The sequence below is a fragment of the Heterodontus francisci genome, chromosome 7, assembly GCF_036365525.1.
Source record: "Heterodontus francisci isolate sHetFra1 chromosome 7, sHetFra1.hap1, whole genome shotgun sequence".
NCBI lineage: Eukaryota > Metazoa > Chordata > Chondrichthyes > Heterodontiformes > Heterodontidae > Heterodontus > Heterodontus francisci.
Genome location: NC_090377.1, coordinates 122,436,890 through 122,581,068, shown reverse-complemented (window position 1 = coordinate 122,581,068; position 144,179 = coordinate 122,436,890). Strand labels below are relative to the sequence as shown.

The window sequence follows — 144,179 nt, the reverse complement described above, 5'->3', positions numbered from 1 at the left end:
GCTACTCATGCCTATGAGGAAGCCTTCCACTGCAGCAGAGGAGAGGTACAACACTTGCCACGGCTCCACCCGAGCGACCAGCAAGCAGGCCATTGGGCTGCTGAAGATGAAATTCTGTTGCCTAGATCAATCCGTGGAGCACGGCATTTTGCTCCAGCGATGGTCTCACGTATTGTGGCGATCTCCTGTGCTCTGCACAATTATGCGCTGCAGAGATGGGAGGCATTGCATGAAGAGTATATGATTGATCGCCAGACCTCAACCGACGAGGAAGACACAGAGGAGGGTGATGAGCAGGCAGCACTGGATCTTGAAGTCCTTGCACTGGAGACCAGGCACGTTGAGCAATGGGCCAGGGAGGTAAGAAACAATCACACACTTACCCACTTCCAGCCACCATGATGGCCTCTCAGAGTAAAATCAATAACGACTCACCTCAATTCATTCAGTCTGATGCTTCTTTTCTATTTGGGTTTTGTGCCTATAGCCCAGCCTAACCACATGCTCTGGCACATCTGAAATGCTTACCAAAGGAGGGATGCGCCTACACTGGCAGTCCAATGAGGGAGCAAGGGTGAAGGCAGCATCTCACAATTAAGGCATGAAAGAATGAGCATTTTCCACAATGAAAGTTAACTTCAATAACAAAAAAACTTTATAAGACAAAACAAACAGAAAATGTCAAACACCCGTGAAACCCCAAGAGTGACTACATTTTCAAGTGCTCCAATGAGGTGTAAACCCTCCTCTAGCTCTAGGGCTGGAAGCAGGCTGCTGATCAGGCTGCCCCTTGGTCTGTGATGACTTCAGTGGGCGTCCTCTGGCTGCCTGAGGCCTGGAGGGCCCCAGCTGCCTGAGGGCTTCCTGCACAGGTGCAGGACTCTCCTCAGGCATCACGGCTACTGGAGCTGGGCTCACTGGCGGAGAGGCTGAGGAGCTGCTGCCCACGCTCACAGCACCCTGAGGGGAGCCCCCAGTTGTGGAGGACAGCAATGGAGGTCAGCTCCTCCTCCTCCATTTCAAGACTCACTTGAACCTCCCTGCACACCAGAGAAGGATGAGGAGTTGGAGAAGACTCCAGGGGCCTTTTCCTTCCCATGCCTTGCCGCTGCTGCGTTGAGTTCATGGCCAATACGATGTTGTGCAGGTCTGTGCGTATTTGTGTGATCTGGCTCTCCATGAGGGTCGCCAGCCTTTCAATGGAGGAAACCATGCGCCCACATGCCCGAGGCATCGCAGCACTCATGGCGTGGATGGACTCCTGCATTGTCCACTCATGGCTGCGCATTGCCTCTGGTATCTCCGCCATATGTTGCCTTACCTCTCCCTGCAACTCCAGCATGCCCCGTGCTGTTGACACCAGTGGTTCATCATCAGCCTGGGGTTCAGCATGGGCCTGGCCACCCACAGTCCTCCAACTGTCAGAGGCCTCAGCTGTCTCAGCCTCAGCCAGCTGCTCAGGCCCGTGTGTGATGCTCTCACCAGATTGTGACCCTGATTCTAAAGCCGAGCATAAACCCACCAAGGTGAAAGTATCTGTACTGGAGGTGCAGGAGAGTCATGTGACTGTGCTTCCTCTGACTGTTCCTCCTCCTCAGAGGTTGAATTATGTCCCCCTTCAGCTGGAGTCTCCTGTGGATGCTGACCTGCATGAAAGAACACAAACATGTGTGGCGTTAGGCTGTGCAGATCTCGTCATGATATCCATGTGTGATGTGGATCTCCAGAAGTGTGCTGGATGTCATTTGAAGACAATCCTCAGTCTCTTGCATGGAGACTCCAATCTTACCATCCACTACTGAGCGGCCACCCTGGTTCCCCAGAAACTCCAGTGCCGCCTCCTCAGCTGTCGAGAGAGGCCTAATATCTGGCATTCCTCTGCCAGTTCGCGAGGTCTCCCTATTGTTATGGGCCTGCTTGTCCTGCAAGTGGAAAGAGGGAGATAGTCATACTTTGCAGCAAGATCAACAGGACATTTCTGCTAGTGACAGCCCCTAGTCCCCTGCTGGGGTTTCCTATATAGCTCACCCTCGCGTCAGCTCTCAGGGGGGTTAATGGGGTTGAGCGTTGAAAGAAAGTGGCCTGTGGCCGAGATGCATCCATGCATCTGGCAGGATGTGGTAATGCCTAACCCCCTTTTCCAGTGCCTTTGTGACGCCTCCTTCCCCATGTCCCACTTCCTCCTACATAGTCACATGCAATCCCCAAAAAGGAGAGAGGTATGGAGGACTCACCTTGGCAGAACGAAGGAGGTTATTGACCATCTTACGGCATTGGATCTATGTTCGGGGGTGACCCAACGGCTGCTGACCTCTTTGGTGATCTCCATCCAGCTTGTTTGGTCAGGTGGAAGGACCTCTTCTTTCCATCCCTGAGGAAGAGGATCTCCCACTTTTGCCTTGCAGGCTGGAGGAGAATCTCCCAGGAGGCTTTGCTAAACCATGGTGCCATCCGGAGTCTTGCCTCTGCCATAGTTCACCGTCCTTCTCCGGGCACAGGGGGATCTAGGAGTTGCTCCAACACTGGTTTAAATAGAGAACACAAAATAGGAAATAACGCTAAGACTGCAATGCAAGCAGGGCTGGCAGGGCTTTAAATATGTCGCCAATACCTGCTCTGGAGTCATCTGACACCGTATTCGGTGCCTCAAAGCCTGCTCCTGTCGCGTGATTGAACGGGCCCCTTGACCCCATTCTGATAATTGGCCACCCATCACATGATTGTGGTTGGCCGGCCGCACACTGATGAGCGGCGAGGGCATCCACTTCCGGGTCCGTAGCTGGGACCCGTGACGGGTTCACTACGTTCAGCCCTGAATGTCAGCAGACTTCCACTAGCCATGCTGCAGCCATGGGGTGACACTGTAGCAGCACTAGGACAGGCAAAGACAGCCACAAGACAAGCACTGAGGGATTGCATGACGGTGAATAGTTCATTTCTGTTTGTATAACTGGATGTGTTGTTGGATAAAGATTGTTAATGAGAAGGCTTTTCTGGGGGGCTTTAATTGTTGGATGGTGGCCAAGGGGACGCTGTGATGGGGCATCTCAGATAGATGTGACAGTGAGGAATGGTGGGTCTACAATGGTCAGGAGAGGTAGTTGCATTGAAATTGGAGTCTGACCATGCACTCTTACAGCCCATCCGGTTAGAAGGTGTCCAGGATTTCTTCTGCCTGCCTCTTCTGGTTCCTCTAGCAGGCCCAAAGACGATGGATAGGGCCAACTGGAGCAAGATGAATGCATCGTTGCACCAAAATGATATTCTTGGCATGGTCGCACATTTACGGAATGGAACCCCTTGTGGTTCCTCCACCTCTCCTCATTGGCATGAGGGGGAGGGTCCCACAGAGCCACATGCACACTGATGATGGTGCTGTGCACCATCGGGAGTCCCACTATCCTGGTGAAGCCACGGTCCCTCTCTTCTTGCTTGTCTCTGCTTAGCGAGAAGACAATTTACTGGCCTCACCTGGGGTACATGACCTCCCAGACACTCTAATGAATGACTATATGGAGATGTCTCCTGCTCCCACCAAAAAAGACCCGGACGCATAAAAATTTAAGGCACCAGTGACTTCGGCCACTGAGAGGGTGTGAGGCTCTAGTTTAGGTTGTAGCAAGTAGCATTGTTCAGTGATCATCTCCTTGTTGAACCCAAGTCACCCCAGGAACTGCTCCTGGCTCAGTAGCAGGTAGGAAAAATGTCCCTGATAAACCTGTGTAGAGCCCTCCTTCTTCACGCTCTTCACAGAGCTTTCCGTCTCTGCAGCCTTCGCTCCAATTCATGATCATGTTGCAGATCAAGAGGTACTGCAACCACAGCCCTCCATACCTCAGTCACCAAATCCTGTGTCCTCCCTGATTTTAACCACCAGCTCTCAAAAAACACCTCCAAATATACAGCACAGTACTTCCACAATCTCAGACTAAGCAGAGGTAAGTGAAAAGCACATCACTTGCAAATTGGTCTCTGACCCTTTAAATAACCCCTCTTGCAACTGAATGCATGTTCTTTGGTGAGTGACAAGTGAATACTTTGAATGGACTTGCGTGGTCCAAGTTTGCAAATAAATGTCCAATCAGCCAGTATGGCTGAGTGGCATCACAACAGCACTGGTTCAGAGGCTTCTAGCACACACAGGGTACATGTGCGCGATTGCCCTTTCCAGCCTGGGGCATCGTGTGGGCCATGCCAGAAGTGGCTGGAAGCACAGCGCGCACCATTTGGAGGGCCTCCAGCTTCCATAGCAACATCTCCAGCAATGCTGAGGATCCAGAGTTCATACCCCACATCTTTAGGGGCTATTTTTGTGAAAGGATGTAAGCAGGCACCAAATGGGTGCTGTGTGAATAAGACACATCTGTTTGCAAGTCTGTGTCCTAACTGCTGATTATCATAATTTGAATTTGCCTGGAGGTCCGAAAACAGTAATCTGCAGGTTTAGCATTCAAGTGCTGTATGACGCAATTTTCGTGGAACACCATTAATGGGCTCCACTCACCCGTTTCCACTTTTTAATAAAGCAGCCTTTCTTCTACAGATGATATAGCATTGCTAATGGCTGCTGGGTAAAATCCAGTGGAAAACTAAATAGTAACATAGTAAAGCCTTTTCATAAAACCATAGAGCACAGAAGGAGTCCATTCAGTCCATTGTTTGCCTTTGCTCCGTGACCTTTTGGTCAGCTATGTGGCCTGGTCCAATCTGCACCTTCTCCTTTGTTATCTCTTGCCCAACCCCCACCTCACTTGTTTATAATCTGTGACTTTTCTAATATTTGTCAATTCCGAAGAAGGGTCACTGACCCGAAACGTTAACTCTGCTTCTCTTTCCACAGATGCTGCCAGACCTGCTGAGTGAATCCAGCATTTCTTGTTTTTGTTTCAGATTTCCAGCATCCGCAGTATTTTGCTTTTATTTCAGTCCATTGTGCCTGTGCTGGCTCTCTGTAAGAGCTATCCAATTAGTTCTACTCCCTTGTACCTTCTCCATAGACTTTCCTTTTCAAGTATATATCCAATTTCCTTTTGTAAGTTTCTATTGAATCTACTTCCACCACCCTTTCAGGTAGTGCCTTCCAGATTGAAACAACTCACTAAGGAAAAAAAAAATTCTGCCACCCTCTCCCCTGGCTTTTTTGCCAATTATTTGAAGTCTCTGACCTCTAGTTATCGAACCTCCCACCAGCAGAAACAGATTCTCCCTATCTGCTCTATTAAACCATCATAATTTTGAACGCCTCTATTAAATCTCCCCTTACCCTTCTCTGTTCTAAGGTGAACAACCCCAGCTTTTCTAGTCTCTCCCCATAACTGAAACCCCCTCATCCCTAGTGCCATTCTGTTAAATCTCCTCTGCACCCTTTCCAAGGCCCTGACAATCTTCCTAAAGGACATGACAAGATTTTCGAAAATTGGCTTTTTATTAGTGACTAAACGGTAGATGTGATTCCCCACATTAAATGATTACCCTGCACTTTGGTGAACAAGGAAAATAGAATGTACAGAAATTCAAGATCCCTGTGCAATTTTAGCAACCAGAATGATGTCTCAACCTGATGACGAAAAGTTGTTAATGATCTCTCCTGAACAAGCAGCAACTGGAAACATTTCTCCAGCAGAGTAATTGAATTTTTGACACTTACATTTGTCTGTGTCTTATTACTGCTGAGCTTGTACAAACACAAGCCATCCCCCAATTCACAAAAAGCTTCTTAATTCCCTTGTAATTTTGCTTTTAAAAAAAAATCCTGATGTGCACGAGGGTCATAGAACAGGAATATTCCACAGCAGAACGACAGCAATATCTTCTCAGATGATGAATCTCCATTGCAGCAACAAGGGGAATTTCATTTTAAAATCAGTTTTCAGACAAACACACATTATTAATGTGCATTAGGTGCAATTTAATCTAGTAGATTAAACGACATTGATAAATGTTTAGATGTTGCATATTCTTGTTCCTCACTCCCAAACATCCATTACAATTTGGGGTATTTCAAAATACTATTTTTCTTACTCAACAGCAGTTTCTTGCAAGCAGACATTGCCTCCTCTTATCCTGGTGCTGCATCATTTTTGTATCTTCCCTTGCATACAGTATGCTACTGGTAGGATTAACTTCTATCCTCCTTTGCAGTAATCTGCATACTGGAAACTATGTAACCTTGTGTTACAGTATAGAATGGAACAGAACCTTTATTACTAATGTCACTATTAAATGGAAGTAAATGAAGCATGAGAATTCTTCAAAAACTTCACAGAGCCAATAGTACTAGCAGGCCCACTGCTCATTGGGTGTTGTATATGTCTGCAGTGCTCACCAAGAACTACAGTGCAAGATCGATTAATGAACACATTATCACAGTACACAATTTGCATAGGATACACAGCGGGGGTGGGGGGTGGGTGGGGGCAGGGGGGTGATCCATCGCCAGCAGATCTCGAAGCGAAGTTGTGTTTTCAAATTTTGCTGAAGAGACTTCAGCACAAAATCTAGGCTGACACCCCCAGTGTAGTACTGAGAGAGCGTTGCACTGTTGGAGGGGACTCTTTTGCACAAGCTGTTAAACCGAGGCCCAGTTTGCCCTCATGATACTATTTTGCGGGGGAGTTCTCCCAGATGTCCTGGCTAATATTTATCCCTCAGGAGACACCACGTTCTGTTCACTCATCAGCCCTATGCTCACTGGCCTACATTGCCTCCCGGTCCAGCAATGCCTCAGTTGTAAGATTTTCATTCCTGTTTTCAAATCCCCCCCATGGTGTCATTCCCTCCCTATATCGGTAACCTCCTTCAGCCCCAACAACCCTCTAGATATCTGTGCTTCTCCAATTCAAGCCTTTTGCACATCACTGATTTTTAATCGTTCCACAATTGGCAGCCGCTCCTTCAGCTGTCTAGGCCCTAAGTTCTGTAATTACCTCCTTACCTCCTTTCAGATGCTCCTTAAAACTTAGCTTGTTGACTAAGTTTTGGATACCTGTCCTTATAGTTCCTCACCTGACTTGGTGTCAAATTTTGTTTGATAATGCTCCTGAAAAGTACTTTTACATTCTTTCTTTTGGGCCTCCTTATCTCGAGAGACAATGGATACGCGCCTGGAGGTGGTCAGTGGTTTGTGAAGCAGCGCCTGGAGTGGCTATAAAGGCCAATTCTGGAGTGACAGGCTCTTCCACAGGTGCTGCAGAGAAATTTGTTTGTCGGGGCTGTTGCACAGTTGGCTCTCCCCTTGCGCCTCTGTCTTTTTTCCTGCCAACTACTAAGTCTCTTCGACTCGCCACAATTTAGCCCTGTCTTTATGGCTGCCCGCCAGCTCTGGCGAATGCTGGCAACTGACTCCCACGACTTGTGATCAATGTCACACGATTTCATGTCGCGTTTGCAGACGTCTTTATAACGGAGACATGGACGGCCGGTGGGTCTGATACCAGTGGCGAGCTCGCTGTACAATGTGTCTTTGGGGATCCTGCCATCTTCCATGCGGCTCACATGGCCAAGCCATCTCAAGCGCCGCTGACTCAGTAGTGTGTATAAGCTGGGGGTGTTGGCCGCTTCAAGGACTTCTGTGTTGGAGATATAGTCCTGCCACCTGATGCACTTTTACATTACTTTTACATTAAAGACACTATATACATGCAAATTGGTGTTGTAAAAACAGATTCTTTGGTCAAAATCATATTGCTGTTTGTGGGTTCTTGCTATGCACAGATTGGCCGTTTCCTACATTACAACAGTGACTACATTTGAAAGTACTTTATTCCCTGAGATGTCCTTAGGTCAAGAAAGGCGCTATATAAATGGAGATTCTTTCCTTTATTAGTCACGCTTAAAGCTGTCCTGTTGGCTGTGTGGAGTTATTGTGATGCTGAATTCTAATGCTTTAATTTAATGAACACATTAGTTTAAAAGATTTTTGTACCGTTTGTTAGAGTGGTGCAAGATTACATCATTTCCGGTTTGCAGTTTACAGCAAAGCAGATTAAATGTTAATCCTACCAGTCACATACTGTCTGCAAGAAGCAGACAATAAACAACAATACAGCACCTAGCTCAGAGAAAGCAATGTCTGCTTACAGGAGCTGTGAAATGGCTGAAGCAAAGCATCACAGCACAGTGGCGCAGTGGTTAGCACCGCAGCCTCACAGCTCCAGGGACCCGGGTTCGATTCCGGGTACTGCCTGTGTGGAGTTTGCAAGATCTCCCTGTGTCTGCGTGGGTTTTCTCCGGGTGCTCCGGTTTCCTCCCACAAGCCAAAAGACTTGCAGGTTGATAGGTAAATTGGCCATTATAAATTGTCACTAGTATAGGTAGGTGGTAGGGACAGGTGGGGATGTTTGGTAGGAATATGGGATTAGTGTAGGATTAGTATAGATGGGTGGTTGATGTTCGGCACAGACTCGGTGGGCCGAAGGGCCTGTTTCAGTGCTGTATCTCAAATCTAAAAAAAACCTTTCCGTTCAATGAAGCAACTTTTGGAGGTCCCGCTACAGGGGATCCAAGAAAGAAGGGCAGACCCTTTTTGCAACAAACGGTTACCTTGGTGAAGAGCAGAACCGCAGTATCATGGACAGCGGCAGCAGAAAGAGTGAATGTTGTCTCAACAATGCACCAAGCATGAGAGAGACGGTGAAAAAGAAATTTCCAGATTTCAGGATGGTTGCTGAGGTCATGCTCACATTGTCCCTAATTTCATTGTTGTTGCCCTACAACACATTTCCATCCCATTTTTTCTTGGGATCTGGGCTACAACCTACATCCCAAACAGTACAAACAATAACTACTTGCATTTATATAGCACCTTTAAAGTAGTAAAACATCTCATGGAGCTTCATAGGGGCATCCTCAAACAAAGTTTGATACCAAGTCACATAAGGAGATAACAGAACAGGTGACCATAAGCTTGGTCAAAGAGGTAAGTGTTAAAGAGTGTCAATGGAGGAGAGAGAGGTGGCGATGTTTAGGGAGGGAATTACAGAGCTTACGGCCTAGGTAGCTGAAGGCATGGCCGCCGGGGATGGAGCAAAGAAAATTACAAGACGCCAGAATTGGAGGAACTCAGAAACCTCGGAGAATTGTGGGGCTGGAGGAGGTTACAGAAATAAGGAAGGGTGTCGCTGTAGAGGGATGTGTAAATAAAGATGTGAATTTTAAAATTGAAGCTTTGCAGGACTGGGAACCAACGCAAGTCAATGAACGCAAGGGTGCTGGGTAAACAGGACTTGGTGCAAGTCAAGATATCGGCTTTTGGATGAGCTCAAGTTTACAGAGCATTAAGTTAGTGCAGCTGTCACTCACATGAACACATTCATCAGTTATATGTCACAACAGAGACACGTGCCAGTTAAGAAACTGTTATTTTGTCACAGAACTTCTGCATATATTACTATTGCAAAACATGGGAGTTCACAGACCTGCAGAAGCTGCATTCTACATTGAAATGAGAGCAACTAAAGACATAACATTTTCTACCTTCATTGTACTATCTGTTATTCTAGACGCAGTTGATTCATTTCAAGAGGCTTGAGCACAATATTTAGGCTGACACTCCAGTGCAGTACTGAGGGAGTGTCGTCTGTCGGATGAGATGTTAAACCAAGGCCCTATCTCCCCTCTCAGGTGGAGGTAAAAGATCCTGCACAACTATTTTAAAGAAATTCTCCCTTGCATTCTGGACAACATTTATCCCTCCACCAGCATCACATTTATCCCTCCACCAGCATCAGAAAACAGATCATCTAGTCATTATCACATTGCTTTTTGTGTGATTTTGCTGTGCGCAAATTGGCTGCCACATTTCCTGCATTAGAACAGTGAGTACCCTTTAAAAGTGATTGGCTGCAAAGCACTTTGGGATGTCCTGAGGTTGTAGAAACTGTTACACAAATGCAATACTTTATTTTAAATTTGTGCAAGAAAATGAACTTGCAAAAATAGAGGAATCCCCATTTGCATCACTACCAAACTAATAACTATTGATGTTATGGAACAATTTAAATGGAAGTGGCTCAAGTGATGAAAATCCTGTGGTCTGAATTTGCCCCATTCATACTGCATGGTGCATTCAGAGACAAGTGGAAACACGCTGGATTTGTGTAGCAGTGACCTTGCACTTGAGTCAGGGAGCTTCCCTGCTGTCACCTAGTTTCCTGCAGGCCAGTGTCACACATGACGATTTACCCTAGAAGGGTATTTCTGATTCTTTTGCCACAGAAGGTTCTTGGTATGATTTACACACAAATTAAATTACCTTCAATGTACCTCATGATGTCAAAGGACTGGGAAATACTTAAACCAACGAACCAGTTCCTGAAATGGCGCTTCTCACATAAAATAGCAATTTGCATTTATAAAGTGCCTTTAACATTGCAAAATGTCCCAAGGAATATTTTCATGGGAGTATAATTAGACAAAAATTGACACTAAGACAAACAAACAAACAAACAAACAACAGTACAGCACAGGAACAGGCCATTCGGCCCTCCAAGCCTGCGCCAATCTTGATGCCTGCCTAAACTAAAACCTTCTGCACTTCCGGGGACCGTATCCCTCTATTCCCATCCTATTCATGTATTTGTCAAGATGCCTCTTAAACGTCGCTATCGTACCTGCTTCCACCACCTCCCCCAGCAGCAAGTTCCAGGCACTCACCACCCTCTGTGTAAAGAACTTGCCTCGTACATCCCCTCTAAACTTTCCCCCTCTAACCTGAAATCTATGTCCCCTAATAACTGACTCTTCCACCCTGGGAAAAAGCTTCTGACTATCCACTCTGTCCATGCCACTCATAACTTTGTAAACCTCTATCATGTCGCCCCTCCACCTCCGTCGTTCCAATGAAAACAATCCGAGTTTATCCAACTTCTCCTCAGAGCTAATGCCCTCCAGACCAGGCAACATCCTGGTAAACCTCTTCTGTATCCTCTCCAAAGCCTCCACGTCCTTCTGGTAGTGTGGCGACCAGAATTACATGCAATATTCTAAGTGTGGCCTAACTAAAGTTCTGTCCAGCTGCAGCGTGACTTGCCAATTTTTATACTCAATGCCCCGATCGATGAAGGCAAGCATGCCGTATGCCTTCTTGACTACCTTATCCACCTGCGTTGCCACTTTCAGTAACCTGTGGACATGTACGCCCAGATCTCTCTGCCTGTCAATACTCCTAAGGGTTCTGCCATTTACTGTATACTTCCCACCTGCATTAGACCTTCCAAAATGCATTACCTCACATTTGTCCGGATTAAACTCCATCTGCCATTTCTCTGCCCAAGTCTCCAACTGATCTATATCCTGCTGTATCCTCTGACAATCCTCATCACTATCCGCAACTCCAACCTTTGTGTCGTCTGCAAACTTACTAATCAGACCAGTTACATTTTCCTCCAAATCATTCATATATACTACGAAGAGCAAAGGTCCCAGCACTGATCCCTGCGGAACACCGCTAGTCACATCCCTCCATTCAGAAAAGCACCCTTCCACTGCTACCCTCTGTCTTCTATGACTGAGCCAGTTCTGTATCCATCTTGCCAGCTCACCTCTGATCCCATGTGACTTCACCTTTTGTACCAGTCTGCCATGAGGGACCTTGTCAAAGGCTTTACTGAAGTCCATATAGATAACATCCACTGCCCGTCCTTCATCAATCATCTTTGTCATTTCCTCAAAAAACTCAATCAAAATAGTGAGACACGATCTCCCCTTCACAAAACCATGCTGCCTCTCACTAAAAAGTTTGTTTGTTTCCAAATGGGAGTAAATCCTGTCCCGAAGAATCCTCTCGAATAATTTCCCGACCACTGACATAAGGCTCACCGGCCTATAATTTCCTGGATTATCCTTGCTACCCTTCTTAAACAAAGGAACAACATTGGCTATTCTCCAGTCCTCTGGGACCTCACCTGTAGCCAATGAGGATGCAAAGATTTCTGTCAAGGCCCCAGCAATTTCTTCCCTTGCCTCCCTCAGTATTCTGGGGTAGATTCCATTAGGCCCTGGGGATTTATCTACTTTAATGCTTTGCAAGACACCCAACACCTCCTCCTTTTTGATAATGAGATGACTGAGACTATCTACACTCCCTTCCCTAGGTTCATCATCCACCAGGTCCTTCTCTTTGGTGAATACTGATGCAAAGTACTCATTTAGTACCTCACCCATTTCCTCTGGCTCCACACATAGATTCCCTTCTCTGTCCTTGGTTAGGCCAACCCTTTCCCTAGTTACCCTCTTGCTCTTTATATATGTATAAAAAGCCTTGGGATTTTCCTTAATCCTGTTTGCCAATGACTTTTCATGACCCTTTTTAGCCCTCCTGACTCCTTGCTTAAGTTCCTTCCTACTGTCTTTATATTCCTCAAGGGATTCGTCTGTTCCAGCCCTGACAAATGCTTCCTTTTTCTTTTTGACTAGGCTCACAATATCCCGCGTTATCCAAGGTTCCCGAAACTTGCCAAACTTATCCTTCTTCCTCACAGGAACGTGCCAGTCCTGGATTCTAATCAACTAACGTTTGAAAGACTCCCACATGTCAGATGTTGATTTACCCTCAAACAGCCGCCCCCAATCTAAATTCTTCAGTTCCTGCCTAATATTGTTATAATTAGCCTTCCCCCAATTTAGCACCTTCACCTGAGGACTACTCTTATCCTTATCCACAAGTACCTTAAAACTTATGGAATTATGGCCACTGTTCCCGAAATCCTCCCCTCCTGAAACTTCGACCAACTGTCCGGGCTCATTCCCCAATACCAGGTCCAGTACGGCCCCATCCCTAGTTGGACTATCTACATATTGTTTCAAGAAGCCCTCCTGAATGCTCCTTACAAATTCTGCCCCATCCAAGCCCCTAGCACTAAGTGAGTCCCAGTCAATATAGGGGAAGTTAAAATCACCCACCACTACAACCCTGTTACCTTTACATCTTTCCAAAATCTGTCTACATATCTGCTCCTCTACCTCCGGCTGGCTGTTGGGAGGCCTGTAGAAAACCCCCAACATCGTGACTGCACCCATCCTATTCCTGAGCTCCACCCATATTGCCTCGCTGCACAACCCCTCCGAGGTGTCCTCCCGCAGTACAGCTGTGATATTCTCCTTAATGCAACTCCCCCACCCCTTTTACATCCCCCTCTATCCCGCCTGAAGCTTCTAAATCCTGGAACATTTAGCTGCCAATCCTGTTCTTCCCTCAACCAAGTCTCTGTAATAGCAACAACATCATAGTTCCAAGTACTAATCCACGCTCTAAGTTCATCTGCCTTACCTGTTATACTTCTCGCATTGAAACAAAGGCACTTCAGACCACCAGTCCCGCTGTGCTCAGCAACATCTCCCTGCCTGTTCTTCCTCTTAGTCTGACAGGCTTTATTTACTAGTTCCCCCTCATTTATTTCACTTGCTGTCCTACTGCTCTGGTTCCCACCCCCCTGCCACTCTAGTTTAAACCCTCCCGAGTGACGCTAGCAAACCTCGCAGCCAGGATATTTGTGTCCCTCCAGTTTAGATGCAACCTGTCCTTCTTGTACAGATCCCATCTGTCCCTGAAGAGATCCCAATGGTCCAGATATCCCTTCTACACCAGCTGTTCAGCCACGTGTTTAGCTGTACTATCTTCCTATTTCTAGCCTCACTGGCACGTGGCACAGGGAGTAATCCTGAGATTACAACCCTAGAGGTCCTGTCTTTTGACTTTCTACCTAACTCCCTAAACTCCCCCTGCAGGACCTCGACACTCTTCCTGCCTATGTCATTGGTACCGATGTGTTCCACAACCTCTGGCTGTTCACCCTCCCCCTTCAGAATGCCCCCTGTCCGTTCAGAGACATCCTTGACCCTGGCACCAGGGAGGGAACATACCATCCTGGAGTCTCTTTCACGTCCACAGAAGCGCCTATCTGTGCCCCTGACTATAGAGTCCCCTTTAACTATTGCTCTTCTGCGCTTTGTCCCTCCCTGCTGAACAACAGTGCCAGCCGTGGTGCCACTGCTCTGGCTGCTGCTGTTTTCCCCTGATAGGCCATCCCCCCTAACAGTATCCAAAACGGTATACTTGTTAGAGAGGGGGATAGCCACAGGGGATTCCTGCACTGACTGCCTGCCCCTTCTAGCGGTCACCCATCTATCTGCCTGCACCTTGGGTGTAACTACTTCTCTAAAACTCCTGTCTATGATGCTCTCTGCCACCTGCATGCTCCTAAGTGCATCCAGTTGCCGCTCCAACCAATCCATGTGGTCTGTGAGGAGCTGCAACTGGGTACACTTCCTGCAGATGTAGTAGTCCGCTATGCTGGAAGCGTCACGGACCTCCCACATCTCACAGGTGAAGCACTTCACTCCTCTAACTGACATTTCTAGCACTAATTAAATAATTAATTAAAAATAAATAAATACTTATTAAATCCTTACTAAATTGTTCTAATTAACTATATGGTCCCTAGTGCTAGATTCCTACTATAAATATTAAATGCTAACTAAATACAGTAATCTCCTCCCTCTGGTTTAGTTACTCTGCTTATTAATTAGTTAATTAGGATTTTAATTAATTTTTATCAATGTTTTATTTTCAAATTCAGTAAAAAAAATTCCCTACCAGCTAATCAGGTCACAGCTTTCCTGTGACGTCACTTTCAGCTGTTTTACCAGAGGTAAGTTTTTTATACTTACCGGTCCGGAACTCCGCCCTCCGAGTCTTCTCCCAGTCAGCTGTGCTCTTTGGAAGCTCTCGGCTCCCCTCACTCTGAGGACAGGTAGGAAATGAAAGGAGCTCCTCGCTCCCTCCTTACCGAACTTCCTCAGTTACCAAACTTCCACTGTAGCACTCTAATGCTCAAATGATTAACCTCCAACAACCACAACCATCTTCCTTTGCGCTAGTTATGACTCCAGCCAGCGAAGCCAGCATTGCTTTCCTGACCTTCCTCCTGCCCTACTGTACGGCTGATCCACCCATGGTGCTATGGCTATACTCCACAGAAGAACCATCGCCCTCACCAGTACTCAGAACCAAATACCAGTTTGAGAGTGAGATCTGCTCAGTGAACTCCTGTACTAGTAGCCTGGTCCTCCTTGTCTGTCTGGAGGTCACTATTCCATTTCTGCCTGCACACCATTGAGCTACGGGTGACCAACTCCTGGAACATGCTATCCATGTAGCTCTCAGCCTCGTGGATGCACAGCAGTGAATGCAGCTGCTGCTCAAGCACCAAAACCTGGAGCTCAAGCTTTGCCAGCTGATGACCCTTCCTGCATATATGGTTGTCTCGAACATGAGAATCATCCTGGAGTTCCCACATGGCAAAAGATGTGCATTGACGGGACTAAGGTGACCTGCTGTGCCACTATTTATTGGACTACTAAATAACTTTATTAGTTTGACACACTACCCAAACTTAGGGCTGAATTTAGTGAGCCTATTGCGGATCCCAACCACAGACCCAGAAATGGGTGCTCTCCCTGCTAATTATGTGTGCGGCCAGCCCACTGCAATCGTGCGGCGGGCAGCCAATTATAATAATGGAGGCGCGGGGCCTGGCCTATCACACGATGGGAGTGGAATTTCAGGTGCTGAATATGGTGTCAGACGACTCTGAGGCAGGTACTAGCGCCATATTTACAGCCCTGCTTGCATTGCTGACTTAGACTCATATGCTGTTTCGTGATTTCTCTTGAAGCTGTTGTTGGAATAACTCTTGGACCCTCTACCCCACCCCCGTGAAGGAGGCATCAGGATGGCAGAGGCAAGACATGGGGTGGCCCCACGGTTTAATGATGCCTGCCTCGAGATTCTCCTCCAGGCTGCAAGGGAAAGGTGGGAGGTCTTCTTCCCCAGCAATGGCAAGAAGATGTCCTCCTGCCTGACCAAGCAAGTCTGGATGGAGATCGCAGAGGACGTAAGTGGTCATGGGGTCACCCTCCGACATGGATCCAATGCTGCAAGAGGGTCAACAACCTCTTTCATTCTGCCATGAGAGCTCCATACCTCTCTCCTTTTTAGGGATTACATGTGGCTATGCAGGAGGAAGCCGGACATGTGGAGGAAGGCATCACAAAGGCACTAGCAAAGGGAGCTCATCCTGACAGATGCATGGCTGCATCTCAGCCACAGGCCACCTTCTTTCACAGCTCACCCCAATTAACTCCCCTGAGAGTGGATGGGAGCATGAGCTATATAGGAAATGCCAGCAGGGGATGAGGGGCTACCACTGGCAGAACTGTCATGTTGAGCTTGCTGCGAAGTTTGACCATCTCCCACTTTCCACTTGCAGGACAAGAGGGCAGGGGGACATCCTAGACTGGCAGAGGAATACGAGACAACCAACCTCTTGACAGCTGAGGAGGAGGCACTGGAGGTAGCGGGGAACCAGGGCGGCCCCTCAGTAGCGGATGGTGAGACAGCAGTCTCCGCGGAAAAGAGTGAGTATTGCCTTCAAACAATATACAATTCACTTCTGAAGGTCCACAATGCACAGCTGGCATGATGAGATCTGCATAGCCTGACCCACACGTTTGTGTTCCATCATGCAGGTCGGCCACCGCAGGAGACTCCAGTAGGAGGAGATCGTTCAACCTCTGAGGAGGAGCAACAGTCAGATGATGCACTGTCACATGCACTTGTCCTGCACCTTCCACCAGTGCATCTACTTTCACCTCGGTGGGTTTCCACTTGACTTTCGAATCAGGGTCACAAGCTGGTGAGATCACCCCACACACAACCAAGCAGCTGGCTGAGGCTGAGACAGCCGAGATCACTGACAATTGGAGGACTGAGGATGGCCAGGCCCATGCTGAGCTCCAGGCTCATGGCAAGCCTCTAGTGTCAACAGCACAGAACATGCTGGGGTTGCAGAGAGAATAAAGCAACATATGGCGGAGATGTCAGAGCTATGCGCAGCCATGAGCAGACGATGGAGGAGCCCATCCACGCCATGAATGCTTCCATGTCTCGGGCGTGTGAGCGCATGGCTTCCTCCATTGAGAGATTGGCAGCCCTCATAGATAGTCAGATACCAACAGATGCACAGACCTGCACACCAGCATCTTGGCCATGAGATCAATGCAGCAGTGGCGAGGCAAATGAAGAATGATGCCCCTGGAGTCTTCTCCAGCTCCTTGTCCTTCTCTGGTCAGCAGGGAGGTTCAAGTGAACCTTGAACGGGAGGAGGAGAGGCTGACCTCCACAGCTGGGGGCCCCCCTCAGGGCACTCTGAGTGTGGATAGCAGTTCCTCAGCCTCTCCGCCAGTGAACCCAGCTCCAGTAAGAGCGACGCCTGAGGAAAATTCTGCACCTGTGCAGGAAACCCTCAGACAGCCAGGGCCTTCCTGGCTTCAGGCAGCCAGAGGACGCCTGCCAAATTCATCTCAGGCTAAAGGCAGCCTGATCAGCAGCCTGCCTCCAGCCCAGCTGCTGGCGGTGGGGTTACATCTCATAGAAGTATTCGAAAAAGTATGAAGAATACCACCTAAACACATACGGTTTCACAGGTATTTGACATTTGTTTTATAAAATTTTTTCATTATTGAAGTTAACTTTCATTCTGGAAAATGCTTATTTTTTCATGCCTCAGTTGTGAGATGCTGCATTCACCTCTCCCCCTTAGTGACTGCCAGCATAGGCACAGCCATCCTTTGGTTACTGTCTCCCATGGGCCAAAGCGTGTTGTTACAGACAGAAGAGAAATGATAAGGATGGCTACCCCTTTTCACCTCTTGACTGACCGAAGACAGAATGTTTTAAAAAGTGTTTTAGCTCCTGAGTGATTTAATTGTCAGCAACAGACCAATGACAGGTTTTCTCGTAAGTTTTAAAAGAAAGATAAATGTTTATTGTTCAACCCGAATATATACACAACTACACCTACTCTCACACTCATACAGATGCACACACACTCAAGAAAAAATTGCGATTATAAAAGTAGCATACGTTTAGGTCTTATGATTTCAAGAGTTCTCTGTTACATTTGCTTTTCCCTGAGGTGAAGACTTGAAATGATGCAAGCCTGTAATCCTTTTTTGTCCACTGAAGAAAAGCTCTGGAGGGTGAAGAGGACAGATTCGCCATTGTTTTATGTTTGCAGTAGCAGATTTCTCCTGTTATACTCCAGTCAAGGTTCAATGCTGAAGCCCTGGTACTGTTCCTCAGGTGGTGAGTTTGGGGCCAACTCAAGTCACTGTCTACATGAAGCTGGTGGTCTTAGGCAGGGTCTTTTCTCTTTGTTGGCATAGATGTTTTTCTTCTGCCTCTGTCTGCCCAGAATGTGCCTTATTAAAACCCCATATCATAAATCTAGTTTCTGTCATGTGACCAGAACATCTCTTTCCATTGTCCTCATAAATAGTTTCTGATGTTTAGCCCATTGTCAGACACTCATCCACGTACCATCTTGGTAAAATAGAGCTTTGTACACCCATTTTCTGGATTTCAAGTTTGGAGTCGAAGAGTCTGCAACAGTACTATGAACCTAAATAAATAAAAACAAGAAATGTTGGAACCACTCAGCAGGTCTGGCAGCATCTGTGGAAAGAGAAGCAGAGTTAACGTTTCGGGTCAGTGACCCTTCGGAACCTTCCGAAGAAGGGTCACTGACCTGAAACGTTAACTCTGCTTCTCTTTCCACAGATGCTGCCAGACCTGCTGAGTGGTTCCAGCATTTCTTGTTTTTATTTCAGATTTCCAGCATCTGCAGTATTTTGCTTTTATTTTAGTACTATGAACCCAGTTGTTTTTTAATTAGTTGGAGAAATGCAGCCATTACCACAGGAAGGGTCATTTGCATTTTAATGGCTTCTCAATGATATGTCCAGAAAAGTTATTTACATTTTAATGACTTCGCCAAGACTTGCCCAGACATGAAAATTAGCTCAGGGTTAGAGTCACAGAGCCATAGTGTCATTTACAGCACAGAAGGATGTCATTTGCCCCATTGAGTCCATGCTGACTCTTCATGGAGCTATGCAGTCAGTCCCACTCCCCGGCTCGATCCTTGTAGTCCTGAAAGTTGATTTCTCTCAGGTGGCCATCCAATTTCCTATTGAAGTCATTGATTATCTCCGCTTCCACCAACGAGTTCCAGATCATTACCACCCACTGCATAAAAAAATGCTTCCTCATATTCCCCCTGCATCTTTTGCCCAATGCTTTCAATCTGTGTCCTCTTGTCCTTGTACCCTTTGTTAATGGGAACAGTTTTTCCTTATCTAACTTATCTGTCATAATCTTGTACACTTCTTTTCAATTTCCCCTCAGTCTTCTTTGTTCTAAGGAGAACAAACCTAGCTTTTCCAAACTAACCTTGTAACTAAAATTCTCCATCCCTGGAACCGTTCTGGTAAAGCTCCTCTACATCTTCACATCCTTCCTGAAGTGTGATGACCAGCACTGGACACAATACTTCAGTTGGGGCCGAACCAGAGCTTTATAAAGGTTCAACATAACTTCCCTGCTTTTGTACTCAATGTCTCTATTTATGAAGCCCAAAATCCCATGTGCTTTACTAACCACTGTCTCAATATGTTCTGCCACCTTCAAAAATCGATGCATATGCACCCCCAGGTGTCTCTGTTCATGCACACTCTTTAGAATTGTGCCATTAATTATATATTACCTCTCCCTATTCCTTCTGCCAAAATGTATCACTTCACACTTGTCAGTATTAAATTCTATCTGCCATCTCTCTGCCCATTCTGCTAGCCTATCTATGTCCTGTTGCAGGCGGTTCATATCATTCTCACTGTTTGTTGTACCTTCAAGTTTGGTGTTGTCAGCAAATTTTGAGATTCTACTCCTTATTCCAAGATCCAAGTCATTTATATATAGCACAAAAAGTAGTGATCCCAGCACTGACCCTTGGGAACTGTCTACCATTCTCCAGTCTGAAAAACAACCATTTACTACAACTCACTGTTTTCTGTCCTGAAGCCTATTTTTTTTATCCAATTGGACACTATTCCATGAGCCTCAATTTTGTTAACCAGCCTTTTATGAGGTACCTTATCAAATGCATTCTTAAAATCCATATAAACAATATCCACTGCATTCCCTTCATCAACCTTCTCTGTTACTTCATCAAAAAATTCAATTAGATTAGTCAAGTATGATCCGCGTTTTACAATTCCATGCTGGCTTTCCTTAATTAACTCAAACCTCTCGAAGTGTCTGTTGATCTTTTCCCTGATTATTGTTTCTAAAACCTTACCCACCACTGATATTAAACATACTGGCCTGTAGTTGCTTGTACTGTCCTTACACCCTTTCTTGAATAAGGGTGTCACATTTGCCACTCTCCAATCCTCTGGCACCTCCCCCGTATCTAGGGAAGATTGGAAGATGATGGCAAGCCCTTCGGCTATCTCCATCCTCACTTTCTTCGGCAACCAGGGATCTAGACCAGGTGATTTATCTACCCTTTCCAGTACCTCTCTGACCATCTCTCAATTTTTATCCTACCCATTGCATCTACTGTCTCTGCTTCTACTGATATTTTGTCAGCCTCCAATTCCTTAGTGAACACTGATACCAATACTCATTAAGTATATTAGCCTCTCCGTCCCTAATAGGCCCCACTCCTCCTCTTAATACTCACTTACTATTTACATGCCAGTACAAGAGCTTTGGGGTTCCCTTTTATGTTGACTGCCATTCTATTTTCATATTCTTTCTTTGCTAGTCTTGTTTTCCTCTTCACCTCCCCTCTCAACTTATTGTATATGGCCTGGTTCTCATTTGATGAGTTCACCAGACATGCATCATACATCTTTTATTGTTTCATCATCATCTCTATCGCCCTAGTCAACCAAGAAGCTCTGTTCTTGGTTCTCCTACCTTTCACCCTTATTGGAATGTTCCTAGCCTGTACCTGAAGTATCTCTTCCTTAAAGATAACCTATTGTTCCAATACAGCACTTCCTGTCAGTCTTTGGTTCCATTCTACCCTGACTAGATCCCTTCTCATCGCGTTGAAATTAGCCCCCTTCCAAGCTAGACATTCTACCTTATTTTTTTCCTTCCTTTTCCACATTACTAATCTAAACCTTATGATATGATGATCACTCTTACCCAAGTGTTCTCCCACAGACACTTGGTCCATTTGGCCCACCTCATCTCCCAGCATCAGATCCAGCAATGCCTCTTTTCTGTTTGGGCTGAGAACATACTGATCAAGGAAGTTCTCCAGAACACATTTCAGAAATTCCTTCCCCTCTTTACCCTTTACTCTGTAATTATCCCAATCGATATTTGGGTAATTAAAGTCCTCCAATATCACCACTCTAATTCTTGCACATCTCTGTGATTTCCCTGCAGTTCTTGCAGTTCCATGTGTATTGACAGGAAAGAAGAGGTCACCAGACCTCTCAACTCCATTTTGTTTTACAGGAAAGAGTCCATTTTGGGATTACTTCATAAATTCATATTTATAGTTCATAGGTTTGTATTGCGTGAGCACGACAGCGTGGTTAAGCTGGGAACTAGGCACGGAACCCAAATAGAAAGGAGGTGACAGACTGAATGCATTGAGGTGAGTCTTAATTGATTTCACTCTGTGAGGCCATCATGGTGGCTGGAAGTGGGTAAGTACGAAATTGTCTCTTCCCTCCTTGGCCTGTCGCTCAATTTGCCTGGCCTTCGGTGCAAAGAGTTCAAGATCCAGTGCTGCCTGCTCACCGACCTCCACTGCATCCTCCTTGTCAGTTGAGGTCTGGCGATCAATCATATCCTTTTCGTTCAATGCCTCCCATCTCTGCAGTGCTAGATTGTGCAGAGCACAGCAGACTACCATGAAAAGCAAGACCCTCACTAGGGCATATTGCAGGACTCCACCAGACTGATCTAGGCAACAGAATCTCATCTTCAGCAGCCCAGTCATTTATGGCACAGAAGGAGGCCATTCAGTTCATTGAGTCCATGCAGACACTCCGCTGAGCAATCCAGTCAGTACCACTCCCCTGCTTGATCCCGTAACCCTACAAGTCTATTTCCTTCAAGTGACCATCCAATTTCCTTTTGAAATCATTGATTGTCTCCACTTCCACCACCCTCGTGGGCAGCGAGTTCCAGGTCATTATCACCCATGGCAGAAAAAAGTTCTTCCTCGTGTTCCCCTGCATCTCTTGCCCAAAACCTTCAATCTGTGTCTCCTAGTCCTTGTACCAATGGTTAGTAGGAACAGATTTCCCTTGTTTAACTTATCTAAGACTGCCACAATCTTGTACACCTCTATTAATTCTCCCCTCAATCTCCTTTGCTCGAAGGAGAACAACCCCAGCTTTTCCAACCTAACCTTGTAGCTAAAATCCCCCATCCTTGGAACCATTCTGGTAAATCTCCTCTGCACCCTCTCAAGGACCCTCACATTCTTCCTAAAGTGTGGTGACAAGAACTGGATGCAATACTCCAGTTGGGGCCATAGGTCGCAACTTGTCCTGCAGCATGGCACATGGCTTCCATGGAGAGATGCAGTTTTTGCCGACATTTGGAGGTAGCTGATTTGAATCTGGTACACTCGATGGTGTAGGTGGGCCCTTCTTAGTGTGACCGCCTGCTACGGCTTTTGTTGTGGAGCTTCACAGACAGACACAGCTGCCTCCTGGCCCTCCCTTTGTTGGAGACGGTGCATCATGTCATGAGGTCCAAAAAGAAAGGGTGTATGAGACCAATGCCAGGTGATCAGTAGGCCTCCAGAATGCTGCACTTGCAGAGATGAAATTGCCTTGGCAGCTTTGCCTTTGCTACTCCTCTCAGTTGTCTTACTGGCCCTCAGTGACCACCCTTGCTGATAGCCAACCCACTCACCCAGCAGCATGGCCACCCAATCCTCTTACCCAGCAGTATAGCAACCTGACTCTCTCACCCAGTAGTATGGCCACCCGACTCTCTCACCCAGCAGTATGGCCACCGAGACCAAGACCTGCCAGTACTGCCACCTGAGACCAAGCCCCTCTGTGCCGACCACCCGAGACCAAACCCACCCATGTAGAGCGCACAGCACTGCAGGCCGACATTGGCATCCACGCACCCCCCTCTTCTATGCAGTACCTGTTATATCTGCCTACCCTGTTGAGGCATTGAGGCCTCACCTCGGTGTCGCCAACTTTCAATGGCCATGGATCCAAAGGCACGTGAGGGCTGCATATCGTGCACTTAATTCCAAGCACACACCATCACTGCCCCTGCCATTGAATCACGATCATTTACATGTTAATGTATTAAAATTAATTGTTCTAATTTAAATAGCACTCCCGTCACCTTGATGCCTTCCCACTGCTGACTAAATCTGGTATTGACATCAGGATGTCGGATATCTGGGTGGATGCTTCTGATGTTATTCTCCGGCCCCCCACTTCTCCAATCCCGCTCCAAACTGCCTCACTAAATTATATAGGGACATAGGGCTTAGGAGCAGGAGTTGGCCATTTGGCCCTTCGAGCCTGCTACTCCATTCATAGCTGATCTGATTGTGGTCTCAACTCCACTTTCCTGTCTGCCCCCCATAACCCTTGACCACCTTGTCTATCAAAAATCTATCTAACTCAGCCTTGAATAAATCCAATAACCCAGCCTTCACTGCTCTCTGGGGAACAGAATTCCCACAGACCAACGACACTCTGAGAGAAAAGAATTTCTCTTCATTTCCATCTTAAAAGGATGACCTCTTATTCTTAAACTGTGTCCCCTAATTCTAGTCTAACCCACAAGAGGAAACATCCTCCCGGTATCCACTCTATCAAGTCCCCTCAGGATCTTATAGTTTCAATAAGATCACTTGTCATTTTTCTAAACGCCAACTGGTATTGGCCCAAGCTGTTCAACCTTTCTTCATAAGATAAGCCCTTCATCCCCGGAATGAATCGAATGAACCTTCTCTGAACTGCTTCTAATGCAATTAAATCCTTTTTCAAATAAGCAGACCAAAACTTGACACAGTACTCCAGATGTGTACACATCAAGGTCCGATACAACTGTAGTAAAACTTCCCTACTTTTATACTCAATTCCCTTTGCAATAAATGCAAACATTCCATTTGCCTTCCTAATTATTTGCTGTACCTACATACTAACTTTTTGTGATTCATGTATCAGGATACCCGGATCCCTCGGTACCACTGGGTTCTGCAATCTCGCCCTATTTAAATAGTATACAGCTTTTCTATTCTTCCTGCCAAATTGGACAAGTTCACATTTTCCCACATTTTACTCCATTTGCCAATTTTTTGCCCACTCACTTAACCTATCTACATCCCTTTGTAGACTCTTTACCTCCTGCTGACAGCTTACTTTCCTTCATATCTTGATGTCATCAACAAATTTAGCTACCATACATTCGATCCCTTTATCCAAGTCATTCATATAGATTGTAAACAGTTGAGGCCCCAGCATTGATCCCTGTGACATTCCACTAGTTACAGCTTGCCAACCTGAAAAAGACCGATTTATCCTTGCTGTCTACTTCCTGTTAGCTAACCAATCCTTTATCCATGCTAATATGTTACCCCCTACACCATGTGCTCTTAACTTGTGTGGTAACCTTTGATGTGGCACCTCATCAAATACCTTTTGGAAATCCAAGTACACCACATCTATGGGTTACCTTTTATCCACCTTGCTTATTACTTCCACAAAGAACTGAAAAAAATTAGTTAAACACGATTTCCCTTTCACAAAACCATGTTGACTCTGTCTAATCCCATTATGATTTTCTAAGTATCCTGCTATAACCTCCTTAATAATAGATTCCAGCATTTTCCTTATGACGGCAGTTAGTCCAACTGGCCTATAATTTCCTGCTTTCTGTCTTCCTCCTTTCTTGAATAAAGGTGTTACATTTGCTATTTTCCAATCCACTGGACCCTTCCAGATTCTAAGGAATTGTGGAAGATTATAACCAATGCCTCTACTATCTTTGCAGCCACTTCTTTTATGACCCTAGGATGCAGGCCATCAGGTCCCAGGGACTTGTCAGCCTTTAGGTTTAATAGTTTTCCCAGCACCTATTCCCTGGTGATTGTGATTGTTTTAAGTTCCTCCCTCCCTTTCACCTCTTGATTTTCAAGTATCATTGAGAGGTTGTCAAAGTCTTCTCCAGTGAAAACAGACACAAAGGGCTGAATTTTTGAGGCCTCTGGCATCGGGGGCTGGGCAGTGGGGGGGGGCAGAAAATTCCAGGGGGAGAGGCCCGCCACGACTCCCAACACCAGGAATGGCCTGTCCCATTTTACCGGCAGTGGAGGGACCTTAGTGCGGCTCCCCCTCGGCTCGTTGGCGGCACCCCACTTTACATATGGGTAATCAATACTTACCTTGACTGATTATGCATTCTGCTGATCGCCAATCCTCAGTTCCGCATTTTTCACTGAACAGGCAGCTGTCATATGCCATCCCATTCACGAATGAGAGGAGCTGGTGGGACAGCAGAAAAGGCAGCAATCGGATACAGTGCAGGTAAATCTCTGTACATCAGGGTCTGTACTCTGCATATTGGAAGGGAGGTGGGAGGGCGTTGTTATTACAGGGTGCACATCTCTGCAGGCATCGGGGAGGTACTGCGTACCACCTCCTCCCATAAACGGTAGCCGCTCTGCACCATTGTTTGCTTGTGTGAAGGATCAATGGCACTCCAGTCACCCTATGCCTGGGAAGGGTGCCATAAATGGTAAGTGTGTAAAGGTTACTTGGCTGGTGGGGCCATCGATGCAGCTCATAGAATCTTAATGTGGTCATGCTGTGCCACTCTTAGTGGAAGCTAAGACAGGCAATGCCATGCCATGCCACATAGATGATCCATGAAAGCACCTGATGTACCTGTCAACAACAATGCCTGCCCTGTTAGGAACCTCCAAAAAAGGCAAAGGACACAGTTTTATTTGGCATGTGGAGATGGGTATGGCTCATTCTACATGGTCTGATTCGCTTCTCCTGAGGATCCATGTGCGCTGCAACCTGAACCAACAGGCAGGTGCAGACCATGAAGAGGCCCCCGGTCGTGGGCAGCAGCCCCCAAGGAGAACTCTCCACTATAGAACGCTGCACATCTACTGGTCCCGCATGACATACCAGCACATGTCAGAGCGCCAATGTCAAAGGCGACTGCGGATGTCGAGAGATGGATGGTGACACATCTCTGTGCCCTGCTCTAAAATGACCTGCAGCCCATGGGATTCAGTGGATATCCTATACCTGTGGCCCTCATATTGACAGCGGCTCTTAATCTTTACACCTATGCATCATTCCAGGGGCCCACCGGAGACCTTTGTGGGGTCACACAGTCAACAGTGCACCGCTGCATCAGGGAGGTCACCGATGCCCTGTACCGAAGGACCAGTGAGTATGTCCACTTCAGGACGAACCCTAACAGCCAGGTCCAGAGGGCCATTGGTTTCAGCACCATCGCAGGATAATCAAAGGTGCAAGGGGTCATAGACTGCACCCATGTGGCCATCAGGGCTTCCACCAAGCTACCAGCTGAAGACATTAGCATTCAGGGAATCCCTCTCAATCTAGGTACAGCTGGTATTTGATCACCAGTGATGCTTCATGGAAATCTGTGCCCACTTCTCAGGCAGCTACCATGATGCCTTCATCCTGTGCCAGTCCCAGCTGTTGCTGCTGTTCACTGAACAGCCTCAGATGGAGTGGGGGGAGGCTTCTTGGAGACAAGGGATAGCCCTTGCAGACATGGCTCCTGATACCAGTGAGAGACCCCACCACTGCTGCAGAGGGGAGATACAACACCAGACACAGAGCTACAAGAGCCACCATTGAGCAGGCAATCAGCATGCGTCAAAGGCACTCTCAATGCCTGGATGGATTGGGTGGTGCCCTGTACCAAGAGCCACAAAAGGCAGCTCCTTTCTTTGCTGCTCTCTGTGCTCTGCACAACTACACACCCAATAGTGGGCAGGCCTGGCATGATGAGGAGAGACATCAGCAGGAATCCTCCTCGGACTATGAGTATGCTGAGAACTTACAACAGGAATGGCGCATGGGAGGGCAGAGGGCACCCAGGCTCCCCTTGCAGGGCGAGCAGCGAGCTAGGGATGCACAGCAGTGGCTTATCAGACAAAGGTTCTCTGCTCCATAGGAACCGACATGACCTGCAAGACACACAGCACCCTCGCTCACCTGCTGTGCAGCAGTCCACATCTGCAACATCTTTGTCTAAACCATTAGAGGCAGTAGCAGACTGAGACATTGTCCAAGTCGCTGCATCCCTGGTGACACACTTGAGTAATGGCAGCATGGCAATGATGTTATTGCATAAATTGACATTCCTGAAAGGCCAAAGATGAAAAGGGATGAGACATTAGTGGTAAATGCTGGCACACATCATTCATACAGAAGAAAGGGCACACATGTTCGTGAAGAACATTTAGTGAAATATGTATTTACATTGTAGTAACACCCATGCTTTCACATTTGTGTCTGCGTGCTTTCTTTAAATGCTTGCAAGTGCCCCTTTTCGTTGCAACATCAGTACCAGCAGCCTGAATGGAGGAAGGCTGCTGATCTGATTGCCCTTTGGCTGTGGATGACTTCGGCGGTCATCCTCTGTGCAGAGGGGCCCAGGTGGCTGGTGGTGTCCTACGTCACTTCAGAACTCTCCTCAGCTATCGCAGCCGCTGGAGCTTGGCTCACAGACGGAGGGGCAGAGGGGCCGGTGTCCACATTGGAATCACCTTGAGGGGGGACCCCAGGTGTGTCGCGCTAGCTCACCTCCTCCATCTCAGGGTTCCTTGGAACCTCTCTGCTCACCCTGGAAGGACCAGGGGCAGGGACAGTCTCCATGCCCTGATCCCTCTCTCACCCAGCCACTGCTGAATGGATCTCATGGTCGTGGCAAGGGATTGCAGGTCAGCGGGTATTAATTGATTCTAGTCGCCGCTGCCTCAATAGATGACGCCAGGTGGTCCTATGCCTGGGACACGGCAGCTGTCATGGCCTGGATGGACTCCCCCATTGTCCACTCAAGGCTGTGCATGGCCTTTGGCATCTCCACCACATGTTGCCAGGACTTCTGCATCAGCTTCAGCATGCCCTGTACTGTTGACAGTACAGGTTCATCAGTAGCCAGGGGCTCAGCATGGGCCTAGACACCCATAGACCTCCGGCTGTCTCAGCCTCAGTCAGCTGCTTGTGCATGAGCTTGTGACCCAGACTCTAAGGCCGAACGGATGCCCACTGAGGTGGCTGTAACTGCGCTGGTGGAAGGTGCGGGAGTGTTCTGGGATGCCGGGTACTCAGAGGGTGACTGTTCCTCTGAGGTATGGGAGGTGTCTGGCGCGGCTGGGATTGGCTGCAAGCGTCCGACTCGAAGACACAATGGGAAAAGCACACTGTCAGTCCTGATGTAGCACATTTCAAAATTACAACAGCATGGCATCACAGAACTGCAATTCCACATTGATCAGTGTTTATATTTCTTTCTTTCTTTTCTTTTGGGCCTCCTTATCTCGAGAGACAATGGATACGCGCCTGGAGGTGGTCAGTGGTTTGTGAAGCAGCGCCTGGAGTGGCTATAAAGGCCAATTCTGGAGTGACAGGCTCTTCCACAGGTGCTGCAGAGAAATTTGTTTGTTGGGGCTGTTGCACAGTTGGTTCTCCCCTTGCGCCTCTGTCTTTTTTCCTGCCAACTACTAAGTCTCTTCGACTCGCCACAATTTAGCCCTGTCTTTATGGCTGCCCGCCAGCTCTGGCGAATGCTGGCAACTGACTCCCACGACTTGTGTCATTGGAAGTATATTGGAAGTATATTCACCATGGACCCCAACGTCTACTTATGAGCAGGTCAACTCGGCGGCTGCTATCTCGTGGGCCTCTTCCTCAGCATCTGTCAGCTGTCTGACGTCAGCAGCACCTCCACCTGTACGGGCAGCCTCCCTGGCATTGTGGGCCCTCTTCACCTGGAGGAGCAAGGAGGCAGCTAGTACGGATGGCATTTCATTAGCATGACACATGTCACAATAGGGTTGGTGGGCACAAAGGTGGGGATGCCTGGTGTGCACTGCTGAGTGAGCCACAAAGTCCCACATAAGAGATTAGCGTGTAAAAGTAAAGCGCATGGCATTGGGGGTAGTGTACTGCGATGAATAGAAAATTGGTTGGCAGGCAGGAAACAAAGAGTAGGGATAAATGGGTCTTTTTCCAAATGGCAGGCAGTGACTAGTGGGGTACCGCAGGGATCGGTGCTAGGACCCCAGCTATTCATAATATACATTAATGATTTAAATGAGGGAACTAAATGTAATATCTCCAAATTTGCAGATGACACAAAACTGGGTGGGAGGGTGAGTTGTGAGGAGGATGCAGAGAGGCTTCAGGGTGATTTGGACAAGTTGAGTGAGTGGGCTAATGCATGGCAGATGCAGTACAATGTGGATAAATGTGAGGTTATCCACTTTGGTAGCAAAAACAGGAAGGCAGATTATCTGAATGGCTATAAACTGAGAGAGGGGAATATCCAGCGAAACCTGGGTGTTCTCGTACACCAGTCGCTGAAGGTAAGCATGCAGGTGCAACAGGCAGTAAAAAAGGCAAATGGTATGTTGGCCTTCATAGCGAGAGGATTCGAGTACAGGAGCAGGGATGTCCTGCTGCAAATATACAGGGCCTTGGTGAGGCCACACCTGGAATATTGTGTGAAGTTTTGGTCTCCTTATCTGAGGAAGGATGCTCTTGCTATAGAGGGAGTGCAGCGAAGGTTTATCAGACTGATTCCTGGGATGGTGGGACTGACGTATGAGGAGAGATTGAATCGGTTAGGATTATATTCGCTGGAGTTCAGAAGACTGAGGGAGGATCTCATAGAAACCTATAAAATTCTAACAGGACTTGGAAGGGTAGATTCAGGAAGGATGTTTCCAATGGTGGGGGAGTCCAGAACCTGGGGTCATAGTCTAAGGATACGGGTAAACCTTTCAGGACTGAGATGAGGAGAAATTTCTTCACCCAGAGGGTGGTGAGCCTGTGGAATTCGCTACCACAGAAAGCAGTTGAGGGCAAAACATTGATTGTTATCAAGAAGGAGTTAGATGTAGCTCTTGGGTCTAAAGGGATCAAAGGGTATGGGGCGAAACGAGAACAGGCTACTGAGTTGGATGATCAGCCATGATCATAATGAATGGCGGAGAAGGCTCAAACGGCCGAATGGCTTACTCCTGCTCCTATTTTCTATGTATTTTCTACAAGGGTGAGAGAAGTTTCTGCAATGGCAGATGACCATGAGCTCATACATAAATCCTTTTATCAAGGAAAATCCTTCAATAACAATCGCCAGAGGTCCAGGAAGGACAGACAGTGGAATAGTGACAAAAAATGTGGTGTTAGTTAAAAGGAAAATAAGAGTGAGGATGCAGGGATCCCTCCATAGTCAGGAAAGAAAGTACAGAGGGTAGGAATGTTTTCCACAGACCCATGTGTTCCCAATGTAGTAAAGCAAAGCATGTGAAAGCTGATTGCTGAAAGGTGAAGGGAAAGCCAAAAGGTTTTGTTGGGGCTCAGAAGGCCAGCCCAGGAAAGGATGCCTTAGCAGGTAGCATGGCAGACAAGCCTGCAGCCTTAACCACAGTGATGGACCCCTCAAAGAATACTGCCATAGATGTGGCAGAAACAGGAAAAATTCCTGAGGGTTGCCAGGATTTTGTTTTAAATGGAAAGGTGGCCCCATGTCTCTTTAGTGAGGCGAGCAATCCAATTGTCCTGCTCAGAAATACAGGGGCCACTCAATCCTTAATGTTTGATAAAGGCATGACCTTTCCACCAGAGAGTTCGCTAAAGGTGAAAGTTCTTGTAAAAGGCATTGAAGGCAGGTACATTTCCGTACCCCTATATCGGGTCCACTTGCAGTGTGACCTAGTCTCTGCACCAGTTACAGTAGGGATTGTTCCTAGTCTGCCTGAGGCTACAATAGTTTTGCTGCTAGGCAATGATTTGGCTGGGGATAGGGTGGTAGCAGCCCCAGTAGTCTTAGACCAGCCAAATGAGGCCAAGGAGATGGAACAGGTACAGGAGGAAGTCCTTGAAATATTACCAGACCGTATAGTAACCAGGTCCATGGCTAAGCAAGCTCCGCCAGAGAGAGCTGAGCCAGTAATTAAGCTGGATGACCCAGAGATCTGACTGGCTGAAATTTTTTTCAGAGATGATTTAGTAGAGGAGAATGAGGTGTAGAATAGGACCTCCCTAATTGAAGCCCAGCAGGTAGACACTGATTTAAAAAGAATAGCGCAGACTGCCTGTTCTGTGTCAGAGGCAGAGGCAAAAAAAGTGCCCGAGTGCTATTACCTTAAAAATGTGGTAGTAATGAGGAAACAGAGACCTCCACAGAGACCTGCAGAGAAGAAGTGGACAGTGGTTCACCAAATTGTAGTCCCCCCTCGGCAGGTGCGTATCTAAAAGACCGAGGCATAGATCAGCTGGCACTTTTTGTGGCCTCGTCTCCACCAAGATGTGGTTAAACTTTGTAGGATCTGCCATAACATTGTTGGGAAACCACAACCTGCAATCAAGCCCACCCCACTAATACCCATCCCTGCTTTTGAAGATCCCTTCAGCAGAGTTATGGTAGATTGCATGGGACCTTTACCCAAAACTAGGACAAGTTTCCAATATCTCCTAACAATCATGGACATGGCCATCTGATTCCTAGAAGCCACACCCTTGAGAAAAATTACAGCCAAAGTCGTGGTTGAGGGGCTGACCCAGTTTTTCACCCGATATGGACTGCCTAAAGAAATCCAAACAGATCAAGGATCAAATTTCATGTCTCAGGTATTCCAAAGAAGTCATACATAGCCTCAGCATCGAACAGCTAAAATCTTCAACATATCACCCACAATTACAAGGGACTCTGGAAAGATACCACTGTTACAATCAGGTGAGGAGGGGGTTGAAGGAATCCCCTTTTTTCCCTCTCCTTGTTTGACTGCAACAGGGTTTTTTTTCTTTTGAAGTGGATATAATTGCAATTCAATGAGTGATTAACCATTTACCCACCATGATCATAAGAATAACCAATCGGACAGGTTTTCTTCAGTTTAGCAAAGAAAAAGGTTAGCTTTATTGTACTTAAACTGATCTAAGTAAAATAATAAAATACGCTCAGACTTTCACGTACACACACCCACACACAAATAGTTGACAGAGTGGGGAAGGATAGCTTGGTCAAATTAGAATCCAAAGAAACAAAAATGGTATGCAGTTTGTGGAGGTTGGTGACTCGACTGGCTTCAGGCTGAATTCGGTGGTTGTACAACTTTCCTTTGGTGATCCTAAGGCTTCTGATTTGAAGATGTGGACGGATGATTTGGTGGTTCTCCTGGAGACAGTAGTGCAGCTGATTTTCTTCAAGGAGTCTCTGTCTGTAGCAGGAGTATTCCTGGGTAGTCACAATCAGCAGGCAGGATTCGAAGCTTGCAAAGTGGATTAGGAAGACAGACAGAGAGAAAAGAAGGAAGGAGAGTCTCTACTCATCTTCTCTTGCCAGTGTCTAGCTGCTTGCACCCCTACTGCAGAGAAAGCACCCGCTTAAGCACATGAAGGGTGGGCCTGTCACATGATCATCACCCACATCCACATTATCTCCCCCACTGAATTACCCACTCACCCCACCACCCTTCCTACTACATTGCTTTGGCGATACCCTTTACATGAGGGCCTGGATTAAGAAATTGGTGGCAAACAAACGCGCCATGCAGCACTGCATTTGAATATCTACAATTCCCAGTTGACTGGCATATTAAAAGGCTACATATAATCTAGCCATCAGTAAAGTGACAAAATTGGGTGGAATTCTGATTTTATATCTCATCCAATTTTAATTTCAATCAACGTCAGTCGAGAGTAATATTTTGGGTGGGGCTGGGGGGGAGTGGTGGGGGGATAAGACTGACTGATCCAGCTGCTCCTGTAGGCTTCCAGCTGACTGAAGTATGAAGAAATTGCCTGCCCCTCCCCCACCTGCTTCATAGGACCAGAGCAATGTGGAATTTCTTGCTTCTTGAGACTTTCCTTCTGCCTAGTTTTCAGACTTTAAACCTACCATCACTACTTCCCGATTTACTTAATCTCCCCTTTAGCTTCTGGAGTGTCCTGTTGTCTGGAATGTGGCTTTACTTTTACCTAATTTTCCTCAGTGTCATGTTTAAGCATTTCCTGCTGTGAAGCATTAACCTCACCTAGATTTTGTGCAATTTGTCGGAGAGGACAGCCTCCCGACTCCCTGACATGATCATGCATGCATCGGGATTTCCAGAAGCTTGTATTTATAGCTAACCAAAGTTAACAAGTATTCTGATCTGTTTCCTTCAATTTAATAGGGCTAATTCACTAAGAGGCTGGGGAAAACTAAAAGCTTTCTTTGATGTCATATTGAATTAAGATAATTTGGTTTGAAATATTAATGGAGTTAGCTAGATAAGACACTGCACTTACTGTGACTGACATCCCTTCCATCAAAGAAATATGCTTCAGGTGGTATTGTAAAAAAAAGACTTGCATTTATATAAAATGGCAACCTTGGAATACCCTAAACCACTTTACAGCCAAATGAAGTACTTTTGAAGTGTAGTCACTTTTGTAATAAAGGAAATGTGGTAGACAACTTACTTACTTACAGCAAGGTCTCTCTGGGTACTGCCTGTGTGGAGTTTGCAAGTTCTCCCTGTGTCTGCGTGGGTTTCCTCCGGGTGCTCCAGTTTCCTCCCACATGCCAAAGACTTGCAGGTTGATAGGTAAATAGGCCATTATAAATTGCCCCTAGTATAGGTAGGTGGTAGGGAAATATAGGGGACAGGTGGGGATGTGGTAGGAATATGGAATTAGTGTAGGATTAGTATAAATGGGTGGTTGATGGTCGGCACAGACTCGGTGGGCCGAAGGGCCTGTTTCAGTGCTGTATCTCTAAACTAAACTAAAACTAAACTAAATAGCAAAGAGATAATGACCAAATAGACTATTTATTATTTAATATATATTTCTAAGGAGTTGATTGATGGAAAAGTACTGGCTGGAATACTGGGGAGAGCTGGCAAAAGGTGGGAAGTGGAGGTCCACAGGAATCAGTGCTGGGGTCTCTGTTATTCACAATTTATGTAAGAGTAGGCCATAGGGTCCAACAGTCTGTGAAACCATTCAATAAGATCATGGCTGAACTTTTACATCAACTCTACTTTCCTGCCCTATTTCTTTAACCCTTCTCTTTTTGTCCAACAATTTATTGATCTCAGTCTTGAATATACTCAATGACTGAGCAACCACAGTCCTCTGCAGTAGCAAATTCCAAAGATTCAGAACCCTCTGAATTAAGAAATTTCTCCTCATCTTAATCCTAAATGGTTGACCTCTTATCCTGAACTATCATCCCTATTCTAGACTCTCCAGGCAGAAAGTAATAGCCTCTCAACATCTATCCTGTCGAGCTCTGAGTTTTACATAGATCAATGAAATCACCTCTCATCCTTCTAAATTCCAGAGAGTATAGGCCCATTCTATTTACTCTTGTCTCGTTGGACAACCCTCTCATCCTGCGAATCAATCTAGTGAATCTTCATTAAATCCCCTCTAAGGCAAGTACATTCTCTCTTGGGTAAGATGTCCAAAATTGTACACAACACTTCATGTGTGATCTCGCCAAAGCCCTATCTAATTACAGCAATACTTCGTTAACTCTTACATGCCAATTACCTTGCAATAAAGGCTAACTTACTATTTGCCTTCCAAATTGCTTATTGTGCCTGTATGTTAATTTTCCCAGATTTGTGTACAAGGACCTCCAAATCCCTCTCCATATCAACATTTACTAGTCTCTCACTTTAAAAAAAAAATCCACTTTCCATTCTTCCTGCCAAAATGGATAATTTCACACTTCCCCACATTATATTCCATCTGTCACCTTCTTGTCCAATCGCTTAATCAATCTATATCCCTTTGCATCCTTCTCACAGCTTACTTTCCCACCTAGCTTCGTATTGTCAACAAACTTGGATGTATTGGACTTGGTTCCCTCATCTACATCAATGATTTGGACTTGGGAATTGGAAGAAAAATTTCAAAATTTCTGGATGATACCAAATTGGGGGGTGTAGTTAATACAAAGGAAAAATGTGATAAATACAAGAAGATGTCAATAAACTTATAGAATGGAAATCTAACTGTCTATATTGAAATTAATTTCCCAAGTGTGAGACATTTGGTCAGAGGAATACTGCTTACTGCTTGGCTAAGAGGCTTAATGGGGTAGAGGAGCAAAGGGACCAGGGGGTACAGGTACATAAATCATAAAAAGTATTGATGCAGGTTAATAGAGCATTAAAAAGGTAAAACAAGCAATGGGGTTCATTCTAGATGATTCAATTAAAAAGCAGGGAAGTTATGTTAAACGTGTATAGATTCTCGGTTAGACTACACTTGGGGAATACTGTGAACAGTTCTGGTTTCCATATTATGGACAGAATATGGAAGCACTGAAAAAGTTGCAAAAAAGATTCAAAAGGAAGATACCAGAATAGTGTGATTAACTCTAAGGGGAGGCAGTGGCATAGTGGTATTATCACTGAACAAGTAACCCAAAGACCCAGGGGACTGCACTGGGGACATGGGTTTGAACCCCACTACTGCAGAGACAGAAAGTGAAATTTGAATTCAGTTAATAAATCTGGAATTAAAAAACTAGTCTAATGAGGGCTATAAAACCATTCTTAATTGTTGTAAAAACCCATCTGGTTTATCAATGACACTTAGGAAAATCTGCTGGCCTACATGTGACTCCAGACCGACAGCAATGTGATTGACTCTGAAATGGCTGAGCAAGCCACTCAGTTGTATCAAAATTGCTACAAAGCCAATAAGTAATGAAACTGGACAGAATTCCCAGCATCAACTTAAGCACCAGAAATGACAATGGCAAGCCCAGGCCTGTCAACTCCACAAAGTCCTCCTTACTAACATCTGGGGGCTTGTGCCAAAGGTGGGAGAGCTGTCAAGCAGCAACCTGACATAGGCATACACACATAATCATACCTTACAGACAATGTCCCAGACATCACCATCCCTGGGTATGTCCTGACCCAGCAGAGGTGGTGGCATGGTGCTATGCAATCGAGAGGGAATTGCCTAAGGAGTCGTTAACATTGACTCTGGACCCCACGCAGTCTCATGGTGTTAGGTCAAGCATTGCCAAGGAAACCTCCTGCTGATGAATCAGTACTCCTCCATGTTGAACACTGCTTGGAGGAAGTGGTGAGGGCACAAAATGAACTGTGGGCGGGGGACTTCAATGTCCATCACCTTGAGTGGCTTAGTAGCACCACTACTGGCTGAGTCCTAAACGACATATCGGCTACACTGGGTCTGTGGCAGGTGGTGAGGGAAAAACATACTTGACCTTGTCCTTACCAATGTGCCTGTCACAGATGCAACTGTCCATGAGAGCATTGGCATGAGTGACCACTGCACAGTCCTTGTGGCACTACCACCATGCTAAATGGAATAGATTTTGTACAGATCTAGAAACTCAAAACTGTGCGTCCATGAGGTGCTGTGGGCCATCAGCAGCAGCAGAATTGTATTCAACCACAATCTGTAACCTCATGGCCTAGCATATCCCCCACTCTACCAGTACCATCAAGCCGGGGATCAACCCTGGTTCACTGAAGAGTGCCAGGAGCAGCACCAGGCATATCTCAAATTGAGGTGTCAACCCGGTGAAGCTACAACCCAGGACTACTTGTGTGTCAAACAGCAGGCGATAGCCAGAACTAAGCGATCCCACAACCAACGGATCAGATCTAAGCTCTGCAGTCCTGCCACATCCCGTCGTGAATGGTGGTGGACAATTACACAACTAACTGGAAGAGGTGGCTACACAGAAATCCCCATTCTCAATGATGGGGTGCCCAGCACATCAGTGCAAAAGATAAGGCTGAAGCATTTGCTACAATCTTCAGCCAGAAGTGCCAAGTGGATGATCCATCTCAGCCTCCTCCTGAAGTCCCAAGCATCATAGATGCCAGTTGTTACGAGCAGGTGAGGAAGGAGCCACAGGCTCCCTTTTTGTCCCTTCTGTGGTTTGACCACAACAGGGTTTATCTTTTAACACAATGATTTAACTTACCAACTCAGCGAGCACTTGCTCCTGTTACTCTAATATAAACTTGCAAATGAACAAATCAGACAAGATTTCTTGAGTTTTATCAAGAAAGATGTAAGTTTATTAACCTTATCACTCTAAACTGGTTAAAATTACTAAAACACACGACGCATCCACGCTCACAATCACACGAGAGGCACACACACACAAATAGGTACAGAGGGGAAAAAACAGAGTTGGGAGGTTGGAGTAAAGTCCTTCATAAAAATGGAATTTAAATACAGAAGTGTAGTCCCAGTGTCCTTAGTTGAAATTGAAGTCTCGAAGCCCTCGCTGGGCCACGTGCGCAATTTGGGCTTGTGTCTCTGGTTCCAGAAGGCTGAAGAGAAGCTTTATCCGTCCTCTTCCTTGCTGACTGTGAGGATCTGTAGATTTGAGGTCTAGGTGCAGGCAAGACCTCCCTGGGACTTTGCTGGAGAGGGAGAGAGGAGAGATGTTCCTTCCTTGGAGTTCAGTTACTGTCTGCTTTCTGAGGCACAATTCACAAAATCTCAGAGTTACACGGGTAGTCATGTCATATGACTATCTTCGGGAAGAATCTTTGAAATTCAAGGCTGTTCGGACATACTTGGTGGGGGGGTGGGGGTGTTGGCTCTTTCAAAGTCAATGGTCGTCAATGGCTTTTGACGATCAACATTGGCAAAACCATTCTGGTAATTGAATCAGAGAGCACCCCCATTATTCTGGCTAGACTGGGTAATCACCTCTGTCTCCCAGCTGATTCTTTAGTTTTTTCGCATGTACATTTGTGGCCATTGTGGCTGCTCTGTTTTGTTTATTTTAAAGTTATTGGAACAATTTCAGTAAAAGTCTCAGGCAAAGTTCCATACAACAAAATTAATATTTTTTATTTGGCATGTGGGATTTCCGTCGCACAGTCTTCAGCCAATTCGATTCACTCCACGTGATATCAAGAAATGACTGAAGGCACTGGATACGGCAAAGGCTATGGGCCCTGACAACATTCCAGCAATAGTACTGAAGACCTGTGCTCCAGAACTTGCTGTGCCCCTAGCCAAGCTATTCCAGTACAGCTACAACACTGGCATCTACCCGGCAAAATAGAAAATTGCCCAGGTATGTCCTGTACACAAAATATAGGACAAATCCAACCCGGACAATTACTGCCCCATCAGTCTACTCTCGATCATCAGTAGAGTGATGGAAAGTGTCGTCAACAGTGCTATCAAGTGGCACTTGCTCAGCAGTAACCTGCTTAGTGACGTTCAGTTTGGGTTCCGCCACGGCCACTCAGTTCCTGCCCTCATTACAGCCTTGGTTCAAACATGGACAAAAGAGCTTAACTCCAGAGGTGAGGTGAGAGTGACTGCCCTTGACGTCAAGGCAGCATTTGACCGAGTATGGCATCAAGGAGCCCTGGCAAAACTGGAGTAAATGGAAATCGGGGGAAAACCCTCAGTTGGTTGGAGTCATACCGAGCGCAAAGGAAGATGGTTATGGTTGTTGGAGGTCAATCATCATCTCAGCTCCAGGACATCACTGCAGGAGTTCCTCAGGGTAGTGTCCTAGGCCCAAAAATCTTCAGCTATTTCATCAATGACCTTCCTTCAATCATAAGGTCAGAAGTGGGGATGTTCTCAGATGATTGCACAATGTTCAGCACCATGTTCAGATACTGAAGCAGTCCATGTAGAAATGCAGCAAGACTTGGGCTGGTAAGTGGCAAGTAACATTCGCGCCGCACAAGTGCCAGGCAATGACTATTTCAAACAACAGAGAATCTAACCATCTCCCCTTGACATTCAATGGCATTACCATCGCTAAATCCCCCACTATCAACATCCTGGGGATACCATTGACCAGAAACTGAACTGGAGTAGCCAAATAAATATCGTGGCTATAAGAACAGGCCAGAGGCTAGGAATCCTGGTGTGAGTAACGCACCTCCTGACTCCCCCAAAGCCTGTCCACCATCTACAAGGCACAAGTCAGGAGTGTGATGGAATACTCTCCATTTACCTGGATGGGTGCAGCTCCGACAACACTCAAGAAGCTGGACCCCATCCAGGACAAAGCAGCCCGCTTGATTGGCACCCCATCCACTAACATTCACCCCCTCCACCACCAATGCACTGTGGCAGCAGTGTGTACCATCTACAAGATGCACTGCAGCAACGCACCAAACAGCACCTTCCAAACCCGTGACCTCTACCACCTAGAAGGACAAGGGCAGAAAATGCATGGGAACACCACTAGGTTCCCCACCAAGCCACACACCATCCTGACTTGGAACTATACACTGTTCCTTCACTGTCACGGGGCCAAAATCCTGGAACTCCCTTCCTAACAGCACTGTGGGTGCACCTAACCCACATGGACTGCAGCGGTTCAAGAAGGCGGCTCACTACCACCTTCTCAAGGGCAATTAGGGATGGGATATAAATGCTGGCCTGGCCAGCGATGCCCACATCCCATGAATGAATTTTTGAAAATCAGGAGTAGGCTGAGGGTTGACCTGATAAAGGTCTTTAAGGTGATGAAAAGGTTTGATAACATATAAGTGGAGAAAATGTTTCCACTTGTAGGGGAGACCAAACCTTGAGGTCATACCTATAAGATGGTCCCTAATAACCTTAAATAGGGAATTTAGAAGAAACCTTTTTATCCAGAGTGGCAAGAATATGCAACTTGCTATCACAAGGATTAGTTAAGGCAAATAGTAGACATGCATTTAACAGCAAGCTAGATAAGCACATGAAGGAGAAAGGAATAGAAGGGTGTGGTAAAAAGTTAGATGAAGACAGGTGGGAGGACATTTGTGAGATCAAATGGCCTTTTTCTGTGTTGCAGACTTGATGTAATTGCCCTTCTCTTATTCAAAATAGTGCCACGTCTTAGTGATGCTGGACTTTGTAATATGATTATGTTTTTAAAATTGTGACCTTTAATGCAGTGTAAAAAGGATTTGGAGGAGACATGTAACCTCATACCAAATCTGTCTAGAGACAAGCCAGAGGTCTTGGTTACCATGAACATAAGGAACCCAGATCAAAGACCCTTTTGAAAGCAGGGTGCATGGTTGTAACACCTGAAGGACAATAAGTTTTGCTCTCCCAGACTCTCAGATCATAAACAGGGAGCCAGGGACCCATAAAATGAAAATTTGAGTTGCAATTGCTAACACCTAGAAATAAAGGAAGGCCCAGGTGCTTTTGCTATGGCCGGACTTATGGACTTGTAAATATTGTAAAAGACAAACAACTATTGACTTTTGTTCTGGATAAATTCAACAGGCCTTTCTAAGTCTGACAGGCTGTAAGGAAGAAAGGAAGACATGAAGACCAGCAGGAGCAGCCTCAGCAGAAAGAGAGAGAGGAAACAACTGCTCTCAGAGCACTGTAAGTGTAAGGCTGCTAAGATTTGAACCCGGTTCGAAAGCTAGTGGTTTTCTGAGGAGAAAAGACCAACAGGGTCACCAGAGATTGCCTTATTAACAGAAGACCAGTTGAATGTGCTTGGAAGAAGTGAATGACGAGGACATTGGCTTTGAGAAGGACACTGGGAGATCCAACCCATTGCAACTGGGAGGTGTTTGGGACTTTTAACTGCAAGGATATCTTTTTGCTGAGAACATAAATGTGGTGCAGGGTTTTCGAGCGTGTTGATAAGTTAATGGGAAATACCTTTCTCTGTAATTTAGTGTGATAGCTACCTACTATGTACTGTTTAGTTCCTGGACTGAGAACACCTCTCTCCTGTCTGCTCCCATCTCTTTCTCACAGAATGGAAGACCCATTGAAGACACGTGAACTCAAAGAGAGAAAAGTCTCCTACGTGAACAATGTTTTAGAAGCATACTGGGCCCAATGAAAAGTAAGAGCTGTCTTTAATCAAAGACTCTACGGCGAGCTGGAAACACAGAAACAGTAACAAGGAACCCCCTTCAGAGACGGCCTCAAACCTCTCTACTTTATTTTTCTTCTGCTCTTTTCTGTCCCTATTTGCATGTGTGTATCGCTTGTGCATGCTAGCATGGGCATTTATGTTCATAGGTGTTAATCGAATTAGAGTTTAAGTAAGTTTAATAAATGTCACTTTTCTTCTTTAAACCGAAGAAAACCTGGTGTGCTCATTTCTTTGCCTTAAAATTGAAAAGTGGTGAACAAGGATTCACCAAGGGGGGAGCTTTAAACACAGTGTGTTTAAAAATCAAACCCTGTTACAATAAGACCAGGTGAAGACAGTAAAAGACCCCAAGACACATTTCTCACCTGGTTGTAACAATAGTAAAAGTCTTAAAATGTAAAATCTTGTCATGCAATTCTTTAAATTGGTCTGGGGAGTTCATATCTCTTGTTTTAAAGTTAATGGTCTCAATTAAAGTTCTAATACATAGAAAGACGGGTCCCTAATTAAACATCTCATCCAATAGCCAATGTCTCTGAGTGCAGCACTCCCTAGTTACTGCACAAGAGTGGAAAGAATCACATGGCAGCCACCTTAGGCTCAAAAACAATGTTAATTGTGATAATCCAAACATGTCACCGCAATAAAGTGTGCATTTAAATAGCAAGTTTAAGCAACACAACTCTTCCACTCTGCACCACCCAAAGAAGCTACAGTTATTCTGCTAATAGTTTTCCAATCAGATCCTTCCTGTCAAATGAAAAAAAAACGACACAATTTCTGACTAGACTTTACCTGGATACCAAACCATTTTTATAGACTGTGGCACTATTGATTTTGAAATGGTGTCCAAAATTTTTAAGTCTTTAAATTTTCCACTTCTGCATTTTAAGAAGCTCACGACTATCATTGCCAATTGTCAACAGCAGTCAAGCAATTATTCATTTCAACATTGCAACATTGTTCCATGGTTCAACTCCTTCCCTTGAAAAAAAACTTGCATTTATATAGTGCCGTTCACGACCACAAGACATCCCAAAGCGCTTTACAGCCAATGACGTACTTTTGAAGTGTTGTCACTGTTGTAATGTAGGGAATGTGGCAGCCAATTTTCTCACAGCAAGCTCACACAACCACTGATGTGATAACAACCAGATAATCTGTTTTTGTGATGTTGTTTGAGGGATAAATATTGGCCTGAATACCTGCCCTGCTCTTTATTTATTTATTTAGAGATACAGCACTGAAACAGGCCCTTCGGCCCACCGAGTCTGTGCCGACCAAGAACCACCCATTTATACTAACCCTACAGTAATCCCATATTCCCTACCACCTACCTACACTAGGGGCAATTTACAATGGCCAATTTACCTATCACCTGCAAGTCTTTGGCGGTGGGAGGAAACCAGAGCACCTGGCGAAAACCCACGCGGTCACAGGGAGAACTTGCAAACTCCGCACAGGCAGTACCCAGAATTGAACCCAGGTCCCTGGAGCTGTGAGGCTGCGGTGCTAACCACTGCGCCACTGTGCCGTCCTCTTCTTTGGAATTGTGCCATACAATCTTTTACATCCACCCAAGAGGGTAGACAAGGACTCGCTTTAACATCTTATTTGAGAGCAGTTCCTCTAACAGTGCAGCATTCCCTCAGTACTACCCCTCCAACAGTACAACAAGCACTCAGTACTGCACTGGGAGTTTCAGCCTTTATTTTTGTGTTTAAATCCTGAAATAGGACTTGAAACAACAACTTTCTGACCCAGAGGCAAAAGTGCTACCCACTGAGTCACAGTTTAGCCAGTATTGGACTTGAAAGCCATAATGGCATCCAAAAATGTTAACTAAAGTATCACTACCACATACCCTATCCTTACTGGTTTAAAATGACAATAATTATTCCTCCCAAATAACCACTTTAGACTTCTTAGCCCCACTTCAGGTGCATTACAGCCTTGATCCAAATATGAACGAAAGAGTTGAATTCCAAAGATAAAATGAGAGTAACTGCCCTTGCCATCAAGGCAGCATTTACCTGAATGTAGCATCAAGGACCCCTAGTAAAATTGAAGTCAATGAGAATTGGGGGGGTGCTCTCCACTGGTTAGAGATATGCCTAGCACAAAGGAAGATGGTTCTGGCTACTAAGGCCAATCATTTTAGTTCTAAGACATTGCTGCAGAAGTTCCTCAGGGTAGTATCTTAGGCCCAACCATCTTCAGCTGCTTCATCAATGACCTTCCCTCCATCATTAGGTCTGAAGTGGGGATGTCCGCTGATTATTGCACAGTGTTCAATACCATTCCCAACTCCTTGAATACTGAAGCAGTCCGTGCCTGCATGTAGCAAGGCCTGGACAACATTCAGGCTTGAGCTGATAAGTGGCAAGTAACATTCACGCCAGGCAATGACCATCTCAAACAAGAGAGAATCTTTACCCCTTGACAGTTAACTGTATTACCAACGCTGAATCCCCCACCATCAACATCCGGGAGGGTGGGGTTACCATTGACCAGAGACTTAACTGGACCAGTGATATAAATACTGTGGCCACAACAGCAGGTCAGAGGCTGGGAATACTGCAGCGAGTAACCCACCTCCTGACTCCTCAAAGCCTGTCCACCATCTAGAAGGAACTAGTGAGGAGTGTGATGGAATACTCTCCACTTGTCTGGATGAGTGCAGCTCCAACACTCAAGGAGCTCGACACTATCCAGGACAAAGCAGTCTGACTGGTACCCCATACACCACCTTAAACATTTACTCCCTTTTTTTAAATTTCCAAAATATACTTTATTCATAAAAATCTGTAAAAAATGCATTAACAAGCAGTTTCAAACAGCACCAAGTCAAAAAATACAAACAGTGCAAAGGTGATCAGTTTCCTTCAATACAATCATGAGTTGCCTCACAACCCTACCATTTCACATTTGTCGTGCCAGATACATTTTTACATTTTACAGGAGACATAATTTTCCTGATACAGTTCGAGGGGTTTCCCAAGGATCCAGCCCCTCAGTTCAGCTTGGTGGGGGGACCTTACACTGTGGTCTTTCCCCATTGAGCCTTTGCTGCGGCTACCCCAAGCTTTAGTGCGTCCCTCAGCACGTAGTCCTGGACCTTGGAATGTGCCAGTCTGCAACATTCGGTCGTGGACAACTCTTTGCACTGGAAGACCAGCAAGTTTCGGGCAGACCAAAGGGCGCCTTTCACTGAATTGATAGTCCTCCAGCAGCAGTTGATGTTTGTCTCGGTGTGCATCCCTGGGAACAGCCCGTAGAGCACAGACTCCTGTGTTACAGAGCTGCTTGGGATGAACCTCGACAAAAACCACTGCATCTCTTTCCACACCTGCTTTGCAAAAACACATTCCAGAAGGAGGTGGGCAACCGTCTCTTCCCCACCACAGCCACTGCGGGGGCATTGTGCGGAGGGGGGCGAGAGTTCGGGCGTGCAGGAAGGAACTGACGGGGAGGGCTCTTCTCACCACCAGCCAAGCTACATCTTGGTGCTTGTTTGAAGGTTCTGGTGATGAGGCATTCCGCCAAATGACTTTGGCGGTCTGCTCGGGGAACCATCGGACAGGATCCACCGTCTCCTTTTCCCATAGGGCCTTGAGGACAGTCCGTGCAGACGACTGCCTGATGGATTGGTGGTCAAAGGTGTTTTCCCACAGAAACTGTTCCACGAAAGATAGGTGGTACGGCACGGTCCAACTGCATGGAGCGTTTCGCGGCAATGTGACCAAGCCCATCCTTTGCAACACCGGGGGCAGATAGAACCTCAGCACGTAGTGACACTTAGAGTTTGCGTACTGGAGGTCTACACACAGCTTGATGCAGCCGCACACGAAGGTGGTCATCAGGATGAGGGTACATTTTTCCTGCCCTTACCCAGAGATTTGAACATTGTGTCCCTCCGGACCCGGTCCATTTTAGATCCCCAGATGAAGCGGAAAATGGCTCGGGTGACTGCCACAGCGCAGGAGTGGGGTATGGGCCAGACCTGCGCCATGTACAGCAACAACGTGAACGCCTCGCACCTGATGACCAGGTTCTTACCCACAATGGCGAGAGATCGCTGCCCCCACGTGTTCAACTTTTGTTGTACCTTGGCTACTCGCTCCTCCCAGGTTTAGGTGCACGCCCTGGCCCTTCCGAACCATATCCCCAGCACCTTCAGGTAGTCTGACGTGACGGTGAAGGGGACAAAGGATCGGTCAGCCCAGTTCCCAAAGAACATGGCCTCACTCTTGCTGTGGTTAACTTTGGCTCCCGAGGCCAGTTCGAACTGGTCGCAGATGCTCATCAGTCTGCGCACGGACAGCGGATCCGAGCAGAAGACGGCGACGTCATCCATGTACAGGGAGGTTTTAACCTGAGTGCCTCCACTGCCTGGGATTGTCACCCCTCTTATGCTCGCATCCTTCATAATAGACTCAGCAAAGGGTTCAATAAAGCAAACAAACAAGACTGGGGAGAGAGGACATCTCTCTCCAGATTGGTCGGGCTCCAGATTGGATCGGGAAACTTTCCAATTCCCACCCATTGATTGAGACTGCGCTACTGATGTTTGCGTCGAGCAGTTTGATCCAATTGCAGATTCCCTCCCCAAACCCCATTTTGGAAAGCACGTCCATCATGTAGGTGTGCGATATCCTGTCAAAAGCCTTCTCCTGGTCCAGGCTGATGAGGCAGGTGGCCACCCTCCTGTCCCGTACGTAGGCGATCGTATCCCTGAGTAGCGCGAGACTATCAGAGATCTTCCTGCCGGGTACAGTACAGGTCTGATCGGGGTGAATCACCAACTCCAGAGCAGACTTGACTCGACTGGCTATGACTTTGGACAGAATCTTGTAATCAACATTAAGCAGTGAGATGGGCCGCCAATTTCTGATTTCTGCCCTCTCCCCCTTCTGCTTGTAAATGAGGGTGATGATGCCTTTTCTCATGGATTCTGACATGCTGCCGGCCAGGAGCATACTCTCGTATACTTCCAGCAGGTCCGGGCCGACCCAGTCCCACAGGGCCGAGTACAACTCGATCGGTAAGCCGTCGCTCCCGGGAGTTTTACTCGTCTCGAAAGACTCGACGGCCTTTGTCAGCTCGTCCAGAGTTAGCGGCTTGTCCAGTCTCTCCCTCCTGCTGTCATCTAAGACCTCTGTGATAGATGACAGGAAGGACTGGGAGGCTCTGCTGTCTGTGGGCTTCGCATCATACAGCCCAGCATAAAAGGATTTGCTGATCCTTAGTATGTCGGACTGCGAAGACGTTACCGAGCCATCTTCTTCCTTCAGGCTGCTGATAACAGAGCTCTCTCTGTGTACCTTTTGGAAGAGGTAACGCGAGCACGTCTCATCCTGCTCGATGGAGCGGACTCTGGACCGGAAGATGATCTTGGAGGCCTCCTTGGCAAAGAGCGAGGCCTGCTGGCTCTTCACCTCTTGGAGGTCCTCCTTGACCTCGACCCCCATTGACTGTAACCGGAGTAGATTTTGCATAATTTTCTGGAGTCGGGACAGTTCCCTCTGTCTCTCTCTCGCCTTCTGAACACCTTTGTGGATGAAGAACCTCTTGATGTTCTCCTTAATCGCTTCCCACCAGTGAACTGGAGACTCAAAGAGGGGTTTCACGGTCCTCCAACCTTTGTAATCCCTTTTGAGTTCCTCAACGTTCTCTGGGGTCAGCAGTGTCGCATTGAGCTTCCACGTCCCTCTGCCAACCCGCTGGTCGTCCTGTAAGTGACAGTCGGCCAGTAAGAGGCAGTGGTCGGAGAAGAACACCGGCTTGACGTCGGTGGATCCGACCGTGACAGCACGGGACACAAACAGGAAGTCAATCCTGGAACGGGCAGACCCATCCGATCTTCACATTACGTATAAGCAGCTGCCAATGGTAGGTGGCGATGCTGAGGGTTGGTGGAGAAAATGAATAGCAGAATGTAAGGGGAGCGCAACAACAAAGTTACACTGGCTGGAAGGATTGGGGAGGGGGGTAGGGAGGAAGGATTGGGGATGGTGGGGGAAGGATTGGGGATGGTGGTGGGGGGGGAGGGAGGAAGGATTGGGGGTGATGGGGGGGAGGAAGGCATGGGGGCGTGGGGGAATGCATGGACCAGGCAGCATGGGGAAGGGGAATACATGGGAGCCATGAAATGGGGTATGAGGATGGCATGGTAAGGAATGAAAATGACATGGAATGGGGATATAAAGAAGTACTGTTGCAAGAGAGATACTAATTGCACCGCAAATGTTTTGTGGATCTCTGCGACGAAGTAATAAAAATGCAAATTATTGTTGTCTCTCCAGTCCAATCACAAAATGAAGGTTCGCGCTTGCGCACATTGGTCAGACAACGGGAGTGGGTCGAGTTGCGCGTGCGCAGTGGCCGGGTGCTTCCTTTGCGACTTGGAGCATGTTCTGAGCTGTAATTGTTATGGTCGTGGTCTTCTCTGTCGCTAGAATGTATGCCGCTTCCCCATGGAGAGTGTCTACAGATGAATCTTTCTTATATGACATAATCTCTTTGGGGGTTAGGTCTGGTCTGGGGGAAAACAAATAGCAGGTTGGGACCGATTCAATGCTATCTAAATCGCGCCGACAGTTCATGCGCCCACAAGGGCGGCTCGGAGGGTGGAGGCGTGGCGCATGCGTCTGCCCCGGCGGCGGTTGGGTGCGTAATGCGCCTGCGTAGCTCTCAATAGCCCGCCGGCCCGTTGCCTGGGCGCATGCGCAGGTGGGGTCCACTGGAGACGGTTGGCGGCCGCGCGCTTGCGCAGAGCCACCTCCCCCCACCATTGCGCCGGAGCCGCCGCCGAGAGCGACTCAGTCAGTCAGAGAGAGTGAGTGACGCGGTGGAGGTGTAAGGGACTGACGCGGTGTTTACGTCTCGGTGTGAGTGTCCAGTGGCAGCAGAGAGAGCCGGGACTTGAGGGAAATAAAACCGGTAAGAGACAGAGAGCGAGATAAATCGAGAGAGAGGAACGAGGGGGAAGAAGTAGCCGCGGAGAGGTGGGGTAGGGGCGGGGGTGAGTGAAGAAGCAGCTTTCTCCTGGATCTGAACAATGGCGGCTGGCTGCTGCTGAACAGGCTTCCCAGACTGGAGAGAGAAGGAGAGGGAGGGAGAAGGGCTCTCTCTGCTCATGCAGCAGTCTCCAGCAATGTTTACATTAAAAAGGATTCCCCCCCCTCCTTTTCTTTCTCCACTTTCCTCCTCGCCTTACAGAAAAACCCCGCCAAAAATCTTATTAAACCACAGCCAATTTTCCCCCCTTCCCCCCCCCCCCCCCAACCTTTTCCCAATTTTTGGCTTGAAAGAGATTTTAAGTCAAAAAGGCAGCCAGAAAAGCAATTTTGTTCTTTATTACAACAACGCATTTAAAAAAAAATGCTGTTTAAAGAAAATGGGCGCGGGACCACTACTGTTAACCAGAAGTGGGACCACGAGTCAGTGTTTCCTGTGCCATTGCTGTCATACCTATACACATTTAACCTCTCCCTCCCCCAAAAAAGCACTCAATCCTGCCTATTTTATCCTATTTAATGGTTTTACGAGAATTAGGATCTTGCTGTGCAAGTATCCTCTGAATACTAAGGTTCAGAATATAAATATGAAATTGCACAAGTGATGGTGCAGGATATGAATGCTTCCAGGAGTGCAGAAGACCCACAGTTGTGGTTTTTAATGGTCTTTTACAAAAATGAAAGACTTTTATAACCACTGTTACTGATTTGTCGTGCTGCTTATAGTCTTGCGTGCATAAAAATTGCCTGTGCAAATAACACTTTCACAGTCATTGGCTCCATGATGCCACAAACAGCTTCAACTGACTTTTGAGGGTGAAACTACAGTAATATTGCAGCTTAAAAGTTATAAATAGAATATGCATGACCCATTGGGACATTTCCCCAATTTGTAGTACAGTTCAAAATTAAAATATTTAATGCAATACTTTGAGGGTAGTTGAAGCATTCATTTTGTTTCATATTAAACATTCAATAAATTATATGTTAACTGTATACAGGTATGTAAATATTTAGTATATTTCCTGAGAGATCTTTAGTTTTTAATGCTGATCTGCTGGCCTACATTTTCTTCAACATTTAGTGCAGTAATGGAGAGCTCTCACATTGGCTTCAGTGAGCACTCTTAGATTTCCCATCAGGATTTTAAAAAAAAATGAAACAACTAATATTAACAATAGTCAGAAGTCTTTCTGATATATTTTTGAGTTAATTTTGCATGAAGTACGCAGTGAATTGTTGATTTTTGTCTGAGGTAATATCATTATACTGCCAGGTGATGCTGTGTGGCCCACATATAGTAATTGTATTCAGTTACTGATGTCTGTTCCAGTCAAGGGATTAAAAACCATTCATATTGTGCTCTTTTAAATTTGACGCTTTATCTTTGCAGTCATCAGTGCAAGTTAAAAGTGCCCACTGTTTATCTAGGTGTTTACTTTAAAAAAATGCAAGTCGGTTTCAAGTGTTGTAACAAAATACATATTTTTCAGAATACTTGTATCAAAGTATTTAATTTTTATTGGATTATAAAGTTTCAAATAGAGATTTATAGAGGATATCTTTGAATTTGAGCCGTTAAATACTGTCAGCCGTGGCTCAATTGGTAGCACTCTGACCTCAAAAAAATCAAGGCTGACACTGCATTACATTACTGAGGGAGGTAGCGCAGCAAATTTGGAGGTGCCGTTTTTCGGATGAGCTATTAAACCAAGGCCCCATCTGCCTGATCGGGTGGATGTAAAAGATCCCCTGGCACTATTTCAAAGAAGAGCAGGGGAGTTATCCCCAGTGTCCTGGCCAGTATTTATTTATCCCTCAATCAACATCACAAAAATAGATTATCTGGTTATTATCACATTGCTTTTAGTGGGAGTTTGCTGTACGCAAATTGGCTGCCACGATCCCTACATTACCACAGTGATTACACTTCATCTTATTGGCTGTAAACTGCTTTGAGACATCCGGCGGTCGTTAAAAACCGCTATATAAATGCAAGTCTTTCTTTTCTTTGTAATCAGATAGATGTCCAGTTTATAACCATGAAACCCCATTAAAGAATCATTGGTAATTTGGCAATGTCAGAGGCAATGGTCAGTTGATAAGTCAGTTTTTTATATATATATTATATAGGTTGAGAGATTTCAGAATTTGCTGCACAGAGCCACCTAGTGGCTGGAACCTGTATTACATTTACCATCGCCATCGATTACGCGATCTGGTCGGATCACAGCCAGCTCTACTGGGTCTCACTTTCTGCTAGAACTGCTCACCCATGTAAGATCATTCTGAATAGCAATGCCCCCACCCACAGGGCTTTTCTCCACTACCAACCATTTCTCTGGACCTTCCACTTTCTAACTGTCCCCCATGCTAGCTGCCTTTGTAAGTGGTTCCCTCTCCTCTGGAACTGTTCCCCTCCCTTTCAAATGCACTGTCATCATCCCACACTTCAAATACCACCTTAGATTTCTCTGACCTTGCAAGCTACTACCCCCATGTCCACCCTGTCCCCACCCACCTGAAGTAATTGAACATGTTGTTGCCTCCCTGATATTTTATCTCACCAGCCCTTCCTGTTGGGATTCTTCCTGTCAGATTTCAGCCCCTCCCAAAACACTGAAAATTTCTTGAACATAGCTGACCACACTGTGCACCCCCATACCCCCCCCTGCCCATTCCCCCCAATGTCTTTCCTCTGTTGTCCAGTATGGAGTGGGGGTGAGCAACTGCCCTTGCTTGGTTTCATTGTTAGCTAATCAAGAGGTGTTTTTCTTCTCACCTACACACTGTCTCCTCTTGCAACCTTCCCCCCCCAAAATGATGCATCCTTAACCCCTTCTTCATCTCTGTGCTCCCCACTGGTGATGATATCAGACGTGAAGTCAGCTTCCTCATGTAGCTGTACCTCTCCACCATCTCATAATAAAAGCAAAATACTGCAGATGCTGGAAATCTGAAACAAAAACAAGAAATGCTGGATTCACTCAGCAGGTCTGGCAGCATCTGTGGAAAGAGAAGCAGAGTTAACGTTTCGGGTCAGTGACCCTTCTTCGGAACTCTCCACCATCTCTGTTGGCCTGTTCCAGGCTTTCTTTTGATGGTCTACCTATCTGATCTATATTGGATGAGTCGGAATCTCTTCTGGCTAAGCACTGGGAAGATTGAGGCCAGGTTCTGGAACTCTGCAGCTTTCTCATCTCCCTCTGCAGCCACTGTGTTTGCCTGAACCAGACTGTGCAACTTCAACCCCAAAGCTAAACTTCTGATAACAAAGAAAGCCTACTTCCACCATTGTAAAATTAGCTGCTTCACCCATATTCCAATAAAACCCTCATCAATGTCTTTGTCGCTTCCAGATTCAACTATTCTGCTCTCCTGGCCAACTTCCCATCCTCCACCCTGCATAAACTTAGATTTGTCTTGTCCAATGTCTCTGTCCTTATTGACCTACAGACAGGAAAGTTACAAGTATTGTCAACAACAGTAAACTTTGATCTACTTAAATATAGACTTTTCTGACACTGACATAACCTTTACAAATATATATATATACTAGTAGCATGAGCACTTATCTACAAACTTCACTTCCTGGACATCCAAAACCTCAAATATAAAATTTTTGTACTTGTGTTTAAATCTCCTCATGGCCTCATCCCACACTACCTCTAACCTTGTCCAATGGTAAGACGTCTGCTCATCCCTTCTCCCCACCCCGAGTTCCTCTTTCTCTGAATCCAGTTCACCCCCATTTCACTTTTCCCCTAAACCTCTCCATCTCCCATTCCTTCTTTAAGACCTTGCTTAAAAACCACTTTCACCAAACCTTTGGTCACCCCTCTTCATACCTCCTTTGTCTCGCCATCCTTTTTTTCCCTTCTATGAAGTTCTTTGGGGTGATTTTCTATGTTAGGGAGCAAAATAAATGCAGGTTGCATATTGTGACACGAAACAAAGTGGAATTAATGGGAAATGTATGACCAAATATCGCAACTTCAGGAAGTGAGCTTTGTAGATAAGTGCCCATGCTACTAGTATACATATTTTTGTAAAGGTTATATGTCAGTGTCAGAAAAGTCTGTGTTTAAGTAGATCTAAGTTTACTGTTGTTGACAATACTGTGTTGTAACTTTCCTGTCTGTACTGTAAAGACCTGTTCCATTCTTCAGTGGTGTGTCCAAATCCTGTACATACTGTAGCAGAAAATGAGTAGTCGCAGAAAAGTTATTTCAAAATGTATAAGAGGAACTTACCCAGACTCTCGCTGAATTATTGGGTGATTTTTTTTTTCATTTTGATGCACTTTGCAAACAGCAGTCAGACTTGAAGGGGTAGAGTGTAGCTATCATTGCCTGACACGTAACAGTTTAGGAGATGAAAAAGAAAGTATTTTGAATTTATATAGCACCATTCATGATCACTTGGCATCCCAAAACGCCTTATCGCCAATGAAATACTTTAGTTGAGTGTAATCGTTGTAACACAGGAAACGTGGCAGCCATTTTGCACACAGGAAGGTCCCACAAATAGTAACGTGATAACCAGATAAACTGCTTTAGTGTTGTTAGTTGAGGGATGAATATTGGCCAGGCCATCATGGAGCTCTCCCCTGCTGCTCTTCAATATAGTGCCATGGAATCTTTTGCATCCACCTGAGAGGGCAGACAGAGTTTCAGTTTAATGTGGGGCGGCACAGTGGCGCAGTGGTTAGCACCGCAGCCTCACAGTTCCAGGGACCCGGGTTCGATTCCGGGTACTGCCTGTGTGGAGTTTGCAAGTTCTCCCTGTGTCTGCGTGGGTTTTCTCCGGGTGCTCCGGTTTCCTCCCACAAGCCAAAAGACTTGCAGGTTGATAGGTAAATTGGCCATTATAAATTGTCACTAGTATAGGCAGTTGGTAGGGAAATATAGGGACAGGTGGGGATGTTTGGTAGGAATATGGGATTAGTGTAGGATTAGTATAAATGGGTGGTTGATGTTCGGCATAGACTCGGTGGGCCGAAGGGCCTGTTTCAGTGCTGTATCTCTAATCTAATCTAATCTATATCACCTGAAAGATGGCACCATTAGTTGCAGTGGAATGTTAGCCTGGGTTTTTTGCTTTGCAGTGTGACTGGAAACACAATCTTCTGACTCAGGTGAGTGTGCTACCAGAGTGACAGCTCCCACCATTTGGTTCAAAGATTTCAGTAATGCATGTAACTGGGAGGGAGTTGGAAATGGGAATAGTATCGGGCAATCTACAAATTGGGAGGATTGCCCTTGTAGTATTTTGTTAATGTGGAGATACACAGTGATGCAATGTATGATGGAATTTTTTTTATTCTTTCATGGGATGTGGGCATCGCTGGCTAGGCCAGCATTTATTGCCCATCCGTAATTGCCCATGAGAAGGTGGTGGCGAGCTGACTTCGTGAACTGCTGCAGTCCATGTGAGGCAGGTACACTCACAGTGCTGTTAGGAAGGGAGTTCCAGGATTTTGACCCAGCGACAGTGAAGGAACGGCGATGTAGTTCCAAGTCAGGATGGTGTGTGACTTGGAGAGGAACTTGCAGATGATGGTATTCCCAGGCATTTGCTGCCCTTGTCCTTCTAGTTGGTAGAGGTTGCGGGTTTGGAAGGTACTGTCTATGGAGCCTTGGTCTGTTGCTGCAGTGCATCTTGTAGAAGGTACACACTGATGCCAGTGTGCGTCAGTGGTGGAGGGAGTGAATGTTGTGGATGGGGGCCAATCAAGCGGGTGCTTGGCGGATGGTGCCGAGCTTCTTGAGTGTTGTTGGAGCTGCACCCATCCAGGCAAGTAGAGAGTATTCCATCACACTCCTGACTTGTAGATGCTCGACAGGCTTTGGGGAATCAGGAGGTGAGTTACTCGCCGCAGGACTCCTAGCCTCTGACCTGCTCTAGTAGCCACTGTATTTATATGGCCACTCCAGTTCAGTTTCTGGTCAATAATAGCCCCTAGGATGTTGATAGTGGGGGATTCAGCGATTGTAATGCCATTGAGCGTCATGGGGAGATGATCATTGCCTGGCACTTATGTGGCGCAAATGTTACTTGCCACTTATCAAATCTGTTGATTCCAGTGACGAAGGAAGATCTCATTTATGAGAGGTAAAACCCTTCCTTAGTATCCCATTGGTTTCCTCCCTTGCTCATGCAGTTAAAATTTGGGTGCACGAAGAGAAGCTTTTTAACAGGTAGAGCGGTTAAAGAATGGCAGTTTGATTTTTACTGTAAGTGCATGAGATGTGAAGTGCACAGAGTAAAGGTATGCTGGTCAGTAAAAGTGGGTGAGGAAAAAGATTTGGTGAATATTAATCATTCACTGATAGTATTACGTTATCACCATATGCTGAGTTGCTGCTCAAGGGCATTTGATTGTGAGCTGAAACCTTTTATTCTAACCTTTATACATCATTGATACGGCCACCTTGAAATATTAATTGCAGTTTATTTTCAAAAGTGCAATTGATGTGTAGAAGGAGGTTCGGTGAAGGAGGATAGGAATTCTAGGATTTGGGGATCGAAGCTATGGAAAGAGATTCAGAACTGAAAATTGAGGCATGATGCATATTTTTTAAAACACTCAGGATTACATAATGTAGATGCAAATAGGTCATTTAAAATAGACTGAATGCAGAATTAGAGGGTGTGAATGTCAGACTACAACATCTCTATCAACACTGGATTAGGAGCCATGGTATTCACCTCCTTTCCCCCTCGCGCCTCCCCCCCAATAGAATGGTGAATGTGTGAAATAAACTTCCACATAAAGCAGTTAATGTGGTTCTGGGTAATATCTTCAAAATAGGAGCTGGATAAATATTTGTTTTGGAATGGGGTTGAGGGTTTCCAATAAGGATAAGTACAGATAGGTGTTTGAAAGCTTTTTTTGAGCATGTTCCCTGAATTGCTCATACCCCCATGGAGATTTAATGCCAAGGAATACACCTGGTTTAGGTGTATCAGGTGGGCCATAAGGCTACATAGCTAGTGTGGAGTTTTGCTTGATGTACCTTTAAAGAGAGAGGTAGAATGTTAAAACTTTACTGAAGATATTATGAGGGTTGAGTTCACGAGAGGTTTGATGACCTGAAAAGATGGCTTTCATTTTGTTTTCTTAGGTTCTTGATCCCCACTAGCTTGTAAACTATCTCTCAGCTGAAGTTATTAGTTGTAGTGTACTATGTCTAGTGGTACATGAAGCGACTCCTTTCTTCCACTGATGTCTGCCTTGAGAAAGATATTTGATGACAAGACAGTATCTTGTCTCTCATCCAGCAGGTTTTCTACAGTTGATGTTTATATTTACAATTCTGTAACAGATTTGACTTGTCTTGGATTGTTTCAGCAGCAAAAGACATTTTTACGTGGGCAGGTCATTAGCCTGACACTCAATTCCCTACGTTCGTGGGTTCAAGCCCCGCTTCAATAACTTGAGCACAGAGTCTAGACTGTCGCTTCAGTGCAGAATTGAGAGAGTGCTGTACTGTTGGAGGTGCCATCTTTTGGATGAGACATTAAACTGAGGCCCTGTCTGCTCTCAGGTGGACGTAAAAGATCTCATGGCGCTATTTTGAAGAAAAGCAGGAGAGTTCTCCCTGTTGTTCTGGCCAATATTTATTTCTTGACCAACATCACTCAATAGATTATCTGGTCATTATCAAATTGTTGTCTGTGGGACATTGCTGTGCACATTTATATAACAGTGACTATACTTCAGAAAGTATTTTGTTAACTACAAAACACTTTGGGACATCTTGAGGTTGTGAAAAGCTCTAAGTAAGTGCAAGTTTGTTCATTCTACATTCTTACCAGAACAGGTGGGCTGCCTTTACTCTGGCTCCTACCATTCAACCTGTCTGGCTTGGGTGGCCCTTCAGCTTCCCATCAGGTCAAGTTGTTGTCCCCAGGGAAGGGAAGTGACTCTGTGCAATCTTAAATCTGTTCAGGAGTTGAGTAAGTAAATTCACCAGCCTTTCTAAAGATTTTTCCCTCTTTTCCCTAAGTAAAATTTCTCCCTGTTTCCCACAGACTACGTACGAACAGCAGCTCAGAGGTTAGATGGGCAAACTGGTCCCAATATAACCTGAACTGGATGCCTGGGGATATGAGATTGCAGCCCAGGATCAGTTGTTTAGAATGGTGTCCTTTGATTCCTGAATTGGGTTCCAGTGTACCCCAGACTAACAAGACTGTAAAGGCCTACATGAACTGATTTTGAACAGTCTGTAAAAACCCAATTCCTTGTGTGTTGGGGGCCCACAGCACACACTACTTACAATTTAACAGAAATTGGTAGTCACTCTCAGGCCTAAAAATGGTGAACTGGGAACAGAATATAAGCATTGATAGAATGAGAATGCTATTCTGAGAGTCTTGTCACATTGAGACAAGGTTAAGGTAGATTTTTTTTACACTGTGCCTACCCTGGGATTGCTTGATACTACCTTAGGAATTGCTAGAAGAAAAATATCACGGCCCATCTAGTTCACCTTCTACCATGCTGTTAGTCACATGATACAACAACAATGGAGTTGTTGTCTAATCATGGCAATCGATTAGTCTGCTAGTCGACAACAGACCCAGGCACGGTGCAAGGAAAACTCTCAGTGATGGAAATTTTTGGGAACCATAGGTCCAAAGTTATTTGTTTCTCCCAAGCATGGTATGCTTACCATATGTCATGACTCAAATACACTGTATCCCAAAATATTATTTTCTGAAATAAATCTATTTCTTACATTGGCTAAGGAAGGATTTCTGTTGACCATCTCTGATATTCTTCACCTTGCTGAATGCAATTTTTCTAAAGTAAAGGATATGTTGCAGTGGACAAGCTAAAGAAAGACTTGCATTTATATCATGCCTTTCACATCCTAAAAGTGTACCAAAGTGCTTCACAAACAATGAGTTGTTTTTGAAGTGTAATCGCAGTTCCTCTGAAAGCAAAAGTGCCAGTTTGTGCACAACATGGTCCCGCAAACAGCAATGAGATCGCTGACCTATTTGTGGTGTTGTTTATTTGAAATATAAATGGCTTTAAAACTTCTTTAATTAAAAAAAAATGCTGGAAACGCTCAGCAGGACGGGCAGCATTTGTGGAGTGAGAAACAGAGTTAATGTTTCAGGTTAATGACCTTTCATCAAAAACTGGAAGATGTTTGAGTGCACAATAATAGAAATTTACAGCAAGGAAGGAGGCCATTCAGCCCATTTTGTCTGTGCCGGCCGACAAAGCCATCTAGCCTAATCCCACTTCCAGCTCTTGTTTCGTACTGTTGTAGGTTACAGCACTTTAAGTGCATATCCAAGTACTTTTTACATGTTATGAGGGTTTTTGCCTCTATCACCCTTTCAGGCAGTGAGTTCACAATCCCTACCCCCTCAAATCCCCTCTAAACCTCTTGCCCTAAATCCATGCCCCCTGGTTATGGACCCATCAACCAATGGGAATAGGGCCTTCCTTTCCACTCTATCTAGACTCCTCAATTTTATACACTTCAATTAGCCTCCTTTGTTTCAAAGAAAATAACTCTAGCCCATCCAATCTTTCCTCATAACTAAAATTCTCCAGTCCAGGCAACATCCTGGTAAATCCTGGTAGGGGCGGCGCAGTGGTTAGCACCGCAGCCTCACAGCTCCAGCGACCCGGGTTCAAATCTGGGTACTGCCTGTGTGGAGTTTGCAAGTTCTCCCTGTGTCTGCGTGGGTTTCCTCCGGGTGCTCTGGTTTCCTCCCACAGCCAAAAGACTTGCAGGTTGATAGGTGAATTGGCCATTATAAATTGCCACTAGTATAGGTAGGTGGTAGGGGAATATAGGGACAGGTGAGGATGTGGTAGGAATATGGGATTAGTGCAGGATTAGTATAAATGGGTGGTTAATGGTCAGCACAGACTCGGGCCGAAGGGCCTGTTTCAGTGCTGTGTATCTAAATCTGAATGCCCTCTGTATCCTGTCTAAGTGCAATTACATCTTTTCTATAGTACAGTGACCAGAACGGCAAGCAGTATTCCAGTTGTGGCCTAATTAATATTGTATACAGTTCCAGCATGATCTCCATCCCTTGCTTATAAAGGCAAGTATCCCGTATGATGCCTTGATCACCTGATCTACCTGTCCAGCCACCTTCAGGGATCTGTGGACATGCACTCCAAGGTCCTTTTGTTTCTCTACACTTCTCAGAATCCTACCGTTAGTGTGTACTGTTTTCTTCTTCTTTATCAACCACACGGCCAATTTTAGTATCGTCTGCAAACTTCGTATTCGCCGCATTCAAGTCCAAATTATTGATGTATACCACTAAAAGCAAGGGACCCTGTGGAACCCCGCTGGAAACAGCCTTCCAGTCACCAAGCACCTGTTGCCCATTTCCCTTTGCTTCCTCCTCTGACCAATTTTGGTCCAACTTGCCACTTTGCCTTAGATTCCCCTGAGCTTTTACATTTGTGACCAATCTGCTATGTGGGACCTTACCACAAGACTTGCTAAATTCAAGTGTACATCAAGTGTACTATCCTCATTGAGCCTCCTTGCTACCTCCTCAAAAAAAATTAAATCACGTCAGCCAGATATGACCTTCCCTTAAAAAAATTTGTGCTGACTGTTTTTGATTAATCTGTGTCTTTCTAAATGATTTATCCTAACTCCAGAATTTTTTCCAATAATTTTCCGACCACTGAGGTTAGGCTGACTGGCCTGTAATTACTCGGTCTATCCCTTTCTGCTTTTTTAAGCAATGGTGCAACATTTGCTTTCCTCAGTCCTCTGGCACCACGCCTATAGCCAGAGAGGATTGGAAAATGATGGTCAGTGCCTCCGCTATTCTCTTGTTTCCCTGGGGATTTGTCTGCTTTCAAAGATGTTAAACCCCTTAATACTTACTCTCTCTCAATTTCATCGAATATTTCACACTCCTCCCTGATTGCGATGTCTGTATCATGCTACTCTTTTGTGAAACCAGATGCGAAGTATTCATGAAGAACCATGCCTGCATCCTCAACTTCCCCACCCAGGTTACCCATATGTACCTAATAGGCCCTACACTTTCTTTAGTTATCCTGTTGCTCTTTATTTATTGCTTAAAAGAAAAACTTTGCATTTTCCTTGATTTTACTTCCCAATATTTTTTTTATGTCTTCTCTTTGCTTTCCTAATTTCCTTTTTAATTTTACCCCGACACATTTTATACTCCTCTAGATTTTCTGCAGTATTGAGCCCTCAGTAGCTTCCCTTTTTCCTTTATCTTCTCCTTTAAGCCCCTTGACATCCCGGGGTCTCTGGATTTCTTTAAGGGAACGTACTTGCTCTGAATCCTCACTATTTCTTCCCACTGATCTGGCACTGATTTACCTTCAAGTAGGTAGCTGTTTCCTATCCACTTTAGCTAAATCACATCTCTGCTTAGTAAAATTAGCTTTTCCCCAATTATTCATGGTCTATCTTTGCCCTTTTCTACAACTACCCTAAATCTAACTGAATCATCATAACTCCCACCAAAGTGCTTCAGGACAGATACCCCTTCCACCTCCCCAACTGCATTGCCTAAAACTAAGTCCAGAACTGCCCCTCTCTTGTTGGGCTTGCTTCGTACTAACTAAAAAAAAAAGTATTCCTGAATACATTTTTAAGAATTCTGCTCCCTCTGCCTTTCACGGTAATTCTATCACAGTTAATATTAGAGATGTTGAAATTCCCCACTATTACTGCCCTTCTCAGAGATTTTCCTTTATATTTGCTCTTCTATCTCCCTCTGACTGTTTGGGGGGGCTATAGTACACTCCCAATAGTGTGATGGCCCCTTTTTTGTTCTTCAGTTCAACCCATATGGCCTTATTTGATGATCCTTCTACCATAGCATCCCTCCTCACAGCTATAATTATTTCTTTAATCAATACTGTGACCCCCTCTGTTTTTTATCATCTCTATCTTGTTTGAAAACGCTGTAACCAGGAATGTTGAGCTGCCATTCCTGCCCTTTCAGCCATGTCTCAGTAATAGCAAGAAATCATATTTCCATGTGAAAGGCTGGTCATGCTTAGGGTATTTAAGTGACCTGGTCTGGATGGCTTGCATCCCAGGTTGCTGAAGGAAGTGGGGGAGGAAATAGCAGAAGGGCTTACCTTAATCTTGCAATGTTCTGAATATGGGGAGGTGCCAGAGGATTGGAGAGTGGCAAATGTGACACCCTTATTCAAGAAAGGCTGTAAGGACAGTCCTAGCAACTACAGGCTAGTTAATTTAACATGAGTGGTGGGTAAGGTTTTAGAAACATCAGGAAAAAAAAATCAACAGACACTTGGAGAGGTTTCAGTTAATTAAGGAGAGCCAGCACAGATTTGTACAAGAAAGATCATGCTTGACAAATCTAATTGAATTTTTTGGTGAAGTAACAGAGAAGGTTGATGAAGGTCTGTATGGATTTTAGCAGAGTGTTTCATTAAGTACCACATAAAAGGCAGGTTAACAAAATTGAGACTCGTGGAATAGGAGGGTCAGTATCCAGTTGGATAAAAATATTTAGCTTATGGACAGAAAACAGTGAGTCATGGTAAATGGTTGTTTTTCAAATTGTAGGATGGTAGACAGTTGTCTTCCTCAAGGGTCAGTGCTGGGACCACTGCTTTTTTGCTATGTATAAATGACTTGGATCTTGGAATAAGAGTAGAATTTCAAAATTTCCCCTTGATGCCAAACTTGGAGGAGTGGCGAACAATGAGGATAATGCAAACTCCCTGCAGCAGGATATGGATAGGCTAGCAGAAAGGGCAGGCAAGTGGCAGATGGAATTTAATTAGTGTGAGGCAATACATTTTGCATAAATGACTCTCGATTCAGTAGTAGCCTTCCAAAAGGAATTTGGATAAATGCTTGAATGAGAAAACATTACAGGAATGTGTGGAAAATATAGGCAAGTGGGACGAATCGAATGCTCATCGAAAGGGCTGGTGCAGACTCAGTGGCCCCAAAGACTTGTAGGTGATGGGTAAATTGGCTGTTATAAATTGCCCCTAGTGTAGGTAGGTGGTAGGGCATATGGGATTACTGTGGGGTTAGTATAGATGGGTGGTTGTTGGTTGGCACAGACTCGGTGGGCCGAAGGGCCTGTTTCAGTGCTGTATCTCTAAATAAAATAAAATAAATGTGTTAATCTGTGCTCTCAGCTCATCTGCCTTATTCCCCAGACTTCTTGCATTGAAGTATATATCACTTAGTGCTGCCAAACTCCCTTGTTTCTATTTTCTAGCCTTTGTTTCCTTTGCCTTCCAAACATGCTTACTAATTTTCTGCCTTTCATTTCCAACTTCTTGTATTTTCCTTCAGAATCTACTCTCAGGCTTCCATCCCCCTGCCAAGCTAGAGTAAACCTTCCCCAACAGTATGAGCAAAACTCCGCTTGTACAGGCCCCACCTACCACAGGAGTGGTCCCAAAGCCTCAAGAATCTAAAGCTCTCCCTCCTGCACTATCTCTCCAGCCACGTATTCATCAGCTGTATCTTCCTATTTCTGTAAACACTGGCACGTGGCACTGGGAGTAATGTGGAGATAGTAATTTTGAGGTCCTGCTTTTCCATCTCTCTCCTATCTCCTCAAACTCTGCCTTCAGAATCTCATCCCTCTTTCTGTCTATATCATTGGTGCCAACATGGACCTTGACCTCTCTCTGTTTGCCCTCCCCCTTCAGAAAGTCCTGTAGCCACTCATTGATATCCTTGACCCTGGCACCATGGAAACAACTTACCATCCTGGAGTAAGGTCTACAGCTGCAGAAGCGCCTGTCTGTTCCCCACACTATTGAATCCTGTGTCACTATTGCTCTTGCACTCTTCTCCCCATGCACCCCGCCCCTCCGCACTGTGCAGCTGAGCCACCCATGGTGCTGTGGGCATGGCTTCGCCTGCACTCCCTAGAGGAACCATCACTCCCACCAGTATTCAGAATTGAATACTGGTTGGAGAGCAAGCTGCACTCATGGGTTCCCTGCCTGTCTGATGCTGCTTGTGCTTCTGACAGTCACCCATTCCCTCTCTGCCTACACATTGTTAAGCTGCAGGTGACCACCTCCAGAAACATGCTATCACTGAGCTGCTGTAGCTGGCGACACTTCTTGCATATGTGGTCGTCCAGGCCAGAAGACATGTTTAGGATTTCCCCACATGGCACAGGATGTGTCTTCCACGGGGCTGAGGTTTCCTGCCATTCTTTTACTTTCTAGCTACTCACCAGGTCTCACTTCCTCCCGCTCCCTCACTTGTACTGCTCCTTGTTTTGAAAAAGACCAGAACAGCACCTCTTCCCTCAATGTGCTGAATTCCCTCACTTACCAAATTGCCCAAGTTAAAGCAGTATTCCATCAAGCTGGACTCCATGCTACTTACAGTTTTGAAGCAAGTACAGTATTTTCTATTACCGATTTCCAGCATCTGCAGTATTTTATTTTTTAAACTGTTTTGAAACTTAAAAAAAAATTTCCCTCCCTTATTTTCTCCCTGCCTCCCCCCCCCCCCCCCCCCCCTGAATTTGGTGACGCATGCCATGCTATAAAACTGACAACTTTCCACTACCATGTCTAACATCATGGTGTTTGAGCATGGAAAGTGAGTGTTGGCAGATCTCTTGATTATCGATTGAGCCCAATCTTGTGCTTGCATCATGTCCATGCTGTGTAGTGGTCGTCATTCATGGCAATGATGAATGACGTCCCCAGATCGGGGGGAGGGGGCTACCCCATACCCCTGTCCAACTGTCCTGTCCCAGCAGACACCAATCAAATTAACACAGACCCTTTCTGGTCTGTACATCTCTCTTCCACAGTTAGAAGTGCATTTATGAATTGAAAGAGCAGAGGCATTCTCCTTTGTAAATGGTAAAAAAGAAACTTCCTTTATAAATGAAGTTAGATGAACAAAAGGCTTTGTTTAAAGCATCCAAAAGCTCAACTTTCTTATGTTAGATCACTGCGATACCTTGGATGCAGGGCTTGTTTTCTGACTGCTTTCTTTATTGGATGACTTTACTATCTTCGCAGAGCTTGAATTTACTGTCATTTATTAAATTCATATATAGTTGTATTTTTATTATGTCAATGCCAAAGTTGTCATAATGTATGATTAATGGATTGCATTGCCTTTGGCTTGCTTAACAGGCCACAGGTCTTTAAAACTAATGAATAGCCCTTATATACATGGTGCCCATATATTTAGTTTAGGACTGTTGCAGTCTAAAAGGCTGATGCGAAATCTATCACAGCACTACTGACTGACATCAACAAGAGTCTTGAGGAATGGAGAGAATTAATTAAGTTCAGTAATGTGAATAATTCTTCTGTTTCAGCTTGCCAGATTTCTCAACAGTGTTTACAGATATGGACTAATGCTGAATATATTCATTGCATATCATTCCAGCCAATTAAAAACATGTTTGAAACTCTTTTCATGTAGTTAATTGCAGCTAAACAAGTGTATGCATGATTCGTGTGTTGAATAGTGAATGTGTTGGGGTCAGATATGATGTGCTAAATATCTCCACAAATGAACGCGACAAAATAAATACTTTCTAAGTTATGGTTCCTTCTCAAGTGGCGATAGTTATCATATTACTGGACTATCCAGTACAGCTACTATTTATAGTAGTTGTCGCTTTGTACCAGGTGGGGAGAGCCAGGATGTGAAATAAGCTCTGATGTTTTTGTAGCTTCTGTAGACCAAGATAATCAGTAGAAATTAGTTCCTGGTGCCATACCTGTAGGAAACATTTAAAAAAAATATAAATATATTTCAAAATAAATTTGGAACAGTGTTTGATTTATTAGAGTAATACAGCACAACAACAGGCCCTTCGGCCCAATGCGTCTGCGCTGACCATCAAACGTCCATCCAATCTAATCCCATTTTCCCGCACTTGGCCTGTAGCCTTGTATGCTATGGCGTTTCAGGCGCTCATCCAATTACTACTTAAATGTTGTGAGGGTTCCTGCCTCTACCACCTCATCAGGCAGCATGTTCCAGATTCCAACCACCCTCTGAGTGAAACATTTTTTCCTCAACTCCCCTCTAAACCTCCTGCTCCTTACCTTAAATCTGTGCCTCCTGGTCATTGACTCCTCCGCTAGGGGAAAAAGTTGCTTCCTATCTATCCTATCTGCCCCTCATAATCTTGTATACCTCAATCAGGTCCCCTTCAGACTTCTCTGCTCCAAGGAAAGCAACCCCAACCTATCCAGTTTCTCTCGATAGCTGAAATGCTCCAGCCCAGGCAATATCCTGGTGAATCTCCTCTGCACCCTTTCCAGTGCAATCACATCCTTCCTATAATGTGACCAGAACTGTACACAGTACTCCAACTGTGGCCTAACCAGCATTTTATACAGCTCCATCTTAACCTTCCTGCTCTTTATATTCTACGCCTTGACTAATAAAGGCAAGTATCCCATATGCCTTCCTAACCACCTTATCTACCTGTTCTGCTGCCTTCAGTGATCTATGAACAAGTACACCAAGGTCCCTGTAACCCTCTGTACTTCCTAGGGTCCGACCATCCATTGTATATTCCCTTGCCTTGTTAGTCCTCCCGAAGTGCATCACCTCAGACTTCTCAGGATTAAATTCTATCTGCCACTGCCCAGCCCAACTATATCGTCCTGTAATCTAAGGCTTTCCTCCTCACTATTTACGACACCACCAATTTTTGTGTCATCTGTGAACCTACTGATCATACCACCTATATTCACGTCGAAATCATTAATGTATGCTACAAACAGTAAGGGTACCAGCATTGATCCCTGTGGTACACCACTTGTCACAGGCTTCCACTCGCAAAAACAACCCTCGACCATCACCCTCTGCCTCCTGCCACTAAGCCAATTTTGGATCCAATTTGCCAAATTGCCCTGGATTCCATTGGCTCTTACCTTCTTAACCAATCTCCCATGCGGGACCTTATCAGAAGCCTTACTGATGTCCATGTAGACAACATCAGCTGCTTTACCCTCGTCTACACATCTCGTCACTTCCTCGAAAAATTCAATCAAGTTTGTTAGACACGATCTCTCCCTGACAAAGCCATGCTGACTATTCCTGATTAATTCTTGCCTCTCCAAGTGGAGATTAATCCTGTCTCTCAATTTTTTCCCATAGTTTCCCTATCACTGATGTTAGACTCACTGGCTTATAATTATCTGGTTTATCTCTGCTACCCTTCTTGAATAATGGTACCACATTCCCTGTTCTCCAGTCCTCTGGCACCTCTCCTGTGGCCAGAGAGGATTTGAAAATTTGTGTCAGAGCCCCTGCTATCTCCTCCCTTGCCTCACATAGCAGCCTGGGCCTGGGGATTTATCCACTTTTAAGCCTGCTAAAACATCTATTACTTCCTCCCCTTCAATGCTAATTTGTTCATGTATATCATAATCCCCCTCTCTGATCTCTACACCTACATTGTCCTTCTCCCCAGTGAACACATATGAAAAGTAATCATTTAAAACCACACTTATGTCCTCTGGCTCCACACACGTTGCCACTTTGGTCCTTAATGGGCCCTACTCTTGCCCTTAATATACTGATAAAACGCCTTGGGATTTTCCTTTATCTTGTCTGCCAGTGTTTTTTCATGCCCCCTCTTTGCTCTCCTAAATACTTTTTTAAGTACTCCCCTACACTTTCTATACTCCTCTAGGGCCTCTGCTGTTTTCAGTGCTCTGAATCTATCATAAGCCTCCTTTTTTTCCCCTGATCCAATCCTCTGTATCCCTTGACATCCAGGGTTCCCTGGACTACTCAGGGTAGGCGGTGGCGTAGTGGTATTATCACTGGACTAGTAACCCAGAGACCCAGGGTATTTCTCTGGGGACAGGGTTCGAATCCCACCACAGCAGAAGGTGGAATTTGAATTTAATTAATAAATCTGGAATTAAAAGCTAGTCTAATGATGGCCATGAAAACATTGTCGATTGTTGTAAAAACCCATCTGGTTCACTAATGTCCTTTAGGGAAGGAAATCTGCCGTCCTTACCTGGTCTGGCCTACATGTGACTCCAGACCCACAGCAATGTGGTTAACTCTTACATGCCCTCTGAAATGGCCTAGCAAGCCACTCAGTTGCACCTAACCGCTACGAAGTCAATAAAAAGGAATGAAACCGGACGGACCACCCAGCATCGACCTAGGCACCGGAAACGACAACGGCAAACCCAGCCCTGTCGACCCTGCAAAGTCCTCTTTACTAACATCTGGGGGCTTGTGCCAAAGTTGGGAGAGCTGTCCCACAGACTAGTCAAACATAGTCATACTCATGGAATCATACCTTACAGACAATGTCCCAGACACTGCCATCGCCATCCCCGGGTATGTCCTGTCCCACCGGCAGGACAGACCCACCAGAGGTGGTGGCACAGTGGTATAGAGTAGGGAGGGAGTTGCTCTGTGAGTCCTCAACATCAACTCCGGACCCCATGAAGTCTCATGGCATCAGGTCAAACATGGGCAAGGTAACCTCCTACTGATTACCACCTACTGCCCTCCCTCAGCTGATGACTCAGCACTCCACCATGTTGAACACCACTTGGAGGAAGCACTGAGGGTGGCAAGGGCACAGAATGTACTCTGGGTGGGGGACTTCAATGTCCATCACCAAGAGTGGCTCGGTAGCACCACTACTGACCGAGCTGGCCGAGTCCCAAAGGATATAGCTGCTAGACTGGGTCTGCGGCAGGTGGTGGGGGAACCAACATGAGGGAAAAACATACTTGACCTCGTCCTCACCAATCTGTCTGCTGCAAATGCTTCTGTCCATGACCGTATTGGTAGAAGTTACCACCGCACAGTCCTTGTGGAGACGAAGTCCCGCCTTCACATTGAGGATACTGTCCATCGTGTTGTGTGGCACTATCACCGTGTTAAATAGGATAGATTTCGAACAGATCTAGCAATGCAAAACTGGGCATCCATGAGGCGCTGTGGGCCATCAGCAGCAGCAGCAGAATTGTACTCAACCACAATCTCTAACCTCATGGCCCGGCATATCCCCCACTCTACCATTACCATCAAGCCAGGAGACCAACCCTGGTTCAAGGAAGAGTGCAGGAGGGCATGCCAGGAGCAGCACCAGGCATACCTCAAAATGAGGTGTCAACCTGGTGAAGCTACAACACAGGACTATCTGCGTGCCAAACTGCGTAAGCAGCATGCGATAGACAGAGCTAAGCGATCCCGTAACCAACGGATCAGATCAAAACTCTGCAGTCCTGCCACATCCAGCCATGAATGGTGGTGGACAATTAAACAACTAACTGGAGGAGATGGCTCCACAAATATTCCCATCCTCAATGATGGGGGAGCCCAGCACATCAGTGCGAAAGATAAGGCTGAAGCATTTGCAACAATCTTCAGCCAGAAGTGCTGAGTTGATGATCCATCTCTGCCTCCTCCTGAAGTCCTCAGCATCGCAGATGCCAGACTTCAGCCAATTCGATTCACTCCGCGTGATATCAAGAAACGACTGAAGACACTGGATACTGCAAAAGCTATGGGCCCTGACAATATTCCGGCAATAGTACTGAAGACCTTTGCTCCAGAACTTGCTGCGCCCCTAGCCAAGCTATTCCAGTACAGCTACAACACTGGCATCTACCCTGCAATGTGGAAAATATCCCAGGTATGTCCTGTACACAGAAAGCAGGACAAGTCCAACCCGGCCAATTACCGCCCCATCAGCCTACTCTCAATCATCAGTAAAGTGATGGAAGGTGTCATCAACTGTGCCATCAAGCGGCACTTGCTTAGCAATAACCTGCTCAGTGACGCTCAGTTTGGGTTCCGCCAGGGCCACTCAGCTCCTGACCTCATTACAGCCTTGGTTCAAACATGGACAAAAGGGCTGAACTCAAGAGGTGAGAGTGACTGCCCTTGACATCAAGGCAGCATTTGACCAAGTATGGCATCAAGGAGCCCTAGCAAAACTGAGGTCAATAGGAATCAGGGGGGAAAGCCTCCGCTGGCTGGAGTCATACCTAGCACAAAGGAAGATGGTTGTGGTTGTTGGAGGTCAATCATCTGAGCTCCAGGACATCACTGCGGGAGTTCCTCAGGGTAGTGTCCTTGGCCCAACCATCTTCAGCTGCTTCATCATAAGGTCAGAAGTGGGGATGTTCGCTGATGATTGCACAATGTTCAGCACCATTCGTGACTCATCAGATATTGAAGCAGTCCATGTAGCAATGCAGCAAGACCTAGACAATATCCAGGCTTGGGCTGATAAGTGGCAAGTAACATTCGCGCCACACAAGTGCCAGGCAATGACCATCTCCAACAAGAGAGAATCTAACCATCTCCCCTTGACATTCAACGGCATTACCATCGCTGAATCCCCCACTATCAACATCCTAGGGGCTACCATTGACCAGAAACTGAACTGGAGTAGCCATATAAATACCGTGGCTACAAGAGCAGTTCAGAGGCTAGGAATCCTGAGGCGGGTAACTCACCTCCTGACTCCCCAAAGTCTGTCCACCATCTACAAGGCACAAGTCAGGAGTGTGATGGAATACTCTCCACTTGCCTGGATGGTTCCAGCTCCAACAACACTCAAGAAGCTCGACACCATCCAGGACAAAGCAGCCCGCTTGATTGGCACCCCATCTACAAACATTCACTCCCTCCACCACTGACGCACAGTGGCAGCAGTGTGTACCTTCTACAAGATGCACTGCAGCAACACTCCAAGGCTCCATAGACAGCACCTTCCAAACCCGCGACCTCTACCAACTAGAAGGACAAGGGCAGCAAATGCATGGGAACACCACCACCTGCAAGTTCCCCTCCAAGTCACACACCATCCTGACTTGGAACTATATCGCTGTTCCTTCACTGTCGCTGGGTCAAAATCCTGGAACTCCCTTCCTAACAGCACTGTAGGTATACCTACCCCACATGGACTGCAGCGGTTCAAGAAGGCAGTTCACCACCAACTTCTCAAAGGCAATTAGGGATGGGCAATAAATGCTGGCCTGGCCAGCATCGCCCACATCCCATGAATGAATTTTAAAAAACTTGTTGGTCCTACTCTTCATCTTTACGGGAACATGTTGGCCCTGAACTCTCACAATTTCCTTTATGAATGATTCCCACTGCTCTGATGTGGACTTTCCTACAAGAAGCTGCTCACAGTCCACTTTGATAACTAAAATGTTACAGGGTGGGGGAGAAAATTGTACTTTATAAGCCAAAATAATTTCATGTCTTAACTGAAATTACCACAAATTTCTTGCATCCCAACTACCACCAATATCAGGAGACCTAAAACCATTAATACTTCTGTTTGGCATAAATGAATTGAAAATGGATCTGGCTGAGGTGGATTGGAATCAAAGATTGGCAGGTAGAACAATGTGAGCAATGGGAGGCCTTCAGAGGGGGCATAGTTCAAGTAGACTAGATTAAAACAAAACACAAAAAGTAGGTGAGGCTTATGATGAATGCCAGATTCATAATTCAGTAGAGAACCAAGCAACATATTGAAAGTACTGAGAATAGAAAAAGGAAGCAAGAAGCAAAGGGAGTGCAGGAGAATATTTCAGTGGGTCTCAACAAAGGGCTCCCATATGTCTTCTATAAACATAAGTAGTAAAAGGGTAGTCAGAGGAAGATTGGGGCCAATTCGGGACTAAAAAGAAAATAATCTGTGGAGGCAGAAAACATGGCTGAAGTACAAAATGAGTACTTTGAGTCTGTCTTCCCTAATGAAGAGAATGCTTCTTGTGTCACTAAAGGAGGAGGTATAGAGGAGATACTTACAGAAGATTTGTAAAGCTCAAAGTAGAAAAGTCACCTCGTTTGGACTGGATACATCATAGGTTATTGAGGGAAGTGAGAGTGTAAATTTCTGAGGCTCTGGACGCAATCTTCCAGTCCTCCTTAGACATGGGGGTGATGTCAGACCACTGGAGTATTACCCCACTACCACTGTCAGGCTAACTGGCCTGGAGTTGCCGGGTTTATCCCCCTCTCCTTTTTTAAACAGCATATCAGTTCAGCCAATTAAGAACGTGTTTGAAACTCTGTTTTCATATAGTTGGGGTAATTTTTAGAGACAATTATCAGGGACAAAATTAATTGGCACTTGGAAAAATGTGTTAATAAATGAAAGCCGTCTTGATTGAGTTGATTGAGTTCTTTGAAATAATGAATAAGGGTTGATCAGGATAGTGAAGTTGATTTGTTTACAACCCATGAGAACTCTGGGTTCCTCCAATTCTGGCCTTCTGTGCATCCCTTCTGGAATTTCTTCCTGAACCTTGCTGCCTCTCCGTTCCTCTCCACTCCCTTAAGTCAAAGGGATGCAGACTTGAACGGATGTGGTGGACAACTGGTTTAGCCATTCGTCACCAGATCTTGCAGGACGCCAAAAAGAACTATCGCTTCCTGCTCTCATCTGTGAAAACTGCTCACTGTTTCAGGATCATCCTGGATGCAAAGGTAACCCCCCAGCTTCTTTTCTCTACTGCAAACATTCGTCTTGAACTCACCTCCAACAAAAATGCGAGAAGCTCATGGATTCCTTTGTCACCAAGATTGAGACGATCTGATCAGCTGCCTCTGCCACTTCCCTTCCACTGGGCCAAACTTCCTCCAAGGCTCCCCACTGCCCTAGCCCTGAACTTGTATCTTTAGCTTCTCTCCTATCTCCCTTCATTCCCTATCCAAGCTCATCTTGTCCACGAAACCCACTTCCTGCTCTCTCCACCCTATACTGATCACCCAACATCACTTCCTAGCTCCCATGTTAGCTGACATTGTTCACAGTTCTGTTCTTTCCTTCAAACTTGCTGTCATCATCCCTTTCCTCAGCAAAAACTAACCTTGACCTCCTCCATCCTTGCAAACTACCGCACATCTTCAACCTCCTTTTCTTCAAAATTCTTGAACATGTTATTGCCTGCCACATTTGTCCCCATCTTCCTCGGAACTCCATGTTTGAATCCCTCCGATCAGGATTTTGCCCCTGCCACAGTACTGAAACAGCTTTTATCGAAGTCACAAATTACATCCCATGATGGCTGTGAGGAAGGCAAACTATCCTTCCTTATCCTTCTCAACTTGTCTGCAGCATTTGACACCATTGATCTCACCATCCTCCTCTTACGCATCTCCACTGTCCTTCAGCTGGATGGAACTGCACTCGCTTGGTTCTATTATTATCTATCTAATAGCCAGAAATTTTCCATCAATGGCTTCTCTTCCCACTCCTGCACCGTTACCTCTGTTGTTCCCCCAAGGATCCATCCTTAGCCCTCTCTTATTTCTCATCTACATGCTGCACTTCAGTGACATCATCCGTAAACACCAGGTCAGTTTCCACATATATACTAATGACACCAAGCTGTACATCATCACCACTTCTCTTGACCCCTCCACTGTCTCTAAATTGTCAGACTGCTTGTCTGACATCCAGCTATGGATGAGCAGAAATTTCCTCCAGTTAAATTTTGGGAAGACTGTAATCATTGCCTTCGGTCCCTGCCACAAAGTCTGTTCCCTAGCCACCTATTCCATCGCACTCCCTGGCAACTGTCTGAGACTAAATCAAATTGTTCGCAATCTCAGTGTCATATTTGACTCCAAGATGAACTTTCACCCACATATCTGCGCTGTCACGAAGACTGCCTATTTCCACCTCCATGACATCACCTACTCCGCCTCTGCCTCAGCTGTTATACTGTTGAAACTCTCATCCATGCCTTTGTTACATGTAGATTTGACTGTTCTGATGCACTCATGGCCTGCCTCCCACATACTACTCTCTAATTTTGAGGCCATCCAAAACTCTGTTGCCCATGTCCTAACACGCGCCAAATCTCATTCAACTATTATTAATCCTGTGCTTGCAGACCTACATTGGCTCCTAGTTAAGCAATGCCTTAATCTTTAAAATTCTCTTCCTTGTTGCCAAATCCTTCCATGGCCAGGCCCCTCCCTATCTCTGTAATTTCCTCCAGCTTTACATCCCTCTGAGATATATGTGCTCCTCTAATTCTGACCACTCGAGCATTCCTAACTTTAATCACTCCACCATTGGTGGCCATGCCTTCAGCTGCCTCGGCCCGAAGTTCTGAAATACCCTCTCTAACCTTTCCACCTCTCTCTCTCCCTTTAAGAAAGTCCTTAAAGCTTTTGGTCATCTCCTTACGTGGCATATTTTATTTTATAATGTCTCTGTGAAGCGCCTTGAGTCATTTTATTATGCTAAAGGCACTAGATAAATACAAGGTGTTGTATATGGACTTTCAAAAAGAAGATTGAATAGGAGTTGCAGTTGTACCAAAATTTTTGTGATCTTATTTTGAGTCGGCATTGGGTAAGGAAATTTGGATTCTTAAAGGAATTTCAAAACTTGATGGAAGAGGAATTAACTCACAAGGTCGAGCATTCCTTCAATGTTTGTTTAATTCTCTCTAAATGTAATTGACTTCCCTTCGGTTGCCACTTAACCTGAAGCAGGCCATTTTAGGTCTCTTTCTGTCCGTTGATGGAGACGAGCTGTCTTCACCTTGCAGAGATTCTATTCATGTTGATTAAAATCGTAACTTTGGCATGGCTTGGCACTTAATGCACAGCCACCAGAACCTAAAAAAACATATTATCCACTGGATGCACTGAACACTCCAGTTAACATTTTCTCAGTTGGGCAGCTCCAGGTAGGCTCCGAAGCCAGTTCAAAATTATGAACCCCATTGAAATCAATATTTTCTCTTCAGATTGCAGGTGGATCCTATTTGACAGTGATATCTCTGAAGTGGTCTGCATGGGACAAGCCAGCTATTACTAATTTTGTTAGGTAGGAAATTTGACTTAAAATTTTATGACACCTTTTCTAAATGTAGATGCTGGAATGTGTAGGAGAGTATGTTGTTAGGGTGAGATGAAATAAATAGTGGGAGAAAACTTGTGCATAAACAGCATTGGGTCGAATGGCCTGTTGCTGTGCTATAAATTCTATGTAAACCTCTCTCCTCCTTAAAACCGCCCTCTTTGGCCCAGCTTTTGGTCACCTGCCCTAATATATCCTTACGTGGCTCAGTGTCAAATTTTTGGGCATTTGTGGGCAAGAGTGGGATTATAAAGAAAAAGCCCTTTCCAAACCTCTAGGCACCTACAATTCAGACACCATCAAATAAGCAAAGTTACATCGTAAAGAAACCACAATGTTCAACCTCCCTCCCCATTTTTACAGCAGGGAATGTGTTTTAATCAGTTTCTGAAGAGCATTTACAAAGCCTCGACCGTCCACAGTAAAATTACACTTTTTAAATTCTAATATGTTGCTCTCTCCCAGCTCCTTTTATTTTAATTTTTTCCCCTTTTGGGAAATGGGCACTCATTCTGTAACTGATGTGAAATGTCTCTGTGTTAGTGAAGTGTGGCATACATGTGCCCTCTGAGCATGACTAAGATTGTTTCATGCCTTGGAGTTGAATTCAGATGCTGATCAATACTTTCACAAAATATTTCATCCTGTTTGTAAATTGGCGTTGCATTTCCTACAACAACTAGGATTACACTTCAAAAAGCACTTGGCTATAACATGCTTTGGGATGCTGAGGTTGTAAAAGGTGCTATATAAATGCAAGTCTGTCTGTCTTGTCAGTTCTGCACATTGAACCTATTTTAAAATTCAACGCCACCCTATTACATTGCACCTAAACTTTGTAAAAGTGGTCTCAGTTTGCACTTACAGGTCACCCATCATCTGTGACTCATTTTATAAAACCTTTAATCTTGTTTTCACTAGTACCTGTTTCAACTTGTTGAGCTGAGAAGCGGTCATATCAAGAAACGTCTCCCATCTTTCAAACCTGCGTTCTCTACCACCTAGAAGGACAAGGGCAGCATGGGAATACTACCAGCAAGTTCCCCTCCAAGCCACTCACCATCCTGACTATCACTGTTCCTTCACTGTCACAAGGTCAAAAACCTGGAACTTGCTTCCACAAGGCTGCTCACCACTACCTTCTCAAGGACAACAAATGCTGGCCTTGCCAGTAACCCTTGCATCTCTTGAAGGAATAATAAAAAAAAACTGTGCCTGTCCCCTTATTTACCATCTCAAAATTGGATCATTGAAATCTTACATCATTAACTATGTTCTTGATTTGATTGCACGGCTACAGATCTTTATCCCTTGATTTGGTGATTTGTAACACCCTAATATTTCCCCTGAACTCTAGTTGAAGCCAAACTGTTAACTCACTATATTTCCTGATATCCCTCACGCCCCAGCTTCACTCAGTTAGTTATTCCTTTCTTAACAAAGATAGTCATCCCTCCCCCAACCTGTTTTCCTCAACTCTGCATGCTCATACATGTTAATTTCAGATCCAGCCATTGGTTTTCTGTTGGGTATCAGTAGTGGCATACAGATTCAGTGCTCTCAAATTTTTTTTGTGCAGAAGTGCTGCATAAAATTCCCAGAAAATTTGAAGAAATTTTGTCTCCTTGCTGCACCCTTTCCTAGTGGGTCCAATTGTAATGATAAATTTAAATTTCCAATCACGATAATGGCATTCTCTGTGGGTTGGACTGCAACTGTCATTCTGTAGGATGTCTCGTATCCAAGCCTGATCAATTTTTTAAAAGAAATCCTGAAATGATTTCTCCACATTAAGGTCACTCAATTGGTAGTACTCTCAGTTCTGAGTGATAAAGTTGCGGGTTCAACTCCCATTGCACAAAATCTCGGCTGACACTCCCAATACAGTACTGAGGGAGTACTGGACTGTAGGAGGTGGCATCGTTCGTATGAAGTGTTAAATATAGGCGCTGTCTGCTCACTCAGATGGTTGTAAAAAATATCACATGCTATTTTTAAGAGCCGGGGAGTTCTTCAGTGTCCTGGCCAATATTTATTCCTCAATCAACATCACTAAAACAGATTATCTGGTCATTATCAATCTTAGTTGCAAATTGAGTTGCTTTATTTATTTATTTAGAGATACAGCACTGAAACAGGCCCACCAAGTCTGTGCCGACCAACAACCACCCATTTATACTAACCCTACAGTAATCCCATATTCCCTACCACCTACCTACCTACGCTAGGGGCAATTTACAAGGGCCAATTTACCTATCACCTGCAAGTCTTTGGCTGTGGGAGGAAACTGGAGCACCCGGCGAAAGTCTACACGGTCACAGGGAGAACTTGCAAACTCCGCACAGGCAGTACCCAGGATTGAACCCAGGTCCCTGGAGCTGTGAGGCTGCGGTGCTAACCACTGCGCCACTGTGCCGCCCTTTGTTTTCAGCTCGGGTGGTGATTACCCAGGTCAGTTGGCAAGTGAAATTTTAGGTGCTGTACAGTAGTACTTTTAACAGGTGGTGAGTAATACATGCCTTTTCACAGGACTTAGCAGCACTGGTGCACGTTGTCTCTTGTGTAAGTTCTATGGGGTGGGTCTGGTGAGCAAGAATTGACTTAATCACATTGTCAGAATAATTGCTTATCAACATGGTATGGGGTTTGTGAACCTTTGAGGATTAAACATGTAGTCTGTTGTAGTGTTACTAAGTTAGCATAGTTATCAAATTATGGCTGAAGCCTTCCTCACACTGCCGTATAAAGGATGCGTTATTTTGTTAGTAGGAGGTGGTAGCATATGTGGGTTGCTCTTGATTATACATTGTTACTTTGATTTTTATATTTTTGGCATTATCAACATGAGAATTATCAGTGCTGGAGAACAGAATGCTTTTCCTATTTTTAACACTGTTGGTATTTAGTACCCCCAGGATAGGTGTAGTTTCTGTAATCCACACCAGTCATTCTTGCTGTTCTCCGGGGTGCCTTTACATTGCAGTGTGAAGCAGTCTTCATTCTGCATTGGCACTGAGCTTGTGTGGTGCGAATTGGAATCGGGGCCTAACTGTCTAGGGCAAAGTGGAGCAAGATTGGCTTCCTTGAAGATGGACCATGACTCTGGGTTTAGGTTGCAATAACTGTGCAGTTGTGACAAAGGGGTTCCATTTTATATCAAAGCTATATATGTAATGTAAATGCACCATGGGCGATCTTGTCAATTATTGCCAGATAATAACCATGACACTGTCCAAACCTGCTTCATGGAGGTCTTTTAACAGCCAAATAACTGATATCATCCAGTCATTTTGGTCTGGATTTAAACCCAGAAATAAAAGACCAATATTCCAACCCACAGCCCTACCCAGTCTCCTAAGAATTTGATTTTAAAGGAACTGTTTCACTAAAATGCCTTGCCACTTAATGAGGCTGGGGAAAATGGAGCAGGCCACAAAGAGTTGCAGTGACAACCATAACAGCTTGAGGGAAGAAATTTGAGAGACACCTGGAAACTTCAGGTTGATCGAATAATGTTCATCCGAAACTTTCCAACTATTGCCTCATCAATTTTGAACTTGTAATTTCACGTGATCCTGATTCCTTCTAACTCCATATACTGATAATGCTCAACAGTTAGAGCTACAAAAATATTTGTTGCTCCATCATTCTTTATATACTGTTCCATTGATAAAAGTTCAGTTTCAACAATGCAACTGCAGTTTGTTGAATTGGAATTGGCAGGTGAAATGAGAGGATCAATATCATTTTGACAACATTTAAGTGGTAGATTGAGGATTCAACATTTTTTGGTCACTGATTTTCCATGAGGTTTCCATTAACTGTTAGTATTGAAAAAACATGCTGTTTGTTTATTTATATGCTTGCTGTCAATTTTCCCAAGACATATGTCCACATTTAGACTGGTAACTGCCAATGTAAACTTGTCACACTGTAAATACACCCTCCTCCCACTGGATGTGCTGCAAAAACTGGGCAGGAGGATGTAATTACAGCGTGACAAGTTTATATAGGCACTGCCCTTTACAAATGCAGGCACAGGAATTTATAATGCAAATATATAAAAATACGGACAGAATATATAACTTGGGGACTCAATTACCTCTGTGTACCCTGCTCCAATGATCTTTTTCTCAATCCCAACCCGACCCTTGATCATGACTCCCTGTCTGCAGAACTGTGAGACATTGCTCCAGGCCCATGGGCAAAAAGAAGAATTTTCTTGTAAATATGTCTCTGAGTCCCTGCTCCCCACTCTCTCTCTCTCTTTGTTAACTACTATTTCTGTTTCTTTCTCTCACTGTGCTTTTTATAAGGTCTTTTGATTTTATGCATGTCTCTGCCTCTGTCAGATTCTCTCTTCGTGTATGGCTGTCCAATTGCCTTCCACGCACATATCCTTTTCTCATATGTGGGGGTGGATATATACCCTCACACACTTTCTTTGTTTTTATCTACTTTTTTACTGTATGTCTTCAACTCTAATATTCCTCTCAGCTGCCACATAATTCTGGGGGGAAACTTCGAGCTCCACATTTCTGACAGATTTATAAATAATCTTGTCTTTCTGGGAGTAGTATGGAGGGGCGCTGGGCTGGGGTGTGTATCGTCTTGTTGCTGCACATAAAGGAGTCCAAGGGTTGGGGCTGAGTGGGGTGGGAATTGATGACTGGTTATAAGGACAGGAATGGTTGGGCACCTGGAGTTTGGGAAGGAACAGGGAGGCAGGGCCTTAAAAGCATGACCCAATCAGAACTGTAGGACGCAATGGAAAACTAAGGACAAAATCTTTTCAGATGAACTACAATAAGGTATGTCATTTTATATGTACACCCAGTAATTCATCAGTTAGAACACTGAAGTGAATATTGACCCCATTGTGTCAAACAATGAATTGGAGGCAACTTTACAACAACAGAGACTATTTCGAGTCTTTTTGAACTTCACAAACAGAACTCATGACCATAACTGCGTCAAAGTCTCACGACAAAAGCAAGATTATTTCTCCAACAAAATGCAGTGAGTGGTGAATAGTAACATAATATAAATTATGTACATAAAATTAGTCCCAGTCGCTTAAAGGCATGATTGACAGGGATACCACCCAAATCATCTCCATTCTGTCTGGGACTTGTGTCATTATACGCAGCCTTATAATCCAGGGATTGGAAGAGAAGTGGTGATTTTGGAGCGTCAAGATGGCTGCTCCTGAAAGCACGTGAGAACTGGAGGGCTAAAGCTGTGTATACCTGGATTGGGCAGTGAGTGACAAAAACCTGATTTCTTGCATGCATTACTGAAGGCAGCTGTCAGCTGGGTGGGATGTGCCATGAAGTATCTGAGGTTGGCAGTACTGTTGCAGGTTTGTTGCAGCGTGCAGGATAAAGGTGTTGAGATGAGTCACTGTATCTTTCTGTAATGTTTTTTTAACTTTTTTAATGTTTCAGTGTATTATGAAACATATATTGGGGTAGTTTTATTCTCTAATAAGACGAAATAGGAATGAAGGAAGCTGTGAATTAAGACAATGTCTCTCAGTACTTTATTTTTTTTTAGAGATACAGCACTGAAACAGGCCCTTCGGCCTACTGAGTCTGTGCCGACCATCAACCACCCATTTATACTAATCCTACACTAATCCCATATTCCTACCACATCCCCACCTTCCCTATATTCCCTGACCACCTACCTATACTAGGGGCAATTTATAATGGCCAATTTACCTATCAACCTGCAAGTCTTTGGCTGTGGGAGGAAACCGGAGCACCCGGCGAAAACCCACACGGTCACAGGGAGAACTTGCAAACTCTGCACAGGCAGTATCCAGAATTGAACCCGGGTCGCTGGAGCTGTGAGGCTGCGGTGCTAACCACTGTGCATTGTGAAAATTCTTGTCAGATAGTAAAAATACAAAATAATGGAGGTTAAGATCTATGTAGTGGGTGGGGAAGGCACTGTCAGCTGGGGTATGTCACTAATTTTCTTGCAGAAAAGGGGGTGACAGTTTGCAATCAGAAATTACACTACAGAAATGATTGCAATCTGAGGGAATTTAGTCGAGAATGTGCTGTTTGATTTTGCATTCAGATTAGTTGCAGGGGTTCTACGCTGTTCCTGTATTACATTCACACAAGCAAAATCTTTTAACAGATATGCTTTGGTCCTTGAAATATCTTGAAACTAGTTGATTTTGTCCTGCTGTTTCAAATAAGGGTAGAGTAGTTCATTTGGCTGAGGGTAGGAAATAGAAAATATTTGTGTAATGAGTCACCTGTTATGGTAAAGACAACTTAAAATATGCTTCTTCTGTTTTTAGGTTTCTTGTAGAATTTGGTAAAAGACTGGTTGTTGCTCATTGTATAATTGTAACATCTGCTGAAGATCATGCCCACCTCCAAGTCTAGATGGAATCCTTAGTCAGTAGTAGCAAACCAGAGAAGGTTGAACTTCAAGTAGTTCAGTTATTATCACAAAAGTAAAGCTAGCATACAGTTCACCAGGGCTATGTACAAAGTAAACCACTGCAAAGAATTGTTTTGTGTCCTTGAGCAGTGTGCTTTGATTCCATTGTTGGCAAAAGAATGATATATTCTGCACTAAGTATTGCTTTGTTGAGAAGAGGTAGGAAAACAACCTACACCCAGGCCCATAGAGCAGCACCAATCTTGAGCCAAAACCTTCATGTGTGGCAGCACGGCCCTGTTGTTAGGAAGTCCATAGATGGTGCAAGAGATTTCTTTGGTCACAGAAATTGCTATATATTTTTTTTAAATCACAAGGGCAATTTTGGTGTAAAGCTGAGTCTCTCTGTCGTTTTCACCTTTGAGTTTGCACTGTGGTAAAATGTGAATGTGTCCACTTTGCAGAAAGAATAGAAAAGCAGTATATTATTTAAATGGCGAGAGATTGATATCATAGCTATTACAGAAACAAGGCTTAAGGAGGGACACATGGCAGCTCAACGTTCCTGGTTACAGGGTTTTCAGATGCGATAGAGAGGGGATAAGAAAGGAGGGGGAGTGGCAGTTTTGGTCGAAGAAACAATTACAGCTGTGAGGAGGGATGATCTGTTGGAAGGTTCATCAAATGAGGCCATATGGATTGAGCTAAGGAACAAAAAAGGGACAATCACACTGCTGGGAGTGTACTATAGACCCTCTAACAGTCAGAGGGAGTTAGAAGAACAGATATGTAGACAAATATCTGAAGTGCAAAAACAATAGGGCAGTGATAGGGGACTTTAACTAGCCCAGTATCAACTGGGATAGTTTTAGTGTGAAAGGAATTGAGGGAGCAGGATTCTTGATGTGCATTCAGGAGAACTTTATTGGCCAGTATGTAGCAAGTCCAACGAGAGGGTGCAGTTTTAGACTTAATTTTAGGAAATGAAGCTGGGCAGGTGGAAGGAGTGGCAGTGAGAGCATTTTGGTGGTAGTGATCATAATTCAATCAGTTTTAACATAATTATGGAAAAGGACAAGGATAGAACAGGGGTTAGTGCTCTCAATTGAGCTAATTTTACTAAGCTGAGGGGTGATTTAGTGAAAGTGGACTGGAAACAGTTACTTCAAAGTAAATCGGTGTCGGAGCAGTGGGAGGCATTCAAAGGAGAGATTCAAGGGTTTCAGAGTAAACATCTTCCCACAAAGAAAAAGGGTGGGACGGCCAAATCTAGAGCCCCATGGATGTCAAGGAGCTTACATGGTAACGTAAGGCAGAAAAGGAAAGCTTATGTCTGACGCATCAACACTACCGAAAGCCGAGAGGGGTATAGAAAATGGAGCGGTGAAATCAAAAAGGAAATTAGGAAAGCTAAGAGAACACATGAAAGAATCACAGATTCGTTACAGCGCAGAAGGAGGACATTCGACCCATCGTGTCCACACCAGCTCTCTGAAAGAGCAACTCCCTCAGTTCCATTCCCCTGCCATCTCCCCATAACCCTGCACATTTTCCCTTTCATATACTGTCCAATTCCCTTTTGAATGCTTCAATTGAACCTGCCTCCATCATGTTCCCAGGCAGCGCATTCCAGACCTTAACGACTCGCTGCGTGAAAAAGTTTTTCCTCATGTCACTTTTGCTTCTCTTGCCAAATACTTTAAATCTGTGCCCTCTCGTTTTCGATCCTTTCGTGAGTGGGAACAGTTTCTCTCTATCTGTCCAGACCACTCATGATTTTGAATACCTCTATCAAATCAGCTCTCAGCCTTCTCTTCAAGGAAAACAGTCCTAACTTCTCCAATCTGTCTTCATAACTGAAATTCCTCATCCCTGGAACCATTCTCATGAATCTTTTCTGTACTCTCTGCAATGCCCTCACGTCTTTCCTCAAGTGCGGCACCCAAAATTGGACACAGTACTCCAGCTGAGGCAGAACTAGTGTCTTATACAAGTTCAACATAATTTCCTTGCTCTTGTACTCTTATGTCCCTGTTAATAAAGTCCAGGATACTGTAGGCTTTATTAGCTGCTCTCTCAACCTGTCCTGCCACCTTCAATAACTTATGCACATATACACCCAGGTCCCTCTGCTCCTGCACCCCCTGTAGAATTGTACCCTTTATTCTGTATTCTTCTATGTTCTTCCTACCAAAATGAATTACTTCACATTTCTCTGCGTTGAACTTCATCTGCCACCTTTCTGCCCATTTCACCAACTTGTCTATGTCCTTTTGAAGTTCTACACTATCCTCCTCACAGTTCATAATGCTTCGAAGTTTTGTATCATCCAAAAACTTTGAAATTGTGCCCTGTACACCAAGGTCCAGGTCATTTCTTGGAACAGTACGTTCTGGAGCCAACCAGAGAGCAGGCTATACTAGACCTGGTATTGTGCAACGAGATAGGATTAATTAATGACCTCATAGTTAAGGTGCCCCTTGGTAATGGTGATCATAATATGATTGAATTTTACATTCAGTTTGGGGGCGAGAAGAGTGGGTCCAAGACTAGTATTTTAAACTTAAATAAGGGCAATTATGAGGGCATGAAAGCAGAGCTAGCTAAAGTGAACTGGCTAATCAGGTTAAGGGATAGGTCAATAGAGATGTAGTGGCAGACATTTAAGGCGATACTGCAGAAAACACAGAATCGATACATTTCAACGAGAGAAAAAAATTCTTAGGGTGCGACCCACCATCCGTGGTTAACTAAAACAGTTAAAGATAGTATCAAACTTAAAGAAAACTGCCTATAATTGCGCAAAGATGGGAGGAAGGTCAGAAAATTGGACAGAATATAAAAAACAGCAAAGAATGACTAAAAGATTGATAAGGAAGGTAAAATTAGAGTACGAGAGAAAGCTAACTATAAATCTAAAGACAGATAGTAAGAGTTCTGTAGATATTTTAAAAAGAGTTAACAAAGTGAACATTGGCCCTATAGAAAGTGAGTCTGGGGAATTAATGGATAATAAGGAGATGGCAGATGAATTGAACAAGCATTTTGCATCGGTTTTCGCCATTGAGAATACAAGTGACATCCCAGTATTCATGTAAGTCGGGAAATGGAAGGGAGGGAGGAACTCAAGAAAATTACAATCACCAAGAAAGTGGTACTGAACAAATTGTTGGAGCTGTAGGCTGACAAGTGCCCAGGTGCTGATGGACTTCATCCTAGGGTGTTAAAAGAAATGGCTAGTGAGATAGTTGATGCATTAGTTTTAGTTTTCCAACATTCCCTAGATTTGGGGATGGTTCTGTTAGATTGGGAAATAGCGAATGTAACTCCTTTATTCAAAAAGGGAGGGAGACAGAAAACAGGAAATTACAGGCCAGTTAGCTTACCATCTGTCTTAGGGAAAATGTTAGAAGCTGTTATTAAAGATGTTATAGCAGGGCATTTAGAAAAATTCAAGGTAATCAGGCAGAGTGAACATGGTTTTGTGAAAAGGAAATCATGGTTAACCAGTTTATTGGAGTTCTTTGAGGTAGTTACATGTGCTGTGGATAAAGGAGCACCGGTGGATGTATTGTACTTTCCAGAAGGCATTTGATAAGGTGCCACATCAAAGGTTATTGCAGTAAATAAAAGCTCATGGTGTGGGGGGTAACATATTGGCATGGATAGAAGATTGGTTAGGTAACAGGAAACAGAATAGGCATAAATGGGTCCTTTCTGGTTGGCAAGATGTAATGAGTGGTGTACCACAGGGATCTGTGCTGGGGCCTCAACTTTTTATAATTTATATAAATGACGTGGATGAAGGGACCGAAGGTATGGTTGCTAAATTTGCTGATGACACAAAGATAGGTAGGAAAGTAAGTTGTGAAGAGGAATAAGGGGGCTACAACGTGATGTAGATAGGTTAAGTGAGTGGGCAAAGACCTGGCAAATGGGGTATTATGTGGGAAAGTGTGAAATGGTCCACTTTGGCAGGAAGAATAAAAAAGAATCTAAATGGTGAGAGATTGCAGAGCTCTGAGATGCACAGGGATTTGGGTGTCTTAGTGCATAATCGCAAAAGGTTGCTATGCAGGTACAGCACGTAATTAGGAAAGCTAATAGAATGTTATCATTTAACGTGAGGGGAATTGAATCCAAAAGTAGGGAGGTTATGATTCAGCTATACAGGGCATTGGTGAGACCACATCTGGAGTACTGTGCACAGTATTGATGGTCTTATTTAAGAAAGGATGTAAATGTGTTGGAGGCAGTACAGAGAAGGTTTACTAATGCCTGGAATGGGTGGGCTGTCTTACGAGGAAAGATTGGACAGGCTAAGCTTGTATCCGCTGGAATTTAGTAAAGAGGCAACTTAATTGTAACATATAAGATCCTGAGGGTGGATGTGGAAAGGATGTTTCCCCTTGTGGGAGCATCTAGAACTTGGGGTCATTGTTTATAAATAAAGGGTTTCCCATTTAAGACCGATGAGAACATTTTTTTCTCTGAGGGTCATGAGTCTTTGGAATTCTCTTCCTCCAAAGGTGGTGGAAACAGAGTCTTTGAATATTTTTAAGGCAGAGATCGATAGATTCTTGATAAGCAAGGGGGTGGAAGGTTATCGGGGGTAGGTGGAAATGTGGAGTAAGCAGTTCAGCCATGAACTTATTGAATGGCGGAGCAGGCTCAAAGGGCCGAGTAGCCTACTCCTCCTAATTCATATGTTCGCATGCATGTTTTGTATATTAATATATATCAGGAAAATAAAGGGTCCCAACAATGATCCCTGGCGAGCTCCACTACAAACCGTCCTCCAGCCCGAAAGACATCCGTTAACCACTACTCTTTGTTTCCTGTCACTCAGCCAATTTTGTATCCATATTGCTACCATGCCTTTTATTCCATGAGCTACAAGTTTGCTCACAAGTCTGTTGTATGGCACTGTATCAACTGCCCTTTGAAAGTCCAAGTACATCACATCAACAGCATTGCCTTCATCAAACTTTTCTGCTGCAACCTCAAAAAAACTCCAGCAAGTTAGTTAAACATGATTTTCCCTTAAGAAATCCATGCTGGCTTTCCTTAATTAACTCACTTTTGTCCATGTGACTCTTGATTTTTGTCCCTAATTTTTTGCTCGAAGTTTTCTCGCCACCGAAGTTAAACTGACTGTTCTGTAGTTGTTGGGCTTATCTTTACATCCTTTTTTGAACACTGGTGTAATGTTTGCAATTCTCCAGTCCTCTGGCTCTACCCCCAAGTCTAAGGAAGATTGAAAAATTATGGCCAGTGCCTCTGCAATTTCCACCCTCACTTCCCTCAGTATCCTTGGATGCATCTCATCCAGCCCTGGTGCTTCATTCACTTTAAATACAGACAGTCTATCTAATACTTCTTTATCAACTTTAAGCCCCTCTAAAGTCCGACTTACCTCTTTCAACATTGCCTGGGTTGCATCTTCTTCCTTGGTAAAGACAGATGCAAAGTATTTGTTTAATACATCAGCTATGCCCTCTGCCTCCATGTGTAAATCCCCTTTCTGGTCCCTGATCGGCCCCACTCCTCCTTTTACCACCTTTTTGCTATGTATATGCCGATAGAAAACCTTATCTACCTGTCCTGCCACCTTAATGTTAACTGCCAGTCTCTTTTCATGCTGTCTCTTTGCTTCTCTTATTTGCTTTTTCACTTCCCCTCTGGACCTTCTATATTCAGCCTGGTTCTCAATAGTATTTTCAATCTGACATCTGTCATAAGCACATTTTTTTCTTCTTTATCTTAACCTCCATCTCTTTTGTCATCCAGGGAGCTCTGAATTTGTTTACCTTATTTTTCCCCTTTAAGGAAACATACCTTGACTGTGCCCGAACTATCTCTTCTTTGAAGGTAGCCCATTGTTCATCTGCCAGTTTTCCTGCCAGCTTTTGACTCCAATTTATTCACCCCAGCTCCATTCTTACCCTACTGATGTTAGATTTTCCCCAGTTAATTATTCTTACCCTGGATTGCTCTTTGTCCTTTTCCATAGTCAGCCTAAACTTTATGATACAATGATCACTATCCCCTAAATGCTCTCCTACTGATACTTGGCCCACCTCATTTCCAAGAACCAGGTCTAGCAGTGCCTCCTTTTTCATTGGACTAGCAACATACGGTTTTAGAAAATTTTCCTGAACACGCTCTCGGAGCTCTTGCCCCTCACTGCCCCTTACACTGCTATTATCCCAGTCTATGTTTGGATAATTAAAGTCCTCCATTATAACCACCCTATAATTTTTGCACCTTTCTGTAATTTCCTTGCAAATTTGTTCCTCCTTGCCCTTCCCACTAGCTAGTGGCCTATAGACAACACCAAGCAATGTAACTGCACCTTTTTTTGTTCCTTAGCTCTAGCCAAATTGATTCTGTCTTCGACCCCTCTGGGATCCTTTTTCTTCAGCACCGCAATGCTCTCCTTAATCAATATTCCCGCCCCTCCCCCTTTTTTCCCTTCTCTATCTTTCCTGAACACCTTGTATCCAGGAATATTTAACACCCAGTCCTGCCCTTCCTTGAGCCAGGTCTCTGTTATAGCCACAACATCATAGTTCCACATGGCAATCTGCACCTGTACCTCACCAGTCTTATTAACCACACTCCGTGCATTCACATGCATGCACATTAACCCTGATTCAGACTTGATTACTTTCTCCCTTATTCTGACCCCACCTAATAACGTACTATTCCCTCTCTTATACTATCTATCTCCCCCAGTATTCTGTGCATCTTGGTATTCCTCTCTAATACTTGCTCCTGGTTCCCACACCCCTGACAAGTTACCAATTTTGCTTCCCTCCAATCTGAGCTCCCTCTCAGATTCCCATCCCCCTGACAATTTATTTTTAACCCTCCCCAACAGCACTAGCAAATCTCCCTTTGAGGATATTCGTCCCAGTCCTGCTGAGATGCAGTCCATCCCATCTTGTAGAGGTTCCACCTGCCTCAGAACCGGTCCCAATGTCTCAGAAATCTGATGCCCTCCCTCCTACACCAGTTTTCAGCGTTCAATCGCTCAATTCTCCAGTTCTTATGCTCACTTGCACGTGGGACTGGAAGTAATCCTGAGATTACTGCTTTTAAGGTCCTGCTTTTTAATCTTCCTAGCTCCCTAAAATCTGCTTTCAGGACCTCATCCCCCTTCTTACCTATGTCATTGGTACCGATGTGGGCCACGACCTCTGGCTGTTTTCCTTCCCCCAGAAGAATGTCCTGCTCCATGACATCCTTGACCGTGGCACCAGGGAGGCTAGAGGCCTGCTTTAGGTCGGGAAAAAGAACCCGACTGCACCACAGCGGACCTGAGCCCGACCCAGCCCGAGTCCCTCCAATTTTGCCCCGTGTCCACCACTACTCGACCTGACCTGAGCCAACCATCCCTTTACTTACCTTCCTGACACCGAGCCTGCAAGAAGCTGCAGCGCATGCGCGATGACGTCATAGTGACATCACTTGCTCACTGCACAGACTCAGTTTCGTCCTGGACTCCCAGCTCAGCTAAGTTTTTTATTTTTAATACTTAACAGCAGAGCATTTAACATGTGTGTTGGGCCCGACCCAACCTGACTTGACCTAGATGGCTCGACCCGACCCGAACCAGACACATGTCGTCGGATTTGGGTTGGGTAGCAGGCCTCTAAGGGAGGCAAGCACCATCCTGGCATCACCTTTACTGCTGCAGGAATGCCTAACTGTTCCCCTAGCTAATGAATCCCCTATCAATACTGCTCTTCCACTCCTCCTGTGCAGCTGAGCCACCTGTGGTGCCACAAACTTGGCTCTGACTGCACTCCTCTGAGGAACCATCACCCTCACTAGTATCCAAAATAGAAAAACGATTAGCAAGTGAGATCGTCTCAGGGGACTCCTGCACTACTTGCCTGATTCTCTTACACTGCCTGGCAGTCACCCATTCCCTATCTGCCTGCATACTTCTAACCTGCGGTGTGACCACCTCCCTAAACGTGCTATCCACGTAGTCCTCTGCCTCGTGGATGCACAACAGTGACTCCAGCTGCCGTGCAAGTTCTGAAACCTGGAGTTCGAGCTTCTGCAGCTGGTGAATATTGGCAAGTAAAACCAAGGAGAACCCAAAGATGTTTTATCAATGCATTAAGAGTAAGTGGATAACTAAGGTAAGAGTAGGGCCCATAAAAGACTAAAAAGGTAACCTATGTGTGGGGGAAGAAGATGTTGGTATTGTTCTTAATGAATACTTTGCGTCCGTCTTCACAAAAGAGGGGGACAATGCAGATATTGTAGTTAAGGAAGAGAGGTGTGAAGTATTAGATGTGATAAACATAGGGAGAGAGGAAGTATTAATGGGATTAGCATCCTTGAAAGTTGATAAATCACCAGGGCCAGATAAAATGTACCCCAAGCTGTTTTTTAAAAAAATCCAGAGAGGAAATAGCAGAAGGTCTGTCCATCATTTTCCAGTCCTCACTGGATACAGGTGTGGTGCTGGAGGATTGGAGGACTGCTAACATTGTACTTTTGTTTAAAAAGGGAGTGAGAGATAGACCAAATAATTACAGGCCAGTCAGTCTAACCTCAGTAGTGGGCAAATTATTGGAATTGATTCTGAGAGATAGGATAAACTGTTACTTAGAAGGTCACAGATTAATCAAGGATAGTCAGCATGGACTTGTTAAGAGAAGATCTTGTCTACTAACTTGATTGAATTTTTTGGAGAAGTAACAAGGAAGATTGATGAGGTTCGTGCAGTTGGTGTGGTCTACATGAATTTTAGCAAGGCTCTTGACAAGGTCCCACATGGCAGACAGGTTAAAAAAATTAAAACCTGTGGGATCGGGGGGAAATGTAGCAAGGTGGATACAAAATTGGCTAAGTGGCAGGAAACAGGCATTTTTTTGCGACTGGAGGGCTGTAACCAGTGGCATTCTGCAGGGCTCAGTACTGGGTATGTATTAATGATTTGGACATAAATGTAGGGGGCATGATTGAGACGTTTGCAGATGGCACAAAGATTGGCTATGTGGTAGAGAGCGAGGAGGATAGCTGTAGGCTGCAGCAAGATATTAATGGGCTGGTCAGGTGGGCAGAAAAGTGGCAAATGGAATTCAACCAGGAGAAGTGTGAGATGATGTATTTGGGGAGGTCAAACAAGGCAAGAGAATACACAATAAACAGTTTGATATTAAGAGGGTTAGAGGAACTGAGAAACCTTGGAGTGCATGTCCACAGATCCCTGAAGGTGGCAGGACATGTAGATAAAGTGGTGAAGAAGGCATATGGAATGCTTTCCTTTATTGGTCGAGGTATATAATACAAAAGCAGGGATGTAATGCTGGATTTGTATAAAATGCTGGTTAGGCCACCGCTGGAGTATTGCATGCAGTTCTGGTCACATTATAGGAAGGGCATAATAGGAGAGAGTACAGAGGAGATTTACAAGACTATTGCCAGGGCTTGAAAATTGCAGCTATGAGTAAAGATTGGATAGGCCAGGGTTGTTTTCCTTGGTGCAGAGAAGGCTGAGGGGAGATTTGATTGAAATGTACGAAATTGTGAAGGGCCTAGATAGAGTAGACAGGAAGGACCTGCTTCCCCTAGCGGAGAGGTCAATTACCAGGGGGCACAGATTTAAGATGATTGGTAGAAGGATAAGAGGGGACATGAAGGAAAACTTTCACCCAGAGGGTGGTGGGTGTCTGGAATTTGCTGCTTGGATCAGTGGTGGAGGCAGAAACCCTCAACTCATTTAAAAGGTACCTGGACCTGCAAATGAAATGCTGCAACCTGCAAAGCTACGGACCAGGTACTGGAAAGTGAGATTAGAATGGGTGGCTCATTTTTTCAGCTGGCGAATGGACACGATGGGCTGAATGGCCTCTTTCTGTGCTGTAACTTTTCTATGGTTCTATTCCAAGTAAGACTTGCAGCAACACTGCAATACTCTGAAAATCTAACACAAGGTAGAAGTGTACCGAAGAGCATTTAGGCTTTGAGCCTGTGGTTCTTGCAAACAACAATTTGCATTTATGTAGCGCCTTTAACATAGTAAAACTTCCCAAGCTGTTTCATAGCAGTGTTACTGAACAGAACTTAGACCAAGCTGTGTAAGGAGATACTAACACAGGTGACCAAAAGCTTGGTCAAAGAGGTTCTTGAGCATTTTAAACAAGGGGAGAGTGACGGAGAGGTTTAGGGAGGGCATTCAGGAGCTTGAGACCCAAAAAGCATAAAGCAGGGCCGATAATGGTGGAATGAAAAAATCAGGGATGCACAAGAAGCCAGAACTGGAGGAGCGTGGAGATCTCGGAGAATTGTAGACCTGGAGAAGGTTACAGAGATGGGGAGGGACAAAACCGTGGAGGAACTTGGAAACAAGGGTGAGAATTTTAAAATTGGTGCATCGCTGGACTGGGAACCAATGTAGGTCAGTGATCACAGGGTTGATGGGTAATATGCTGCATTTCTAATCATAGCTGTACCATCTGAGGGCGACGGTGAGTGGAGACAGGAAAAAATTGAAAAGCAGAACTTCTTAAAAAAGCAGGTTATAGGAACCATTTGCAAACTCTGGGACCAGAATGCCTGCCTACCCTCACAATTAGTGATTGGTGCAGGGAAACCTGAAGAGGAAGAAAACAAAATTAAATAGAGAAGGGAAAAGAAATTGCAATGAAATATTTCTATATCACATGTAGAATCAACTATAGTTAACAGACAAGTGCTTGAGCCATGCATCCTTTAATCTAATAAATAGTGTCCACTGATGTGCGATACAGGATAAGAATTATAAATTCTGAATCATATTAGCTCCCCATTTAAACAGCCTAGCAAAGTGGTTCCAGTCCAAACAAGCCTGAACCAGTTATGCAAATGAGAAATCATTGGACAAAAATGTTCAGATATCTGAACGGAATTGCCCCGGTACAGTGAAGAGCTTCTTCCACGGAGAGCTTCTGGGATCTCCCTCCATTTAAAATATCAAAGCGAATCAGCATAAGATCAAGGAATTCTGGCTTGCAAAGAGAATAACTGTATAAATGTTTTTTAAATCACTTTGCCGCAATATGGAAGTACTAATAAAAATAATGTTTGACCCTTTGAGTTTGGGATTTCCTCTGCATTCAGCATACTATATACAGTACTGTTATGTAACTGTATATCTTAGCACCGTTTGGCTAAATTTTGGGTGAAGTATACGCATTCATCAAAACATTCAGTTGTGTCGTTCCCCAAATTGCCAGGGCATAATGTTGATTTACATTTTGGACAAAAATATAAACTTCAAAGTAGATGTCATCCTTAATAGGATTTAACCTTTCGTATCAGGCTAAACATACAGCATTAGGAAGAGGCCATTCATGCTACCAAAGTTTGGTCCAGGTTGAGTTTTGCACCCCAATTATTATTCCTCTCTTCTTAGACCCAAGTGTTTAATTCTTTACTCACCCTTCCCTGTTGAATTTGTAATCTGTTTCATTTCTTGAATCCTTCAACCAAGCTGGAATTCTATTAGCTCTTTATTGTTTAGTGCTGTGGGGAAATTACTTTTTATGCTCAGCTAGTTTGTAAGAGATTTTAGGAATGGAAAAAGTCATTAGATTCAACTGGTGTATCTGTTTGTGGTGGATTAATTTCACTTTCTTTATTGTATGTTCAAATCATTCTCTCAAGAAATTCATCCAATTATCTTGAGTGCATGTGTACTGCTTGCTTCAGTTACATTAATAAATGCATTACACCTTGTTACACATCTTTATTATCTTTTGGATGAACACTTTTTGATTTTTTACTTCTAACTTCACAGTTTGGACTTGTGTGCCCTTGAATTCGAGTCCTGCACACTCGTGAGACGTTTATGTGAATCATCTTTTTCAATTTCTTTCAATTACACTGCCTCAACGTATTGAGTTTTATAATAAAAAGAACAGTAGCTACTTTTCCATTCCTCGCAGAATGAATTCCTGATATTAGGTATCGTATTTGTTGTTTGCCTCTGTAGACTGTGCGAGCTATAATATTCGACCTACGACTACGTGGCTGGAACTGCTCACACTACTCAAAGTGGAGTCTGTGGAAAACTGAATTTTGCCTGGGTTACTGGAGCAGGATTTTAAACACAAAGGTAGGAATTGGTCTTAGGTGGTAGTGTGAAATTTTTTTTTATTCGTTCAAGGGATGTGGGCGTCGCTGGTTAGGCCAGCATTAATTGCCCTAGAGAGGTGGTGGTGAACTGCCTTCTTGAACCGCTGCAGTCCTTGGGGTAGGTACACCCACAGTGCTGTAAGGAAGGCAGTTCCAGAATTTTGACCCAGTGACAGTAAAGGAATGGTGCGATATAGTTCCAAGTCAAGATGGTATGTGGCTTGGAGGGGAACTTGCAGGTGGTGTTCCCATGCATCTGCTGCTCTTGTCCTTCTAGGTGGTAGAGGTCGCGGGTTTGGAAGGTGCTGTTTAAGGAGCCTTGGTGCGTTGCTGCAGTGCATCTTATAGATGGTACACACTGGTACCACTGTGCGTCGGCGGTGGAGGGACTGAATGTTTGTGGATGGGGTGCCAGTCGAGCAGGTTGCTTTGTCCTGGATGGTGTCAAGCTTCTTGAGTGTTGTTGGAGCTGCACCCATCCAGGCAAGTGGAGAGTATTGCATCACACTCCTGACTTGTGCCTTGTAGATGGTGTACAGGCTTTGGGGAGTCAGGAGGTGAGTTATTCGCCTCAGGATTCCTAGTCTTCGACCTGCTCATGTAGCCACAGTATTTATATGGCTACTCCAGTTCAATTTCTGGTCAATGGTAACCCCCCAGGATGTTGATAGTGGGGGATTCAGCGATGGCAATGCTATTGAATATCAAGGGGAGATGGTTAGTTTCTCTCTTGTTGTAAGATGGTCATTGCCTGGCACTTGGAATGGGCGTTATTGGATCGGCTGCCTGTTACACTCAGCGCCTGATATCTAATTCCATTGACTGCATTGTAATTAAATATCAGGTATGTTAATGGTAGGTTAATTATGTTGTTAAAGATACACAGGCATTGTTTAATTAAGGACTTAAGGCAAAGAGAAGAGAGCCTGCTGGGACAGGGATAGAAGGCAGGTGGCAGAGATATGTAATGTTGCATTTTGTGAATAAACCCACTATCAAGAAAAGGATCCGTGTTTAGCTTTATTCTTCACCATTTGGCTTGCATGTATATTATAAGGCATGGAGTACAATGGGCTGCGATCCAGCATTACCCATTTTGTGCCATTGCCCAAGATGAATTTCAGCTGTCTGATATTTTTGTAATGTTATTCACTTTTTCTCAACAATAAGGCAATAGCCTGACAGTTCATTTTGGCTTAGAGTGTCAACTTTTAGTGTTAATTAGTAAACAGAGGGAGTGTTATTAAGTACAAATTCAAACATTTTCTGCTTACTGCAAGATAGCTTCTTGCATACCTGAGGGCCCTGGTGTCAACCCATTTGTACAATGAGGGGCTTAGCTGAAGCATATGTTGATAAACTTCCTGCTCACAAGGTATCAGCCTTGGCTCAGTGGTAATAGAGTCATAGAGTTATCTTTCTTTGGCCTCCTTGTCTCGAGACACAATGGGTGAGCGCCTGGAGGTGGTCAGTGGTTTGTGAAGCAGCGCCTGGAGTGGCTATAAAGTCCAATTCTAGAGTGACAGACTCTTCCACAAGTGCTGCAGATAAAATTGGACGCTGGGGCTGTTACACAGTTGGCTCTCACCTTGTGCTTCTGTCTTTTTACCTGCCAACTGCTAAGTCTCTTCGACTCGCCACACTTTAGCCCCATCTTTATGGCTGCCCACCAGCTCTGTCGATCACTGGCAACTGACTCCCACGACTTGTGATCAATGTCACAGGACTTCATGTCGCGTTTGCAGACGTCTTTAAAGCGGAAACATGGACGGCCGGTGGGTCTGATACCAGTGACGAGCTCGCTGCATAATGTGTCCTTGAAGATCCTGCCATCTTCCATGCAGCTCACAGGGCCAAGCCATCTCAAGCGCCGCTGGCTCAGTAGGGTGTATATGCTGGGGATGTTGGCTGCCTCGAGGACTTCTGTGTTGGAGATACGGTCCTGCCACCTGATGCCAAGGATTCTCTGGAGGCAGCGAAGATGGAATGAATTGAGACGACGCTCTTGGCTGACGTACGTTGTCCAGGCCTCGCTGCTGTAGAGCAAGGTACTGAGGACACAGGCTTGATACATTCGGACTTTTGTGTTCCGTGTCAGTGCGCCATTTTCCCACACTCTCTTGGCCAGTCTGGACATAGCAGTGGAAGCCTTTACCATGCACTTGTTCATTTCTGCATCGAGAGACAGGTTACTGGTGATAGTTGAGCCTAGGTAGGTGAACTCTTGAACCACTTCCAGAGCGTGGTTGCCGATGTTGATAGATGGAGCATTTCTGACATCCTGTCCCATGATGTTCGTTTTCTTGAGGCTGATGGTTAGGCCAAATTCGTTGTAGGCAGCCGCAATCCTGTCGATGAGTCTCTGCAGGCACTCTTCAGTGTGGGATGTTAATGCAGCATCATCAGCAAAGAGGAGTTCCCTGATGAGGACTTTCCGTACTTTGGTCTTCGCTCTTAGACGGGCAAGGTTGAACAATCTGCCATCTGATCTTGTGTGGAGGAAAATTCCTTCTTCTGAAGACTTGAACGCATGTGAGAGCAGCAGGGAGAAGAAGATCCCAAACAGCGTAGGTGCGAGAACACAGCCCTGTTTCATGCCACTCAGGATAGGAAAGGGGTCTGATGAGGCGCCACTATGTTGAATTGTGCCTTTCATATTGTCATGGAATGAGGTGATGATACTTCATAGTTTTGGTGGACATCTGATCTTTGCTAGTAGGCTGAAGAGACCACGTCTGCTGACGAGGTCAAAGGCTTTGGTGAGATCAATGAAAGCAACGTAGAGGGGCATCTGTTGTTCTCGGCATTTCTCCTGTAGCTGGCGAAGGGAGAACAGCATGTCAATGATGGATCTCTCTGCTCGAAAGCCACACTGTGCCTCAGGGTAGACACGCTCAGCCAGCTTCTGGAGCCTATTTAAAGCAACTGGAGCGAAGACTTTCCCACTATGCTGAGTAGGGAGATTCCACGATAGTTGTTGCAGTCACCGCGGTCACCCTTGTTTTTATAGAGGGTGATGATATTGGCATCGTGCATGTCCTGTGGTACTGCTCCCTCATTTTAGCACAGACAAAGCAGTTCATAAAGTGCTCAAAGTATAGCTGGCTTGGCACTCTTGATTATTTCAGGGGTAATGCTGTCCTTCCCAGGGGCTTTTCCACTGGCTAGAGAATCAATGGCATCACTGAGTTCCGATTTTGTTGGCTGTTCGTCCAGCTCATCCATGACAGGCAGAGATTGGGCTGCATTGAGGGCGGTCTCAGTGACAACATTTTCTCTGGAGTACAGGTCGCGGTAGTGCTCAACCCAGTGGTCCATTCGCTTGCGTTGGTCAGTGATTGTGTCCCCTGATTTAGATTTGAGGGGGGCGATCTTCCTGATGGTTGGCCCAAAAGCTCTCTTAATGCCATCATACATTCCTCTGACGTTTCCGGTGTTGGAGGCCAGCTGAATGCAACTGCATAGGTGTTGCCAGTAGTCATTTACGCAGCGCCTGGCTGTTCTTTGTGCAGCGCTTCTGGCTGCTTTAAGTGCTACAGATGTTAACTCGCTGGGGGCTTTTCTGTGGTTCAACAGTGCAATGCGCTTGGCGGCTATGACAGGTTCCAGCTCTTCAAAGTGAGATTGAAACCAATCTGCGTTCTGCTTCACACGTTTGCCATAGGTGGTCATTGCTGAGTCATAGATGGCGCCTCTGATGTGGGCCCACTTAGAGTCATAGAGTTATGCAGCACAGAAAAGTCAGAAAGTTCTGGGTTCTATTCCAGAGACTGCAATGCATATTCTAGGCTGACACTCCAAGTGCAGTGCTAAGAGAGTGCTGCACTGTCAGAGTGCCCTATTTTGGATGAGATGTTAAACCAAGGACCTGTCTGCGCTCTTGGGTGGATGTAAAAAGATACTATGGCACTATTCAAAGAAGAGCAGGAGTGATCTCCCCGGTGTTCTGACCAATACTTATCCCTCAGCAAACATCACTAAAGTAGATTTCCTGGTCAGTATCTTATTGGTGTTTTTTGGGACTTTGCTGTGCACAAATTGGCTGCTGCATTTCCTACATTACAACAGCCACTAAACTTCAAAAGTGTTTTGTTGGATGGAAAGCACTTTGAGGCCTGAAGTTGTGAAAGAGAAGTCTTTGTCTTTTCATACTTCAATGGTAGCTATTCACCTCAGGTAATTGATGGCTCGGTGCATTGAGCTCCCATCTCATCAACTTAAGGATGGGATGTGTGGAATCCATAGGGGTTCCCAGATGAAATCTTGCAATTTACTTGCCTCTCTTTTAAGAAATATTTGTTGGAATTTTCTGTAAAGCCGAGACAAATGCTCCAGAATTAAATCTTTAACTTCTAGGACTGACATTTTATCGAAGACGATGTCAGAAATGTCTTACAGCACATAGCTACACCATTCAAAAGTTTTTAACAAAGCTCTATATTTATTCATGCACTATGTTATAGTCCTTACCTTAGAAAGGTTGAGTTCATTGAATCTGTCAAATATATGTCAACCAAATAAGCCAGTAAAGCCTAGAAGCAGCGGTTGAGGAATTGATGGTGAAGTGGTGATTCAGAGTCAATCAAAAATATGTAGCACTCCTCACAAGGCACGCAGAATCTCGTCAAAACCTTACTACAGTCAGCGAACTTCTTTGATTATTTTCGCTCTGTCATTTCATTGAAGGAATCCATTTGCAAAAAATCTTGTTTATCTTTTGAGGGCAGGATGTTTGATATCCAAGTGGAATTTTTGTTTGCTATCCTGAGCAAGAACATCAACACAAATAACACATTCTGGTCACTGATTTTCATCAGAACCAGTAAATGTGAATCCCAGATCCAAGTAAAAAAGACTGCATGGCTGATTTTTTTTTTCTCTTATGCCCAGTCCTATTTTTTCCTTATAAGGAGTCAACAACAAACTTTTTTTTTGTACAAACGTGGTGTTAGAATAACCTGTTTGGATATTGGAGCATTAGTTAAATGATGCATGGACTTTGGCTTTAAAAAGAGTTAAAAGGGGAGAAGTGGTGTTTGCTATGAAGTAGTAATAGAAGCAGTAGAAGATATGTGAAATTCTGTTTGAGTCAGAGGAGATAGTATGGCCAAAAATGTGGGTAAAAGAGGAGCACTCAGCATGGAGCCTCTAAAGGCAGTTGGTTTGACTTGTGAAAGATTAGTGTCCCGATAGCTCAAGATCTGCATTTGGTAATTAGCTGGGGGATACAGATCTGAAAGATCCTGGATTCGATCCCTGGCCTGTGCTGAATCAGCTAATCTTAAGCAGGGGATAATATTGGCACTACAATTGGCCTCCGCATCCTGGTTATGAATCACAACGTCAGCCTGGATTATTCCTGCCAGCCACTATCCAGTTACTTCAGCTGAAAAGTGCATGTGTGTAAATGTTGGATGGATACAGGACAAGGCTCAGTTGTAATTATTTTTGTTTCCCTCTGTCCCTCCCCTCAGTCCATGCTCTACTGTACCGAAACAGCAGTATGGGATGCCACCTCTGAATGTTTTTTCTGAGCGACTGATTGTGATTACATTTGCATGCTGTGAGACCATGTGATCTTACAAATGTGTTCATGGCGGTGCAACATTACTTCGCATGTTGGGGTCACTATAGGAAAAATCACAAAACTCTATGTGCCATATTTCCACAAGAGTGATAGGCTGGACTGAATTATCACTTAACAGCTGTGTTTGCACTTGTGCTCGAAAACAAATTTGAATACTATATTCTAAACTTTTGCGTTTTATAGACGAGTGATGAAGCCAAAGAATCTTTAACATACAGGAAACAGTTTGTGCAGGTCTGCTTGCAGTCCACCACGTGAAGCCATTTCAAAGTAGAGCTCTGTGATATGTTAGAAGTAATTCTGCATGTGATTGTGACATACTGCAGGTTTTTAAATTGTGTATGTTTTAATTTATGACATCACCAGTAACTTCCTGCCTGCTAAATTAATCTCAAATGAATGTTGACTGAATTTCTTCCCCCATACCCTCCCCTCCTCCCCCCCCCCCCCCCGCCCCCCACCGCCACCCAACCACCACCACCACCCCAGACGGATGTCAAACATGCAACTATCTTGATCTTTCTGTTTTTGAGTCTTTCCATTTTTAAGGTTTCTGTGCTGCTCTTTCAGTTACAATAGAGATGTGTTCTGTCTGGTTTCCCCTGCCCTTTTGCATATGCCATTTTAAAATGGAAAATTGTGTAAACTAAATTTAAGGACAGTATGTTTCAACAAACTACATAAGGAGACTAATTAGAGGCTGAAATTTTTCTTTGAGAAAACAGAATTTCTGTTTTACTCTGTAATTAGCAAACCATGAATAAACTTGCATTCTCAGAAAACCCATATTACAAAGCTGTAGTGTGATAGAGATTCATTAATTATGGAGAAAATCGAGCATTTTCATGTCTTGTAATGAGAATGAATAACTCAGGTTTTTCAAGGTCCTTTTGTAGCATTGAATTTATCCTGTTGGTTTTGACCCAGAACATTGTTTTCTTTTTCTTGAGATTTTTGGTGGTTGTGATTGGTACTGAATCAGGAAAATTTCTGGTTAGTCTGTCTGTGTAGTTATTTAATTTTGCCTGCTCAGGAGTGGAAAAAGTATGTTTGCCAGATTTGTCCCTGGGCTAGAAGCTGAGGGGGGAAGGGAGTGGTGGTGGTATGGAATCGCCTCGTGAGCTCATTCCTGGAAGGTACCAAGTGATCCAGGAGGAGCTTTAGCTATGCACCCCCTTCCCTTTCTACAGTGAGATATTCATCACGGAAGCGGCAGTATGCAGGATGGTCACTTGGACATGGTACTGAAAGACTGATACCTGAGAGTCCAGTGCCTTCAGGAGAGGAGGAAAAAAAACAGTGGAAAAATAAACATGAATTTAAAAACTGAAAGATGAAATCTGTAATATTACTGAGAGAGGAGAACCCTAAAATCAAATCTCCCCTATACATGTTGCATATATCCATCAGCCACTTATTGTATACTATTCAGGTGTAGCAGCATCTCATAACTGAATGTGGCATATTTATGTGACTGCTGAAAGTACAGTTAAGATACTTAGTGCATCTACTGAATATAAATCTTGCTTGTAATGGTGCAATGCAGGTATTCATTATTTTATGAAACGCTCCTACATAACATCTGACTCTTTTCACTGTTGTGAAAGAAACTATAGCTACCAACTCATTGTCGCCGATGTTGGTGGCATAACTTTTTACTTTATACCCCCCAACACAGCTCTGCTGCCATCACGCACCGAGAAACAATTACGTTCAATATTCTGTTCATTTAAGCTATCCAATTAGTCTCATTCCTCTGCTCTTTCCTCATAAGCCTGATTTTTTTTTCGTTTTCAAGTATATTTCTAATTCCCTTTTGAAAATTACTATTGAATCTGCTTCCACCACACTTGTGGGCAGTGCATTCCAGATCACAACAACTTGCTGCGTAAAAGAATTCTCATCTCCCCTCTGCCATTTTTGCCAATTACCTTAAATCTGACTTCTGGTTACTTGTCCTCCTTCCAGTGCAAACAGTTTTTCCTTATTTACTCCATCAAACCCCTCATCATTTTGAGCACCTCTATTAAATCTCCCCTTAACCTTTTCTGCTTTAAGATGAACAATATCAGCGTGTGACTGCATAAACAGGAAACAGTTCACTTCTCGAGTAACTTGTCAAATAAGTGACTTGATGTATAGTGTGCATCTGCTTTGCCTGTATGTTATACTGCTGACAGTATGTGTAACTTTTGCTTTCGTTCTGTATTTTCTGGTACTGCAGGTAAAGGTAACAATGGATTCCAGTGCAGATGCTCAACATGGTGACACTCCAATTTCAGAAACAGAAACCCACCAGCTAGCAGTTCAGACACAAGCACAGCTTGCAACTATAGCACAGGTATTTTTCAATTTGTTTAACAAATGATAGTTTATGAATAGTGACAGCACAAGTGTTCCCAGCTTCAGTTTTAAATCTTTTGCGATATTCCCAAAACCCACCTTAGAAGATAGAATGGTGAACTGACTGGTACACTGCAGATGTAACTGTCCTTTCACCTTAGAATGGGTTTCAAAACATTTTTTCTGATAATGTTAGTAAACCTCTGTCGGGATGGAAGTATCTGTACTACGTTTGGGCTCAGTAGCCCTGGCTAGGGAGGGAAAAATCAGCCAAAATTCCTGCTTCATGCAGTTCCAGTAGTAGGCTCGGTTGTGGCATTGTCACCTCTGAGTCAGAATGCTATGGGTTCAAATACTGAAGCCGTGCTGCACTGTCAGAGGTGTGGGATCTTTCAGATGAGATATAAAATTGAGGCCCTGTCTTCCCCCTCAGATGGGTATAAAAGGCCCCTGCATTTTCTGAAGAAAAGCAGGATAGTTTTTCTTGGTGTCCTGGATAATATTTGTCCCTTAACCAACAGCACGAAAACAGATGATCTAGTCATTACCACATTACTGTTTGTGGACACAAACTGCCTGCCATGTTTCTTATCATCTACCAGTGACTGCACTATTAGCCATCAACCTCCTTCCTTCTATCATTCTTAGCATGTTTCGAATAAGCATGAGACACTTTGTAGTGTAGCATTTGACCAGTTGTAGTATCAAGAAGTCCTAGCAAATTGAAGGAAAATTCTCCACTGGTTGAAGTCATACCTAGTACAAAGGAAGACAGTTGTGGTTATTGGAGACCAGTCATCTTAATTCCAAGGCTTTGCTGTAGGAGTTCCTCAGAGTAGTGTCCTCGGCCCAACCATCTTCAACTGCTTCATCAATGACCTTCCCTCCAGCATAAGGTCAGATGTGGAGGTGTTTGCTGATGATTGCATTGTGTTCACTACCACTCGTGACTTCTCAGAGACTGAAGCAGTCTCAGTTCAGTTGACATTTGATCCCATGAAGTCTCATGGCATCAGATCAAACATGGGCAAGGAAACCTCCTGCTGATTACCACCTATTGCCCTCCCACAGCTGATGAATCAGTGCTCCTTCATGTTGAACACCACCTAGAAGAAGCACTGAGGGTGGCAAGGGCACCAAATGTACTCTGGGTGGGGGACTTCAATGTAGCACCATTACTGATCAAGCTGGCCGAGTCCTAAAGGACACAGCTGCTAGACTGGGCAGGTGGTAAGGGAGCCAACAAGAAGGAAAAACCTACTTGACCTCGTCCTCACCAAACTACCTGTCGCAGATGCATCTGTCCATGACAGTATTGGCACGAGTGACCACCGCACAGTCCTTGTGGAGACGAGGTCTCGTCTTCACATTGAGGGCACCCACCATTGTGTTGTGTGGTACTATCACTGTGCTAAATGGGATAGATATTGAACAGATCTAGCAACTCAAAACTGGGCATCCATGAGGTGCTGTGAGTCATCATCAGCAGCAGAATTGTATTCAAGCACAATCTGTAACCTCATACCATTACAATTAAGTCGGGAGACCAACCCTGGTTCAACGAAGAGTGCAGGAGGGCATGCCAAGAGCAGCTCCAGGCATACCTCAAAATGAGGTGTCATCCTGGTGAAGCTACAACACAGGACCACATGCATGCCAAACAGCAGAAGCAGCATGCAATAGACAGAGCTAAGCGATCCCACAACCAACCGATCATATCTAAGCTGTGCAGTCTTGCCACAACCAGTCGTGAATGGTGGTGGACAGTGTAACAACTAACAGGAGGAGGAGGCTCCACAAATATCCCCATCCTCAAAGATGGGGGAGCCCAGCACATCAGTGCAAAAGACAAGGCTGAAGCATTTGCAACCATCTTCAACCAGAAGTGCCAAGTGGATGATTCAACTCGGCCTCCTCCTGAGGTCCCCAGCATCACAGATGCCAGTCTTCAGCCAATCCGATTCATTCCATGTGATATAGAGAAACGGCTGAAGGCACTGGATACTGCAAAGGTTATGGGCTCTGACAACATTCCAACAATTGTACTGAAGACTTGTGCTCCAGAACTAGCCGCGCCCCTTTGCCAAGCTGTTCCAGTACAGCTACAACACTGATATCTACCCGTCTATGTGGCAAGTTGCCCAGGTATGTCATTGTACACAAAAAGCAGAACAAATCCAACCCGGCCAATTACGGCCCCATCGGTCTACTCTCAGTCATCAGCAAAGTGATGGAAGGTGTTGTCGACAGTGTTAACAAGCAGCACTTACTCAGCAATAACCAGCTCGCTGATGCTCAGTTTGGGTTCTGTCAGGGCCAGTCAGCTCATTACAGCCTTGGTCCAAACAGGGATAAAAGAGCTGAACCTGAGATGAGGTGGGAGTGACAGCCCTTGACGTCACGGCATCATTTGACCGAGTGTGGCATCCAGGAACCCTAGCTAAACTGGAGTCAATGGGAACTTGGGAAAACTCTCCACTAGTTGGAATCATACCTACATACGAACCTACGAATTAGGAGCAGAAGTAGGCCACTCAGCCCCTCAAGGCTGCTCCGCCATTCAGCGAGATCATGGCTGATTTCATTGTAACCTCAAGTCAACATTCGCGCCTACCTCCAATAACCTTTCATCCCCTTGCTTATCAAGAATTTATCTACCTCTGCCTTAAAAATATTCCAAGACTCTGCTTCCACCGCCTTTTGAGGAATTGTTCCAAAGACTCATGACTCTCTGAGAGAAATAATTTCTCCTCATCTCTGTCTTAAATTGGCGACCCCTTATTTTTAAACAGTGACCCCTAGTTCCAGATTTACCCACAAGAGTAAACATCCTTTCCACATCCACCCTGTCAAGACCCGTCAGAATCTTATAGGTTTCAATCAAGTCGCCTTTTACTCTTCTAAACTTCACCAGACACAAGCCCAGCCTATCCAACCTTTCCTCATAAGACAACTCGCCCATTCCCAGGTATCAGTCCAGTAAACCTTCTCTGAACTGCTTCCAATGCATTTACATCCTTCCTTAAATAAGGAGACCAATACTGTACACAGTACTCCAGATGTGGTCTCACCAATGTCCTGTATAACTGAAGCGTAATCTCCCTTCTTTTGTATTCAATTCCCCTCGCAATAAACAATAATACTCTATTAGCTTTCCTAATTACTTGCTGTACCTGCATATTAACCTTTTGCAATTCATGCACTAGGACACCCAGATTCCTCTGCAATCTCTCACCATTTAAGATAATATGCTTTTTTTATTCTTCCTGCCAAAATGGACAATTTCACATTTTCCCACATTATATTCCATTTGCCCACTCACTTAACCTATCTGTATCTCTTTGGAGCCTCCTTACATCTTCTCCACAACTTACTTTCCTACCTATCTTTGTTTCATCATCAAATTTAGCGACCATACCTTCGGTCCCTTCATCCAAGTCATTTATATAAATTGTTAAAATGTTGAGACCCCAGCACTGATCCCTGTGGCACACTACCCATTACATCTTGCCAACCCGAAAATGACTAATTTATGCCTACCCTCTGTTTCCTGTTAGTTAGCTGATCTTCTGTCCATGCCAATATGTTATCCCCTACACCATGAGCTTTTATTTTCCGCAATAACCTTTGATGTGGCACCTTATCAAATACCTTCTGGAAATCCAAGTACAGTACATCCACCGGTTCCCCTTTATCCACAGTACCTTACTTCTTAAAAGAACTCCAATAAATTGGTTAAACATGATTTCCCTTTCACAAAACCATGTTGGTTCTGCCTGATTACCTTGAATTTTTCTAAATGCCCTGCTATAATGTCTTTAATAATAGTTTCTAACATTTTCCCTATAACAAATGTTAAGCTATAGTTTCCTGCTTTCTGTCTCTCTCCCTTTTTGAATAAAAGAGATATATTGGTTATTTTCCAATCATCGCCAAATCTAGGGAATTTTGGAAAATTAAAACCAACGCATCAACTATCTCACTGGCCACTTTTTTTAAGACCCTAGGCTGAGGTCGGTCAGGATCTGGGGACTTGTCAGCCCGCAGCTCCAACAATTTTCTCAATAATTCTTCCCTGGTGATCGTAATTTTCTTGAGTTCCTCCCTCTCTCCCATTTCCTGATTTACAGCTATTTCTGGGATGTTACTTGTGTCCTCTATGGTGAAGACTGATATAAAATACCTGTTCAATTCATCTGCCATCTCTATATTTTCCCTTATTAATTCCACGGACTCACTTTCTGTAGGAGCAATGTTCACTTTGTTAACTCTTTTTTTCTTAAATATCTATAGAAACTCTTATTATCTGTTTTTATATTTCTAGCCAGCTTTCTCTAATTTTTCCCTCCTTATTGATCTTTTAGTCGTTCTTTGCTGCATTTTACATTGTGTCCAATCTTCTGACCTGCCACCCATCTTTGCACAATTATATGCTTTTTCTTTAAGTTTGATCCAATCTTTAACCATGGTCCTCCCCTTGGAATTTTTCTTTCTAGTTGGAATGTATCTATTCTGTGTATTCTGAAATATCCCCTTCAGTGTCTGCCACTGCATCTCTATTGACCTATCCCTTAACCTACTTTGTCAGTTCACTTTTGCTAGCTGTGCTTTGATGCCTTCATAATTGCCCTTATTTAAGTTTAAAATACCAGTCTTGGAGCCACTCTTCTCTAGCACAAAGGAAGATTGTTGTGGTTGTTGGAGGTCAGTCATCTCAATTCCAGGACATCACTGCAGCAGTTCCTCAGTGTAGTGTCTTAGACCCAACCATCTTCAGCTGCTTCATCAATAACCTTCCCTCCATCATAAGGTCAGAAGTGGGGATGTTCACTGCTGATTGCATCATGTTCAGCACCATTCACGACTCCTCAGCAGTCCGTGTCCATATGCAGCAAGACCAAAGCCTGTCTACCATCTACAAGACACAAGTTCAGGAGTGTGATGAAATACTCTCCACTTGTCTGGATGAGTGCAGCTCCAGCAACACTCAGGAAGCTCAACAGCATCCAGGACAAAGCAGCCCATGTGATTGGCACTCCATTCACCACCTTCAGCATTCACTCCTTTCACCTCCGACGCTCAGTGAATGCAGTGTGTACCATATACAAGATGTGCTGCAGCAACCCACCTTGCCCTCCTTCAACAGCACCTCCCAAACCCACGACCACTTCCACCTAGAAGGACAAAGGGCAGCAGATGCATGGGAACACCACCACCTGCAGGTTCCCCTCCAAGGCACACATCATCCTGACTTGGAAATATATCGCTGTTCCTACACTGTTATAGAGTCATAGAGGGATACAGCACTGAAACAGGCCCTTCTGCCCACCGATTCTGTGCCGACCAACAACCACCCATTTATACTATTCCTACATTAATCCCATATTCCCTACCACATCCCCACCATTCTCCTACCACCTACTTACACTAGGGGCAATTTACAATGGCCAATTTACCTATCAACCTGCAAGTCTTTGGCTGTGGGAGGAAACCGGACCACAATCCTGGAACTCCCTTCCTAACAGCACTGTGAGTGTACCCACACCAGATGAACTGCAGTGGTTCAAGAAGGCAGCTCACCACCACCTTCTCAAGGGCAATTAGGGATGGGCAACAAATGCTGGCCTAGTTAGTGACACCCACATCCCATAAAAGAATAGGAAAAAAAAAATAGTTGGCCAAGCTGACAGCGCAAAGCCTTCCATAATTCACCACTAGTTGAAAGAACAGAGATGCTATTGAGAATTGGTGCTTTCTTGACCTTTTGGGACAACTTCTACCTACTCCTAACCTGTTGTGTAATTATTCCATGATGCTAACACTATGCATTAAATCTCCATTCTTGAGCACTGTCATTACTCACCTTAGACATTCTGTCTTACAAAGCAAATGCTGCCATTTATAGTGATGGTATTGGAGCATTCTTCCTTTTTTTGAAATATAATTACATTTTTGAAGGCTTCAATGTGACTAGCAGTGTCTAGCATAACAGTTAAAAATGGAGTGAACCTTTTGATTTGGCTCAGGACTGTAACATATTTGTTCCACTGGGTAGATAAGCCCAGGCAAGAAAGAATCCCAGTTTATTTATTAAACTGAGGTGCACTGTGCCTTCTCATCCTCCTCTTAACACCACCTCCATTGGCCAGCTCAGTGGGGCTACCCCACCCTTGCTCCTACTCTTACCATAGCTCAAGCATCTCCAACACTGCCTTCTGTTTTGGGCCAGTATTGTTGCCTCCATAGTCCCCAATGGATTTATTCTTACTCCCTGCCGTCCTTAACTACATGCTTCCACCTTGTCGACATCATTCATGGACATGGGGGGTCAGCTTCCACATCTGATGACATCCAGCTCTTTCTTTATTCCTCATCCTCACTGCAACCCTTTTCTTTCTCCTGGGGAAGGTTCCTTCTCCTTCAATTAAAAATAATTCATTTTCTCCTCTGTATTGTAATTGGCTGTTATATTTCTCTGCAATACACCAATGATAATACTTCAACAGTATTTCATTGGCTGTGAATGCATTTTCGTACATCTTGAGGTTATGACAGTCAGTATATAAATGAAAGTTAGTTCTTGTTCTTTACTTTTCTTTTATTGTACAAAGAATCCACGCTCCTAGTCTTGTAAAACATTGATAATTTTGCTCTAATAACATTAGGTACTGATATAAAATTGTCCCATAGGTTACAGCACCTCATTAGTTCAAATCTAAAGGGCACTTTTATCTAGATGTTAACCAATATCAGTATCACATATCATCTCAAAATCCTGAATCTAATTGTTTTTTTCACTGTGTTGTCAACTCATGCTGTATTGGAGAAACTGTTGCTAGTCTCAAATTCTGCATTGCTGCATATCTTCCCATTTTCATAATCCACTTCTTCAACTGAATCTCGCCCCTTTTCTAACTCTTCTTTAAAATTCCTGGTTGCCCCTTTGTAAAATACCTACAGATCTTCTACTTTCAAAATCACCACCATCTTCTCCCTCCTCAAAAATCTCACCTCTGCTGCCTCTTCTTTAAAAGCACCCCTTCTCCAACCTCCCTTTCGCCTCCCATGTCCTTGAATCTGGTGTCACCTCCCAGATTTGTGCCCATTGCTCCTGGAATCCCTGTTTGGATGAGGTTACTGCCCTCCCAGATTTGGGCCCGTCTCTCCTGCAGTCACTGTTTGGATGAGGGTATTGTTTGTCCCACAGCACCAAAACAACCTGCACAAAATTTTGTGACAGTGGTGAGTGGTGCATTATTGCTCTTTGTCTTTTCTGCAGTTCTTGACACAGCTGACGAAACCATCCTCCACCAATACCATTCCTTCATTGCCCTGCTTGATGGTCCTACCCTCACGTGATTCAACTCTTGCCTATCCAATTGTAACCAGAGTGTCTGTATCAAAGGCATCTTTTTCTACCTCACAGCATCACTTCAACAGTTCCCCATTGAACTATCCATGGCCCCCTCCTATTCCATCTCCACATACTGTCCCTTGATGACATCTTCCAGTAGACATCGGGTTAGCTTTCACATGTATTCTGATGACATTCAATTCTATGTCTCCATTATCCCTCTAGACACCTCTGTTGCTTCAGTGCTGTCAGACTGCTTGTCCAGCATCCAGTCTTGGATGGCTGATAATTTCCTCCAGCTAGCCATTTAAAAGACTGAGTCACTCTTTTTGGCCCCGGCACAAATACTTTACCCTCACCGCCTGACTCTATCCCGTTTCCCGGTCACTATCTTATGCTGAACCAGATTGTACGTTTCCTCAATGTCCTATTTGATCTTGAGCTAAACTTACGACTGTATAACCTCTCCATCTATAACATTGCTCCCCTCAGTACCTACTTCAGCTTAACTGCTACCAAATTCTTATTCATGCTGTTGATCCATCCAGACTCAACTATTCTAGTATTCTCCTGGTCAGCCAGCCAATCTCCCCCCTCATTATTCAGCCTATCCTAAACCCACCTCAACCATTTGTTTTTGACTAACAACTTGCATTTATATAGTGCCTTGTATGTAGTAAAGCATCCTAACGTGCTTCACAGGAGTATAACCAGACAAAAAAATTCACATTGAGCCAAAGAAGGTGACATGAGGACAGGTGACCAAAAGCTTGATCAAACATGTATTTTAAGAAGCCTTAAAGGATGAAAGAGAGAGGTGAAGAGATTTGAGGATGGATTCCAAAGCTTGAGGTTCTGACAGCTGAAGGTACGGCTGCCAATGATGGGGCAAAGGAAGTTGGAGTGCACAAGAGGCCAAAATGAAGGAGCACAGTTGTTGAAGGGCTGGCGGAGTTTGCAGAGATAGAGGGCAGAGACTATGGAGGGATTTGATCACAAAAATGACAATTTCAAACTAGAAGTGTTGATGGATTAACGGGAGCCATCGTAGTTCAGCGAGCAGGGGACACCTCCATGAAGAGCCCTGGAACATGTTTCTATATTAAAGTCAAATTGTTAAGTTTAAAAGAAAAGTTTATGTTTCCTGCACACAGCAGCTTTCCTGCATATTTTATTGTGTTGAGCATATTTTTCTCATGTCATGGTATCTAATAGTGGAATGAGAAGATTAGAATTAGTCTTTGAAGTGTGAACGAAATGCAGTAATCAAGTTTCCTTGTATTTGATGTTTGCAGGTAACCATGCCTGGGATCCATTCAACAACCAGTCCAACAGTAACTTTAGTGCAGTTGCCTAATGGGCAGACTGTTCATGTCCAAGGAGTTATCCAGGCAGCTCAATCATCAGTTATACAGTCACCTCAAGTTCAGACTGTCCACGTAAGTCCCATTAAAGTAGCCATGTGCTCCAATGTGTATACTATATTGACCCAAATATAAACCACGCTGATCAAGCCTTAATAATTGGTTTCGGTTTGAGGTGTAGCATTCACGTAAGCATGATTTGTTTTCCACGTGGTTTTGCTTAAATCTGGGGAGGAGGGTGGTCTACATGTGAGTAAACAATCATAGACATTTTCAGCATGGAAGGAGGCCATTTGACCCAACGCATCCACCCCAGCCAACAAGGAGCCATCCAGCCTAATTCCACAATCTGGCACAGTTCTTAGCCTTGTAGATTATGGCACTTTTAAATGCATGTCCAGGTACTTTTTAAGTGCAGTGTGGGTTTCTGCCTCTGCCAACCTTTCAAGCAGTCAATTTCAGATCCCCACCACCCTCTGGGTGGAGAGATTTCCCTTCGATTCCTCTCTAAACCTTCTATCTTTTACTCTAAATCTATGTCCTTTGGTTATGGACCCCTCAATCAAGGGGAATAAGGCCTTCCTATCCACTCTGTCTGGATCCCTCATAATTTTATGGGTGGCGCAGTGGTGAGCACCGCAGCCTCACAGCTCCAGGGACCCGGGTTCGATTCTGGGTACTGCCTGTGCGGAGTTTGCAAGTTCTCCCTGTGTCTGTGTGGGTTTTCGCCGGGTGCTCCGGTTTCCTCCCACATCCAAAAGACTTGCAGGTGATAGGTAAATTGGCCGTTGTAAATTGCCCCTAGTGTAGGGAGGTGATAGGGAATATGGGATTACTGTAAGGTTAGTATAAACGGGTGTTGTTGGTCGGCACAGACTCGGTGGGCCGAAGGGCCTGTTTCAGTGCTGTATCTCTAAATTAAAATTAATTTATACACTTCAGTTAGGACTCCCCTCAGCTTCCTCTGTTTCAAAGAAAACAACCCTAGCCTATCCAATCTTTAGTCATAACTAAAATTTTTCAATCCAGGCAACATCCTCATAAATCTCCTTTGTACTATCTCTAATGCAATCACATCTTTCCTGTAGTGCGGTGACCAGAACTGCACACAGTACTCCAGCTGTGGCCTAACCAGTGTTTTACACCGTTCCAGCCTAACCTCCCTGCTGTTATATTCTATGCCTCAGCTAACAAATATGCCTTCTTGACCACCTTATCTACCTGTCCCGCCACCTTCAGAGATCTGTGGACATGTGCTCCAAGGTCCCTCGTTCATCTATACTTTTCAGTATCCTACCATTTATTGTGTAGTTCCTTGCTTTGTTAGCCTTCTCTAAATGCATTACTTCACACTTGTTTGGATTGAACTCCATCTGCCACTGTTCCACCCACCTGACTAGTCCAATTGACAGCTTTCTTCTTCTTCGGCTACATGGCTGATTGTTGTATCATCTGCAAACTTCTTAATCAGACCCCCTACATTCAAGTCCAAATCATTGATTTATACCACAGAAAGCAAGGGACCTGTCCTGAGCCCTGCAGAACCACATTGGACACAGCCTTCCAGTCACAAAAACACCATCAATCATTACCCTTTGCTTCATGCCTCTGAGCCAGTTTTGGATCTAACTGGCCACTTTGCCTTGGATTCCATGGGCTTTTACTTTATTTACTTCTAGTTTTTTTCCATGTTTTTTTTTAATGATTTGCTCATTTTATTAATTTTTCTGGTTGTACGGTGCTTTCTATTTTCTTACTTTAGAGAAACCTTTACCACAAATTCAGCAATGTAGAGCAGGTAGATCGGAAGGACAAATCATTACCAGTTTTCCTTATTTTAATTGTTTTCTTGGTGTTACTGAAGCAAGCAATTCTCAAGCGAAAACTTTTACAAGAGGCTGATGCAATATTTAATTCAACATGAAGCTTTATTTCCCTCATGATTTTATTAGATGGCTGTCTTTGCATTTCTTTTGCTCTGAATTTGCCATCCTTCGATAAAAGAAAATGGCTAAGTAGATATCTGTTTCTCTCTTTCTAAAATATCAAGTCTTTGTCTCCTCTTAAATATGCCCTGTAAATTCCTTTACTGTAAACTCACCTGTATTCTCAAATTAATGTACAGCAGATATACTCAGTTTGTTTGACTGGAGGTTCACTTACCAAAAATGTTAGTGAGCAAGGGTTTCAGAGTGCAAGTATTTGATCTCAAACCCTGAATGAATGATCCTTGACCGTTACAATAGTGGTTTTACCGTGTGTGTTTTTGTGTATCTGTTGTTGTACTTGATCCTAAGGTAATACAGAAGCTCTTAGAGAGTCAAGCTGGACATTTAATAAATTGGATAGCATACCAGAAATTACCATTCCCCACACCATGACAAAGTAATTCATGTGGCTGTTCAGATATATCACAAGGTGAGACATTTCATTTTCAACCAGGACTTTACCATGAAATGGAGTGACTTTGAGAAATTTAATGACTGTTTTCCTTGGAGAAAAGAAGGTTGAAGGAGATTTGATAGGGGTATTCAAAATTTTTTTTTTTAGTTTTTTTTTTAAAGAGATACAGCACTGAAACAGGCCCTTCGGCCCACCGAGTCTGTGCCAACCATCAACCACCCATTTATACTAATCCTACACTAATTCCATATTCCTACCATATCCCCACCTGTCCCTATATTTCCCTACCACCTACCTATACTAGGGGCAATTTATAATGGCCAATTTACCTCTCAACCTGCAAGTCTTTGGCATGTGGGAGGAAACCGGAGCACCCGGCGAAAACCCACACAGACACAGGGAGAACTTGCAAACTCCACACAGGCAGTACCCAGAATTGAACCCGGGTCGCTGGAGCTGTGAGGCTGCGGTGCTAACCACTGCGCCACTGTGCTGCCCCAAATTATGAGAGATATGGACAGAGTAGATAGGGAGAAACTGTTCCCACTCATGTAAGGATCGTGAACAGGAGGGCACAGATTTAAAGTAAATGGTAAAAGAGTCAAAAGTGACATGAAAATTTTTTTTTCACGCAGCAAGTGGTTAAGGTCTGGAATGCGCTGTCTGAGTGGTGGAGGCAGATTCAAAAGTAACTATCACATGATAAAGCTGGCTCCCAGCCAGGTTTAACACATTTTAAATTTAATGACTAGTATAATACTTTTAACAAGCTGCTGGTGAGAATTTATATTGCTTGACTGCACCTCAGGGCATGTTGTACATCGAAACAACACCATGTTCCATTCTCTCAAACAAACCTATTTCACTGAACGGAGAACAATTGTGCTTCATCATTTCTATGGTAATTACAGTTTACTTAATGCTTTTAGGACTATTTACAATAGCAGTGACACTAGAAAGTGAGCACACCTTAGGTACAGTACATGTTACACAGAATGTACAGCACAAAAACAGACTGTTCTGCGTAACTGGTCCATGCCTGTGTTTGTGCTTCACATGAGCCTCCTGCCACTCTACTTCATCTAATCCTAAAAACATATTCTTATAATCCTTTCTCCCTCGTGTTTATCTAGCTTCCCCTTAAATGCATCCATGCTTTTTTCCCCAACTACTCCTGGGGTGAACACATGCTACGGTCCAGTTGGAAGAGCTCTGTGGTCCAGATGTTCATCATTTGAGAATCCCCTTTGCAGTATGACAGGTTGATGAGTAAGAGTGGATGGAGAGGAGGAGATGGTTAGCGCAGTAAGCCTGGATTACATAAACATTTCAAATTAATTACTGGCATAAACAGAACAGAAAGAATTGGTAAAACTATTGAATTACCAACACTGTTGGTTAAACAGTAGGTGACTCACTTCCCTTGGTTACAATGAAGCAGACATTCTTTAGTGTGCCTTGCTTCCTTTATTTTAACAAAATAAATTTGTCTTGAAATTGCTTTTGCATCATTTGCATGTAAAGTTTTGTGATCTATTTTTAAGTAGGTTAACATCTTGAAGATATTGGTTAAAGGAAGTGCATTAAGCGTGACTGTAGATTAATACCGGATAACACAATTTCAATGCTGAGAGTTAAACATTTCATCAGCTTTTGCATCCACTATTTACATCAGGCATTTTCACATCAATTAAAGTTCTGCCTTTTGCAGAGTAAAGCTTTTAGCACGATAATGTTTTTATTAAATTAGACCAGACTGAGTTCTGTCCCAGAAACGAAAGGATGGTACATAATCGGCCATGCAAAATGTGTACCATGAGGTTGCGTTACTTTTAACATTTGCATTGTGAAGTCTTTCTACGTGTTTAAAAAAAAAAATGCACAATGCCGTTAATACAGCAAAATATCCCTAGAGGGTGGGGGACATAGAAAAGAGTTGGGGGATATAAGCAGAGGTAGGTTTTGGAGAAATTGTTGGATGTGCGGAAAAAAATAGAGGCAGCTAGAGGGCTGACATAGGACTTGGGAGCAGAAGTAGGCCATTCGGCCCTTCAAGCCTGCTCCACCATTCGATAGGATCATGGTTGATCTGGTTGCGGTCTCAACTCAGTTTAGCTTTGGTGGTGGGGAAACTACTAGACAGAATTCTGGACAAAATTAGCAGTCACATGGACAGATGTGGGTTTAAAGAAAGCCGGCATGGATTTCTTAAGGCAAAATCGTGCTTAACTAACTTGCTGGAGTTTTTAGAAGAGGTAACAGAGGGTTGATGAGGGCAATGCTTTGATGTGGTGTACTTGGACTTTCAAAAGGCATTTCATAGTGACACACAACAGACATGTGAGTAAAGTTATAGTTCATGGAATAAAAGGGACAGTAACAACATGGATATGGAATTGACTGAGTGACAGGAAACAAAGAGTAGTGGTTAATGGATGTTTTTTGGGCTGGAAGAAGGTTTGTAGTGGAGTTCCCCAGGGGTCAGTGTTGGGACCCTTGCTTTTCCTGATAGCTATTAATGACTTAGACCTTGGTGTACAGGGCACAATTTCAAGGTTTTTGGATGATACAAAACTTGGAGGAGGATAGTGTAGAACTTCAAACGGTCATAGAAGTTAGTGGAATGGGCAGACAGGTGGTAGATGAAGTTCAATGCGAAGAAATGTGAGGTGATTCATTTTGGTAGGAAGAACATGGAGAGACAACAGAAACGAAAGGGTGCAATTCTAAAGGGGGTGCAGGAGCAGAGGGACCTGGGTGTATATGTACACAAGTCATTGAAGGTGGCAGGACAGGTTGAGAGAATGGTTAATAAAGCATACAGTATCCTGGGCTTTATTAATAGAGGCATAGAGCACAAGAGCAAGGAGGTTACGTTGAACTTGTATAAGACATCATTTCGGCCTCAGTTGGGGTATTGCGTCCAGTTCTAGGCGCCACACTTCAGGAATCTGTGAAGGCCTAGGAGAGTGTGCAGAAAAGATTCACGAGGATGGTTCTAGCGATAAGGAACGTCAGTTATGAAGACAGATTGGAGAACAAGTTAGGAATGTTTTCCTTGGAGAAAAGAAGGCTGAAGGAGATTTTCAAAATTGAGAGATCTGGACAGAGTGGATAGGGAGAAACTGTTCCACTCGTGAAAGGATCAAGAACGAGAGGGCACAGATTTAAAGTAATTGGTTAAAGAGGCAAAAGTGACAGGAAAAAACAATTTCACACAGCGACTGGTTAAGGTCTGGAATGTGCTGCCTGAGTGTGGTGGAGGCAGGTTCAATTGAAGCATTTCATAGGGAATTAGTCTATTATATGAAAAGGAAGAATGTACAGGGTTACGGGAAGAAGGCAGGGAATTGCACTAAGTGAATTGCTCATTTGGAGAGCTGTTGCAGACATGATGGGCCGAATGGCCGCCTCCTGCGCTGTAACAATTCTGTGAACTCCACTTTCCTGTCTGCCCCCCATAACCATTGACCCCCTTGGCTATTAAAAATCTAACTCAGCTTTCAATAAATTCAATGACCCAGCCTCCACTGCTTTCTGGGGAAGAGAATCCCACAGACTAACAACCCTTTGAGAAAAAAAAAATTCTCCTCATCTCTGTCTTAAAAGGGAGATGAGGAAGGAAATTCCAGAATGCTATGGTGTGATGACTTGCGGTTGTTACTGATGGTAGAATGGAAGTCAGATAGATATTTAATTTAGGCATTAATATACTGTACAAACATTTTAGTTTAATTTCTCTTAGTTTGGCATTTTTCCTTTTTTAAGACTTCCCATACCCTGATTTAATTTTTTACTGTCTTGTCCTGTTTAATTTCCTTTTTACTATGCATATAATAAATCCAGTTAAAAGTTAGTCAGTCAGAAATTCTAATTTATTGGCAGAGACAGGACAATGGAGGGATTCATCGAATGGGATGAGGATGTTGAAATCAGTGTGCCAGGGGAGTAAGGATCCCGTGGAGTTTAGCAGAAATGCAGTATATCGCAGTAAGGGAGTGGAAAAAAGTTAAGCAGCAATAGATGGTGAGTGTGATGGGTAGAATTCTGGATCAATTGGAATTTGTGAGGCCAATGAGGAATGAATTTGAGAAGTTGAGCCTGGAGGGTGAGCCACAGTGATAGTTCGGAGGTGGAAATGGATAGCCTTGATGGTGGACCACATGTGCATTGAAGCTTAGCTCAGGGTCAAGCAGGACACTGAGGCTGCACACAATCCACTAATTGATTGATAGACTTGAGTATTAAAGAAAACAATTGCAGGGGGTGGATAACTTATTACCCACTATATAATCTTCAGGAAAGGATTTAAAACATAGAAGTTGATGGCACAGAAGTAGGCCATTCAGCCTATTGTGTCTGTGCCAGCCAAAAAAGAGCTGTGCAGCCTTATCCCACTTTCCAGCTCTTTGTTCATAGCCTTGTAGGTTATGGCACTTCAAGTGCATATCCAAGTACTTTTCAAATGTGATGAGGGTTTCTGCCTTAACCACCCTTTCAGGAAATCAGTTTCACACTCCCACTCTATGGGTGAAAAAAGTTTTCCTCAACTCCTCTCTATTTCTTCTGCAAATTGCTTTAAATCTATGCCAGAGCAAAATACAGCAGATGCTGGAATTCTAAAACACAAAAAGAAAATGCTGGAAATACTCAGCAGCAGGTCAGGCAGAAAAGCAGAGTTAACGTTTCAGGTCAATGACCTTTCATAAGGTATTCTGCTTTTCTCTGCACGGATGCTGCCTAACCTGCTCAGTATTTCCAACATTTTCTGTTTGTGTTTAAATCTATACCCCCTGGTTATTGACCTCTCTGCTAAGGGAAATAGTTCTTTCCTATCCACTCTGTCAAGGCCCCTTTAATTGTATACAATTCAATTAGCCTCAACCTCCTCTGTTCCAAAGAAAACAAACCCAGCCGATCAAATCGTTCCATATAACTAAAATTCTCCATTCCTGGCAACAACATTGTAAATCTCCTCTGTACCCTCTCTAGTGCGATCACATCCTTCCTGTAATCCAGTGATCAGAACTGTATGTAGTACTCCAGCTGTAACCTAACTAGTGTTTTATACAGTTCTAGCCTAACCTCCCTGTTAAACTAGTGGGATGTTATCACATATGGTGAACAAGTTAGAATTGCACACTCTATGTAAGGTCCAAGATAATGGGCAGTAATTGTTGCTGCATGATTCCCAGGAACTGGCTGCACCCCTCTCGCAACAGCTGGGTGAGGCACTGAAGAGGTTTACCTTGACGTAACTTACATTTCCCCTTCCCATCCATGGTGTTGCTGGGTGGAGGAGGGAAATATCTGAGTAATCCCGGAGATGTGAATTGGCAGATAGATCTGTTGGAAGGATCAGAAGAAAGCACAGTGGCGCAGTGGGCAGCACAGGGGCGCAGTGGTTAGCACCGCAGGCTCACAGCTCCAGTGACCTGGGTTCGATTCTGGGTACTGCCTGTGCAGAGTTTGCAAGTTCTCCCTGTGACTGCGTGGGTTTCCTCCGGGTGCTCCGGTTTCCTCCCACAGCCAAAGACTTGCAGGTGATAGGTAAATTGGCCATTATAAATTGCTCCTAGTATCGGTAGGTGGTAGGGGAATTGTGGGGATGTGAGAGGGTAATGGGATTAATGTAGGATTAGTATAAATGGGTGGTTGATGGTCGGCACAGACTCCTTTCTTTCCTGTGCTGCCTATTGTGTAAGACTGGGCATTGGCTTTCACTGTGAATAGGGTGACTGATTTTGCCCTACCTTCATCCACATTCATTAGGGCCCTCTGGTTTTTGGATTTTATAATTTTGGTAAATTTCCCATATCTATCATTTCTTCAAAACACCTGTTGAATATGCTATACTAATACAATATACCTCACACACAGTCTGCAATTTAGATCATGTGCTGAATTGTTACATATTGTCTAAAAAAGAGGATCTTCAGTGGGGGTCTAAAGTATTTTTCAGTGGGCCAAGTTCAATGGTTATCTCAGTGATTGATTTAAATTCCTTAGACATCGTAGATACTACAGCCAGACCAGTGATGAACAACAACCAGTTTAATTTATATAAGTGCCTTCATGTTGTAAAACATCCCACAGCATTTCACAGGAACATAATCAAACAAAATTTGATACTGAACCACATAAGCAGGTATATTGGGACAGATGGCCAATAGCTTGGTAAAAGGAGGTTTTAAGGAGTAACTTAAAGGAGGAGAGAGAGAGATGGCAAGGTTTTTAGAAGGGAATTATAGAGCTTTAGCGCCTAGGCAGCTGACGCCAAGGCCGTGAACGGTGGGGACAATGAAAATCAGGGATCCACAAAAGGCTAGAATTGCAGGAGCGCAAAGATCTCAGAGGGATGTAGGACTGGAGGAGGTTACAAAGATAGGGAGTAGTGAGAAAATGGAGGGATATGAAATCAAGGATGAGAATTTTGAAATTGAGGTGTTGCTGGACTGGGAACCCATGTAGGTCAGCAAGCACAGGCAACAGCTCTAGACGTTTCAGATCAGGCAACTAGTATCAGGGTACAAGAAGGTGGTGGGGGGAGAGAGGGCTGCTAGTGTATAATAATGTCTAATGGTTAACTTATTGATTTAGGCAGAGATTGAATTATGCAATCTTAGTAGCAATTTTAATGTTGTAACATGCATTAAATTGTTGCTTGATTCTGGTATAGATTGTAGCAGTTTACTGCAGATCGTATCTTCTGCTTTAACTGCTACTTAGATGCAGCTGGAGAATGGATGTCTTAAGTAGAACTTGTCACAGTTGGCACACTAGAGATTCCATATAAAAATGAATTTCCCAGGCTCTCTAAATAATATGTTCTCATAGCATCCTCAAGCAGATTCTACAAGGTGTGAAGTATTTTCCTTGCCTGTTGGGAAGTTCTTAACTGTGTTTAGACACATCTCCTATTGGGCCAGTTGAGGTGAGGATCTGCAAGAACAAGCTCTGATCAGAGCTGTATCTTTTGATGATTATACTATGTATTCAGATTTGCAAGACTTGAGGGAGAGATGAAAGTAGGGAGTTGATCCAAAACCAGTTTTCTATTAGAATAACTGTGTACATCAATCAGGAGGCCTTCCTGGTGTTCACTTTTGTAGCATTCTTGCCTGTGAGTCAGAGGTGTGGGTTCAAGTCCTGCTCCAAAGACATGACCTTTAACTCACCCGACACTCCAGTGCAATACTGAGGAAGTGCTGCACTGTCAGAAGCACCGAATTTTGAATGAGATGTTAAACTGAGGTTCTGTCCGCCCGCTGAGGTGGAGATAGACAATCCTATGGCACTATTTTAGAGAGGCCAGGTGAGTTTTCCCCCCATGTCCTGGCCAGTATTTATCCCTCACCCAATATCGTGAATGGAAACAGATTATCTTGTCATTATTGCTTTGCTGTTTGAGGGACCTTGCTGAGTGAAAATCGTCTGCTGTGTTTCCTACTTTACAACTTCTTCAAAAGTACTTCTGGCTGTAAAGCGCTTTGGGATATTCTGAGGTTGTGAAATGTGCATTTAAATTTAAGCCATACTTTTTCTTTTTCCTTTGTACAGCAGGATTGGTTAGAAAATTGTTATTGGCTAAACTCTTAGTTTTAAGACCTCTTATGCTTGTAGTCTGACCTTGTTCTGAAAACTACCGTTTCAGTTAATAATCTATTATCGCCAGAGTGTTTACGTTATGGCTAAATTGTAAACTGGAAGTAAACAACAAGGTGGGCAGAAAAGTGAAGCTTTTCTTTATTTCAGATTTCTACTATACCAGAAAGTGAGGACTCCCAGGAGTCTGTGGATAGCATGACTGACTCACAGAAACGTAGAGAAATTCTATCAAGACGGCCTTCATACAGGTAACAGAGAATTTATCAGTTCTTTCTGTGACTGAGTTCGTTCCAGATTGATCTGCTGACTCTTGAGGAGTTTTAATCCAATACGTTGTCTAGCTCTGCAGCAGGTTCCTACATAGAAAATCATGGTAGCAGGCACATGGGACCACCAGCACCTGCAAGTTCCTTCCAAGTCACACACTATCCTGACTTGGAAAAGTATCCCTGCTTTTTCATCGTCGCTGGGTCAAAGTTCTGCAGTTCCTTCCCTAACAACACTGTGGGTGTATTTACACCACACGAACTGCAGTGGTTCAAGAAGGCGGCTCACCACCACCTTCTCAGTGGCAATTAGGATGGGCAATAAATGCCAGTGACACCCACATTCCAAGAACAAATAGCGAAAAAGAGGGAGCTGCTCTAAGCCCAAATAGCCAGTAAAATGAGCACCATTCATTTTATAGCTTCCCATTTTGAAAAAAATCAAAGTGCTAGTGGAAAGGTTGTACAAGTTATTGGCCTGGTGGACAAAGACATGCCTGATGCACTAAACCATACAGACAAGAAAGATTCTGGGTTCCATTCCCAGTCTGATCTCAGCTAAGACACCAGTTGATGCGGAGCAAATTATCTCATGGGGCCCCGAACTAGTGAATTACATAGTTCCTGATTTTCTGTCCAGCGATCTCCGTTTATGTTTGGGTATCAGGTAATGGGGTTGGGCTTGGCTGTGATATCCTCTTTTGTACTTTCCACTAACAAACTAGCACTCATTGTCTGGGTTCAAAAGTGAAAAATGGTCGCTTTATTCAGGTATTGGAGGGAGTCTGATGGCCGTGCCACAGGAGTTGCAGCAGACTTTGTGATGTTCGCATCAAGTTAAACAGCAGCCAGCAGTAAAATTTATTTATCCATGTGAGTTATATTGGTAGCAAATAAAAATCAGGGGCTTTAGCAATTAATTGTCCTCAACATGCTCTCTGTCTGAAGATTAATGAGGACAGAGCATCTTGAGGACATATTTTTTGTTCAAGCTCTCCTCTTTATATTCTGACCTGAATTTGCTTTGATTTTTTTTTAATGAACTTGTTTGCCAATATGTTTTTTAGTTTAGTTTAGAGATACAGCACTGAAACAGGCCCTTCGGCCCACCGAGTCTGTGCCGACCATCAACCACCCATATATACTAATCCTACACTAATCCCATATTCCTACCACATCCCCACCTGTCCCTATATTTCCCTACCACCTACCTATACTAGGGGCAATTTATAATGGCCAATTTACCTATCAACCTGCAAGTCTTTTGGCTTGTGGGAGGAAACCGGAGCACCCGGAGGAAACCCACACAGACACAGGGAGAACTTGCAAACTTCACACAGACAGTACCCAGAATTGAACCCGGGTCGCTGGAGCTGTGAGGCTGCGGTGCTAACCACTGCGCCGCCCCAATATATAGACCTTCACATAGAATTTCCTGACTGAAGAGGCTAGAGTCAATTACAGAATATCTCAGACTGTTTTTAATAACAAATAGCTTTGGAGGAAAGCAGTTTGGCTCCAAACAAGCCTTGAGATCTGTGCTAGAGTTGTCTTACACTCTGTGGCGTGGTTTACAAGTTGACTGGTTCCAGTGTGGCTTTTGACCTACTTTATAGTCATTGCTTCCACTGTTTGCATTGGAGCCGCCTGCTGCAGCTGATGTCATTGGAATGGTTTAGATGTGGAGAAAAGAGCCTGTTTGAGGATCGCCATATCAATGTGAATAGTGAAAAATGAGTCAAAGAAATTACGAATGATGGTATTAGATTCAACTATGACATGAGCTTGCATTTATATAACCCCTTTAATGGAGTGAAACGTCCAGCAGCACTTCACAGAAGTATAATCAGGCAAAATTTGACACTGAGCCACATAAGGAGACATTAGCACAGTTTGATCAAAGAAGTAATCCTTAGAGGTGAAGAGGCTTAGGGAGAGAATTTCAGAGCTAAGGGCCTCAGCAGGTGAAGGCTGGCCGCCAATGGTGTGTCAGTGGAAACTGGGGATGTGAAAGAGGCCAGAATTGGAGGGTTGTAGAGCTGGAGCAGGTTACTGAGATAGGTTATTGAAAGGGCTAATTGGAAACAAAAAGTACTCCCTCTTTCCCCTTAGCTCTGCTTTAATTGAATATTACTCTTGTTAGACCTGGCTCCCAGCCAGTCAGATGCATCTGTTCATTCCATTGATTGCTAATTCAGCTTGGAAATGTGATGTTCAGTTTTAATTACTAACCAGGCTATATGGAGAAGAGCTTTGTCTGTAGTTCACATAATCTACTGTTCACAGTGCAGCAAAAGGTCTCAGAATATATTATTGTTCGTCATCTAATGACTTACCATTGTTGGAAAGTTGCAAATCATTTTCTGTGGCTGCAGTGCACTAGAGTAATATAAAATGCCACTTAGTAAGCTAAATCATTAATCATCTGTAACGAATGAAGTTGCATTTATATAGAATTGTCACATCCTCAGGACAACTTAAAGCCCTCCACAACCAATGGAATGGAGTCACTATTATTATGCAAGTAAAAGTGGAAGCCAATTTTCACAGCAAGATCCCACCAACAACAAATGAAATGAATAACCAGCTAATTCTTGCTGATGTTTGAGAGAGGACTGCTGGCCACAGATTACACCTTTAGTTATAAAATAAATGCCTTCAAATAATGTTGATCTATGAAAGATTAAAGTAGGTTGAGGAATCACCTTTAACGGAACACATGTCTATACTTTTTTGTTCAGATATATGCCTAAATATTCAAAAAAAAAATTTTAACAAAAATCTTCCCCTCTGTTGTATCAAGTACTAATCTTTGCCAGGGAGATTAAGCAGGTAGCCAACTCTGAAATATCTTTCTGTCCTCCTCCATAAGCAACAGCTAAGAGGTGCGCGAAAACACTTGTTTGTTTTTCCTTTTAAATTAATTCTGCCAATCACCGCTTTGTGGTCCTCTGGCTGTGATTGGAAATTGGTGTCGTCTCATTCCAGTCTTCTGATTGACTGATTCATAGTGTACTCAACAACAATAACTTGTATTTAGACTGCACCTCTAACATCCCAAGGCACTTCATAGGAGCATTATCAGACAACATTTGACAACTGAGCCACTTAAGGAGATTTTAGGACAGGTGACCAAAAGCCTGCCTGAACAAAGGTCATTGACCTGAAATATTAACTCCGGTTTTGTTTCCACAGATGCTGAGTATTTCCAGCATTTTCTGTTTTTTTTCACCAAAAGTTTGGTTAGTTTCAAGGAGCATTTTAAAGGAGGGGAGAAATTTAGGGAGGGAATTCCAGTAGAAGACGCAGTCACCAAAGGTGGGACAGTGAAAATCAGGGACGTGCAAGAGGCCAGAATTGGAAGGACACTGCGATCTCGTAGTGTTGTCATACTGGAGGAGGTTACAGAGATGGGGAGGGGCGTGACCATGGAGGGATTTGAAAACTAGGATAAGGGCACTAAACTTGAGGTGTTACAGGACCAGGAGCCAATGTAGGTCAGCGGGCACAGGGGTGATGAATGAACTGAAATCTGGTATTACTCAGCTCGAAAAGAAATGACTTTAGAGCAGTTTACTGCAACCAAACAATATTCCTAGAGTACATTAAAATGAAAAGAAAACATTGTGGGTGCTGGAAATCTGAAATTAAAACAGAAAGTGCTGGAAATACTCAGCAGGTCTGGCAGCATCTGTGGAGAGAGAAGCAGAGTTAACGTTTCAGATCTGTGACCTTTCATCAGAACAGTTTAGTCCAGCAGATGTTTTTTTGTTCTGAAATATTGTCTTCTGTTCAAGTTTAATGTTTGCTGAGTTCAGCAGGAGATACTTTACTGAATTTGTATCTTAGCTTGAGTCCGTTTACTGAGAGATTTCCTTGTGTTTTCCTAATCAAATTGTCTTGTTGCATTCCCTTTTAAGGAAAATCCTGAATGAGCTCTCTTCTGACACCCCTGGTGTGCCAAGAATCGATGAGGAGAAATCAGAAGAAGAGTCTGTCTCAACAGTTACTACAATGACGATGCCAACCCCCATCTATCAGACCAGCAGCGGACAGTACAGTATGTACACGTCTCATATCCTGGCCTGAACGAAATACTACCATTTCACTGCAATTAACCCATTATCAGGGCTGGGGAACTTTATATAAGGCAGGTATATAGGGAGAAGTGTGCGAATTGCTGGGTAACATTGTTTGTATGATATTTCCTACATTGCAAAAATAACTTAATTTAAAAAGTACTTCATTGGCTATAAAGCAATTTAGGACTTTTTTCCTTTTTTATTCGTTAGTGGGATGAGGATGTCTCTGGTTGGGCGAACATTTATTGCCCATCCCTAATTAATCTTGAGAAGGTGGTGGTGAGCTGCCTTCCTGAACCGCTGCAGTCTTTGGGGTGTAGGTACACCCACAGTGCTGTTAAGAAGGAAGTTCCAGGACTTGTATAGTGATATAGTTTCAAGGCAGGATGGTGTGTGGCTTGGAAGGGAACTTGCAGGTGGTGGTGTTCCCATGCATCTGCTGCTCTTGCCCTTCTAGGTGGTAGAGGTCGCAGGTTTGGAAGGTGCTGTCGAAGGAGCCTTGGTGAGTTCCTGCATCTTGTATATGGTATAGTCGGTGGTGAAGGGAGTGAATGTTGAAGATGGTGGATGCAGTGCCAATCAAGCGGGCTGCTTTGTCCTGGATGGTGTCGAGCTTGAATGTTGTTGGAAAGTGGAGAGTATTCCATCACACTCGTGACTTGTAGATGGTAGACAGGCATTAGGGAGTCAGGAGGTGAGTTACTCGCCACAGAATTCCCAGTCTCTGACCTGCTCCTGTAGCCACAGCATTTATGTGGCTGGTCCAGTTCAGTTTCTGGTGGATGGTGATCCCTAGGATGTTGATAGTGGGGGATTCAGCGATGGTAATGCCATTGAACGTCAAGGAGAGATGGTTAGATTCTTTGTTGGAGATGGTTATTGCTTGGTACTTGTGTGGCACGAATGTTACTTGCCACTTATCAGCCCAAGCCTGTATGTTATCCAGGTCTTGCTGCATATGGACATGGGCTGCTTCAGTATCTGAGGAGTTGCAAATGGTGCAATCATCCGCGGACATCCCCACTTCTGACTTTATGTTGGAGGTAAGGTCATTGATGAAGCAGCTGAAGGAACTCCTGCTGTGATGTCCTGGGACTGAGATGATTGACCTCAAACAACCACAACCATCTTCCTTTGTGCGAGGGAAGACTCAAACCAGCAGAGAGATTTCCCCCCCCCCCGATTCCCATTGACTCCATTTTTGCTAGGGCTCCTTGATGCCACACTCGATCAATTGCTGCCTTGATTTCAATAGCAGTCACTCTCACCTCTGGAGTTCAGCTCTTTTGTCCATGTTTGGACAAAGGCTGTAATGAGGTCAGGAGCTGAGTGCCCCTAGTGAAACTCAAACTGAGTGTCACTGGGCAGTTTATTGCTGAGCGAGTGCCGCGTGATGGCACTATCGATGACCCCTTCCGTCACTTAGCTGATGATCGGGAGTGGACTGATAGGGCGGTAAGTGGTTGGGTTGGATTTGTCCGGCTTTTTGTGCACAGGTCATACTTGGGCAATTTTCCACATTGCTTGGTAGATGTCAGTGTTGTAGCTGTACTGGAAGAACTTGGCTAGGGGCGCGGCTGGTTCTGGGCCTTTGCAGTATTCAGTGCCTTCAGTCATTTCTTGATATCACGTTGAGTGAATCTGATTTGCTGAAGACTGGCATCTGTGCTGCTGGGGACCTCAGGAGGGGGCCGAGGATGGATCACCCACTCGGCACTTCTAGCTGAAGATGGACGCAAATGCTTCAGCCTCATCTTTGCACTGATGTGCTGGTCTCCCCCATCATTGAGGATGGGGATATTTGTGGAGCCGCCTCCTCCTGTCAGTTGTTTAATTGTCCTCCACCATTCACGACTGGATGTGGCAGGACTGCAGAGCTTAGATGTGATCTGTTTGGTTGTGGGATCGCTTAGCTCTGTATATCGCATGCTGCTTCCGCTGTTTGGCATGCAAGCAGTCCTGTGTTGTAACTTCTCCAGGCTGACACCTCATTTTTAGGTATGCCTGGTGCTGCTCCTGGCATGCCCTCCTACACATCCTGAGGTTGTGAAAGGCACTATATAAATGCAAGGTTGTCTTTAAGGCTTTTTATACAGAGATTAAAACACAGGAACAGGCCATTCAGCCTAACTGGTCTGTTCCGGCGTTTATGCTCCAAATGAGTGGCTTCCAACTCTACTTTATCTAACCCTGTCTGAATATCTTCTCACTCGTACCTATCTAGGCTCCGCTTAAATGCATCTACGCTATTTGTCTTAACTACTCCATGTGTAATAAGTTCTGTATTCTAACCACTCTTGGGTAAAGAAGTGTTTCTTGAATTAATTATTAGATTTATAGTGTCTGTCATATTTACTACCTGTAGTTTTAGAATCCCCACAAATGAAAACATTTGTTTACCCTATCAAATCCCTTCGTAATCTGAAAACACTCTATCAGATCAGCCCTCTCCGTTTCAAAGAGTCCCAGCCCGTTCAGTGTTTACTGATAGTTATGGAGACCAGAACTGTGTACAGTGCTCTAAGTGTGGTCCAACCAAGCTTCTTACAAATTTAACATAATCTCTCTTGCCTTTCAATTCTTTTCCTTTAGAATATGATTGAGGTTTTAGAAATGATGAAGGGAATGGACTCAGTTGGATAGGTATTTGAAATGGAAGGCGATGAGAGGACTAGAGAATATGCGTAGAAAATCTCTACAGAGTTGCAATATATCCTTGTTGTCCAGTGTATTATCTAATAGCTACACATGACTAATTGGGCATACAGAAGTGGCTAATTGCATTGCCGATTAGTAAATGAAACAATGAGTAACAGACAGAATTGCTAGGCATTTGATCTCAATATGCATTCACACAGCATAGCACTGTTACTTCAATCTTTTTGTGCATTTTTTGAGCACTGCTCAGGAATAACACCTGTGGGTCACATGTTCATCACTTTCATTATCTGCGTTTAGAGTAACAATTACACATTAGATGAGAACCAAACCCAGTGGTGGTGTCAAAAGGAAAATACTATGGATACTGGAAATCTGAAATAAAAACAGAAAATATTGGAAATACTCTAGGTCTGGCAGTATCTGTGGGGAGAGAAACAGAATTAACATTTCAGGTCAATGAGCTTTCATCAGAACACATCTGATGAAGGTCATTGACTTGAAACATTAACTCTGTTTCTCCAGAGACACTATCAGACCTGCTGAGTATTTCCAACATTTTCTGTTTTTGTCCCATTGGTGGTGTCACTCTTCTAAGGAGTTTGTCCTCCATTTAATTTCTATGTCTGTTTCTTCTAGGCTTGAAGAATTCTTTTTAATCACTTATTTAGATCTCTGGCAGTTCCTGTGTCAATCTCGTCCTATTTTAGTATTGAAACTGATGTTGTTGCAGCAAGTTTAAACAGGAACTACAGTCCCTCAATCAGCATGATCGAGAACGTGAGAAAAGGACATTCACCTGATCATAGCTCATTCCTCCAGGTTTATCCACAGTATTTACCAGGAGAAATAGTCGTCATCTCAACTTGAGCAAGTTGAGTATGTGCTCTTGAGTTGTTCAAAGGTGCGGACAATGGACACAGTAAAAAAAAAAGACTAAAAGGAATGATTCCACCTCTAGTTCAGTTTCCTTTGGAAATGTTTAAAGTTTAGGCAACTAATGTCTGGGCACATAGTTGGTTGAGATGATTCTAGGACTTGAGCACAGGATTTAGTCTGGCATTTGATTACAGTACTGAAGCAGTACTGTATGTCTGAGGTATTATCTTTTGGATGAGTTATTCACCTGAGACCCTGTCTGGTAGTTTCAGGTGGTTGTCAAATTAGATTAGAGATTAGAGATACAGCACTGAAACAGGCCCTTCGGCCCACCGAGTCTGTGCCGAACATCAACCACCCATTTATTCTAATCCTACACTAATCCCATATTCCTACCAAACATCCCCACCTGTCCCTATATTTCCCTACCACCTACCTATACTAGTGACAATTTATAATGGCCAATTTACCTATCAACCTGCAAGTCTTTTGGCTTGTGGGAGGAAACCGGAGCACCCGGAGAAAACCCACGCAGACACAGGGAGAACTTGCAAACTCCACACAGGCAGTACCCGGAATCGAACCCGGGTCCCTGGAGCTGTGAGGCTGCGGTGCTAACCACTGCGCCACTGTGCCGCCCACTACTCGAAGAAGAGCAGGGAGTTCCCCCGGTTTGCTGGCCAGCATCCTTATGTCAACAACGGCCACCAGAAAAGATCTGACTTCATTTTGGTGCTGTTTGTAGGACCCTGCTGTGTGCAAAATGTCTGCCACATTTGCCCATCTAAATGCAGGGAATGCCTGTGTGATGAACCAGGCATCATGACTTAATGGACTAGTGGGTCTTTTCCTGTCTGTCATTTTTCGTATGTTCGTGTGTAACAACTGCCTTTGTATGTGAAGGGGTATTTCTGAGAAACCTGATATTGCAGCATATAAATAGACTCTAGTTCCAATTGAGTGTTGCTTTCTAAACTTTTGCAGGTCTTAATCTTTGCCTTAGTAATTTAAAAAATCCTATTTGCACCACCCCAGTGTGGTTTCTGCTTCAGATGTAATCTTTTGAACAATAATGCAAAGGTATTTACAATACCACGTTCGGTTTATCTTTTTGAACGCAGCTGTGTAGGCGGGAACTTGGTGAGATTTTCACAGCTACTGTTTCTCACCCTCATCTCAAATATTAGAATCAACAATAACTTTGGAAATAAAGATAGAAGTGTCAGTTTAGCCAGTAGCTAAATTAGGTCTGAGTAGAGGAGGCCAAGTATGTTCGTCTTGTAATTGTGTTGCATTGACAAGGGTGGATAATTTGAAAATACTGTCGCAATTCAACATTTGTTGTGTCTTTTCATTGCCACTGCAATATGAATGTTATGGAATGCAATAAAACAGCACATAGAGCGGCCATTCAGCCCATCATGCCTGTGCCAACTCTTTGAAAGATCTATCCAATTAGTCCATTCTCCTGCTCTTCCCCATAGCCTTGCAAATGTTTCCATTTCCCTCATGAAAGTTACTGTTGAATCTGCTTCCACTGCCCTTTCAGGCAGTACGTTCCAGATCATCATAACTCGCTGAATAAAAAAAAAACCTCATCTCCCTCCTGGTTATTTTGCCAATTATCTTAAATCTATGTACTCTGGTTACTGACCTTCCTCTTTACTTTATCAAAACCCTTCATAATTTTGAACACCTCTATTAAATCTCCACTGAACCTTTTCTGCTTGAAGGGGAATGATCCCATCTAGTCCCTCCACAATAGGTGGTCAACATTCATTCATCTTTTTAAATGCTCTTAAAAAGATTGACACAAATGCCTGGACGGTGCCATTGTCAATGCTCAGTTCAAACCAATCCACTTCTCTTTAGTCAGTCTACTTCAGCCACACTCTGATTTCCCACAATGTGCCCAGGAAGGAAATTCACATAAAACAATGATGAATAATGTGCTCTGTCAGCTCCTGCTGAGAGGGGAGCAGTCCAGTGCTCAGAACACTTCACAGGTGCTTTAAGTTTGAAGCACCAGGAGCAGGGCGTGATTGAGAAAGGAAGATGAGGTCTCCCCTCAGCCTGTTTGTTTGTATCCCTCCCTGATAGATTCAGTCCTCAAAAATAAATGAAACCTGCCTACCTAGAGAGCCAAGATGCAAAGATTTATGCAGGCTATAATTGAAATTAGTAGCAGCTGCTGGTCAGTTTTTGTGTTAACTACCCAGAATATTACCAGAAAATGATGTTCCAATTCTGGCCTCTTGTGCATCCCCAATTTTTACTGTTTCACCATTGGTGGCCAACCATTAAGCGGCCCAGACCCTAAGCTCTGGAATTCCCTTCCTAAACCTTTCTACTTTGTGACATCTTTCTCCTCCTTTAAGCTGCTCCTTGAAACCGACCTCTTTGATAAAGCTTTTGGTTATCTCTCCTAATATCTTCTTACGTGGCTCGGTGTCAGATTGTGTCTGTTAATGCTCCTATGAAGCACCGTGGTACATTTTACTATGTTAAAGGCACTATATAAATATAAGTTGTTGTTGTTACAGACTGAAATTGTTATTGATAAAAAAAATTGTAGAACTATTCAGATTTTATATTTATAGCAGCATTGCCTGTTTTCAAGTGCAGACCGACTAATATTAGCGAAGAATGAAATTTCTCTTCCCACCCATCCCAAATAAAAACTATTTTTAACAGTCTCCAATGCAATAAAGAGGATTCACTGAGTCTTTCTGAATTTAAGTCCCTGTTTTGATTGCAAGTTTCCACTGACCTTATTCTTTGCTGTTGCCAGTTGCTATTACACAGGGAGGCGCAATCCAGCTGGCCAACAATGGCACGGATGGGGTGCAAGGACTCCAGACGCTAACAATGAGTAACGCAGCAACAGCCCAGGGTGGAGCAGCCATTGTACAGTACGCCCAGAGTCCGGATGGACAGCAGATCTTTGTGCCGGGAAGCCAAGTGGTCGTACAAGGTGAGTCTTTTTGTCAGGAACATTTCTTTAAAAAAAAACTAGTGTCCTTCCTAACTTTACAATTCTCTCATGCACTGTGGCATCCTTCGCTATGGTAGGTTAATTTTGCTGTGGAACTAACAAGTCCAAAAAGTCAGATTATAATAAGGTCACTCACACCACATGCTGCCCTGCTCAAATGGTGTGTACCCTGTCTGATAATGCCAGAGTGTACCATAGTATAATGGTGCCCAGCTGAGAGCAGGAACTTGATGTATGAGATATTGCAAGTCTTGTGTGACACAATCTATCAATGTAGAATTTTACAAAAGTTGATTCAAATGTTGATTTTCTTGTGTAATTGCTGATTTTTATCTCTGTTATGCATCCTATTTTGTATTTGCTAAATCTTGAGCCATTTTGACAAAGACAGGAGGGGAGTTAAATACTGTAGAGTGGATTTATAATCATACAACACAGAAGGAGGGCATTGAACCCCTTGTGTCTGTGCCAGCTCTTTGAAATTTCCCCAGAGCACTGCAAATTTTTTCCCCTTGAAATATATATCCAGTTCCCTTTTGAAAATTGCTATTCAGTCTACTTCCACAAGCTTTTCAGGTAGTTTTTTCATTCATGGGATGTGGGCGTCACTGGCCAGGCCAGCATTTGTTGCCCATCCCTAATTGCACTTGAGAAGGTGGTGGTGAGCTGCCTTCTTGAACCACTGCAGTCCATTTGGGGTAGGTATACCCACAGTGCTGTTAGGAAGGGAGTTCCAGGATTTTGACCCAGCGACAGTGAAGGAACGGCGATATAGTTCCAAGTCAGGATGGTGTGTGACTTGGAGGGGAACTTGCAGGTGGTGGTGTTGCCATGCATTTGCTGCCCTTGTCCTTCTAATTGGTAGAGGTCGAGGGTTTGGAAGGTGCCGTCTAAGGAGCCTTGGTGCATTACTGCAGTGCATCTTGTAGATGGTACACACTGCTGCCACTGTGCGTCGGTGGAGGGAGTGAATGTTTGTCGATGGTGTGCCAATTAAGCGGGCTGCTTTGTCCTGGATGGTGTCAAGCTTCTTGAGTGTTGTTGGAGCTGCACCCATCCAGGCAAGTGGAGAGTATTCCATCACGCTCCTGACTTGTGCCTTGTAGATGGTGGACAGGCTTTGGGGAGTCAGGAGGTGAGTTACTCGCCGCAGGATTCCTAGCCTCTGACCTGCTGTTGTAGCCAGGGTATTTATATGGCTACTCCAGTTCAGTTTCTGGTCAATGGTAGCCCCTAGGATATTGACAGTGGGGGATTCAGCAATGGTAATGCCGTTGAATGTCATGGGGAGATGGTTAGATTCTCTCTCGTTGGAGATGGTCATTGCCTGGCACTTGTGTGGTGCAAATGTTACTTGCCACTTATCAGCCCAAGCCTGGATATTGTCCAGGTCTTGCTGCATTTCTACACGGACTGCTTCAGTATCTGAGGAGTCACAAATGGTGCTGAACATTGTGCAATCATCAGCGAACATCCCTACTTCAGACCTTATGATTGAAGGAAGGTCATTGATGAAGCAGCTGAAGATGGTTGGGCCTTGGACACTACCCTGAGGAACTCCTACAGTGATGTCCTGGGGCTCAGATGATTGACCTGCAACAACCACAACCATCTTACTTTGCGCTAGGTATGACTCCAGCCAGCGGAGGGGTTTTCCCCCTGATTCCCATTGACCTCAGTTTTGCGAGGGCTCCTTGATGCTATACTTGGTCAAATGCCGCCTTGATGTCAAGGGCAGTCACTCTCACCTCACCTCTTGAGTTCAGCTCTTTTGTCCATGTTTGAACCAAGGCTGTAATGAGGTCAGGAGCTGTGTGGCCCTGGCAGAACCCAAACTGAGCGTCACTGAGCAGGTTATTGCTAAGCAAGTGCCGCTTGATGGTACTGTTGATGACACCTTCCATCACTTTACTGATGATTGAGATGGTAGTGCATTCCAGATCAGAGCAACCCATTTAAGCATTTTGCGATGTATTCTTTGGATCAGATATTGTAAATTGATGATAAGCATCATGAGTTACTTGGCACTCTGGTACTTGCTGGTGAGACTAAGTGGTCATTGCTTGAAAATGTTCCCAGATGCTGTCAGTTTGGAGTACCGGGGACATGGGCTCCCCTCAGCCTGTTTATTTTTCTCCCTCCCCACTATCTGCAGCAGTTCAAGATCTATCTAAATAAAAATCCCTGCTAGGTTAAGAGCTTTGCTGACAGGCTGCTACCTTTATGATGGACTAGCTAAATGTTGAAAATGTGACAGCGGGTTAGTATGTTACAAGATGTCACCATTAGATGTCGCTAGTGCGTTTTTGAATAAAGCATGGTGGAGTCAGCCAATGGCGGCTTGTCATCAGCGATCCCAGCATTTTGATATTTTCAACTCCTCATTTGCATCCCTCTTCTGAATGGATCGATTAAATACAAATTGGAAGTAACCATGAATCATGAAGGCATGGTTGCGATGGTCCTCAACTTTTCTGACTTTTTTTTCCTGAAGAGCTGACTGAAGGGATTCTGGGGGAGGCGGATATGTAGTTGGTAGACAAAGACATATTCAAGGACAAACATTCAAGGAAGGACCTTGGAGAAGAAAGGGAGATTAGATGATGGGTTGAGAGTAGGCTTTTTGAGGAAGGATTGGAATGATGGTGGTTTTTTAAGGGAGCAGAGTGGTGCTTCAGTAAATCTATTGTGTCGGCAAGCATGGGGAGGTGGTGTGAGGAATTACTGAGAGGTTAGCACTTGTGTAGGGAAGGGATTGAGAAAGCTGGTGTTGGATCTCATGGAAGAGATTATCTTGGAGTGGGTGGGTAACATGCAGTCTCCAGCAGAGCTGATGATCGCTGTTTTCTTTTACCTGCTACTCCAGGGACATTCAGGGCATGGCTGAGATCAGTTAACTCAGCACAACAAAGATGAGGAGAGTTAAGAAGGGAATTTATCCAGCCTGTATGATTGGCAACATAAAAGTGGATTAGTGGGGCCTTGACCTGAAAACAGTGGCGTTTAATTGGATTAATATTAGGTGCCATATGTGAGAGAGCATATCACTCAGGTAATAGGAGATTCTGGGGCTCAGAACAAGATTATAACTCCTGACTTAAGCATAACACATATTTACACCACCCGAGCATGTCTGTTACAGACTCCACTGTGAACTGAAGTTAACTAAGATCAGGAAATGCTGGAATCACTCAGCAGGTCTGGCAGCATCTGTGGAAAGAGAAGCAGAGTTAACGTTTCGGGTCAGTGACCCTTCTTCCGAAGAAGGGTCACTGACCCGAAACGTTAACTCTGCTTCTCTTTCCACAGATGCTGCCAGACCTGCTGAGTGATTCCAGCATTTCTTGTTTTTGTTTCAGATTTCCAGCATCCGCAGTATTTTGCTTTTATTTTAACTAAGATCAGACTATCACTATCCAAGGAAATAAAGGTGAAAAACTCACATCCCTTCACTCTACCATACCCATTTGCAGCTTATCTGCTTAAAATCTCTTCAATATTTAAAATTGTGACAATGTTCAAAACAAAAAATCTACGCAGAATCTGCACTGTGTGCATGGTATATGTAAATGTTGTTGGAAAGCTATATAATAGTATTTGTGTACAGCTTGTACACACTACTGAGTCAGCGGTGCTTGAGATGGCTTGGCCATGTGAGCCGCATGGAAGATGGCAGGATCCCCAAAGACACATTGTGCAGCGAGCTCGCCACTGGTATCAGACCCACCGGCCGTCCATGTCTCCGCTTTAAAGACGTCTGCAAACGCGACATGAAATCCTGTGACATTGATCACAAGTCGTGGGAGTCAGTTGCCAGCGTTCGCCAGAGCTGGCGGGCAGCCATAAAGACGGGGCTAAAATGTGGCGAGTCGAAGAGACTTTGTAGTTGGCAGGAAAAAAGACAGAGGCGCAAGGGGAGAGCCAACTGTGCAACAGTCCCGACAAACAAATTTCTCTGCAGCACCTGTGGAAGAGCCTGTCACTCTAGAATTGGCCTTTATAGCCACTCCAGGCGCTGCTTCACAAACCACTGACCACCTCCAGGCGCGTATCCATTGTCTCTCGAGATAAGGAGGCCAAAGAAGAGTATTTGTGTGCAAGATTACTCTTTTCTGGTTACTTAAACTTGAGAAAGTTGGGACTGAAAGCATCCTTGTTAAATTATATTTTGTATGTTAGAAGTTAATGTCTGCAGAATTCTGATGTGGTAAAGGTAGTTCCTTAATTAAAGTGGTCAGGGATGTGCTGGCCAGTTCTCTATAGTACGAATGCAAGGCTGGATTGCATCTATTTTAACACAGGGAGTCTTGCAAGTAAGGCAGATGAATTGAGGGTGTTGATTAACACATGGGAATATGATATTATTGCTATCACAGAGACATGGTTGAGGGAAGGGCAGGATTGGCAGCTCAATATTCCAGGATATAGGATCTGCAGGCGTGACGGGGCAGGGGTTATAAAAGAGGAGGTAGCATTGCACTATTGATCAAGGAGTCAGTTACTGCAGTAAGAAGGGATGATATCTTAGAAGGTTCCTCAAATGAGGCCAATGGGTAGAACTTAAAAACAAAAAGGGGGCAATCACTTGGCTAGGAGTGTACTACAGGCCTCCAAATAGTCAGGGAGAGATAGAGGAGCAGATATGTAGGCAAGTCTCAGAGAGGTGTAAAAATAATAGGGTAATAATAGTAAGGAATTTCAACTTGCCCAATATTAACTGGGATATTCTTATGCAAAAGGCTTAAAGGGGGCGGAATTCTTAAAGTGCATACAGGAGAGCTTTTTGAGCCAGCACTTAGAAAGTCCCTCAAGAGAAGGGGCGTTACTGGACCTAATCCTAGGGAATGAGACCGGACAAGTGGTATAAGTGTCAGTGGGGTAGTATTTCGGGGATAGTGACCATAACTCTAAGATTTAAGGTAGTTATGGAAAAGGACAAAGATGGACTGGAAATAAAGGTACTGAATTGGGGGAAGGCCGATTTCAATATGATAAAACAGGATCTGGCCAAAGTGGACTGGGTGCAGCTACTTGTAGGAAAGTCAACATCAGACCAGTGGGAGTCATTCAAAAAGGAAACAGTGAGAGTTCAGGGCCAGCATGTTCCCATAAAGGTGAAGGGTAGGACCAACAAGTCCAAGGAACCCTGGAGGTCAAGGGATATAGAGGATTGGATAAGGAAAAAAAGGAGGCTTATGGCACATTCAGAGGGCTGAAAACAGCGAAGGCCATGGAGGAGTATAGAAAGTGAAATGGGGTACTTAAAAAAAAAAGTAATTAGAAGAGCAAAGAGAGGGCACGAAAAAACACTGGCAGGCAAGATAAAGGAAACTCCCAAGGTGTTTTATAAGTATATGACGGGAAAGAGTAGGGACCAAAGTGGCAATCTGTGTGTGGAGCCGGAGGACGTAGGTGAGATTTTAAATGATTACTTTTCATCTGTGTTCACTATGAAGAAGGACGATGTAGGTGTAGAGATCAGGGAGGGAGATTGTGATATACTCAAACAAATTAGCATTGAAAGGGAGGAGGTTTTGGTGGGCTTAAAAGTGGATAAATTCCCAGGCCCAGATGAGATGTATTCCAGGCTGCTATGTGAGGGAAGGGAGGAGATAGCAGGGGCTCTGACACAAATTTTCAAATCCTCTCTGGCCACAGGAGAGGTACCGGAGGACTGGAGGACAGCGAATGTGGTACCGTTATTCAAGAAGGGTAGCAGGGATAAACCAGGTAATTACAGGCTGGTGAGTCTAACATCAGTGGTTGGGAAACTATTGGAAAACATTCTGACAGACAGGATTAATCTCCACTTGCAGAGGCAGGGATTAATCAGGGATAGTCAGAATGATTTCGTCAGGGGGAGATAGTGTCTAACAAACTTGATTGAATTTTTCGAGGAGATGACTAGATGCATAGATGAGGGTAAAGCAGTTGATGTAGTCTACATGGACTTCAGTAAGGCTTTTGATAAGGTCCCGCATGGGAGATTGGTTAAGAAGGTAAGAGCCCATGAGATCCAGGGCAATTTGGCAAATTGGATCCAAAATTGGCTTAGTGGCAGGAGGCAGAGGGTGATGGTCAAGGGTTGTTTTTGTGATTGGAAGCCAGTGACCAGTTGTGTACCGCAGGGATCGGTGCTGGGACCCTTGCTGTTTCTAGTGTACATTAATGATTTAGATGTGACTATAGGAGGTACGATCAGTAAGTACACAGATGACACGAAAATTGGTGGTGTCATAAGTAGTGAGGAGGAAAGCCTTAGATTACGGGACGATATAGAGGGGCTGATAAGATGGGCAGAGCAGTGGCAAATGGAATTCAATCCCGAGAAGCGTGGGGTAATGCATTTCGGGAGGATTAACAGGGCAAGGGAATATACAATGGATGGTAGGACCCTAGGAAGTACAGAGGGTCAGAGGGACCTTGGTGTACTTGTCCATAGATCACTGAAGGCAGCAGCACAGGTAGATAAGGTGGTTAGGAAGGCACATGGGATACTTGCCTTTATTAGCCGAGGCATAGAATATAAGAGCATTGAGCTGTATAAAAAGCTAGTTAGGCCATGGTTGGAGTACTGTGTGCAGTTCTGGTCACCACACTATAGGAAGGATGTGATTGCACTAGAGAGGTTGCAGAGGAGATTCACCAGGATGTTGTCTGGGCTGGAGCATCTCAGCTATGAAGAGAGACTGGATAGGCTAGGGCTGTTTTCCTTGGAGCAGAGAAGGCTAAGGGGGGACCTGATTGAGGTATACAAAATTATGAGGGGCATAGTTAGGATAGATAGGAAGGAGCTTTTTCCGTTAGCGGAGGTGTCAATAACCAGGGGCATAGATTTATGGTAAGGGGCAGGAGGATAGAGGGGATTTGAGGAAAAAAAATTCCACCCAAAGGGTGATTGGAATCTGATGCACACTGCCTGATGGGGTGGCAGAGGCAGGAACCCTCACAACATTTAAGAAGTATTTAGATGAGTACTTGAAACGCCATAGCATACAAGGCTACGGCCCAAGTGCTGGAAAATGGGATTAGAATAGATAGGTACTTGATGGCTGGCAAGGACACGATGGGCCGAAGGCCCTCTTTTTGTGCTGTATAACTCTATGAGTTTATGACTCTATTAGGACATTGACAGAGTTTACATTTACTTGTATGTCTCTTTTGTCCTGATGTATGTCTTACTGTGATTTTTTTACTCAGGTGCTGCTGGAGATGTCCAGACCTATCAGATCCGTACCACTCCCAACTCCACTGCCAGCCAGGGAATGGTGATGGCATCATCGCCAGTCCTGCAGAACCAACCCCAGAATGCTGAAGAAACCACTCGCAAACGAGAAATCCGCCTAATGAAAAACAGGTAACATCTGTAACACCTTTTCAGCAATGGCTCAGTGACATAGCACTCACCTCTGAGTCAGAAGGTTGTGTGTTCAAGTATCATTCCAGAGACTTGAGCGCAAATCTCTCTGCTGACACTCCTTAGTGCAGTACTGAGGGAGTGCTGCATTGTTGAAGGTGCCATCTTTAAAGGTTAGATGGTGACATAATGGGAATGTCACTGAACTAGTAATCAAGAGGCCCAGGATAATGGGGACCCTGGTTCAAATCCCACCTTGGCAACTGGTGGAATTTCACTTCAGTTAATTAATTAATGAATTAAAATCTGGAATTGAAAGCTAATCTCAGTAATGATGCCAGGAAACTATCATCAACTGTCGTAAAAACCCAGCTTATTCACTAATGTCCTTTAGGGAAGGAAATATACCATCCTTACCTGGACTGGCCTACATGTGGATCAGACTCAGTCCCACAGTGGCTTTCACTACACTATTAACATACCGTTTGCCTTTGCTCCATGACCTTCTGGTCAGTTATTCTCTGTGACCTTGTCCTATCAACACCTCTTTTGTTGGCTCTTGCCCCACCCCCGTTTTACTTGCTTAAAACTGATTACATTTCTAATAGCCAGTTCTGATGAAGGGTCACTGACCTGAAATGTTAACTCTGCTTCTTTCTCCACAGATGCTGCCAGACTTGCTGAGTATTTCCAGCATTTCTTGTTTTTATCCCACAGCAATGTGGTTGACTCCTAACTGCCATCTGAAATGGCCTAGCAAGCCACCCATTTGTCAAGGGCAATTAGGGATGGGCAAAAATTGCTGGCCTCGCCAGCGATGCCCACAACCAATGAAAGAATATAAAAAAAGATACTTTTCCTTTCCTCCAATCCTGGAAACCGATGGCTATATCCTCATGGAAAGATCATCCAAGTAGGTTAGAGGCAATTCATGACAGGCTGTTCTCATGGGGTCGGTGGCTAAAAGTGCCATCTGGTGCAAGTACCAGCTTCCCATTCTGGATCCATGCTCACTAAACTGATCTTGACTGAGGCAAAAGTTGCTACAATTGGCCTTAACAAACCTGCAAGAGATAAGCGATAAATCAGCTAGAGCTCCCAGGCCCCGTCACTAAACGATGCATCTTCCTGACAACTGCAGAGTGTGAACAACCGATGAGAACAAGCTCGACTTGACTGTGATGTCTGCCATAGTCAGTACTTACTTACACACAGGACCATAGAAGTTCATCTTGGTTTTCTGTACTACAGTGGAAATAGTAGCAGAATCTCAAAGATACTTTGCCATCCTGATGCCCTTTAGATAATAGGATGACCAAAATTGCACAGAGTACTTTGGCTGTGGGCTAACCATTGCCTTGAATTGATCATAACCTCTTTACGCTTGTACTCTGCGCCCCTATTTGTAAAACCCAAAATGCTGTTTGCCGTTTTATGGGTTCCATCTAATTATTTGCACACTTTCAAGGGACTATATATTTGAACACAAAGGTCTGACTGTCACTCCACAATTTTCAACATCTTTCCATTGCTTATTCTCCATTCCATGTTCTTCCTCCAACATGCATTGACACTTCTCCGTATTAAATTGCATTTGCCACCCACCTGCCCATTCCTGCTTGTGTCCTCCATCAGCCTCACTGTTTGCCAAACCCCCTAGTTTTGTGTCATTAATACATGTTGTAAGGACACTATTTGGCTCGCACTAAGCCCTGGGATCCACCACTTCTGACTATTCTCCAATCCAAGCAGAATTCCTTCAGCCTGACATTTTGTTCCTTGTCAGCCAATTTTCTATCCATCCTGCTAGATCTCCTCTATGACCACGCTTTGATGAATGGCAACTTAGGAAATATATCCCAGTGAGTGTCAGCAGCTTCAAGTGAGTAAGGGAGAAAGTGGAGAATTGGACAGTGTTTTATTTTAAATGTGTTCACAGTAGGTTGGAAGTGGATTATATAGACCACAGGCTACCTTACTTGGCATTGCTTTGAAGTAATTGTTACCATTGTGTCGGCCTTAGCCTCTTGTGTCAGAACCAATCCAGGGTTCATAACCAATCTAGAGACTTGAAGACATAATCTAGTCTGACGCTTCAGGGAAGTAATGAGGCAGAAATGCACTATCGGAAATGCAGGCTTTCACATGAGACATTATACTGAGGCTGTGTCCACCCTCTTAGGTGGGTGCAAAAGATCCCATAGCATGACTTTGAAGAAGAGAAAGGAGGCAGAGCGGAAACTGGGAACTATAAGCCAGTTAACCTTACATCAATAGTAGGGAAAATGCTAGAATCTATTAGGAAAGTGAAAACAGAGCACTTAGAAAATCATAATATGATGGGGCAGAGTCAACACAGATTTATGAAAGGGAAATCTGAGTTTTTTGAGCATGTCGTTAGTAGGGTGGATAAGAGGGAATCAGTGGATGTAGTGTATTTGAATTTTCAAAAGCATTTAGTAAGGCTTTAAGGAGTTACTTAAAAGAGGAGAGAGAGAGATACAGAGCTTTAGGGAGGGAATTCCAGAGCTTATGGCCTGGACGGCTGAAGGCACGGCCACCAATGGTGGGGTGAAGCAAGAGGCCAGAATTGGAGGAGCACAGAAATCTTGAGGGCTGTAGGGTTGGAGGAGTGTGCCAGCTTGAGTCCCTGCTTTAAGGTGAGGGTGTGAAGGAAAGAAAATTTAAGACAACACGATACTGGTGCGGGCAGTGACATAGTCTGCTTATTCCAATTTCCTTTTCCCCTTTTCAGGGAAGCAGCACGGGAGTGTCGTCGTAAGAAGAAAGAGTATGTGAAGTGTTTGGAGAACCGGGTTGCTGTGCTGGAAAATCAAAACAAGACGCTCATTGAAGAGCTCAAGGCACTCAAGGACCTATACTGCCATAAATCTGACTAGTACGCCGCTGTCATTCCTGCGAATGATTAACAGACTTGCCCCAAAAGACTATCGGCATGAGCTGGGCGACTCTGCTACCTTTTCTAATGATTTCTCTCCTACACGGAAAAAAAAAAAATCAAAAAACTGCATGGATGCAGTTCCGGCAGCTGCACGCCCATGCGCCAGGGGATCATGCATTGGACTGCGGGATCCAACCTGGTCAAATCTTTCTCGTTCCAAACTCAAGACAGCCTGGAACCTGGTTTGGGCAATTGTTTTTTTTCCACATGAACATTTTTATATACAAACTAACTTATCGGATCGGTACAAAAAAATTCTTGTCTAGTGTGACCGGGAAAAATCACAAGCAAACATTTTAGTTTTTTGCAGTGTCTTTCTGCGCCCCCCCCCCCCCCCCGCCCTTCCTCCCCCCCGCCCCGCCCCCAACCACACCACCCTCCATCATTCTGCTTTCTTCTCCTTGTTGTCACAGTCGTCACGTCGGATGGAATAGAAGGTCGTATTAGCAGCCATGGACTTGCCTTTGTGGCACCTTCGGGCCAGTGCTATTAAAGGCATACAGTAGTGGGGGCAACACAGATGGCTATGCTATCCTCATTTCACCAAGCCATTTGTACGATACGCCAGATTGCAACCCAGCAACCCATGCCACATAATGTTGGCAAGTGGGTCAGAGGGGTCAGCCCATGTTTGGGCTGGAGATACCTTTTATCCAGAGAGCCGTGGATATCGAACGCCTTAAGTGCTTTGCTTACTGGCCATTCAGTTAATCACTTTTTTTTTTAGTCTGAGCTTAAATTTTAGAAATCATGTTTGTTTGCATTATGTATATATATTTTTTTCCTCTCTTTCTAAATGGTGTTGTGATCCAGCCAGACTGTTCTGTCAGTCAAGCTGAGCTAACTGAACCCATATCCAAAAGGTGGTGAGGCTGGAAGGAATGTTAGTTTTGTATTTATCATTCAACAAAAAAGTATGTGAGGGGTCGAACTATAAAACCAATTAATGTTGTAAAACAGCACCCAGTGTGAAGTGGGTGTAAAGCGCTGTTTTTTTTCGGGGGTGGGGAGGGTGGAGGAAGAATAATTGTTGTGAAACTGGTCACCTTGTTTGATGCTTTTGCACTGTATTAATAACACTTTACATTTTTATACTGTATATATATTTCTAAAAGAAGTGTGACTCTGCAAGGAAAATGAAAGCTAGGAAAGGCTAAGGGTTTGTGACACAACCCCTTTACTGCTGTCAGTAGAGAGAGCACTGCTGTTCCATCAATCTGAGGTTCAGCACCTTGTCCCTGACCCTGCAAAATAAACTAGCCCAGTGCAAATTTTAACGAAACAAAAAAAAAACCTACTTTTTTTCAAAGCTTTTTAATGGTGTTTTGGCACAAGGAGACAAGACATGCTATGCAGGGTGTTGCATGCAAGAACTCTGTGCACCAATGCATACAAAGGGACAATATGTGGAGCGGGAATAACAGCCAGCCCAAGTGATCATTTAACATGTCACTACAAGTTGTGGTGTTTGGATTGTGCCTGTTAAGCAGTGTCACTATTCATTGAAGAGAAGGCTTGACCAAGGGTCTAATTTAACATAAACGTAGCACTGAGAAGTCAATTTTTAGGTAGCTAGAATGTTGTTACATTGTGAGTTTATTACAGCCCAAGCACTTTTTGACATTTAAGACATCAAGGAACTCAAGTGTAGAAGACTTCATCTGTTAAGGCAAAACAGAACAGAAAACTGGCAGGGCAAAGAGAGAGTGAAAGAAAGAACTTGAATTTATATAGCGCCCATCACAAGCTCAGGACATCACAAAGTGCTTTACAGCCAATGAAATACTTTCTTGAAGTGTAGTCATTGTTGTAATGTAAGAGGCGTGACAGCCAATTTTTGCAAAACAAGGTCACACAAACAGCAATGTGATCAACAGATAATCTATTTTATTGAAGTTGGTTGAGGAGATAAATATTAGCTAGGACAGCAGGCAGAAATCCCCTGCTGCTCTTGTAATGGTGGCATGGAACCATTTACATCCACCTGAGATGGCAGACAGGCCTCAGATTAATGTCTCACCTGAGAAATGGCATCTCCAGCAACAAAGTACTCCTTCAGTATGGCACTGGGATGTCAGCCTAGATTATGTACCTCAGAGTGGAACTTGAACCCATGACCTTAAGATTCAGAGGTGAGCGTGTTACCAATGAGCCAAGCAAGAACAATTGCTCTGTGACCTACTTTTCTTGCAAAACATCTGGGCTTGGGCATTTCACGATGGCAACCCTGCCGAAGCTGGAGGAGCTGAATGACCTCCTCATTTTCCCCTGTCCACTTCTGTGTAGTACATAACAACGGTTTGGTGTAGCAGAATCTTCACTTGTATTCTCAATATGTGTGTACGCCAGGCTGAGTTTAACTGCGATAATTCTCTGTGCTGTTGGCAGCCCAGTGAGGTCAGACCCAGATTCAGATCTGCAAAATGTTTACTGACTCCTCTATATCCTGGTTCAGAGGCTTTACGGTTTCTTTAATAACGCCTGTAAGTGGGGGCAATATATGCAGTGTCCTTCATTAAAGCAGTTGCCCCCGGTCATGGGGCAGATCAATATCCTACTACAGCTCACCTTTAGAGGTGGCTTGCTACTTTCCAAAAAAAAGTATTTAGTTCTACAACTGCACAAATTAGAAACTTCCCTCAATGTGGGGATGACATGAACTGTTTAAACTTGTGGTTGATTTGGGGGGGGGGGGGGGGTGAGCGGGTGGGTAGTGGGGGTGTTATTTGTTATTGCTTGTTAGATATTTTGGGTTGTAGTTATGCTGTCACTTGTGCATAGAAGCTGAAAGGTTTTGGGTTGCACATCAGTACTAAAAGTGGCAGTATGATTCAGAAGACTGCTGCACATACTAAGGTGAGAGGTCTCCTCAAGGTGCTTTGAAATTGCAGCTTAATTCCGCTCTAAAATTTCATGTGGCACTGAGCTTGAGGGATCAATAAATGTTGATCAGTACACTGTGCAAATATCCCCTGCTGTTCTTCAAAATAATGCACAGGATGTTTAATATCCACCCGAGAGGGCAGATGGGCCCTCAATTTGACATCCCATCTGAAAGACAGCACCTTCGACAGTGCCTTTGTTTTAACACTGCGAGTTATCATCATCTGGAGTGCACTCCTGAAGATGTGGAAACAGTTTTCAAAAATGAATTGGTTGTATACTTGAAGGGGAAAATTTTGCAAGGCTACAATGAAAGAGCAGGGGAGTGGTACTAATTGTACAGCTCTTTCAAAGAGCCAGCATAGACACAGTGGGCTGAATAGCTGCCTCTCTGCTGTATGATTCTATGAAAACCCATTTGCAAAGAAAGTGCTGTTGAAAAGCAAAAAAAATGTCTCCTTTGATGGTCAAAGTGGTTGACCTTTTAAAAATATTTCTACTGCTTCTGACTTCACAACAGCTGTTCTGCCCAGGAGGTCCAATCGAGACTGCCCGTCTCTTGTGGAATTTAACTCAGTTGGTTTAAACTCAGCTGGAGGCTTTCTTTCAGGTCTACTCATAATCTGATTCTCGATTCCAATGCCCAGAAAGCTTTACAGTTTCCTCCTAGTTACTTTTAAAGGAAGACTTCCCCAAAAAAGAATTTTGTTTTATTTTCTTTACTTCCCCCATTTAAAAAAAGAGATTATTCTTTGTTTAAAAATATGGTCTAAGTTTAAAACCAGACTTTTGACTGAAGCTGCTTCTGAGAGCTTTGTACATAAAGAAAGATGTTAAGATGAGGGATGTACTGTGAGAAGGACAGACGGCAAATCAATTCTCTCACCACCTACATGGTATAAATGCACAGGATCTTTTCAAGATTTACAAGGGAGACGTCAAATTTTTGATGTTTGTTCCAGGTATTGGTCCACACTTTTATCTATAAAAAAAAAAGGATTATCATCTTTTTCATAGAACCATAAAAGCTTAGAGCATAGAAGGAGACCATTCAGCCCGTCATGCCTGTGCTGACTCTTTGAAAGAAGAGTCATGCTGAGTCCCCCATCCCTGCTTTTTGTCCATAAACCTGTACCTTGAGTACCTGTCCAACTCACTTTTACAGTCAATGGAATCCATTTTAAATTGCAACTGTTTTGTGCCAGACCCCTGAGCCGCCCTTCAGAAAAGAAAGTTGGAAGAGCCAGAGCCACACATTTTACATACTCCCTTCACCACCAATGCTACCAGTAGAATTTTGTGCACATTATTACTGCAGAAACACATTTTAAAAATGGGCCAGAAACGAGCAACGGTAAAGATGTTCATAGTGCAACATGGATTGAAGTTCCATTCTCCCCAACCTGTTAAATTGCAGGAGCTCTCAGCAACATCGAGTTCGGACTTGTGCGCATTTTTCCTGCTCCCTTTCATGTTAATTGTATCTTTTTTTCCCCCTACAAATTCTTGGGTTGCATCTGGTTTACATGTACTTCTTTCAACCTGCCTTCCCTGGGTTAGCTAATTAATGGACTTGGTATGACATCAGCCCATCACAGGGGCTGGCAAACGCATTGGCTATATAGGTGTGAAAGGTCAGTGTTTTTACCCTTGCCCTCACAATAATGTAAAGCAATTGATCTAATCAGAAATATACTGGTATATTACACTGGCCCCCTGGGAGAGCAAGTTAACGCTGAGAATCTGTCCCCACCCCACCCTTAGAACAAATTTGCATGTACACAGCACCTTTCACATCCTCAGGGTGTTGCAAAGTCCTTCACAGCCAACAAGTTATTTTTGGAATAAAGTCGCTGTGTTTAAGAACTGGAGCCAGTTTGAGCACTGAAAGGCTACACAAGGAACAGTGGAGGCAAATGCACGCCTAATCCGTTTTTTTTGGTGACGTTGGTTGAGGGATAAATACTGGCCAAGAGAACTTCCCTTTTTTTTTTGTAACAGTGCTGT

The 144,179-nt window shown here is 44.3% G+C and overlaps 1 protein-coding gene across 8 annotated transcripts; it reads left to right on the top strand.

Annotated features, from left to right (window-relative positions):
* Nucleotides 1-47,799: 47,799 nt before the first annotated feature.
* On the top strand, nt 47,800-141,970 carry creb1b (cAMP responsive element binding protein 1b). 8 transcript variants are annotated; one of them, XM_068036089.1, is made up of 10 exons: nt 47,800-47,944; nt 72,776-72,855; nt 91,289-91,411; nt 99,243-99,359; nt 108,011-108,154; nt 118,238-118,338; nt 122,277-122,416; nt 128,767-128,949; nt 136,171-136,327; nt 139,083-141,970. In XM_068036089.1, the coding sequence occupies exons 4-10, from the start codon at nt 99,255-99,257 to the stop codon at nt 139,225-139,227; spliced, it is 975 nt and encodes a 324-aa protein (XP_067892190.1). In that variant the 5' UTR covers nt 47,800-47,944; nt 72,776-72,855; nt 91,289-91,411; nt 99,243-99,254; the 3' UTR covers nt 139,228-141,970. The 8 variants fall into 8 exon arrangements, with proteins under 8 accessions (XP_067892190.1, XP_067892192.1, XP_067892195.1 ...); XM_068036091.1 differs by lacking the exon at nt 91,289-91,411 and adding an exon at nt 73,810-73,983; XM_068036094.1 differs by lacking the exon at nt 72,776-72,855.
* The last annotated feature ends 2,209 nt before the right edge of the window (nt 141,971-144,179 follow it).

Bases quoted from the DNA above. Each gene is read 5' to 3' on its own strand.
- creb1b (XM_068036090.1), top strand. From the start codon at position 99,255: ATGGATTCCAGTGCAGATGCTCAACATGGTGACACTCCAATTTCAGAA. The intron at 108,155-118,237 runs GTAAGTCCCATT...TCTTTATTTCAG, and splicing joins CTCAAGTTCAGACTGTCCAC to ATTTCTACTATACCAGAAAG. The intron at 118,339-122,276 runs GTAACAGAGAAT...TTCCCTTTTAAG, and splicing joins TCAAGACGGCCTTCATACAG to GAAAATCCTGAATGAGCTCT.